At 38.1% G+C, this 134,986-nt stretch overlaps 5 protein-coding genes and 1 pseudogene across 5 annotated transcripts; 3 read left to right on the forward strand and 3 right to left on the reverse strand.

Annotated features, from left to right (window-relative positions):
- Window positions 1-6,667: 6,667 nt before the first annotated feature.
- Window positions 6,668-52,340, reverse strand: LOC114473669 (histone-lysine N-methyltransferase EHMT1-like; annotated as a pseudogene).
- Window positions 52,341-55,964: 3,624 nt separating this feature from the next.
- ssna1 (Sjogren syndrome nuclear autoantigen 1) lies at window positions 55,965-82,509 on the forward strand. The gene is made up of 4 exons (XM_028462768.1): window positions 55,965-56,213; window positions 58,081-58,280; window positions 60,455-60,569; window positions 82,490-82,509. Exons 1-3 carry the CDS (start codon window positions 56,162-56,164, stop codon window positions 60,545-60,547), a joined length of 345 nt encoding a protein of 114 aa, XP_028318569.1. The 5' UTR covers window positions 55,965-56,161; the 3' UTR covers window positions 60,548-60,569; window positions 82,490-82,509.
- On the reverse strand, window positions 66,415-105,033 carry tprn (taperin). Its single transcript, XM_028462767.1, has 4 exons — window positions 102,980-105,033; window positions 71,768-71,966; window positions 70,375-70,505; window positions 66,415-68,637 (listed from the first exon to the last, which is right to left on the reverse strand). Exons 1-4 carry the CDS (start codon window positions 104,852-104,854, stop codon window positions 68,575-68,577), a joined length of 2,268 nt encoding a protein of 755 aa, XP_028318568.1. The 5' UTR covers window positions 104,855-105,033; the 3' UTR covers window positions 66,415-68,574.
- A 4,722-nt stretch (window positions 105,034-109,755) lies between these two features.
- Window positions 109,756-114,883, reverse strand: tmem203 (transmembrane protein 203). The gene is made up of 2 exons (XM_028463091.1): window positions 114,624-114,883; window positions 109,756-110,549 (listed from the first exon to the last, which is right to left on the reverse strand). The coding sequence occupies exon 2, from the start codon at window positions 110,471-110,473 to the stop codon at window positions 110,057-110,059; it is 417 nt and encodes a 138-aa protein (XP_028318892.1). The 5' UTR covers window positions 110,474-110,549; window positions 114,624-114,883; the 3' UTR covers window positions 109,756-110,056.
- On the forward strand, window positions 114,788-118,295 carry LOC114473670 (TRMT1-like protein). The gene is made up of 3 exons (XM_028463433.1): window positions 114,788-114,881; window positions 117,774-117,951; window positions 118,063-118,295. The coding sequence occupies exons 1-3, from the start codon at window positions 114,861-114,863 to the stop codon at window positions 118,293-118,295; spliced, it is 432 nt and encodes a 143-aa protein (XP_028319234.1). The 5' UTR covers window positions 114,788-114,860.
- A 2,593-nt stretch (window positions 118,296-120,888) lies between these two features.
- On the forward strand, window positions 120,889-133,797 carry alad (aminolevulinate dehydratase). Its single transcript, XM_028462714.1, has 12 exons — window positions 120,889-120,985; window positions 123,573-123,712; window positions 126,418-126,468; window positions 128,507-128,603; window positions 129,638-129,773; window positions 129,869-129,952; window positions 130,347-130,435; window positions 130,826-130,881; window positions 130,997-131,084; window positions 131,158-131,244; window positions 133,446-133,575; window positions 133,652-133,797. The coding sequence occupies exons 2-12, from the start codon at window positions 123,594-123,596 to the stop codon at window positions 133,708-133,710; spliced, it is 996 nt and encodes a 331-aa protein (XP_028318515.1). The 5' UTR covers window positions 120,889-120,985; window positions 123,573-123,593; the 3' UTR covers window positions 133,711-133,797.
- The last annotated feature ends 1,189 nt before the right edge of the window (window positions 133,798-134,986 follow it).

Below are 134,986 nucleotides of genomic sequence, written 5' to 3' on the forward strand. Positions count from 1 at the left end.
AGAAAATCAAACCTTCTGCGTGAGGCAGCAGTGCCATACGGAGAACCGGCAACTCGCATTGTTTGATCCAGCTTCACATAAATGAGATAATTCTGCCCTTTTTATAGTTATTGAAATAAACAATAATAAATAAATAAAGACTAAATATTGAATATTTCTTGTCTGACGTCACTGTGTGTGACTTCAGTCCAACGGTTATGACATCATCACGAGTCAAAAACACAATCCACAGATTATGACGGCGATATTTTACTTTCATTTCCTACATTTATATTTAACAATATTTAGAATAAAAACAAACGTTTAATTCTCCTCAAATTAAAAAAAATTTAAAAAACTCATTTTTTCAGCCCCCGAAGGGCTCGTTATGACCTCTGCAACAATTAATCATCTGATTGTGATTCTGAGGGTTATACTGACTCCGAGGAGTTACTGTATACTGACTCTGAGGGGTAATAATGAAGATTATACTGACTCTGAGGGGTAATACTGATATTTTAATTGACAATTAGGATTACAATTATTATGTCTCTTGAAAACCCCTAAGAGTCAGTATAACTCTCCGTTAAAAACCCCTCAGAGTCAGTATAACTCTCCGTTAAAAACCCCTCAGAGTCAGTATAACTCTCCGTTAAAAACCCCTCAGAGTCAGTATAACTCTCTGTAAAAACCCTCAGAGTCAGTATAACTCTCTGTAAAAACCCTCAGAGTCAGTATAACTCTCTGTAAAAACCCTCAGAGTCAGTATAACTCTCAGTAAAACCCCTCAGAGTCAGTATAACTCAATAAAAACCCCTCAGAGTCAGTATAACTCTCAGTAAAACCCCTCAGAGTCAGTATAACTCAATAAAAACCCCTCAGAGTCAGTATAACTCTCTGTAAAAACCCTCAGAGTCAGTATAACTCTCTGTAAAAACCGTCAGAGTCAGTATAACTCTCAGTAAAACCCCTCAGAGTCAGTATAACTCAATAAAAACCCCTCAGAGTCAGTATAACTCTCAGTAAAACCCCTCAGAGTCAGTATAACTCAGTAAAACCCCTCAGAGTCAGTATAACTCTCAGTAAAACCCCTCAGAGTCAGTATAACTCAATAAAAACCCCTCAGAGTCAGTATAACTCTCAGTAAAACCCCTCAGAGTCAGTATAACTCAATAAAAACCCCTCAGAGTCAGTATAACTCTCAGTAAAACCCCTCAGAGTCAGTATAACTCAGTAAAAACCCCTCAGAGTCAGTATAATGCTCAGAATTGAGTGAATATACACGTGTTTTTCTGTATGATAGTGAGCAGTGTTTACCTGTGGGACTGAAGGCTACTGTTCTCTCTGTGGTGTCTCCTCACAGCCTGCAGGACCCCCCCCTCCTCCCCCCACAGACCCCCTCCATGCAGCTCCATCACCGTGTCATACTGATGATCAACATCAGCAGCTCTGTGTGAGGCGTCCTCTGCTCCACAGGGATCAGGCTCCTCCTCCTCCTCCACCCGCTGCTGTCTCCTCAGGGCCGGGGCTCTGCTGGAGGGCGGGGGGGCCCAGGAGTCCTCGTACTCGGCCCCCATGGTGAGCATCCTCCAGGAGCCGAAGGTGGCCGAACGCACCGCTGTAAAGAGACGATGGTTGACACGTGTGATCTAAAGGTTCACACTGTGACACCAGCAGGGGTGCATCCACACAATGTGGGGTCCAACTCTGAGTCAGTCACACCCCAAGGCTCCTTTGTTTTTAAATGTGACATAATGAGAAAAATGTGAATAAAATGGAATCATAATCTTATAGTTTTTATTGTTGGTTATAGAGGCTGAACTCATGACTTCATTGTTTTGGTGTCGTTCTCAAAAAAAACCTCAACTCTCTGTAAAGGACAGAGGTGAAAGTAACAGATTACAAATATCTTACTGTAATTTAGTTGCTTTTATGGGTACTTGTACTTTTGAGTATATTTCTAACTCAGTCATTTTACTTGCACTTAACTACGTTTTTAAAAAAGTAAAGTCATTTATTACATTTCTACACCCAACCGTCACTGAGTAAATTATTATTATTTTTGTTTTAAAATGATCGACGGACATTGTGAAACAGTTAAAGAAAAAAATTAAATGACCAGACAACAATGAAATAATCCATATGTTCTTTGTCGTTCCATTTCTGATCAACGTCCAGCCACTTTCTATGGTTCATGTTGTGGTTTTTACCTATTATGTTGTTACGTTTTAGAGTTTATAAATATAACTATATAGGGCCTGATAATTTGATTGTATATTTTGAAGATATTTTATTTTTTACAGATGCCTTTGTGGAAAATAAATTAAATTCCAATTGTGCAAGATTTGTATATATTGTAAAGGGAACCGTGGCAAGATTTATTACCAAAAATAAACATGCATGGGAGGTGAAAGTAACTTTTACTTTGAGTACTATTTAAATGAGCTACTTTTTTTACTTGTAATTGAGTATTTTATGTATGACTTACTTGTACTTTTACTTGAGTACAATTTCAGTCACGTAACAGTACTTGTACTTAAGTCGGATATATTAGTACTATTTACACCTCTGGTAAAGGAAACATTACATTACTTTATTTGTAAACTGTCGTCAAACATTCAGAAACATTAACTGTTGTAAACAAACAGAAAAAAACAAAGTGACATTTTGTTCATGACGTTTTGATGCTGCAAACAGAACGTTAACATGATGGAAATGACAACATAAAACCAGACCACATGTGTCAACCTGAAAGCCTTTAGAGCAGGAGTTCTCAACCTTGGGTTAGGAGACCCAATTTAAGGTCTGGAGACACTGGGAGGAGTTCGCCAGATGCCTTCAAGAAACGACAAACAATTTGAGCCCATCTTTGCCTATTTTCATCACTTTTTCTGGCCATATTTTTGCTCCCATTTCTGACACTTGTCCATCAAAATTTTATGCTTTTTATGCATTTTTTTTCTCCACTTTCTAGGCATTTTTGACACTTATAAACCTTTTCCACCTAATGTCACATTATGTACGTATGACCCATTATTGTCACTTTTAACCACTTTTCCCCACATTTCATGCTTATTATTTTGCCAATTTAACCACATTCACAATTTGTCACAACCATTGTTTGCCAGTTTCAACTAATTGTTCTTACATTTTACATTTTATTACCTACAGTTTGCAACTTTTAATCAATTTTATTTCATATTAAAACAAGGGATTACATCTTTAATATGACTATATGGCGCGAATAATAATAACGTTCCTGGATAATATTATTCAGATAAATAAATGTAGTTATCACAGATTCATAGAACAATGGACCATCATTGTGTTGACCATATGGATGGACCCCAAAAATCTTTCCCCTTTATCCCCCCTTATAGATGGACCCCTTCAAATACACAAATTCATTGAAACTCCACAATATTTACAGTTCTCACAGTGTTCACATGATGTCAGTCATTTTTAATCGTAAATTAGTGAAATAACTCAATTTTTCCATAATCCTGCAATTTTCCTCTAATTATTCAACACATTTTCCCTAAATTAAATAAAAAATTGGTCACAAAAATCAAGGAATTTTCAAGTGAAGCTGCTGCAGGGAATTAAATATGTAACTTATTGCTTGAATATTGTTGATGCCTCACATACTTTACATAATAACAGCACATTAATGTTGAAATCACTCATTTTCCTGTCTATAATCTGTATTCTACGCCAGATCAAACTCTTGCATTTTTGGTCCCTGAACTAAAATAATCAAAGTATCATTTCTTTTTTTTAATAAACAGGATCAAAAATGATTGTTCTGGACATGTTTTTATCTCCATTTGAACTGAAAATCTTGTTGCTATTTAAATTTCTGTAGAAATATTTAAGGTTAAAAAGCTAAATTAACCAGTACAAGTGTACAAAAATGAAAAAAAGGAAGTTATGACCTGTCAGTGAATCCCACATGGTACAGAGAGTCGTAGAGGCTGTGAGAGACTATGGAGTCACTGCAGAGCAACAATCATTCACTGAGGATCACTACACATGGAAAACACCTGGAACAGGTTAGGAACTGGAAGAGTAGAGGCTGCGTCCTAATAGTCCCTCCTATCTCTTGTCCTATCCACTTTTCCTTAACCCCGTGGATGACGTCACGAGGTTAAGGAAATTAGGAAAAGGTGTTCACGTTTGTTTTGACGATCCTACGGCCACGCCTCCTTTTCCTTTCGCTCTTTTCTCATGGCCACCACTTAAACACTTCCGGGGGTTAAAGAACAGTGGATAGGAAAGGAGATAGGAAAGGACTATTTGGAAGCAGCCTAAGAGTGACACATATAATTTCATGTATATGTAGAAGTGTAAACTAACGCACAATAATGTTGAATATACTCATTTTCCTACATAAAATCTGTGGTTCACTTGAGATCAAACTGCTCCATATTTGGCCCCTGAACTAAAATGAGTTTGACGCCCCTGCATTAGCCTGTTTCATTTGATTATTTATTTATTCGTTAAATAAATTGATTTTTTATTAGATTTTCAAAGAATAATTTTAGTCCTTCATCTGCAAACCAGACCAGAATTAATGAGGAACTGACACCACGACCTCAACATCAAAGGCCTGAAATAAACCAACAGAACACACACCCACAGGCTTTCTGAGACTTTTCCTACAACATGTGTCAAACTCAAGGCCCGGGGGCCAATTCTGGTCCTTTAGAGCATCCAATTTGGCTCGTGAATGTAACAACTGACAGAAAATGAAGAATCAACGCGTAAAATGTAAATAATCAACTCATTTAATTGTGGATGATGCAGTTCCTCAAAATACACAAATTAAATGAAACTTTACAATATTTGCAAAGAGCTCACATATTTATATCACATGATGGCAGTCATTTTTAAAGGCAAATCTCCAATTCTTCCACAAATAAATAAAGATTAATCAGAAAATCAAGTAAACTTCGGTGACATGTAACTTATTGCTTGGATATTGTCGGTGCTTTACATACTTTTCATATAATTTAAATGAAGAAGTGCAAAGTAGAGCAAATTATTGTAGAAATGTCTTGTTTTCCCGCCTATAATCTACAGCCCACTTAAGATCCCTTAGTTACCTGAACTAAACTATGAGTTCGACACCCCTGCCTTAGAATAAGCAACGTGTGAGACCTGCAGGACTGCAGACCTCCAGGACCCGGTCTGTAACGTACCATAAACCACGGTGGATCTCCTCTCGGCCCATCTGGAGCTGTGTGGCATGGACCTCCTCATGGACCTCATGCTGCTGTGCTGCTGACCAACGTTACCATCACCACCAACTACCCTGAGGAAACTTCTCCCTTCTTGGAATGCGGAAAGGAAACTTCCTGCCTGGAGCTTCTTATCACAGCTGCCATCTTTCTTTCTCTGATTCAATGAGCACCTCTGATTTCACCGTCCGGTCCCACAATCAGAGAAATGGCAAACATTGGTCACATGATGCAGTAGATCCATCTCACTGGTGCAGAAATGACTTAAAAACTATTGGTTTTGACTTTTACTTCATTCTTGTAAAAAGAAAGTAACAATGAAAACCTACGTCTACTATAATCACTGCATCATGGAAAAATAAAGATAAGAAATACGCTTTTGAAAAAAATTACAGAAATGCCAGGAAATCAGAGACAAGCAACTGGTGGTTCACGGGCCACATTCAGCCATCGATCGAATTTGGCCAACTTAGCAAATACAGAAAAATAACTCCAAAAAACAAACGGGACAAAAACCCACAAAATGTCAAAAGAAAAAAAAAAAAAAAAAAATGCACAAAATTACTCTAAAAACAAGAGAATCAACACAAATACCCAAAACGACAGAAAATTATCTCAAATCTCACAACACAAAAACACACAAATTTACTTCAAAAACACACAAAACAAAAAAAAAAAAAAATCACAAAACCACACAGAACGACTACAAAAGGACTCCAAAAAATATACAAAAAAAGTCAATCTAAACACACTTAATCTAAACACACAAAATGACAGATAATTACACTAAACGAAAACTAAAAACACACTATAAAAAAAGAACACAAAATGACAAATGCGCAACAACAAAAAAATAGTAAAAAAAATTCACAAAAATATACAGAATGACTAGAAAAAAAATACACAAGGCCCCTCCCCCCTCTCATGTACGGTTTAACCCAAGTTCAAAATAAAATTTGAATAAAAGTTTTGCAACACCAAATAAGTCCAAAATAATGGATGCACACACTCAGGTTATGTACAAGCTCTAAAAGTTTCAGGTTGTTGAGACACTGCGTCAGGGAGAGACGTGTTCCACACACACACACAGACCTTCTTTGATTTATAGATAGAAACACATTCTTAAATAGTTTTTAGGCCTGTTTTAAATATATTGTGAACAGAATCACAACCCACTAACATTAAAATATTGTAAAAAACAAACAAACAAATGTAAAACATGAATTAGTAATAATCATACCGTTTGATTATTCTTTGATGCATAAGGAATAATTCATGTGTAAAAGTGTTTTACGGTTTCACAGTTTGAGAATCACAGCAGCTCTGAGAGGATTTTAAAGCGTGTTTGTGTGGGACGTGTCAGTGACTCTGCAACTGATCTGAGATCCATCTGTAGACGCGTCTCCTTCAAAATAAGAGCAGGAACTCCAGAGACACACACACAGGTGAAGTAGTTGTAATAAATTTATTGAAAAAGATCACATGAATTGTTCACGGGTCGAGAGAATCGTAACAGAAGATGGAAGTGCGATTTTTTTTCATGTTTTTTTTTTTAAATCTTTCAGGTACTTTTGCAACTGTTTCAAGGGCAACAATTATGACAGCGGCGGCGTTTGTCGGCAAAGGAAGGTCTAACTACAGTCACCATGGATACAAAAACCGGAGATAAAATCAAACATAAAAAAACAAAAAAAAACTTAAAAACATTCTCTTATTGTACAAATTATGTTCACATAAAAATGGAAACCAAAGTACAAACCTTTGTCAGCACCGTTGGAGTTTTCAGATTTATTTTATTTATTCCTCATCAGAAGAATGGTTTCACTTCCTGTCAGGAGACGTGACTCCAGGAAACAGTTTTTTTCACGTCTTTTTAGTGAGTTTATGATTGGATGTAATGGCTACAAAATATGAAGTGTGTGTGCGTGTGTGTGTGTGTGTGTGTGTGTGTGTGTGTGTGTGTGAGAGCCGATCCTGCTGGAATGGTTCCTAGTCTGGACCGCACAGGTCAGAAAACGGCGTGTTTTTAACAACGCAGACTCCAAAAAACAGAGAAAGAAATGGAGATTTGCTTCCAAAGGGGAATTCATAGGTTCTCGTGAAGCTCAGTGGTCCATGGAGTGAGTTCTAGGAGGGACAGGGGGGCCCGTTAGAGGAGCTGGTGTCCGGCGACGTGTTGGCGTGCCGCTGGTCCTCGGGCGTGCTGTCGGCCTGCAGCGACGCCGCGGCAGCAGACGAGAACCTGCACCTGGAAGAGCCGCACTCACAGCTGAACAGCTTACGTTTCACCTCCCAGAAGTGGTCGCCATAGTTGAATCTTAAGGAGGAGGAGGAGGAGGAAGAGGAAGAGGAAGAGGAAGAGGAGAAAGTGTCAGTGACGGTCTCACAGCGTGGCGACTACACCGATTACACTTTTTCAATTATCCATGTTCTCAATTATCCATCTTCAATAACAATTTAACAATTACGGGGGCCACCAATTTTTCCAATTACATTTCAAATTACAATTATTGGTTTTCCCCAGAACATCAATTACAACTTCCTGAAGAAAATGCAAGTGAGGATGCACGGGCTGGCCCGCGTCGCACTGCTTTGGCTTAGCATTAATATTAGCTAGCATTAGCTAGCATTAACGTTAACTTTAGCAATAGCTAGAAATAACATTGGCTAGCCTTAGCTAGCATTAACGTTAGCATTAACTAACATCATTATAAGCATTAATGTTAACATTAGAGTTAGCATTAGCAAGCATTAACTAGCACGATGATTAACTTGCATTAACATTAACAAACACTAGTATAAATTATCAATAGCATTAGCTAGCGTTAACATCATCTAGCATTAGCATCAATATAAATTAGCATTAGCTATCATTAGCATTAACTCGCATTAACTAACTAGCATTACTATAAATTGTCATTAGTTAGCATGAATGTTATTTAGCATTGGCATTAATATAAATTAGCATTAATATTACCTAGTATTAGTATTATCCTAGCATTAACCTAAAATCAGCACTAACCTAGTATTAGCACGACCCTAGTATTAGCATTAACCTAGCGTTAGCATTAGCCTAGCAATAGCATTAACCGAACTAGCAATAAAGTTGAAAAAGGTTGAAATGGGTTAAACATAACAGCTGCACATGTTAAAGGTTGAATGGTTTGTAATTTGCATGCATCCTCACTAATTACGTTGTTAATTACAAAAGTTCAATTACAATTAATCACAATTACTGAGCCTTTAAAAAATAACCCCATAAAACTTAATGTTCCTCTTGTGTTAGCTTTCTGTTAGCATCTCTTATGATAACGGGTCCTAAATCAAAATATTGGTATTATTAATATTTTTGGTGTGTTACTAACAGGTAAAGCTGATATGAAGCATATTTTAATCATTGTTAACTACGTATGTGTCAGACATAGAACTGTAACATGGTTCCACAGGTTTGCGTTTAATTACATTGTAAATGACATTTGATGCCAATTATAATTACAATAACATTTTCTGAACTCAATTGCAATCCAATTACAATTAAAACAGCAACAGATTTTTCCCAATTGCAATTACAAATATTATTACGTCAATTGTAATTAATTATCAATTACGTGAGTGCAATTATAATTGACCAGAACCCTGCTAGACGTTCACTCACCCAAGCTCCGCCCCCGCCTTGATGCTCTCGCTGGCGAAGAAGGCGATGTGGGGGAAACGAAGGTCCTGGTGCGTGGTGAACACGCGGCACGCAAACAGGTTGGGCTCGCACATGTGGTTGAGGAAGCGGCTGACGTTGCCGTAGAAACGGGCGTCAATGCAGTACAGGTCCTGCGGCTGAGGGAGGAAAGACATGAGTGAAAAAAGAAAAGAAAAAAAAAACTACACACGTGTGTGCACGAGCGAGGCCCGTTCTCCGCTTTACCTTGTCATCCAAGCTGAAGAGATACGCGTCGTTCTGTCTCATCTCCGCTTCTGCCTCGGAGATAATCTCACCCACGTACCTGTCAGGAAGCAGAGCAGACGTCAGCGCACAGAGATAATCCAGCCCTGTTGGGATTAGATGGTGATGCTCTGCTGACAAAATCTGTACAATTTCTCCTCGATACCAGGAAGTTCATTCACCACCCTCCTACATCATCATCATCATCATTCTTCATTCTTCATCTCTCTTCTTTGTCTGGGCTTTCAGAAATATTTTCTGATTGGTTCAAATCCTTTGTCCTGTAATTTGCAAACTGTGTGTGCGCGCTGAGCGAACGGCGTGAACTGATACATAGGCTGTGTTGTAAATGTCATACTAACATACTACTAATACTAAGTCTGACCTCAAAATGAGTATGTAGTGCGATCACATTAGATAGTATGAAAAGATTGAGTACGTGAAAAGTACCCAGATGTATACTATATGGGGAAATGTACGTAGTATGCACGGTGGGCACACTAGTCATACTTAATCGCCCCATGATGCATTAAGAGCGCCACGTATAATCATCCTGGGCCCGGTGTCACGTACTGAGTTTACCTCCGTACTGAGATTATAACCCTTACCCCGACACGAACATAATCCAGGAAAGAAATAAAACACGTGTCAGTTATTTTTATTTATATAATTATTCTTTTTTTTTTAGCAAAACTTCAGTGGGAACCCTCATCATCCTAATCCTACTTATAGTATATAGTAGACAGTATATACTCATTGAGTTTGTAATGCATAGTAGTACGTTAGTGTGACATTTCCAACACCGTCACACATCCTGAAATGGTTCAATTGCGTCTCCTTGTCTTTCTTCTCCATCTTACTCACCAGGTAAAGGATGAACTTTAAACAAATACTAATGAGGCGATCATGATCGTCCTCCATCATTGGAAATGTAGACTTCACTTCTGATTCCAGGACCTCATGTGTCTCACTTGAACTAACCAGAGAAACCGTTTGTTTGCTCCTCTGGCAGTAAAAGAAGGTCCCTGCCCATGTTTAAATATGACAGAGTCAGCACCTCTGGCCGCGCTGCTGCATGTATTCAGGGAATGCAGGAAACGAATCCAACGTACGGTGCTCACACTGTAATGCTGTCATTCTTAATGTTGTGGGACACAAGCACAGAGCAGCGTCGCTGTGCACGTAGAGTAGTGTGTGCTTGACTTTTGACAGAAATGTGACGCCATATTTAAAGAGTAACTAACGTGCGTCAAGGCTGGAAATTCAAAAAAAGCCTTGATTATGGGTGTGGCTCTAGAAAACAATCCATGCCACTAATTCACTACTTAATACCAGTGGGCGTGCACTCAACGTTCTTGAAGCTAAAATACGGCGCTTAGGGACGCTTCCATCTTGCAAATTTTACGTCATTTGGAACCAGAGTCTATGCAGTAGGGTCTGGCGGGAGGAGCCCTGGTAACACGCCCCGCCCATTTTGCGTACTGCCCTGATCACTTACGCAGCCCAGCTACACCAGAACATAAGTGTCTTTCCCGCTGAAAATTCTACCAAAGGCTTAGAACAGTTTACTGCAAAAAACTCATTTTGACAGCTCAAAAAAGACAAAGAAGTTAAATAGCGTCTCGACTTTTCTTCACAACTTAACTGCTATTCACAAAGAGAACTACGCAAGACCCGCGGCTGTCAACATGACGTCAAATCCCGCTTTTCAACCTCAACTTATTTAAAGGGGACATATCATGGTTTTAGGGTTAGGGTTAGGGTTAGACCCTAGAGAAATAGGTTTTAACCCTAACCCTAAGCCTCGACCAACATTGTCATTGGTCGACCAGCAAAGATATCAGTTTCAAAACTGCAAAAAAATGTAAAAAAAATGCAATGCACTTATATAGGAGATAAGGATTATCAATATAATTTATTTAATGCCTAAACATAATTCTATGTCCAGCAACAGCGTGAGTGCGTGCTGCTAAAAAAAAGTGTTGCGCTTCAGCTGTCAGGGCAGTGCGCTGTCCTCAGATCAGATCAGATCAGATCCGAGGGAACAAATTAAGATTGTTAAGACCATTAATGAATCAATGCATTTTCTGCACAAGACCATGAATTATCCTTATATATATATATACGTGGATTATGTAAATAGATCAACTGCTGTCTCTGGTGCGGCGATGCACACTGCGCACCTGTGTTTGACGTGCGTTTCTTTCTCCGTGCTCTGATTTGATGTCGACATCAACAGTTGTTTATAAATAAAAGCAGGCTTACCACTAAAACAAACGTAAATATGTAATTTATATGACGAAGAAATAGGTTTTAATTGTCGGTTTCAGGTTGGGCTCTGTTATAAATACCTAATGTCTGTTTGACCTGTAGGTTTCACTTTTGCTTTTTCGGGTTCTGGTCAAAGCTTGAATAAGGTTCAGATCATAAATGGTCTGTGTTTAAAAGCAAATCTGCACCACAAAATGCCAAAACTAAATATTTGTCTCTCTTTTTCTTTGTCCTTGTCCTCCTCTACACCTGCTCATTCATTCTCTGTTTTTTTTTCAAGTTTTTTTTGGTCGACTAATCGCTACGTGTGCCATAGTCTTGGTCGACCAACTATTTCCTTTAGGGATGTAACGATTAATCGTAAGGCAGTTAAAAATCGATTCATAGGTATCACGGTTCACATCGGTATTGTGAAAATTGAATCGCAGTACTTTTTGTAAACAGCAGAGGGCGCTATATATTAATCCTTCTCTTTTCCAGAAGTGTTGTCGGCGGGCAGAATCTGCTAACACTTTCTTTCAGGCCGCCTTCTACTCTTAAACATGTTCATAAATGATTCCTTACCCCTTTAGCACTGAAAGAATATCTGTAATATTACGTGAATATCTGTAAAAGTCACGTTTTTCTATTAGCTCTGTCTGCTAGCATAGCATCTCTTCTTCACTGCTAAAATAGCTGCATGCCACTGGGCTACCAGCGCCCTCTGCTGGTCCAAACAAATATCTGACGTAAATACAGTGAAATAACTGTTTTTTTTTTAAAGTCCAATTGTTAAGGCACAAAATACATTTTCAGTTGCACTTTTAAAAAGAAAAAGAGCTATTATGCAGTTTTGCATTGTTTACTATAGAACCAGAATTTAAATTAATAGGCTTCTTCTTCATTTGTATTATTCCTTTATTTATTTCATTCAAGATTTATTTTTAGTTAAATTGCATTGTTTTGAATAGTTTATCAAGGGATTCTTTTGACAATGAAAAATAAAAATAAAATAATACAGTATTTTCTTTTTTTCCCCCAGAAAAATAAAGGAATATTTTTCAGTCATCATTTGTCTACAGTCCCATTTTGTAAAATAAATCGTGAGAGAATCGTTTTGTGAATCGAATGGTATCGGAAGTTGAGTGAATCGTTACATCTCTAATTTCCTTGGTTGACTACAGCCCTAAAATTTTAATACTTGACTAAAATGTCAAAAGTTGGACTAGAATCAATCCACAATACGACTTCATATCAAATACATTTGTTTTCAGCAGAAGAAAAAGTGATGTTTGAGTTTAGTTACTGTTTATCTACAGGTTATCTTGTGACTGCTCGAAACAAGCACTGCTGATTATAATGAGTAACAAATGCACAGCTGTGAGCTGATGTGTGTTCAGATAAATGTGAACATTAGTGACAGCATTAATACTTCCATCACCAGTTGATCCGATACACCAGGAGGTGAACGACTCTTTCCCTCTCCAGCTAATCTTCCTGCCCAGTGTTCCCAGCGTGTTATTACCCATCACAGTGTGTTGCTGCACTTACTCGCACACAAAGGTTCCCTGTGGAATATCCTGCAGCGTCCTCACACCCCAGCCCTTCTTAGCGGTCCTGAACAGCTGGAGTCTGGTCCTGGAGGATGAACCAGATGTTTTTATCTCACATCCACAGAGCAGAAGCAGTAGATTTTAAAGAGCAGGTCGTTGGTCACGTTTCACTAACCTCAGTCCGTTCTGCACCACGCGGTTCTTGCAGGTTCTCCAGCAGGAGCAGGCGTGGTTACACTCAAAGATGAGCGGAGGCGGTTCTCTGCAGAACTCAGGCAGGAGGCAGCCGCTCTGCACACACACGCACACAAATTTAAATTATGCATTAATTACGGTGAATTAGAAATAGACAAAATTGTTGTAACAAAAAAAGTCACAATTTCCTAAAAAATTACTTTTTTTTTTAACTGTTTTTATGAACATTTTGCAGTAAGACCTTTAAACAGTCCATGTAAATAAGGTATAGAGGTTTAGCACTGACTATGATCATGATCTATAAATGAAGCCATATTTAACAGGGTTTATACTTTTAAGTTATACTAGATCCACCTCCGAATGCCTAATTGACCAATTCAAGCAACATATAGTAGACTTTAATCACTGTGAATACTGTTTGAAGTACTCCTGCTAATGTTAGCACACTGTACACTCAAAGCTCTCAATTCTCACACATTTCAACCTGTTCACACCATGTACACCATCTCACGCAGAGAAATGACCAGGATAAAGGTGCGTTCACACCGAACGTGACTGAAGTGACTGGATTACATTCAAAATCAATGTAAATGACGCGACTTAAAGCGACCTCCCTTCAAGCGGTCCTACTTGCGTGATTCCTGCGCAACCAAGTCGCTCAAAGTTTCAAAATTTTAACTTCTCAAGCAACAACTCCCCCATCCTTCACTGTTTGTACAGCTGAGGCAGGAGCCCCTCCCTCCCACTACAGTGAGATGGCTGCAAATGGAGGGCTGTACTACACTTCCTCAATTTAGCGGGGCAAAATGAAAGTGATTAACTTCTTGAGTGAACTCATCCTTTAGTAACTCTGCAAGTTGATCACTTAAACTGTAAATGCGCTTCTGTCTATGATAAGTGTTGTAAACGTACGGCCAGAGAAGAGGTGATCAGCCCCCTCTTTTCCCCTGTCACCGGCTCCACACACACATACACAAGATAAGCACCCCTGCACTATGAAATGTTAAATGCCAAATAAATAGATGTATTTGTACAAATTTAGGTCTTATCAGATTTTAACCAAACTACCGCTGCAGCAAAAGTCTCACTCTGAACGGAGTTCAAAACTTTGCGTTTGACAGCTGCAATCCATTGTTAGCGTCGCTTTCTGTCAGCTGGGAAATGATAAAAGGACAAGCCGGGGACTTTCCCTTGCCTGTTTGTACATCTCGCAGCACAGCAGTGAAACACCATGGTATTCATTTGACACTCTTTGATCCTACAGAGCATCCTGCTTTAACACAGTTGGACCACAGAGATGTTTGCAGTGAAACAGAACCATTGGCTTCCTACATATTACACAGTTTTAAACTTATATTGTTCACAGCCGTATGGAGCTGATGTAAGCGAGTCAGAACTGAAGCCGAGCGTCATTTCTAAATATGTGTGGGAACTGTTTCTGGTATCCATCCAGATTAATTTCACCAAGCTCACCATATGACAGCTTGTTTCAACTGATATTTCCTCTTATGATGGATTAAACTGTGGCTTTATGTTGGAAATAGTATTAAAATAGTTGGACATCAGTTTGAGGTCTGTACGTTTCATTTAACAAGCTGTAGCCGACGCGCCTCCGCAAGGCTGAACCCACCGCCCTTCCAGAAAAAGAAGTGGACGACACAGATGAAATATATTATACATTACATACATACAGTTAGTTCCAACCAAGTAATTTGATTGGACAATAAACATTTCAAGAATGCTGATATAGAGCAACAACAGCACTGGGACCTCTTACGGATCATATCACTCCACTGTACAGCTGATCTAAATACCGTTAAATCTTGGGCTAACTACACTGCAGTACACTGTGTGCGCTCCACTTGTGGAACTATTTTTGTAGGCGGAGCCAAATGATTAAAATAAACAAGCAAATCATCATCTCTCGTCACTTAATACTGTTAACTAATAAAATGCGCTTGTAGAACTGTTGTATAAAAGCAATATCACACTGGAGGTTGTGCTGTTATATCAGCACAGGTGTGATTATCTACGACTGAATCACACCAGTGCTGATATTTCAGCACAACAGCACGACCTTGAGTGTGATACTGCTTAAATAGAATGTAACACATTTTGTCCCGTCTAGAACTGGTAAGTTTGTAAATGGTGAACATATTAGAAATGCCGATGGTCAATTCTTTGATTGATGCAGCTGGGTTGCTATGGGAACATTCAGATGTCGCTCTCCTCTTCTCTGTGACGTGCTCACCTTGTCGTACCAGCAGCGCAGACTGAGCTGTCCACACATGCAGATGCTGGCGGAGCAGTCGTCCTTACAAACACAGTACTGTTGGACCAAAGACACAGAGAGGAAGACACGCTGCATCACTTCCAACACTAGAGCAGAACAAACCCCTCCCCCTCCCGTCAGAGCTCCTCACCTGCAGGTGTGTGATGTTCCTGTCGATGTTCATTGGGGACGTGATGCAGTTCTCAGAGATGTATTTGTAGTTGTCGGGATACGGCTCGCTGTCCACAGAGTTCACGCAGGGAATGGGAACTTGCTCCTCCCCCAGAGCGATGTCGCTGCACACAGGACAATAAAAAAAAAGTGGGATTTTAAAAAGCACAGAAATTGGTTAAAAGTGGCAAATTACAGAGGCCAAAAACAGACAGAAAAAGTGGTAAAAAGGGTTCAAAGTGTCAGTGTTGGCTTAAAGAGTGACAGTGGTAGTGTAATTTAAAAAGTCAGAACAATTACCGGTAGTTTAAACTGAAAAATAATGGGCATGACAATCCTGAATGGTGTTAAATTGGCAAAAATAAGCATGAAACATGGTGAAAAAGAGGGTAAAAGTGACAATAATGGGTCAACATATGCAAGATTAGGTGGGAAAAGGGTTTAAAAGAGCAGAAAGTAGAAGTGTGTATTTTTGATGCCCTTTTGTGTGTTTTTAAAAATGTGTGTATTCCTGTTGTAATCTCGTTTTTTGAAATCAGTTTTGTGTATATTTGTTGTAATTTGTATTTGTTCTCTCATCTTATGTGTATTTTTTGTTGTTATTTTGTGTGTTTTTGGTCACAAACTGGCAAATAATGTGCATGACAAATGTTGAATGTGGTTAAAAGGGCTTTTAAGTGTCTTCAAAGTGGAAAAAAGTGCAGAAAAGGTATTGAAATTTGATGGAGAAGTGGCAGAAATGGAAGTAATTTGGCAAAAATACATTGAAAGGAGCAAAAAATGTGGCAAGAAAAAGTGATGAAAATAGGTTAAAATATGGCAAGATTGGTGCAGTTGCAGATAGAGGGTGAAAATTAAAGTGTCTCGCGACCCAACATTATTTATTATTATTATTTATCATCCCATTTTGACTGACATGTCTCTCTCTGAACCAACCTGCGCAGGACTTTCTCCTCGCTGCGTGTCGACTTGCTGCTGCTCCTGGAGTCCCTCTCTCTCTCCCTCTTGTTGGCCTGCAGGGCGGCCCAGGCTTTAGAGTTGTGGCTGCAGCAGTCTGGAGGTGTTTCTCCTTCTCTGTTCTTCAGGAACACGTCAGCTCCGTGTGAGAGGAACAGCCTGTAGAAGCAGACGCTCTGTTTGACATACAGCGAAAAAATCTAGAGCAGAGGTCTAATTTTACACAGCTTCACCCAAAACAGATGCACAAAATGATGACTAAAATACACACACGCTCAAAAAAACCCAAAAAACAACAGCACACAAAATGCAAATGAAAATAATAAGAAAAACATTAAAAAAAAAAGGTCAAAAACTAATGACAAACTAAAAATGATGTATACACAAAATTACAACAAAACCAAAAACACAATAAATACACAAAAGACACCAAACACAAAATTCCTGACAAATACACAAAATTAAATGAAATACACAACATGACGGAAAAACAAACAAAAACTAAAAAACAAACAAAATTGTACACAGAAAGGGACAAAAAAAAACATATACACAAAATAATTACAAAAACAAAAAACAAGAAAATAAAAGAAAAGTCAACAAAAGAAATACACATCATAGCAAAACACACACAAAAAAACTAACAAGAAATATACACAAAATCACAACAAAAAGAGAAACAAAAACACAAAAAACACAAAATAACAAAAACACAAAATAACAAAAACACAAAAAAATGCCAAACTTAACACACCTAAAACGAAAATAGAAAAAAACACAAAAACAAACAAATTAACATTCAAAATCAAACAAAACAAAAAGGCTCCACAAACATGCACTATAAGAGAAAATACTGACTGACTGATTCCTTTGTTGTCTCCTGTGTTAATGCTCACATTGGTCATTAACTCACTCACTGCCATTGATGTAAAAACATGACAATTGTCTTTTTCGACAGGGGTTGCTAGGAGACAGTGTGACGGAGTTCTCTCATAAATATCAGGCTTGTACTATAATGTAGTGACCAACTGGTGCCAAAGGAGGACTTATATTTGTTTAAAATAATGCTGATGGCTAGCAAGAAAGCTATAACAAGAACCTGGTTAAAAAGTGACCCTCCGACACTGAATCAATGGAGAGACATTGTGGAGGAAATTTATGTGATGGAAAAAAATGACCTTTCATCTGAGATTGAAAGTTAGTAAATTTAAAAATGTTGGCTCAAGTGGACTCATTATAAAGCTAATTTCAAGTTGTAGTTTTATTTTGTAGTACCCCACAGACTGTATTTATTTATTTACTTTTTTTTTTTTTTTTGTCTTTGTTTTGATCTATGTTGAACTTTGAAAAATCATAAAATAAAAAGTAAAAAAATAAAATAAAAAAAATCAGTCAAAATGCTTTAAAATGGCTGGCATTGAGGGGGGTAGCTGTTCTGAAAATGGCTGGCACTGAATGAGTTAATATAAGTTATTATGCTGCCATTAATGTTGTCAATGTTGTTTTTGTGGCCTCCCTGCAATGAAAGTTCCACATCTCTGATCTGGAGTAAATATTAGTGAGTTTTGGTTGTGAACACAGACTCACGTCACACACTCCAGGCGGTTTTCCCGGGCAGCGATGTGCAGTGGTGAGTCTCCGTGGATGTTGACGGCGTGAAGGTTACAGCGAGCCTTCAGGAGCAGCTCAGAGATCTCTAAACTACCAGAGAACGCCGCCCAGTGGAGGCAGATGTTTTCCTCCTGCGACCGTGAACAATCACACAGTTACACAACGTCCTAATGCTCAGACGCACACAGAGGAAGGAACTGTGAAAACAACCTTGTCCCTGATACTGATGTCGGCTCCTTTGGAGAGAAGCAGCTTCACCTGGTCCACGTGTTTGTATTCTGTGGCCCAGATCATCGCCGTCCAGCCACCGTCATCCTGAGAGGAAAACGTTACATGGAATCAAAGAAAAAAACGGACGAAAGAGACGTTGCAACCACAAGCAGAAGCATAGAAATAAAGTCAGTCAAACTGCATTCATTCATTTGTAATTCATCCATTCCCACAATGAAGCAAACACAGCTCTGAGCTGGGCAATATATTATATCCAGTACTATTTTATAGCAGTGGTTCTCAACCTTTTTAGCCCACAACCCCCAAAATAAAGATTCCAAATACGGATCAGTTTGATCTCAAGTGGGCCACAGATTATAGGTAGGGGGGTAAAAATAACATCATTGTGCCCTAGTTTTCAATATCAGTTTAATTCACTTGAAAAGTTATTGATTTTTTTTAACAATTGTTGTGTAATTTAGAGGAATTTTGCGTGTGAAATTGCAAGATTCGTGGAAATATTGAGTTATTTCCACAGTTTTATTAAATTAGTGAATTTGGATATCTACAACTGGATTATTTGTTGATTTACACAATAATTCAGGATGCTCTTTGGCCCCCGGGCCTCAAGTTTGACACGTGTTCTAGAACAGGCATGTGGAGACAGGGCCATCTATAGGGGGGAAGAAGGGGAAAGCTATTTGGGGCCCATCCATGAAGTCAGCAAAATGATGGTCAAAACATGAAATATGGTGAAAAGAGGTTAAAAGTGACAATAATGAGTCAACATATGTGACATTAGGTGGGAGAAGTGGTGGAAAGGGTTTATAAAAGTGGAAAAAATGTGCAGATAAGGTATTGAAATTTGATGAAGAAGTGGCAGAAATAGGAGTAATGTAGCAAAAATGGATTAAAAGGAGCAAAAAAATTGGCATGTTTGATGTAGTTGCAGAAAAAGGGCAAAAATGAGCTGAAATTGTTCAAAAAATATTCTTAGATTCTTGTAGGCACCTGGCGACACCCTCCCAGTGTCTCGTGACCCCAAGGTTGAGAACCCCTGCACTATAGCACAGCTTCAAGCAGAAAGTGTCTGTGTTTTGATAATCATAGGAAAGCTGACCTGGCAGTTTATGTTGATGAATCCAGTGGACAGCAGGTGTTCCACGATCCTGTAATGACCAGACTTTGCCGCTAGATGGAGACACGTGAACCCTTCCACATCCTGGAAACAGCAGAGGGTCAAATTATGGGGTGAAACATCCCACTTCCTGTTCATCAATGTAGGCGTGGTTCATTGGTTTACCTTGAGCGTGACGGTGGATCCGGCCCTCAGCAGGTACAGAACCACCTCCATGTGGTTGTTCTCACATGCCTCCATCAGAGGAGTCCGCTGGTCGTCATCATACATGTCCAGGTTGGCTCCAGCCTGCAGCGTCACACAGTGACAATATGTTAAGGTTTCATTCATTCTGACAACTTTTTTCAGGAAATTTACTTTGAAACATTCCTATTAGGGATGCACGATACGCAAAGATTCCCATCAATAATTCCAGCAAATTCATTTTGTCTTTTTGAATAATTAAAGGCAAAGCTTTTCTTTTATTCAGTCAATTTTTTTGAAATGTACTTTGATTTCCTGACATATTTCGACTGTCAGTCTTCCTCAGAGGCGTCTGGTGATCGCTTTCATGTGTCCTTTTGAGTTCTTTCCGGGCATGGCCAACTTGAAAGTTCTGTCAGATGCCTCTGAGGAAGACTGACAGTTGGCAGTCGAAACAGTTGTGGAGATCAAAGTAAATTTCAAAGTAAATTTCTGAAATAAGTTGGTCTGAATAAATGAAACCAGGTGGTTTCCAGTCAATTTTTTTGTAGAAATACTTTTCGATCATGTTTTTTATTATTATTATTATTAACATTATGATTAATAACTAGATTTATATTTGACAAACTAAAAGTCTGGAAAACAGTGTTTTTTTTGTTTGAAAAATAATAACAATTGAAAAAACTTTAAAAATGTTTACTAAACATTTCAGGTGACCACATTTAAACTCCAGGTGACACCACATGGGCTCCCGACCCCAAGGTTGGAAAAACACTGCCATAACATAACAGACAAAATGAACAACAAAACAAACTTTGATTTTATGCATTTTAATTCATACGTTTAAAGTAAAACAATCAAACTCTGCAGAATTCACTTCAGATTATAAATGTAATTAAACCTATGCACAGCTCCTATTACAGTGTAACCAACACAACTTAAAGCATGCTAATAAACAAAAATAAAAGGGGAATGAACATTTGGCAGCAGCAAAATTAATTTAACAATTGGGAAAAATTGTAATTAAACCTTTTTAACAGATTCAACTTGATTTAAAACATTTATATGTATTTTTTTAACAATGTATTCAAGTTAATTGATAATGTGTGTCATTTAACTCCAGTTTATTTCCCTTCTCTCTCCATCAACAGCTCGGTCTCACCTGTACGAGCATGTGACACACATCCACGTATCCCGCCTCAGCTGAAGCGTGCAGCGGCGTGCGTTTGTTCTGAGATTCCATCTTAAAGTTTGGGTCGATGCCGTCCACTGTGAGGACACGTTAAAGTTAACATTTGATAAAAACCACAGGTGAACATATGAATAATTAATGAAAAGGTCCTACATACCCAGCATGAGCACCACCTTCTTCAGCTCCCCCTGCTTGGCCGACAGGTACAGCTGTTTGGGGTGAAACCGCAGCTTTTTGGGCCTGAGCGGGGAAAAAAAAAAAAAAAAAAACAGTGAGGGAATCATTTTAACACACACAAGCTCACAATGTGTGTGCATTTTCGGAAGGTTGGCTTTTTACAAACAACTCTGGGCTTGGCTTGTTGAGAGTTGTAGGTTGTACGTACAGTACACTATATCGGTCCGATTTTGTGCAGCCCCCCAAAGTAAATGCACAAATTGATGTCGAAATTACACAAAACAAAAACTAAAATACACAGAGCCTGTGCTACAAAGCTGGATAAGCATATGTGGGATATCTCTCCTTTAGCTTCACCAAACACTCTGTCACAGAGCAGCTGTACTACAAAGCAGGACATAAACACGTCCACTTAACCCTGGTGTTTTCAGCCTGGCTACGTGCGCGCTGCAGTGAAAGATTGCAATCATGGAGAAACCGTGCAGACCTGTGTCACAATTAAGGAATAATTATATAAAAATAGGAAGAATTACAATCAACAATTCAAACCAAAAACATCACTGTTGTTGCAGTAACAGCAGGAAGGAAGGAATGCAGGAAGTGATGAGTGTTAATGCTTAAATTATTGAGATTATACAATATTAATTAAATGGAGAAAACTGATCACTTTCACTTTATTAAGCCACAGACCTCGTCTGTTGCTGCGTTCATATAGCTCTGCCTACATCATAAGGTGCATAATATTTGTACTTTATACAGCCTGGATTATTTTAGAGGACTGAGGCTCCCTGCGTCGCCACAGAATACGTGGATGAATACATTTATTGATCCGAAAGCGCCTGACACACCCAAGCTTCATCAGTCGACTAATGTAGGTCAGTCCATCAGATATAAATCTATACGTTTCCTATAGGATGTCATGAATAAATGAAAGAATTGCATCGATATCTTCTCTGTCAGCGTCACATCACACAGAGACGTGTTCACTAAGGGTGTGAAAAAAAGAACGATTTCATGATATATATCGCAATTTTTTGGGTGCCAATTTTAAATTAAATTTTTATTTAAAAAAATATTTTTTTTTTATATTTAATCAATATTTTTGCATATTTGTGCAATATTTCAGTGATTACAATGCTTTCAATGTGTTGCAATGGTTATTTGATGCACTTGATTTTATGATGGCACTGTGTAATGCCTGCAGTATTTATGTATGCACAGACATTTTATTTTCATATAATCAGTTCAGATCAGTGCTTAAACTGATCCAAATTTCATGCTTTTATACCAAAGTGAATTTTTTGTTTTACTAATCTGCTGCACTATATAGGTGTTCAGTCTAAGTTACCATGGTGATTGTACAGCACACACCAAATAAATCCCAGAAGTTAGCGCGAGAAGAGGAAATCCAGCTTCGTAGTACAGGCCCAAAATGACTCAAAAAAACATACAAAAAAAAGAACAAAATTACTCACGATGACTCCAAAATTACACAAAAGCATACAAAAATATACAAAACAAAAACACACAACAACAACAAAAACATACAATACAAAAACAGAGAACACAAAATATAAAGTCACAAAACAAAAATGCACAGAAATGTCCCAGTGTGACCATAACGTGTGTGTCTAACTTACTTCTCCGTGTCCAGAGCCACCAGGATGCTCTCTAATGTTTCCCTCGTGGCTCCTGCAGGAAGTTGCTGTTGCTGTGCAGCTGCTGTTCCGTCTCCAGCCTGAGGGGCGGCAGACCTGGACGACCCAGGAACAGAGGAGGCGTCCGGCCCTGGAGAGGGACGGACACCCAGCGAACTGTCGGCCCTGACGCCGACCTCGGCTGCTGGAGCCGGACAGGACGAGCTGGAAGGGAGAACATCACTGTTTTGAAAATGTGTGCAAATAAAACCCTTTCAAAATAAAAGACAAGGTTTCTTTCTTTTATTTTTTCCCAAGGCTTATGATTACAACTAGAGATGCACAATCTTTATTGGCGTGATAACATCAGCCAATAATTAATATATTTTTTTACTGTCAATCCAATAAAACAACTTGAACAAAATTTAGCTCCGCCCCTTTTACCCTGCTACGTGCTAAGCAACTTGTGTCAAACTCAAGTCCCGGAGTATCAGATTCGGCCCAGAGGAGGAAATGAAAATGACAGAGAAAACATGAATCACTGTGTAAATATTACCAAATATTTCAGTTGTAAATTGCTGTTGAAAGAACTATATTTTTTCCAAAATCCTGCAATTTTTCTCAAATTATTCCAAAAAACTCTTCTAATTAAAATTTTTTTAATTATCTGTCACTTTTTGCTTAGATATAGTTGATGGCTGCCATACTTGGGCACATTAGTCGTTCACGTCGTCAAGCTTTTATTTTGGTAATTCCGGTGAACTTGCATATTAGCTAAATAATTAGTTTCATTGTTTTTCATCATTTAGATTTAACATTTAAGATTTCCAACTAACATTTAGATTTAACATTTACATTTAAAATTTAGATTTAGATTTAACATTTAAGATTTCCAACTAACATTGAGATTTAACATTTACATTTAAAATTTAGATTTAGATTTAACATTTACATTCAACATTTAGATTGAACATTTAAATTTAACATTTAGGTTTAACATTTAGGATTTATTATTAAAATTTATGTTTAGATTTAACATTGGCATATTTTTATGAGTAAAACAATATCACAAATTTCATAAATGTTGCTGTAAATTTGGTACCACATAATTCACATTTTTTTATAACGTGGTTAGTTGCTAAATGTTGCAAAAAGTTGCTGTTTAATTTAGCATTCGGAGGCCCCATAGAAGTTTCCCGCCTAAAACCTGGGCCTACTTTGTGATCGAACTGGTCCGTATTTGGCCCTTGAACTAAATGAGTTTGACACACAGTGCTAAGCTAACCATAAGTAAAGTCAAGTCATACACATACAGTTTCATATGATTTAATGCAGAAGGTGGTCCACCTCCCAGTGGTGGTGTCTGGCTCGGCCCTCTAGGGAGCCCAGGAGTGGCAGGGCCATGTGCGAGGGCCGGTGGGGACGGTGGAGGTTAGAGGTGGGTGTCGGCATTAGCGATGGTCACCTCCTTGGCTTTGCCCACTTCCTCTCCGCAGTGCGGACAGAAGCTCTGACCTTGAGCACCGAGGCAACAGGCTCGATGGAAGCGGGTGAGAGATGCTCACGTCAGGCTGACACTCCAGGAACGTTCCCCTGGGAGAAAGAGTGAAATTACACAGAGAAACAGCAACGCTACACTCCCTACATGCAGAACACGCACTGTGCGTAGGGCATCATCTACCACGGGGGTCCAGGGGCACATTTTGCACGATGGGGACTCATTTGCGCAAATGTGCAATAGACGAGCTGCACAATTATGCGCTCCAAGAGGCACGGAATGAGATAAAAAAAAAAAGGGCTGTAATATGACTGTGCATTCATCACTGCAATGGCCAATCAGAGGAGAGCATGTAGAGCTGTTGTCAAAAGATAAGTGAGTGATATTAGATGATGTCTCCTTAATATCAAAGATGTCAAAAACACACGAGTTCATTAGACACGTTAACTAGTCAATAGGGATTGATGTAACGATTCACTTCAACTCCCGATACAATTCGCTTCACGATACTGGGTTCACGATACGTTTCTCTCACGATTATTTTACAAAATGGGACTGTAGACAAATGATGATGAAAAATATTCCTCAATTTTTTTGGGGGAAAAAAAAGAAAATAGAGAAAATACTGTACTATTTTCCTTTTATATTTCATTGTCAAAAGAATCCCTGATAAACTATTCAAAACAATGCAATTTAACTAAAAATAAATCTTGAATGAAATAAATAAAGGAATAATACAAATGAAGATTCTGGTTCTATAGTAAACAATGCAAAACTGCATAATAGTTCTATTACAGATATTCTTTCGGTGCTAAAGGGTAAGAAATCATTTATGAACAAGTTTAGGAGTAGAAGGCGGCCAGAAAGAAAGTAGGAGCAGATTCCGCCCACTGCCTCAGCATTTGGACAAGAGAAGGATAAATATATAGCGCCCTCTGCTGTTTAAAAAAAGTACTGTGATTCAATTTTCAGAAAATCGATTTCAACTGTGATACCTATGAATCCATTTTTAACTGCCTTACTATTAATCGTTACATCCCTACTAGACAATCATTGATTAAAGAGGAACTAAACCCCAAACCTTTTTTTTCTCTGCTAATACATACTGTATGTATTTGGGTATTAAGTAGTGCTGTTGATTGATCCTATAGTTCAACTTTTAACATTTTAGTAAAAGTATTTACATTTTGCGTATTTAGTTGTAAAATGTGAGTTACTGGCCTCTAAGGGTTGAATGTCGGCTTATACAATTTCATTTTGCTATTGGCTGAGACAGATTTTCGTAACCATCGAGCATCACCAACTTTCACTTTTGACCCCGCCCCTCCAATAAAAGCTGAGAGGAGGGCGGAAGGTTTCCTCCAATCACAGCCCTCAGTGAGCATTGATTGACAGTTGTGATGTGGAAATCTAATGCTCTGTGCAAAGCAGATGCGCCTCGCTGTGGTGATGTTTTTGAATCAGAGGGTTCATCAAACTATGTGTGTATTTACAGACACATCATGTGTGTATTCCCGTCTGTCTCTACGTGTGCGCAGACGTGCGTGTACTTCTCATTGCTGTGTGTGTCTTCCTGCCTGAGTGGGTGTGTCTAACTGCTATAAAAGTAATGCCCATAATCAAGGCATTTTTTTAAACCTCCCCCTAGTGGCAGGTCAGCAGAAAGCAGGGGTTTAGTTACTCTTTAAGTAGGGCCCCTATAAAATCCATTTTTTTTTCCCCCAAATTCCCTTTTACTTTTTTCAAAATTCTGTGTTTTCAACACATATTTATAAAAGGCTTTTGAGAGAGAAAATATTAGTTTTTAACTCCTGTGAGGGAAACAAATAAATATTAATAAATAAAGAAAACCATAAATAAACAAAAATGTATGTCAAAAATAAAATGTAATGTAAAACCACGTGCCAGCTAATTAAATTCAAACTTTTGTAATTGTAATGACTGTAATTGTAATTGGAGAAAATACCGGTCACCGTGATCATTTTGTAATTGGATAATTGAAAATGTAATTGACCCTAACCCTGATACTTACGACTGTACATTATTGAATACTAATAAGGGTTGTCAAGTTAATAAATGTTTTTATAGGATCATTTTTTGTACTGATAATAGATTACAGATGGGGTGAGTTGGTCACTGGTGACACAGGGACTTCAAATATGATTGTTATCTTGAATAAGTGTAAAGATAATTTCTTCTCCTCAGGGATAAAGAAATATGACGTCTATGATTCAACACTCACGGCTCTGCAGAAGTAACCACAGCCGGGGCAGCACTGGTGCTTCACCATGCCGTTACGATGGTCCTCGCACAGAACCAGCAGCTGGACGGAGTTGGACGGTCGCATCATCTCGTGTTTGAGCACGGCGCTCTGGCAGCGGGTCAGCTGACCGTCCACGCTCTCCATGGCCATGCACTTCCTGTCTGCCAGGATCAGGATCTCACGACTCTTGGGCGTCTCCATGCGGCAGCTGCACAGCGGGAGCTCCTGGGCTTCTTCAACCGTCGACCCTTCAGCGTAAAAGAAGGAGAAAAAAAAAAAAAAACTGTTTTTCAACCTTGGGGTCAATTATAAATGTAATCGCATAATTAATAATTAATTGCAATTATTGCATAATTGTACATTTAAAAATCTGTTTCTGTTGTAATCTTCATTAAATGTAAATTGAGTTCAGAATGAAAATTCTATAAAATTTTCGATTATAATTTAACGCCAAAACTGGAAAACCACGTTTACAGTTCTATTTACGGTTCTACACATATGTAGTTAATAACTATTAAAATGTGTATACTGAAATGGGTATACTGACACAAAAATGGCTCCGACGCAGTTGCAGTTGTTTTAATGATTAGGAAACCTAACAAGAAAACCAATAAATAGGAAATAAATTAGATTAAATATATTTGTTGGAGTGTATTTTACAGCTGATTTAGGAGCCGCTATCATAATAGATGCTAACAGAAAGCTTTAGGCTGAGTAATTGTGATTAATTGTAATTGAACTGTATTTATTCAGAGTGTGTACCTATAATTGACTTCGGAGATAAAAAATTATGTAATTTAAACGTAATTGTAACTGAAAAATGTAATTGGCCCCAACCCTGGTTGTGTGGGGTTGTCCAGAATTCAAATGGGGTTGCATGAAATGTCTAGTAATTAATCAAAATGATGAAAATGAGTGTGTGTGTGTGTGTATATATATATATATATATTATTATTCTTTTTCAAATTAAAACCACATTATCAAACCACTGTATTCTATACTTTCACTGACTCAAATATAAATTTTGTCCAAATTAAATATTTGAGCTGGTGCATCTTGGCTACTCGGAACAAAAAATTATTGTAGAAAAAAAAAATGTCTCTGGAGTCGCCTTCAATTTGTGATATGAATATGGGGTCATGACCCAAAAAGGTCGGGAACCCACTGATTTAGACTCTTTGGATCGCTGCTGGCTACTGATTGGCTGAACCCGTGACATTGTGACAGCTACGAACCGTAGAAATCCAAAATCAATTCAACTACAAACTAAATAACACACAATGCTACAAACTGAAATCCTGGACAAGCCCCCACTTAGTGATAAGCCCATTTTTGCTTATTTTTAATCTTTTTCTGCAACTACACCAAACTTGCCATATTTTAACCTATTTTTCAGTGGTTTTTCTCACCATATTTTACTACTTTTAATGCATTTTTTACACCATTACTCCCATTTCTACCACTTCCGCCTTTTTTGCAAATTTTTTCGGCATTTATAAACCCTCTCCACCACTTTTTCTCACCTGTGATTGTCACTTTTAACCTCTTTTCACCATATTTCATGCTATTTTTGTCAATTTAACCACATTCATGATTTGTCATGCCCCATTATTTGCCAGTTTAAAATGATTGTTCCTACTTTTTAAATTACATTACCCCAACCCCCCCCCTACCCATTTCTCTACTCTAATTCGCAACTTCTAACCAATTTCTGTGGTTTTTTAAAATCCCATTTTACCACCTTTTCCACCATTTCTGGTCACCATATTTTTAACCTTATTTCATCACTTTTTTTGCCATATTTTTGCTCCTTTTAATGCATTTTTTGCTACATTACTACTATTTCTACCACTTTTCTATCACATTTTTAAATGCATTTTCTGCCACATTTTTTCCACTTTTAAGACAATTTGACACTTATAAACCCTTTTTACGCCACTTTTCCACCTAATGACACATATGTTGACCCATTATTGTCACTTTTATCCTCTTTTTCACCAATATTTCATGCTTATTTTTTGCCAATTTAACCACATTCACCCATTTGTCATGTCCATATTTGCCAGTTGAAACTAATTGGTCCTAATTTTTCATGACACTATAAAGCCAATATTGACACTTTGAATCTTTTTTTTTTTTTACCCCTTTTTTCTGTCTGTTTTTGGCACTCTAATTTGCAACTTTTAATCAATTTCTGTGGTTTTTAAAATCCAATTTTCACCACCATTTCCACCATTTCCGGTCACTTTTAACACATTTTATTTATAATTAAAACAAGGATTTACGTCTTTAAGATGACTATATTACTATGGCCCAAATAATAATAAATTTCCTGGATAACAGTGATTATTATTCAGATAAATAAATAAATGTGTTTATCACAGATTCATAGAACAATAAACCATCATTTTACTGACTTTATGGATGGACCACAAAAATCTCTCCCCTTTATTCCTCCTATAGATGGTCCTGTCTACACATGACTGTTCTTCAATGTTCCTGTCTGTGTTCAACCACCTTCAGCTACAGTGGGGGTCCCTGTCTCTGGAACCTTTATGTTGGGGTCGCTGGCTGAAAAGGTTGAGAACCACTGCTCAATGTAACAGTTTTCCAACCTCCCACACCAACCCTTCCTCCTCCTTCTTTCATTACTGACCTCATTACTGACAGCACAGCTCACATCTTATGTTTCTACATGTACTTTCTCTCACCTTTACTGTGTGAGGGCTTTATCGGGCTGACAGACTCGGCTGAGGCCACGCGCGTTGTACTTGTCGTCGTGCTGTGGCTGAGCAGCTCCATCAGGGGGAACGCTCTCAGGGTCCTAAACAGAGCAGAAGAACACGTTCATCCATCACCAGCAGACAGCAGGACTACTATAACTTCAGCCCTTTTTAGAACAAATGCTTTGAGCTGGTCAGGACACTTTACACAGATAAGAAACCATATCTCAGACCAATGCAAATGTATGTACTTGAAGAACAAGGATTTTTAAATCAAAAAAAGCACATAATTTGAAAATCTTAGATAGAGAATAACCTGTAGATGTGTTTTCTCGTCTGTAAAATAATAATGTTTCTTCACTGCCTTACTATGTGCAGTATTACCCATTAATCATTGTAAAACCCTACTTACCGCTTATTCATCTTGACCAATATCTTTAATTTATATTAATTTTAATTTTTTTACTTTAATTTTGCTTTTTGCTTTTCTGTATTTAGTTTTATTGTCTCTTTGGCAGCTGTAAAATGTTAATTTCCCCCACTGTGGGCTAAAAAAAAAAGTGTAATCTAATCTAAAGAAGTATGCATTTTGTTTAATTTGTTTTTTTGGCTCATTTTACTTCACAACGTTGAAACTAAATGTTATCTCCGTAGCTTCTTTTAAATTTCTACTCTGTTTCATTGGCTTTCCCTAATTTGACGGTTACATTAATGGTGTACTAAACATACAGGAAAAGCACAGGAAACACTTTTCTAAACTCAAATCACGTGTGAAACCAGGCAAAACCTCCTCTAAACTCAAGCAGACCGGCTTTGTGGGATTATGGGTGGGACCTTTCTTCCTTCAGTTCTATGAGAAAAATAGGACCAAAACAGTGAGGGGGGGGGGAGACAAGTCCCAAAATTGAAAATGGAAGTGCAGGAGACACAAGTTACCTTTAGCCTTCATCCTCCGTTTGCGTTTCCTGGAGGGCCGGAGCCACGCGTTGTCTCCCTTGGTTTTCTTCTTCAGCTTCTTCTTGAGACCGGACCCTGTGCTCTGAATGAAGCAGAGGACGGTCAGTCACAGCTATCCACTGCTGTGGGTGGATAACACTGATGTAGATACGTAGGTTATTATGTATAACAATGATGTAGATACGTAGGTTATCATGGATAACACTGATGTAGATACGTAGGTTATCATGGATAACACTGATGTAGATACGTAGGTTATCATGGATAACACTGATGTAGATACGTAGGTTATTATGGATAACACTGATGTAGATACGTAGGTTATTATGGATAACACTGATGTAGATACGTAGGTTATATGGATAACACTGATGTAGATACGTAGGTTATTATGGATAACACTGATGTAGATACGTAGGTTATTATGGATAACACTGATGTAGATACGTAGGTTATTATGGATAACAATGATGTAGATACGTAGGTTATTATGGATAACAATGATGTAGATACGTAGGTTATTATGGATAACAATGATGTAGATACGTAGGTTATTATGGATAACAATGATTGTAGATCCGTAGGTTATATGGATAACACTGATGTAGATACGTAGGTTATTATGGATAACACTGATGTAGATACGTAGGTTATTATGGATAACAATGATGTAGATATGTCAGGGTCTCACCAGGTCAGACTCGGTGCCCTCCTCCTCTACTTCATCCTCCACAGACTCCTCAGACTCCTGCTCCTGTTTGGCCTTCAATAAAAATGAGAAGAGCGCTCAGCACCATGGGACACAGGAGGTAGTGGACACAGAAAGTAGTGGACACAGGAAGTAGTGGAGATGGTCACTAATGACTCTTCTGATCATCAACTTATCAGGTGACAGCACATCATAGACACTGGTGTAATATTTAAAGCTCATCAAAAAATCAGCAATAAAATAAAGCGTGAGAAAATGAAAATAATTAATAAATAAGTAAATGTGGCAAGATGTCGAGTTCATGACACAATATAATATAGTTCAGATGGGACCAGATTTTTAGTGTGTTTAATTGTCATTGTGTGTAATTGTAATTTTATTATTTTTGGTTGTTATTTGGGTTTTTTTGTTGATCTGAGCTTTTTTTCTTTTTTCAGTTTGTGTATTTTTTAATAATTTAGTATTTTTGTTGTCATTTGAGAATTTTTGTTGTAATTTCAAGTTTTTCTGTTTCAACTGAGTATTTTTGAGGTTTTTTTAACTTTTAAGCATTTTTGTTGTAATTTTGAGTAATTTTGTTGTAATTTTGAGTAATTTTGTTGTAATTTTGAGTAATTTTGTTGTAATTTTAAGTTTTTCTGTTGTAATTTTGAATATTTTGTTCTAATTTTGAATATTTCTGTTGTAATTTTGGGGGGATTTCTTTGTAGGGTCGCACAAAATTAACTGAGCATCGTATGTGGCCTGCGGACCACCACACTGAAGCTAATGTGAGTGAAGTTCTGGATCTTTTTGCAATCATCGTCACTCATTTACAGGAGACGTAATCAAATGCAAACGCTTTTTCGCTTATCCTTCATGTAAAAAGTCTCATCATCACCTGGTCTGGGGGCTTTGCCGTTTCCTGGACGTCAGTGGCGGCGGCTTCGGCTGAACGCCGCCGCTGCTCTTCCTCTTCAGACTCCATATCCTCAGACTCTTCCTCCTCGGATGCATTTGCCACCTTTTCCCCATTTATGCATTCTGCTTTATTAATCTGTGGGAAGGAGAAGGAATTAGGAGAAGTATGAGGATGGGATGCCTCAGATTTGGCTTCTTCAACATTTCTAGGGCTGGCGATTGTATGAGTGGTAGTGATGTGATGGATCTAATCAACTGGGGGATCATTGTATTTCCATGTGGCTGTTCACCTCTGGGCTCTTTGCAGAATCGTGCAGCTTCTTGAACATCTCTAGTACAGTCCTCTGCTTTAGCACTTTGGTTTTCTTCTTGGGAACCAGGCTGTACGTTCCCATCCTCCTCTTCTTCTTCCGTGACGACAGCCCCACTGTGTGAGAGCCTGCACTCACACAGGACACACACACACGACACACACACGACACACACTCAAAGTTAAAGGGCTACAGACTTTACTGATTTCGTTAAACACCTTGGAAGCTAAAGAGCTGCTCTGAGCAGCCCCAAACACAAACAGCCATGAATAATAGCCACTTCATTGGTGTTTTAGCAGAATGAGAAAATTTAAAAACTCGTCATATCTCCATGTCCAGTTTATTCTACAGCTGTGGAGCTTTAAAGATCGCACTATGTCCCAGTTTTACGCTTATCCTCAATAAATTGATTCTTCTTTGTCCAAATGAGGGTGTGAGGGGAAGGAAATTAGATTTAGTGAAAATGCAAAAGTTTTGTTGCATTTTTTGTCAGTCCGTTTACACGGCAACAGCATTTTGGGGCTTGAATACGGACCTTTTTAAAAACAGCCTCCGGAGTGGAAGTTTTTCAAAACGTGGTCCCTCTCCATTTCCCGTAAACAGAGTGTCACGGGCATGCGCAGTGCTGCTGCAGTTCGTGTGCATCACTCTTTGGAATTTAACTGAACTGCTCCAACAAAGTGTTGATTGACTTCACCTTCACTTGGATCAGTGGAGACGTTTTTCATGCCTGGACCAGATTCTGACGACCAATCACAGCATTGCACTCCTACTTAGAGCTTGCTGCGCTGTAAATGAGGTGGTCAGGTGATTGTGTTTGGATTAACGCGAGGAGGATATAAAATGTTTGCTAAGCAGGTGGATGGATGATTGTCCTCCGGTACATGAATAAATGATGTTAAAAATGCATCAAGAACTTGTTCTTGAGCTGTGTGTGTTACATACAGTCATGGACTTGTTGTGGAATTTTTTTCAGAAAATACACCATTTCTCCCAGAAAATAGTTGCAATTACAAATGTTTTTGGTATACACGTGTATATAATTCATTTATATGCATTGAAAAATGCCAAAATTTACATAATTTTTACACAAATTTAAAAATGGGCCAGACCAAATTGTTTGACACCATTTTAAAACTGTGAATAAATAATTTTTTTCCCAGGGGTGCCTAAACTTTCATCCATGACTGGTGGTTTGGATGCAGAACAAGTGGACTAGTAAATAAAGCGGAGTCATTAGAAAAACTTGCCTCGGATCATTCTGCATGTGTGCGCACGGCTGTGAATAGTGTCGTTGAAACGGGATCAGGATTAAAGAGAAATCAGCTTTAAACGGGTTCAGGTCACGTTCTGTCGGGCTCGGGTCTAACTTCTTTTGGTCCGAATTTTTATTTAACTTGTGTTCGTAATAAGTGTCTCTGAACATGCGCCTATTTCGTTCATTGCAAAATCACACCGCCATCTTTTGGCCTGGCATGTATACTACATCGTGTGATGTAAACAGAGATTACTTTGAAAATGTTGCCATGTAAATGTGAAAACTTTTTTGAAACACAAAAAGAAAAAGAAGCAATACGGTGTCGTGTAAACGGGACCCTAAAAAATAAAAATAAAAATCTGTTGATCTTCAACAATACACATTATGTCTAATCCAAGATATTGGAGCTCTGTGAAACAGGCTAACCTAGCAGTGGCTTGGTTGCGGGCGGTGCAGGTGAAGCTGCAGGTGCAGCTTTTTGTTCGGGGGTTGCAGGCGGAGGAGATGCTGGCGAAGCCGAAGCGGCGGGTTGTGCTGAAGTTGGCGTCTGAGGTAGATGGTTCTGGTCGGGGTGAGTTCTGCACGTCTGTGTCCATTTTTCTGCAGTTTGGCGTTCTTTGCATCTCTCAGCTCTTTGTGAGAAGCTGAAGGACAGAAGAAGAAGAAGAAGGTGGAACATCTGGATGGATTGTCTGTGAGGAGCGGAGAGCAAATCATTCACCGTGGGAGCCAAAAGCATTAGTCTAACAACAGGCAGTTTTTTTATTCTGAATGTTCTTTAATAAATAATTGCACATTGTTCTGTTTTGTTTTTTTAAATATGATTTTTAACCTGGGGCTGCGTCCGAATAGTCCCTCCCATCTCCTTTCCTATCCACTTTTCCATAACCCCGTGGATAACGTCACGGGTTTAAGAAAAGGTGTTAGGAAAGGAGTAAGGAAAAGGTGATCACGTTTGTTTTGACAATCAGACACACTTCTGCTAGGTGACGTAATAATCTGGCAGCCGCGAAGGGTTATTGACGTCTGTCAAGGTGAAAAAATACACATTTCTGAAAATGGACACTTTCTGTCGATATCTCAAAAATCTCAAGGTTTGAATGTAAATCAAAGGAAAAGAGGCTGGGTTGCTCACGCTCACCTTCCAGAGTGTCTTTTTTATGTCAGTTATAATCTGATAAGTCGGTCATCGTGAGTTTTCCGTGAGCGCTCGGGTGTATGTTTCCCTTTAAGCGAGGTCACCGCAAGGAATTGTGGGTCAGCATTATCTCATCTCCTTTGGTAAAGGATGTATCAGTGTTTCCTTGGCTAAAGGAGGTTATAAAGGAAACATTGAGCCTCCTTTCCTGAGCTTAAAGAGAACTCGGACATTCTTCATCACGGCTGCCATTTAAACACTTCGGGTGGTGAAGGAACAGTGGATAGGAAAGGAGATAGGAAAGGAGATAGGAGGAACTATTCGGACGCAGCCTGAAAGTTCACACATTTTTTCAATTCAGCCTACTTGGAAAATGAATAAAGCAAGTTTGACAGCCCTGAAATTAAATATTCAGGAAAAAAAACTACCTGCAGATCTGAAACCTACAGAAGTGGATTATGATCCATTTTAATGGAGAATGTTATTTGGGAAAATCAAGAATAAAGTCGAAATTTTGAGAAAAAAGTTGAAATACAATACTGTGATAAAAGTGGAAGGTTTGCTAATAAAGTCAAATCTATGGAAGCTGACGAGGGCCAATTTACCATATGACAACAAAATGCTGTGTATCGATGAATGCCTTAAACTATAGTTCAAAGTTGGGTTTAATAAAGAGTTTTTTACTTTTAGCTCCAAAACAGTGTTGTAATTACTTTAACAACTTTGAAGACATACTGGCAAAAACATAATCTGTTCAGAAGGAAAAACAGTGAAGTCTGGAAAAGGTGGAATATTCAGTCCATCTGTGGCTATTGAGCAGCTACGGAAACAGATTCGGGCCAGTTTGGATGGAGACTCTGTCGTATATAATGAATTGGCCCTTTTCAGCTTCTGTAGATTTGATTTTATTAGCAAATCTTCAACTTGAATCACAACATTGCTTTGAGAGTTCATTTTCGAAATTTCGACTTTCATTTGCCCTTGACTGGCCCAAAATTAGCGCAATAAACAAAGGTAATGGAAACACTGGAACTTCAAAAAACAGTCAAAAATTGCTAAAAAGTTGTTACGCTTTCATGAGGAGGTTTTTAGGACGTTTCGATATTGAAATGTATCGCAAAAGCGCAATAGAAACACTTTTTTCCGCAATGAAACATGACGTGGCGTACAATGGTCACATGACCACTATTAAAACATGGCGCAGTATGTGCGGACAGGAGACCTAGATATTTCTTAGCAAAACACTTAAAGAAAATTCTGCCACATTAGACAGCAAACAAAGGAATGCCCAAAACAACCTTTAATGGAAACACGTTCAAAACGCAATTATACTTTATCAAACTTTAGAAGTACAGCCTTCTTTGTGACAAAATGGAAACACAGCTACTAATGCTAAGAAATGTCTAAACTCAGGTGTTTCCATTGCCAGTGTTTATTAGAACGGAAACCCAGCGAGTGACAACAGAAAAGAGTTTAAAGCTGATGGAGGAAAACTCGCTGTAACAGATTCTCTTTCTTAACTTTTCTTTTTCTTTCCTGAGCCCTCCTTTGTCTTTGTCTTTGCTTTGTTTGTTTTCAACCACTTAATTGTGTGTAAATGGTTAATCCTTTGTTGTCCCCGGGGTGTGATACATGATCAGCTTGGGGTGCATCGGGACAACTGGCGACTAATACACCTGGTGAAGCCTTTGAGTCTGGTTTTCACTTGCCTTTCACACATGGTTTGAAGACGTTTTACCTTCTGTGCCGGGCTGACGGCGGGTCTGGACATGGTCTCTTGCGTGCTCTGTGTACGGGTAACGGGTCCGGGGGTAGAAGCGGGGGAGGAAACGGAGCCGTTTTAGTGTCTGGTGCTCCCTGCCCCGCCTGCCCCGCTGTCGACCCCGAGTCGGGGACAGTTCGTAGCGACGTGGGGGCAGGGACGGGCTTGGCGGTCTGTCCTCCAGTCTGTGAGTTTAAAGGTAACCAGTTAGTCCTGTGGGGGAGTTACCCCACACCAGCGCTCGCCGCTCCACCTTCCTGCTGCTTATCTAGTTTGAGTCCATTGCTCCCAGTAAGAGACCCGTGCGGCGGCTCCGGGTCCGAGGTGCCGTTTTCCTTCAGGAGCTGCGACACGTCGTTAACGCCCGACGTCACGTTCTTGTGCTTCATGTCGTCACATTCGGTGCCGTTCACCATAACGTCAGTGGGTGGAGACGACGACAGACGGGCTGCAGCATCCTGGTCTCCGTCTGTGGAGCAAAACCACACAAGCATCTAATCACGTTTTACAGATAAAAAGAAGAGGGTCATTCCATGTCATTTCAACAAATGACCCATGCACTTCAGTCTCAAAAATTCAGAATTTTTTTTACCAAATGTTCAGTGATTCTTCAATAGGTACACTGTACGTTTTTAATTAAATCGGATTAATATTAGTGTATGTGTTGATTTTCGCACGTCCTTATTTTCCTTTCACTTTCAGCGTCCAAAATCTCAGGAACTACATCAAATAAGACAGTGTTTTTCAAATGGGGGTACGTGTACCCCTAGCAGTACACAATGGCAATACAGGGGGTACTTGAGGAGACAGAGAGAGAGAGAGAGGAGAGAGAGGAACAGAGAGAGAGAGGGGGAGGAAATTAACAAATAAAAATTGTCTTGGTCCCACCCCAGGCGTGAAATGATGCAATAATGAAAACATTAGAAATAAATCCATTCAGGAGCCACTAAATCAGTGTTTTTCAACCTTGGGGTTGGGATCCCATGTGGGGTCGCCTGAAATTTCTGAAAAATTAAAACAGAGTTCTGAAATTATCCAATTAATATTCTTTATTTTTAAATGAAAACAACACACAAACAACTGTATTTCTATACTTTCACTTTGTGAAATATAAATCTAGTTCAACTAATTTTTTTTTTAAACCTGAGCTCAAACATGATCAAGAACTATTCTAGTTCGGGGTCACCAGAAAATTCTTGATATCAAAATGAGGTCACCCAGCCCAAAAAAGTTGGGAACGTCCGCACTAAATACTGTTTATTTAAGCTTATTTACAAAATGAGATTCTTTAAAATGTGTGTTATCACTCATTTATTTCATCATTACTCTCTATAGTTGTTTTTAAATCATTTTCTAAGTAAAATGTTGTAGTCAGACAAAGGGGGTACTTGAGCCAAAAAAAAAAATATTGAGAACGACTGACACAGGGAACTGAAATTTGGTATAGTAATATAGCTCCACCTCCTCTCTCAGAATATACAAAAACATCTGATATACAGTACAGATGTACCGATACAACTTTTTCACTTCCGATATGATACCGATATTGCAGCCTGGGCTATCTGCCGATACTGATATTGATCCGATATGACATCAGCACGAATCATACATGCTTTTATGACTCATTTTGTAGTGTGAATGTTAGAATGTTACTCAAACAGAAAACAATAGTCAGCAACATTAGGTTACTTTTGTTGGAGTGTGAACCACATTCACCTATGGATAGACGTGCTGGAGCGGAACATTTTATCAGAGAGTTTATATCGGTGATTTTAGATGTAGTCCGATAAAATCCGATATTCGTTTTCTGGCTGATATCGGACCAATATCAGATATCAATATCGGATCGGGACACCCCTAATATACAGTATATCCTATGTGGTGGTCATGTCAGCCTCAAAGGAAAAAAGTCTGTCACGAGAGCTGTACCTCGAAAAGTATGAATTTGAAAAAAACACCCCCCCGAAAAAAAGACAATGTTTTTTATATTTTTTATGTCACTAGTGAAAAACTAATAAACAGAAAATGATTATAAGACATGGGGGCAAGCTACAATGGCCACATGTAAAGGATTTTCAGCATCAATGACCAAAGTTGGGGTCCCAAAAAAAAAAATGAAGAAGCCACAAAGAAAATTGTTTATATCCAAGAATGAATAACCTTTATACTATAAATTCAAACAGAGATTGAATTTTTTTCTTACACTTCCACATGCAGTTATAGGCCAATGAAAATAGTTTAAAAAAAAAAAAAAAAAAAAAAGTATTTTTTCAGGTTTCAAGAGACTGTCACTCAAGAACCAATGCATATGTGTGACTAATCATTAGTGATGTGAAACAGTCTATGTACATAGCTCAAAGCTGATTAAATTACAGGGAGATGAATCATATGTAAAGTTTTTTACTAAAGGCCCCAAACATGTTCACCACTTTTTTCAAAATTTCAGAGAGAGTAGGTGTGAAACTGTATTACTATACCAAATTTCAGTTCCTATGTGATGTAGTTCCTGAGATATTGGAAGCTGAAAATGAAGGAAAATTAAGACGCACAAAAATCGACACACATACCCCTCACTAAATTGGCCATATCTCAAAAAGTATTCATCCTACAAATTTCCAGTGTGTCTATTGAATCATTCTGAGATTTAGGTGTGTGGGATGTCCTGAATTTGGTTGAAATGACATGGAATGACCCAGCTGCAACCAAACCACAGAAAAAGCACAAATCTTCAAAAGCTGTTACCTTACAAACTTTACAGTACAGGATCTTATAATAGGACACATTATAATGAGTTTTAATGCAAGGATTATACATTTTAGGAACAGATCCCACTGATGAGTTACAGAAAGAGAGTCGTGTTTACAGTTTAAAAACACATACCTTTTTTTTCTTCACTATTTTCTGTGTCCACACCATCTTTCTTTATAGAAGCAGCCTCTAGGCCGCTCTTTGGGACAGCAGCAGGCTGTTAGGGAACACACAAACAAGAGAGCCTTAAAAATAAACCACAACAGCTTTAAGTTTATCAGCAGTGCTTTCTAGATCTGAGATTCATCACCAGTTTGGCTCCATCAGCCCAGTTCATGAACTAGGGGTGTCCCGACCCATTATCGATATCGGTCCGATATCAGCCTGAAAACGAATATCGGATGCAAATTTTCGATTTTTTTAATTATATTTATTCAATTGTGGAATACTGTAGATATTATGTTGGAGGTTAAAATTTGTGTAACTAATTGGTTAATAATAAATGAGTCAGTTTTTCTCATACCTACCGTTGCTGACTATTGTTCTCTGAGTGACATCACTTGATCAAGCCTTTTCTAACATTCCACACTACAAAATAAGATATCATTTTTTTTATTAAATTTAAAAAAAAGTATGTATGATTCATGCTGATACTGTATCGGATTAATATCGGTACGCCGGGCTGCAATATCGGTATCATATCGGAAATGAAAAAGTTGTATTGGGACATCCCTTCCATGAACCACATTAAACAAAATGAAGGAACAATATTTATCTTTCTTGTTGTCAACACACACACACACATATATATATATCTATACACACACATATTGTATGTTACTTTACCAAAAATACATCTTAATTTTAGAAATGAGCAATGAACAGCTTTTTTTTTGTTTTTTCATTTTTGTATCCGCACACACATGCAAATGTATATAGTATTTCAATCCATGACGACGTAGTGTGTTACTAATAGTAACCTTTGTTACTGTGGTCCCAGCTCTGTTCCCCCGTGTAGTTCTCACTAAAGCTGTCACTGCATATTTCTTTTTAAATCAGTCCAAGTGTCAGTGATTTTTGAACATAGTTCAAAACGCTCCTTAATCACTATAATACGACGTAAATAACATGATTTTATTTCTACATGTAGAAGAGATCCAACATACTGTACCTCAGTGCTTTTATTCACTGAATCAATCCACAAAGAAATCAACAATTCTCCTCAGAAGTCCCTCACCGACATACCCATCATTCCTGTCATCAGTTGCATTTCTTCTCTGTACAAACATCAACGTGGAAAATGCTTTATTATCACTTTTTGAATTTCCATTTCAATGAAACTTGATTGATAACCCACAGTTACAGAGATTGATTGAAAGCAAACACTTTGCACTTGACTATCATCCAACCAACAAATCAGATGAAATCAAACCCGATAACTAGTTTAGCATGATTACAGAGGTAGCACCAGGAAAAGGACCATGAGTCTCTTCCTCGCCGACCCACAGGAGACCCTCCAGAAACAGCCTGAAGGGAACAAAAGCCCTGCAGAGGAGGGGGGGATGGGGACGGGGACGTCGGGAATCCAGATCTTTGCTCTCTATAATAAGGGCCTCTCAAAGCAGCTTCCTTCTGTTGCACATTCGTCCATCTTGGTCTGTCTCACTGAGCTCAAGCATTCTGACCGAGGTCGGCTCGACCTTAAACAAAGACTGAACAGTGACTGAAAGGGGAAAGGAAAAGTCAGCATTTGCTGGTTGGTGTCAGAAACATCTCCTCTTTATCTGAGCTCATCTAAAAGCCTCACCAGGGACAGAGACCAATGAGAGCTTCGTCGTCACAGAAACACACACAGTCGCTGAGATTGAGCCTCCACAAGTCTTTCTGTCAGCTTTCCTGGTGAGCCTGAATCCTGATCTGCCTGCAAACCAACGCCTCTGTTACAAAAACCACCCGTTCTCACACACTGTGGGCAAGGCCTCTGGATTCTCTGCTCAGAAACAACAAGGTGAGATCTAAATGTGGTCGAGTCATTAGAGAAATCAATCGTTTGCCAAAGAACATCTAGTGAGGGACACGATACCAGTTCCAAGGAGGACAACATCAGTGAGTGGACACAAGTCGTTTGTTCCATTGATTTATTGCTTCCTTTACTAAGACTACTTGTACACACCAGCCTCAGTCCTCCCCCTAGTGGTGAGCAGTGGAACAGACACTGGAGAGCAGAAAGGAGAATGGGGGGAAGGGAGGGACACACAGAAGGCTGTCAGCAGATCTCCGCCATTTCGCAACCGGCTGAAAGAACGCAGCCATTCCACTAGATGGGGACTCAAAGGGATCTGGAAGATCAAGGATGGAGGCATGGAGGCTGGAGAGAGAGGCTTTAAATGTGTTACAGAGGCTGGGAGAACTGATCTAAAGCTTGGAAACATGTTGGAGCAAACCACAAGGTGCCATTGGTGCAAGACTGACAGCCAACAGAGATCAAAAAACAGTTCTGCTGCTGTAAATAAATTCAATAGCTCAATCTTTCATTATCCCTGCAAGGCCGTGTGAAACTGCTACGTCACTGTGGCCATTCATAATAATGTGACCTATCTTTAGATCTGGTCCAAGGGGACAGAAAACAAAGTCAGACCAAAACATAAAAAACTAGGGACGCAGTCAGCAACTACAATAGCAACACCTCAGACATGTTACATTATCCGAATACTCAAGAAATCACTAACAATGTTCTATAATAGCAGAAGTTATCAGTGATCATTTCCTCAGCTAAAGCATTGTTTTTCACCTGACTAAAACTACACGTAGACTAAATGTGAATGAATGAATGAATTAAACTGACAAAAACATTATGGTACAAAAACACAGAAAATGCCATTCAAAACAAAAATGAACCAATAGGAAGAAATTTCATCCAATCCGTGGCTAATTTCGATGTAGACGCAAATGTGAAAGAAGCATGTTGTCAGAGTTAGACGAGCCAATCAGAAGTCATCTCTGCGGAAATTTAGCCAAAACAATGCTAGGTAATTATGACAAGTAAAGGGCCTCCAACTTTCCATGATCGTGGAAAACTGACGGAAATTACAAAATTCACTTCCTGAAACAGTAACTGCAATAGTTTTTTTTTTGTTTAGATTTTTTTCAACAAAATCAAACCGAAATTGCAATGACAGAATACATGTCCAAAGGTTTTTACTATGGGTGTAAGAAAAAAAACCATTAGGCAATATATCGCCATCTTTCACAACGCGATTAAAGAATTATTAAAAAAAATGTCCAAAACTTTTTTTTTTTTAAATCATGGTTTTTAACAAAAAATATTTAATTGCGCTAACATATGCATAGCACGTAAACGCCAGGTCACGATGTGTCAGTGAACCACATCAGACTTTTCCTTGGATCTTCTGTAACACAGATGAGATGTTGTTTAAACGCTCTGAGCAGGTGAAGCTGATCATGTTTTCACGGAGTGATGTAGCGCTACACGAGAAACGAACAGAGTTTTACAGGCACCGCAAAGTTAAACGGGCACTGGTGGCAATGTATTTAGGAGTTTTTTGGCAGTTTAGACGGCGTTTGTGGTGGTTTAGGTGGAAATTACTGCAGCCAGGACAAAAGGGGGGAGGGCGGTGCACCTAATGAGCGCTCCCCGAAACATTTCCCCATAAAAAAAAAAACGTTCCTTGCCTCACTGAGACAGCGTTTCATGCCGATTCTGTCCATTTCCGCGTTTAACCGTTTTCATTGGTTATTTCCGTGATTCCGCCCACAATTCCGTTAACGTAGATTTTATTGGGCAATACACTTTATTTACATAAAACATACTGGGCACTTTTATAGATGGATGTGGTTACTTATTTTTAAGAATTTTGAAAAATGTAATTTGACAGTATGATAAAACTAAAATAAATAAAACAGATGAAAAAATAAATAGATGAAACATGCTTTTTATATTACTAGTTCATGAATTACAGTTGGTTGCCATTTACTTGTTCTCGCAAGTTAAAAAAAATAATAAACTGAATTTCATACCATTTTGTAGTGGGAAAGATTAAATGAGTAATTATTGATATTGCGATATATCACGCTGTATATCGTATTTTTTAGTATCGGGATATATCATAACGTGACATGCAAATCGTATCTTCAAGTTAATGGCAATGCACACCCGTGGTTTTTACCCATTCACAAGTGGATAAAGACAGAAATAGGAAATATGAATCTCGCGCTCAAACTCGCAATATGACGGACTTTTCTGAAATGAGATCAGACTGGTAACTAGGAATCCAATGTCATGTTTCAACTGGTCACCGACTTCCACCAGTGGTACGGTGACTCCTCACGTTGTACTACTCACACATACTAACAATTAAAACTGCATAAGTGAAAGCAAGTAGGCATCGGAAGTCGGTCACCAGTTAACGTGGTTGCCACTTAAATCATAAATCTGGTTGTTTAATAGTTGAATTACTGAAGACATCCCACACAAATTAAAACAAACATCACAATTGTCTACTCAGCAGGAAAAACAGAATGATTTAAATATAGGGGGCATGATATCGTGGATTTACACCTATAGCGCCACCCACTGGAAGGTATTCCCTTGAACTGGGAATTATTGCAAATAAAATCAAAATCTAAGTCGAAAAAGTAAAGCTTAAATCAAAATGAAGTCTCCGAAAATGAGCTTTTAATTTGAAAGTAAGAGTTTAAATATTGTTACTTCCACCAAAACAGAATAAATGCAAGGATCTCAAGCCACACCAAGCCAAGCATAGTGATAAAACTAAACTTTACTGCAGTTTAAAGTTCAAAAACACAAAGCTAAAAGTGTTTTATTGAAGTCTTCATTATCCGAGCAAAGCTTATAGCAATGGAAAAATACAAAAACAAAGTAGTGGCAAGAATGCAAACTCAATAGGAAATGATCTGCAAAGGACTCATATTTGCATTTTTGGTTGAAACTATTTTTTTTACTCTTCATTCAACAAAGAAACCAAAGTGTAGTCGTGAACCAGGAATGTTAAATACATTATATCTAAATCCTCCAGTTTTACAAATGTGGCCTTAAACCTTTGAAATGTACTTATTAGAAGATATATGCTTAACAAAACAAATTATTTTGCATCATATTCATTTTGTTAACTTTTAAAAAATAGGACTGTGTTCCATCATCTTGAAATCACGTGATTGATGATGTCATACACCCCCACTCGCCTGGAAACATTAGCGATGCACCAAAATTCCGGCCACCAAAAAATTTTTGGCCGAAAATGGCCCAAAAGGCATGGGGTGTGTTGAAGACACAACCATGAGGATAGAAGTCCTTTTGGGTAGAAGTCTTTAAACAGTCCTTGATTTACTCGCTAACTTCAGCCACCAGAGTATCAGCTGCGCACTGTTTAAGGGAGAGTAAAGGCCCCTTAGAAGAGCGCTTCTTCTCTGCTTTATTGTCTACTACCAAACTGCAGAGATGGAACAGTTGTTTTTTATCCTCTTTTGGTAAACAAAAAGAAGTTTATATCGGTATCTTTAACATTTAGTGATTATTTAGAGAAGGGGTGCACACACATTTTCAGCTCGCAAGCTACTTTTTACCACTGACCACTCTTCACGATCTACTGTGTTGGAGGGGGTTATAATTGTAAATATATAGATTGTAATATTTACACTACTGCAATTATTAGTATCATATTATTATTCCTATTATAATTATTAAAGTATTATTCAATATTTGTATAATATTAGGCAGGCAATGCAAATGTGTTTGTATAGCACATTTCATACACAAGGCAATTGAATTAATTGTGCTTTACGTGATTAAACAGTGCATCGGAAAACATTCAGATTTAAAATCAATAAGAACATTAAATCAGCAGTAAAAACATTTAAACTCAGCAGTAAAAACATGACAAATCTCCCTCTCAGTCATACGCACTAGAGAAAAAGAAACGCCTTTAACTTGGATATAAAAATGTTTACATTGGATGCTGACTTCAGCTCTGCTGAAGTTTGTTCCACTTCTTTGTATCTAAATGCTAAAATAATATTGAAACAGTGACACTTAAAAACAAGGTTTGATTCAAATACAACTGAAAAAAATTATATTTTGAAAATGCAAAGCCCCAAACACAGCTGCTCACTTCATCAAAGACCCACAATAAAAAGCACATTTAGTGGTGCCAGTCTGTAGCACACAGAGACTCAGTATTTGTAGCTCACTTTGTTCATTAGAAGAACTGCCATTGCTTCCACATACGTAGGTTTTTCTGAAGATACTGATAAATGTACCTGGTCAGGTGACAGGTCGGTGTGAGTGTCTCTGGGCTGAAGGAGGGTGGCCTTCTACTCATTATTATGCTGTGTTCACGCCGAATGCGTCTTCTGCGGCACCGGACGCCTCTGCTGCACGAAACGTACCGCAGGGTCCGCAGGATCAAAAGTCCCCATTCGCTTCATACGCACGTCTGAAGCGAAGCCCCGCCCACCAGCGACACATCCAACTCAGTGAGTTTCATTGCCTGCTGACGCGAGGAGCTGCGCTCCTTTTTCTCCTCTCACAAACATAAACCACCAGTGAAAAAAGCTGGTGTGATTAGCGGCTAATGCTATCCTAGCTCAGTGCCGACTTTCAAAGATGAAAACTACAGAGAGAACTTTTACCTGCTACTACCACCTCCTTGCCGATTCTCCTCCACGCCAAATCCTTCCTAGTCCGGTCCCAGTTATAAAGGCCGTGTCATACAGCTCCAGGTGGTCACACACAGCTTCTACTCCATGGCTGAATGGGTGAACAGACCGGTGTCCGTGTTGATGGCCTGACATCATCATCAACAAAGACTCTGATTGGCTTTAGTCATGAGAAACAGTCGCAGGAGTTCAATATTTTCAACTCTTGCGAAACAGTGGCAGGAGTTCAATATTTTCAACTCTTGCGAATGTGCGGATATGCGTAAAATCGGGAGCGCGCTCGCACGACCAACGCGCTAGCACGGCCAACGCACTTAACGTGCAGATCGGACCGCATCACCGCACAGGAAGGATTTCGCATCTGGGACGCATTTATCCATTGACTTTGTATGCAATCTGGACATACAGACATTTCTTGATGCATCCGGTGTGAACGCAGCATTAGAGGTTGTAAATTAACAGTTTTGTGCACGCCCCCTCAAACTGAGGTCAAAAGCTGAGTTGTTAGGCTTCATTTCTGGTAAATGTGACTGTGCCGTTCTCATTCATTTAGGAGGTCTTGCGGCCCACATGCACAATCGACACAAAATGCCTCTGCGAATGACCGGTAAATCGCGATTGACGTATTGTGCATCCCTGATTTAGAGCAAACAAAAGGAGCACAAATTGGCATTTTGACCAAAAAAGCTGCTAAATGTTTCACTCCAATAGAAAAAAAAGGGATGTTCACAGGTAGTGGGGCTGTGTGACATCATCAATCACGTGATTTCAAGATGGCGGAATACAGGCTGTAAAGTAAACTGTAAAGTAGTCCCATTATTTTAAAGTTAATAAAATAAATATGGTGCAAAACAATGTGTTTAGTTAGGCATAGATCTTCTAATAAGTGTATTTCAAAGGTTTTAGGCCACATTTGTAAAAACAATGGAGGATCCCATTAAGACTAATAAATAAATAATTAAGGTAAATAAATGATGATCATGTCACACTTGCTAAGAATTACCAGCTTCTAGGGCCACATGTTGCCATCACATACATCAGCTGTTATTGACCTTATCATTGGGATCGAAGAGAAAAGCATAAACAGAGCTTTAGATTTACATTACTGTTGACAGTTTTAATAAAGTCATCATTTACCAGAAGCCAATAAGATCTAAAACATCCTCCTTACAGCACTTCAGTTGATAAAGACCAGACTCATTAGTGGAAGAGTCTTTCGATCTTCTAGATTCCAGAGCAGTTACCGTTAGTTCCTGATACGAACCAGACAACAGCGTCAAGGAGAAGATGCAACAAGACCTCAATGAACCCAACAGCCAGTAAAATGCAACAAAAGCCAAAGAGCGCTGAGCTAACGTGTGTCATTGTGTCCTTCAAGGAGTCATCGTCCATGCTTTCTTCACATGGCCTCCTCAGAGGAGGAAAGCCTTCAGAGAGGGAGGGTGGGAGAGAGAGAGTGTGTGTGTTGAACACACTGTTCCCCCCCTTTTCTTTCGCTCTCCACATGCTCATTCACCGCGCTGGTCACGTGACCTGTTTGCCCCATCTGTCGGCACCCCTACCTAATTAGAACACAACTTGTGTTTCAACGTATAATCAACAAATGAACACTACTCATCATCATATTTAGCTATTCTTAGGAAATAATGGTGATTACTGAACAAGTGGACAGAACGATGAACCATCAGATGAAGGGAAAACATTGTTTTCAAGAGTTTATCGCAGAATTCATGAACGTTAGTTGACAACATGAGTTTAATCTCATCTGGATTCCTTCACCAATAGCAGAGCACAATGCAGAAGCTACGGAACCAACCAATCATCAATCACCTTACAGTACATGTAAACTATGAGATCATTTCCCTCATCATTTTAGAAGCCCGTCTCAAACTATACCCTATGCATCAAAAGGTTAAAAAAAATGCTTAACGTCCCAAAAACAACACAAATACGTGGCTCAGATTTCTAGTAGCTACTGTTGCTATGGACACAAGGGAGAGTTCAGAAGAGCCTTTCTGACACACACACAACCGACTAATAACACAGACACACATACAGGGAACATCTGATACCAAGAGAGGGTGGAGGTCGACTTGACAATGAAGCTAAAAAGGTAGACGTGATCTGTAAAGTTAAAAATGTGCATAAAGCAGATGGACTGGAGATCAGTCCAGGGTGTTTACATCTTTACACACAACAATAAACACACCTTAGTCTAATTCGACGAGCTGCAACTTCTGCTTTGATAGCTACGGTTGCCAAACATATGTTTCCTATTAAAGCTAAAACAAAAATAGTTATTCTACGACATCGATACCCTCACCTCCATGTTTGTGGAGATAAGAATCATCAGGTATTTTTACCATATTTTGCCACTTTTGAATCGGTAGTATTAATTACAACATTACACAGTGGAGGAAGCAACCAGTTCATTGTTTACAGTTATATTTTGCCATTTTTTATGATTTACACATGTTTACTGTTTGAGATTTAAGCAACTTTATTTTTGAATATTTTTTTTATGACCATACATTGTTGTCTGGAAATACAGTTTGAAGAAGTTTTCCTTTTCTTATTTCTAAGTGGCTTTACAGTCCTTATGTTGACAGTGTTATTAATGAAAGTTTCTTATTTTGATTTAGTCGCATTTTGTTTCATCCCATATCTGTCGGGCTCTCAAACAAACAGACTTCTCATATGTAGCGCAAAATATCACGCAAAGAAATCCTGTGAGACTGGTTGGTCCCGTTCGATCTCGCGGGATTTGAGGAATTAATCTCTATTGACCATATTTGGCTTGATTTTGGGACGTTCAGTATGTCAGTAAGTAGGGATGGGTACCAAAATCTGTAATTTTTCGGGTACCGACTGAATTCCTTCGGCACTACCTGGTACTAATTCACGTCAAATCAAACGGTACCATGTTTTGCACCTAAACTGCTGTGAGGGAGTGGTAGAGTGGGTAATTTTCCACGCAATACCTGAACACAACATTGCACGCACAAGAGCGCAACGCGGGTTCAGTATTGGCTGAAAAACGTACGACTGATGGATAAATTTGTGAAACAAATGTTGCTACAATACAAACAGTTTGATATTGGCTTGATATTTTATACATTTGTTAAAGTTCATTTATTTTTATGAGAAATAAACACGGTAAATTGAAAATTTTTGAGATTCTATTATTTATCATTTATTACCACACAAACACATACAAAAGTACAAAAAATTGGTACCGCTGTGTACCCATACCAATTTCCAGGAACTGAGTATCGTTCAAATGTGAAAAGTACCCATCCCCATCAGTAAGTATGTCAAATAAGGGAAAGCTGTTAAAATTGAAATAATATAGGGATGGGTACAAGCAGAAATAACATTTGGAAAAACTTGAAATGGTGATTGGAAGCCCCAGTCCCGACAATCGCAACTTCCCCTTTAATGGAAAAAACTGCAGTGCGCAAGTCGAAAAACAGAAATATTTTATTCAGAAATCTGGTCATTTATCTTTCTGGATGTAAAGCAGAGCAGTTATTTCAACAATATTATATTATTAACCAATGAATGCACAGATACAAACCCACGTGTTAGTGCTCCAAGAGTCCAGAATAGAAGATTTTTCAGAGAACCATAAAAAAAAAAAATCAAAGGAAAGATTCACCGATGCACGAAGAACCACCTGTGCGTCAAGTCTTTGAACTTATTCTTCCTCATATAGATGAAAGTATTTGCCTATACGTTACCTAGATCAGGTTTCCAGTTTGACCAGCTTCAGAGGGTAGAGCAAAGAGGAATCCTGAAAAACTACAACATACAACACGCCTTCTCGAGGGCTCACACCCAACAGCATAGCTTGTTGTAAAAAAATAATCAACAGACAATGTCAGCCAAGGGAACTAATGATCACGTACTAATCCAGGCCTCTAGTTCAGTGTTTCAAGTTTACAGGCTCGGAATTTCCATTTTAAAATTTCCCAAATTCCTTTTTTGAAGTATACAGATTTCCACGTCAGTAAGTTTATCAATTTCCATTTCATCAGATTTCCCTAATCTGATGTCAACACTAGCTATTAAACCTCCTGAAATCATGCCAACCATGGTTAATACGAGTAAGTCAGTAACAATTGGTATTAATAAGGGATGTCCCGATACAACTTTTCACTTACGATGCGGTACCGATATTGCAGCCTTGAATATTGGCTGGTATCGATATCGATTCGATACAATATCAGCATGAATCATACATACTTTTAGTACTTTTTTTGTAGTGAGGAATGTTAGAAAAGGTTTGATCAAGTGATATTACTCAAACAGAAAACAATAGTCAACAATTCAAGTTCACTTCAGTTATTTTTTACTGTCAGTACATGGTGGGAACAACTGAGGGCAAAACAACAAAAACTTATCGGAAGGCTTATATCAGAGATTTTAGATGCAGTCCGATAAAATACGATACTCGTTTTCTGGCTGATATCGGACCGATATCAATATCAGGACAAGCTTAGTATTAATGAATATTTCTCTGCTGAAGAACTGATGAAGATTCGATGTTTGCTAATTTTGCTACGCTAGACATTAGATGAGCTGTTTTATGGTGAAAAAATGGTGAAAATATCAGTGAGGTTATATTTCAGAAGGTGAAGTCCATCATATAGTGAGATTTCATCACAAGGTTTTGTGCAAGATTTAACCGTCTGAGTTTTTTTTTTAAAAAAGTGCAATTATTATTAGATTTGATATTTCTGTCTATTTGCACACCTGTTAACTAAAAAAAAATTGCATTTATATGTGTTAGCTTTGTCACAATGAATTGTATTTATTTTTATTCATGAGGATTATTAGTGTCTTAATATTTCTTAATGTTTATTTTTACATCGGCTACATAATTAATTGTATTTGTAATTTGACATTATAGTTGATGTGATTGTCTGTTCTGTTTCCGTATTTTATTGTTGTCTCTGTGGACCCAATATTGGATAGTGGATATCGATATTGGTCCGATATAAGCCTGAAAACAAATATTGGATTCAAATTTCTGATTTTTTTTCTTCCCCGAATTCATTTTTTATTTCTTTTATTCAATTGTAGAATACTGTAGATATTATGTTGAAGGTTAAAATTTATGTAACCAATTGGTTAATAATAGATGGGTCAGTTTTTCTCATACCTACTGTTGCTGACTATTGTTCTGTTTGAATAACATCACTTGATAAAGACTTTTCTAACATTCCACACTACAAAATAAATTATAATTTTTTTTGTTTAAATAAAAGAAAAGAAAAAAAAGTTATAAATGGTTGTATGATTCACGTTGATATCACATCGGATCAATATTGGTATCGGGCGATACGCAAGGCTGCAATATCGGTACCATATCGGAAATGAAAAAGTTGTATCGGGACATCCCTACATGTTTCGTATTGATATTGCATCGAATCGATATCAGTATCGGCCAATTCTCAAGGCAGCAATATCGGTAAGTAGAAAAGTTGTACCGGGACACCGCTAATAAATTCCATCAGTGACAACAAACCTTATTTTAACGATGACAACTCAAGAAACTAGGACACAAACTATTCAATCAAGATATGCCAGATTTGCCCATCTTCCTGAACTAAAACTATGATGACATCCTTAGTTTACATTTTATAAATGTATTACATCGTATTCTAATGTAAAATAAAGTGCAACTCAAACACATGAGAGCAGATCAGCACTGGCGCCATATGTGTGTGTACTGTAAAGGAAGGAGTTCAGAGGCAGGTAGCACCACTACACTACTCCACTTCTCCCAGTAGCATCTCCAACAGCTTCCATAGCCATAACGTTATTAATGATCAATATCAGTACAGTCTGTAAATAACCACCACAGCACCCAATCACTCGGTCCATGGATCAAACAGCGTACCCTGCCCGTTAACTAGCATCACAGCTAACATGCTAAACAACAGCGGCTAACAGCTAGCCGTGCTGATAACCGGCACGGCTAACACAAAGCTGCCGAAAAACTGCGAAAAATCGTCAATTTTATGGTTTGCAAATTATCGTTACCCGCTAAAACTGCACAGACAGGACATAAGACACCAGCCAGGACAATGTATGGCTAAATTATGCTGCTTTGGATCTTATGGTTTCCAGGAAACCCGGTGAGCGACTTCCGTCCGTGTCAATAGCGGGCGTTTGATAAATAAAGATTAAATTACTCACACTATTTTAAATCTCATACAAACCGGAGTGTCTTAATGATGAAAACAATGATGAATCTACGGCCTGGAATTGCCTCACCCGCTTTATTCAACTCGAAAACACGATTAGAGACACAATGTGAGACACCAAGTAACACGGAAACCAGCAGATCCGCTACGCCGGCGCAGCACGAACGCCTGTGCCCACACTGACCATTCAGATTCCGGGGCGCAGCATCTTCCTGCACATTCGCCTGCCCTCCGGTCCAGCACAAAAGCAAAAGATTCCCGAGCTGCCAGCGATGAATCTCACGGCAAACGGACACCTTTGAGCCGGCGGCTTGAATACAATCCTAGAGAGGCGGTGTGGAAGCGGAGACTCGAACCATTCACACAGCGGGGAAAGCAGCAGGGGAAGCCGAAGAAGCTGAGTGTAGATGAAGCTCACTCACCTCCGTCCCCACCGAAGCCATAGTGCCTACAGAAGCTCCGCCCACCGCCACTGACGTCATTTTAGTTATCTGTGCGAGCTCTGTCAACGTCACACCTTTATTATCATTATTCATATTATACAGGTGAAAAAGTTGATTTATTTCAGTAATTCCATTCAAAAACGTGAAACTTGTATATTATATTCATTCATTACACACAGACTGACATATTTCAAAAGTTTATTTGTTTTAATTTTGATGATTATGACTGACAACTATTGAAAATCCCAAATTCAGAATCTCAGAAAATTAGAACATTACTTCAGACCGATACAAAAAAAAAAAGATTTCAAGAAATGTTGGCCAACTGAAAAGTATGAACATGTACAGCACTCAATACTTAGTTGAGGCTCCTTTTGCCTGAATTACTGCAACAACGTGGCGTGGCATGGAGTGGAACAGTCTGTGGTACTGCTCAGGTGTTATGAGAGCCCAGGTTGATCTGATCTGGTGTTTCACATCTTCCTCTTCACTGTACCCCATAGATTTATTTTATGGGGTAAAGGTTAGGCCAGTTTGCTGGCCAATCAAGAACAGGGATACCATGGTCCTTAAACCAGGTAATGGTAGCTTTGGCACTGTGTGCATGTGCCAAGTCCTGTTGGAAAATGAAATCTGCATCTCCATAAAGTTGGTCAGCAGCAGGAAGCAGGAAGGAAACTTCCTGGTAGACAGCTGCGTTGACCTTGGAACTAAGGAAACACAGTGGACCAGCACATGACATGGCACCTCAAACCATCACTGACTGTGGAAACTTTACAGTCGACCTCAAGCAACATGGATTCTGTGCCTCTCCTCTCTTCCTCCAGACTCTGGGACCTTGATTTCTAAAGGACATGTAAAATGTACTTTGCTCAGAGAACTTAACTTTGGACCGCTCACCAGCAGTCCAGTCCTTTTTGTCTTTAGCCCAGGCGAGACGCTTCTGACGCTGTCTCTTGCACAAGGAATGTGACAGCTGAAACCCATGTCTTACATACGTCTGGTGGTTCTTGAAGCACTGACTCCAGCTACAGTCCACTCTTTGTGAATCTCCTCCACATTTTTGAATGGGTTTTGTTTCACATTCCTCTCCAGGGCGTGGCTATCACTATTGCTTGTACACTTTTATCTACCACATCTTTTCCTTCCCTCCACCTCTCTATTCATGTGTTTGGACACAGAGCACTGTGAACATCCTGCCTCTTGAGCCATGACCTTTTGTGTCTTTCCCTCCTTGTGCAAGATGTCAATGGTCGTCTTTTGGAAAACTGTCAGGTCAGCAGTCTTCTCCATGATTGTGTAGCCTACAGAACTAGACTGGAGAACATTTAAAGGCCTTTGCAGGTGCACCAGGTGTCTTCAATATTGAACCTCTCCACAATATTCTAATTTTCTGAGATACTCAATTTGGGGTTTTCATTAGTTGTCAGTTATAATCATCAACATTAAAAGAAGTAAACACTTGAAATATGTCAGTCTGCATGAAATTAATGTATACATTATACAAGTTTCACTTTTTCAATGGAATTACTGAAATAAATCAACTTTTTAATGATATTCTAATTATATGACCAGCATCCGTACTAGTGCAGTGCCCGTAGGAAGTATGTCTTGCTATAGAAAAGTGGGAGGTTCAGTAGCTTTTTCATGGCTGGTTTACATGGGAGTTTTAATTCCTCTTAAATTCAGAATAAAAGTGAAATCCTCTTTAAACTGACCGTGTAAACACTTACGTAATTCCTAATGCAAATTTTATTCTGAATCACATACACACATACACATGGCACCCCAGCCCCGGGCCACCACAGCGCCTCCTCCCGGTAATCATTGCAAGTCCAAACAAATCCGACGTTGCATGCACACCTTTGAACCAAGCTGTAGCCATGTTGAAAGTCTCAGGACAATCTGAGCCTGATTCGCAGAGATATATGAGCTACACACACACAGACAGAGATTCCTTGCTTTATAGATAGATAGAATATTTAGTATAATTCATTATTTTTTTTAAAAAAACAATGAGTATCGGATTATATCGGCCTGCACACGTCAAACTCGAGGCCCAGGGGCCAAATCCGGCCCTTTAGACCAGATGGCACTACAGGGGGTACTAGAGAGGGGGAAATGATAAATGAAAGCATGACAAATATGGGGTTTTATAATGTTTATTTTTACTTAAAAATTATAATGATACTAATAATTACCCAACACAAAAAAACGACAGCAAAGACACTGAATGAGAGAAAAACACACAAGATCACTACAAAATACACAAAAGAACAGAGAAACCACCAAACGACACTCAAAACACACACATTGAGAGAGAATAGTTTGAACACCAACAACACACGAAAACAACAACAAAACTCACAAAGTGACACCAGCAACACACAAAAACACGTAAAATGATGCTAGAAATGATCTTCGTTAGAACATGAACTGAAAATACAAGAGTCAGCCTTGGTGCCATCAGGAGCGAGATGACCATAAATGATAAAAAAAAAACTATAGTTATCAGTCATTCATTTATCATTATGAACAATAGTCGTCGTTTCATAATATTCCAAGCAAAATGTTGTAGTCAGACAACATTTTGCTATTTTTTCTAATAATTATTTTCTATTTCTGTTATTATTTTATTTGAGGTAAATTTTCAGTCTTCTAATTGTTTTCAATCTATTTTATGAAATTGTACAATATTGTAATATTTATGGTTAAAATTAAACGAAGGGAACCAATTGGTTAATTATAAATTGGTCAGTTTTTCCACATACCTACTGAGTATTGTTCTCTGATTAATATGACTTGATCCAGCCTTTTCTAACATTCCACTCCACACAAAAAGTAATAAAATAATGTAGGATTTGTGCTGATATCGTATGATAGACATCAGAATTAGACAATACTCAGGGCTCCAATGTCGGGATAATATGATTCGGAAGAAAAAAAACGAGTATCGGCACATCTCTAATAATAATAGTAACAACAACTATTCGAAAAAATATATATATATATCATAAAATCAAAATGTATTTATATAGTGCTTTCATACATAGTATAATTTTAATACTCTAATGATCAATATTAAAGATACCAAAACTACTCAGTTGTGTTTACCGCTAGCTCCACAATGCAGTGTAAAATAATATCTACCCAAGTAATGATTAATTTTTGATTTGAGTAAATGTTATTTTTCTGATATTCATTGTAAGACAAGATTTGATTTCTAGCCAGAATTCTAGTTGTTTTTTTTTTTTGTCAAACTCAAATTTATTTTAAGCTAAATTTTCATTCATAAATGTAGACATTTCTTTTAAAAATAGAGCCATGTTTTCCACATTTTTTGAACGAGTTAAAAATGCTTAAAATTATTGTTAAGTTCGTCCAGTGTTGCCTGCTGTTATAATTTCCCAAATCATATTAAATCTGTTTTTTTTTTTTTTGAGTGACCTCTGATTTATTATGGTTTTAGTTTTTTATTTTCTGTTCAGTTTCTGTTATTTGGCAACAATAGAAAACAAATCTACCGCTAGATGGCAGTATATAGCCACTCATTGTATACAGCACTCATTTAATAAGCGAAGAAGTGAAAAGGGCTTGTGATTGGTTGGTCGGAGTTCCGGGTTTGACTTCGGTTGCCTGGGAAACGTGACGTAATCCAGCACGACGTAGGCATGCTCCACCCAGGCTGACATTAAACAGCTTTTCCTCCGGATTCAAAAGCCCAATCTGCCGGGAGACGAGCGGAGCTTCGGCCGTAAAACACCTTTGAATGGCCGGATAGCAACAGTGTGACCTCTGTTAAGCTGAATTCACCGAGGAGAAGAAGAAGAAGAAGAAGAAAATGACCCAACAAGCTGCGGCTCTGCAGACCTACAACAACGAGCTCGTCAAATGTGAGCTTCAATGTTTCTCTCCCAAGTTTATTTTTGACGTTTTATTTCCACCATAACTTCCCTCACACACGTTGTCTTTTGTTCCTGATTTACTTCACCTTTTTTTTTTAAAGCTACTTGCTAAGTGTTGTCTTTGGTTAATAATACCTGTACTTTTAACACAAATGTCCACTTAAATATAATCTAAGAAATGGCGGAAAACATAAATGCGAAAATGAATCTATTTTGGTCCACAAATTATTAATATTTTTTCTATTTATTTACAGTTTTTGTGTGGTTATTTTTCCAATATTTTTGTACACACATTAAATAAAATAAAATGACTATCCAATAAATTCATTAAAGCACACTTGACATGCGGCTGTTTGACTGTAAAGAAGTATATCGATATCTGTCATATGTATTGTTTTTTTTTAATTGCGCGAAATACATTTAAAAAAATAATTTTTTTTTTAAATATGATTTGAGTCAGTTATTGTTTTAATTTTTATTAGGCCGTGGCTATTCATACGGAACGCCCCTCATTGGCCAGTTTAGGTGACGTGATAGGTGCACCACGTGACTTAAAGTTCCGTCAGTTTTACTTTAGCTCATATTTATTTTTAGTTACTTCGCTAACCCTTTTATTTTAGCCCTAACCCAGGAAATACCCTAAAATGTTTATTTATTTTTTTGTATGTGTTTTTAAAAGTTGATTTTGCCGTGTTAAATATGTTAAAATGAATATATATATGAGGTCATGACCCCAAGGTTAAAAATCCCTGTATTAGTGTCTTATTTATGGGGGATTAACTCTGCCATAAATAAAAAAATAAATGAATACAATTAAAAGATACTTACAGATATATACTATTAATAAATAAATACTTTTTATTTATTTAGAATTATGGCAGTGTTGATCTTCCATATTTCTTGGACCTCCTATTGGAAAATATAAAGAATTTTGCGGTTCTGTTGTATCCATATGTTTCAGTTAGCTTGTCAAAATTAAATTATATTTGTATTTCACACATGAAGAATATGGCATTCATAGGCAAGGCAAGGCAAGGCAAATTTATTTATATAGCGCATTTCATACTCAAGGCAACTCAATGTGCTTTACATGATAAAACATTCAATTGTTTAAAATCAATAAGAACATTTAAATCAATAAGAACATTTAAAATCATCAGTAAAATCAATTAAAATCATCAGTAAAATCATCATGACATCAACAACATGACAAAAAATCTCTCTCTCAATCATATGCAGTAGAGAAAAAAAGTGCCTTTAACTTTGATTTAAAAATGTTCACATTAGATGCTGACTTCAGCTCCGCTGGCAGTTTGTTCCACTTCTTTGCAGCATAACAACTAAAAGCAGCATCACCATGTTTACTGTGAACTCTGGGCTCCACTATCTGATCTGTGTCCATAGATCTGAGAGACCTGCTGGGTTCATACCTGACTAACATGTCACTGATGTATTCTGGACCAAACCCATTCACAGATTTATACACCAGCAGCAGAACTTTAAAGTCTATTCTGAGGCTGACTGGGAGCCAGTGTAAAGACTTTAAAACTGGAGTAATGTGCTCTGACCTCTTTGTTCTGGTTAAGACCCGAGCTGCAGCGTTCTGAACCAGCTGTAGCTGTTTGATGCTACATTGTACATAGATAGTACAATGTTTGTTTTGATTCTTTCCAAACATCAGAAAAACAGATTTAAAAGTGCACACAAAACTATTCTTGTTTAAAGCTAAAATCAATGATTGAAGCTTCTTCACTGTAAGTATATCAAAACATTCCCTCTCATTTACTTTGATTCTTCTTTAAACTTGTGTTTATTTTTTAACCACAGTTGTTCCCTAATGTTCCTCCTCTCTCAGGTATCGAGGACCTGCACTCTAAGCGTGATGAGCTGAACCGACAGATCACTCAGGAGGAAGAGGAGAAGGAACGTCTGCAGCACGACATTCATGTTCTCACAGAGAAGCTGAGCCGCGTCAACGAGAGCCTTGCTCAAAGGCTCGCTGCCCGGGCCACGTTCGACCGCACCATCGCAGAGACGGAGGCAGCCTACACCAAGGTGTGTGTGTGTGTGTGTGAGATAAAGCTTCACACGGGTCCCCACGGTCATGAAATTCCTGGAAAAGTCTTTCCAGTCTTTCCGATTTTCCAGTCTTGAAGTCATGGAATAATTTAACTGTTTTGGAAATATAGTTTATTTTATTTTATTGTTGCGGGTCAGAAATCGTAGCCGCGTTATTCCATCATTAGCATTAACCTGACCCTGCTGCTGAAGCACACTAAACTTCCGTGGCCTCCAGCGGGCGCAATTCGGCCCCGAGCTGAAAACAAACCACATATTTGGACTCAGGGGAACAAAATGTGTCCGCTGGTGCCACATTTTCCATGAAATTATAACTTTTGTACAACGCAATTTAGTTTTTGGCCTCTGGCGCGCACAGTTTTGACTCTACCCAGGAGGGATGCACATATTCGGACTTTCCGCTGATATCTCGATCCAAGCACTTTTGGAGGCACTATCGACGCTGGAGCTGCTTTCACACTGCTCTCTCCCATAGACACAGTAAGGAGGCGGTGTCCTTCCTGCGCATGGGCGTGGTTCCAGCACCTCTAACTGACACGCCCCTATCATCTCAGAGCAGAGAGAAGTGCTTGTTTTTCCATGGTTTTGAGACCTAATTTGATCTATTTCGCGATTTTATTTTTTCATCTTTCAAATGTGGCTCAGTGGTCACATGTTTCTGTGGTGTGACAAACTCGTAACAGACGGATTCAGATCTTTTTGTGTAAATCCCCAAAATAAAAATAGTTTTTGACACAACTTTCAATGAAAACACCAGAAATGTTTTGGGGAAATGAAGAATGAAGGAAAAACAATTCTATGCATCCAACTACAGGACTCCACATCCCACAATGCAATGCACAAAACTTTTCAAACAATGTCAATAAGAGTGTTTACAGTAGAGATACAGTAAGTGACAATTTCAACTTTTTACATGTTTTTGTTTGTTGTTCAGTAAATGTTCTTGTATTTATTAATCTATGAGGCTTACACTATGTCACACTAACGTACTATACACTACAAACTCATTGAGTATATACTGTCTATACTATTAGTGTGATTAGAGATTCTCTTACAATCTCAGTACGTGACAGAGATAAATAAATGATTCATTTTCATATTCACTTATTTTAATCCTGTTTTGTTGGAGAATAAACTATTCCTATTCGTATTTTCATTGCTGCATGAGACACTGTTACTTAATCAAGTTGTTAACGGAGATTGTCGCTCAGATTGTCATACTGAGCTTGTCATGGGAAAATAGTGCAAGGAAGAATACATTCTTAAAAAGTATATTCCATTTTTTATACAAACACATCTACACACACATTTCAATCTCAGCACGGTGGAAGTAGCAAAAAAATCAATGTTCCGGTAGTGGGCATGCTCATAATGGATCTCAGTACGAGATAAACTCAGACCGTGACACCGGTCCCAGGAACATTTTACATTTCGCTCGCAATGCATCATGGGACGGTTGAGTATGAGTATCCCCATATAGTATACAGCTGGGTGTTTCTCACATACTCAGTCCTTCCATATCTAATGTGAATGCACTACATACTCATTTTGACGTCAGACTTAGCATTAGTAGTACATTAGTATGCTATTTACAACACAGCCTATGTCCTTATTTGATTTATTTTTATATATTCTCCCCAGTAGCTTTAATATTAGCTACTTTTACAAAAAAAATTATATAAATATATATATATATATATTTAGTATTTTCCTGTAATGCCAACAGACAGGCTTTTTATTATTTTTAGGGCGGGGTCGTACAGAGATAAATGTGATTGGCATTAATCCCAAAGAAAAATTGTGGGAAAATAAATAAATCTTAGAAAGCTAAACATCTGAGCTGCTGAGTCATTATAATATTTCCTATTAGTTTCAAATATAAACGTTCTATTAATAATAAAAGTAGTGTTGCACATTTGCTGTTTTCTCTTCTTTTGTTTCACATTATTTACAAACTAAACTAGTGATGTAGTATTTTTCTAATGATTCCTTTTTCACTATTTGTAGAAGTGAGTGTTGATACCAGAGACGCTGACTCGCTGATGCTGAGTCATCAGAGCAAACAAAGCCTCCTGAGCAGCTGTGATTAAAGAACAACAAAGTGCTTCTCCCGTCACCAAAGTGTTTTTTTCTTTCTTTCTGTCCTGCAGATCTTGGAGAGCTCGCAATCTCTGCTCAGCGTTCTGAAGCAAGAAGCAGGAAACCTCAGTAAAGCCACGGAGCCTCGCAGGAAGGAGCACTGACCCAGTGACCCCCCCCCCCCCAGTGGTCACAAACGGCTGCTAACGTTCTTTCTGGACTCTTTAAATGTTCTTGTTATCGCTTTAATCTAATTTCTAATAAAGTCATTCCTCCTCATGGAATTCAAATGCTCAGATAAATGTGCTCATTCTCAGAAAATGGTTTAAATCAGAAGTAGGCAACTGGTGGCTCGGGGGCCGTTTGCGACCCTCACTCAATTTTGTGCGGCCCCTGCAGTAAATGTACAAAATAAGTTAAAAATGCATACGAAATTTGACATATATATATATTTATATATAATATACAAACATGGGCCTGTACAGAGAGAAGAAAGGAAATTGCCCAATAAAAAACAGAATATATAAACAACACCAAATTAATGCCATCAAATGTGCACACACACAGAAAAATACTTACCATTAACCAGCAACACACAAAACGACAATAAAGATGCACTAAAGGAGAGGAAAATAGATAAGATCACTACAAAATACACAAATATAACAGAAACATACAAAACGACACAAGAAACACCAAAAACACACACAGATAGAATAAATTAAATACCAACAACGCACAAAAACGACAGAAAAATAAAAACAAAATGATGAAAACCATAGAAAAAATGTTCAGAAGGCACTAAATACTGTTTTTTTTTTTTCCCACTTATTGACAAAATGAGATTCTTTAAAATGTGTGTTATCACTCATTTGTTCCATCGTTGTGATCTATAGTTGTACACAAAATGGCAAAAAAAAAACACCAAATGAAAGAAAAATTATAGAATGACAACAAAAACAGAAAAAGAATACATAAAAATGTCAATGAAATGACAAAAAATGACTCACAACACAAAAACAAACAAAATGAGAGGAAAATAGGCTAAATGACATCAAACAGTAAACACAGTAAAAAAAAACACAAAACGACCACAAAAAAAACAAATTACAACACAAACACACAAAACAACATACACCAAAAACACATGAAATGACATCACAAACGTATTATTCTTCCCTGTATTAAAGCTCAGATTGGCCATTATTCTAAACGCGGACATGAATGTTGATAATGTGGCCCTCAGATCACAAAAAAATCACTTTTTGTGGCCCCCCACTCTGATAAAAGTTGGCCCACCCTGTGGTTTAAATAATGACGCTTGTTATGAAAACACAGGTTTGTTCAAGTCTTTTCTTTTATTGAGCTTTTCTTTTATACAAGTATGACATCAGTATTCGCTTTACCTCTCGCTCCAATCATCGATACAAATTTACATGAAGCACATATTTTGGTCCGCTTTAACAAACGAGTAGAAAACGAACGTGTCGGAGTGTTCACCACAGTTGACCAATGGAAAAAAAAAAAATCAAATAAAAACACTGCTGAGACATCATCATCAACTACTACTACCACCACCACTCTGAAGATACAAAGACGGACGCAGCTGATCAATGTTGGTGACAATAATCCTCCTAAAAACATGTTATGGAGCATCTAAACACTTCAGCCTGTTCTGTTTATAATCAAAGCCAGATTTGTTATGTTTTCAGATGAGTCAGCCTGAGTTACTCCATAGTGAGATATGGATAGTACTGGTACTACAAAACTGGATAAGTACATATGCAGGATTTATCTCCGTTAGCTTCACCTAACCAGACATTCTGTGTCAGAGAGCGGCTGTACTACGAAGCTGATATAAACACGTTCACTTAAACGAGTTGACTTTAGTGCGCGCTCCTGTGTAGAGCAATTTTCAATATTGATCCATGGGATGATAAACGACAGCGCTCTGATCAGTTTCACTGTATTACATCACAGACGTGTTTCTGTTCAGGTAGACCTCCTCAGTTTATCACACACACACACACTGGGATGAGAGCACATGTAGGGGCGGGGGCCATATGGACCAAATTTCATATCTTAATATTTTTTCGCAAAAAAATAGAGGTATACGATTTAAATCACATTATTTTTTAAATGATTGATTTATGCAGTTGAATAACATTAATCCTGTTTTTCTATTACTTACCAGATTATAAATCGCACCAGTGTATTGGTCCCTTTCCACAAAACGTATGATTTTCATAAATAAATAATTTAGAAATTTTTGATTAGAGTACAAGAATCTTTATTTTTCTGTCTAGGGCTGGGCGATAAGACCAAAATTGATATCTCATTTTTTTTTTTTTTCGCAAAATGGCGATATACAATATAAATCTCGAAATTTTTTAACTCAAAGTCTTGCCAGAAAGAAAATTTTAGGTTAAATTTGTTGACGTAAAAAGCCATACAGGCACATTTATTAATGTGAGCCACTTATTGTATGTCTTTTTCTTGTTGAAGGGACAGCATGTGTGAGTGAGTTCTGTGGTGTGGGGTCTAGGTTAGGACGCACTCAGAAATCCATCAAACTGTACTTTTCATGCTGAGAAGTAGCAAAAGCTAAAAGAGTATTTTAATACAAAATAAACTATGAAATAAACGTACATCGCTATAGTTCTTGCTCAGCCTCAGTAACCATGGTGATTTAGCCGCGTAAGAAGTTAGCCAGCGTCGTAGTACAGCACACATACACCGAATAAAGGAAATCCAGCTTTGTAGTACAGGCTCCTAGTGATGGCGATAACGGCCATTATTTAAAACTGATCCCACAGTTTCTAAATCTGATTTATACGCGACTGAAGCGCGACCACGAGTCATCATCGCAAAGTTAGAGCATCTCTATTTCCAGGTTCTCGCTGCCTGCTCCATCAGAAGGTAAACATTAAAACAGAGCGTCGTACAAACATCAACGAAAGATTAACCATTCAAAAACGTCTAGTTGAAGTAATAGTTGCAGTGGTGTAAACGTTACATTCTTAATGAACAAAAAGCATCGTTTGCAGAGAACTGGGTCAAGAAAAACAGCAACAAACTGTAGCAGAAAAGTTGGTCCTACACATCCTGATTGGTCCGTTTCAGACTTTACGATGAGAAGCTTAATTTGAACTATGAGTAATATGTCCAGGTTTCATTTATTCAGACAATTTTTTTTCAGGAAATTTACTTTGATCTCCTGACATGTTTCGACTGTCAGCTGCCAGTCTTCTTCAGAGGTGTCTGCTGATCGCTTACTTGGAAGGGGATCAAAGTAAATTTCATGAAGAACAGTTAGAATATTATCAAAAAATACAAAACAGCTTGCTGGATTTGAATCATGAATAATATGATAAGGTTGCCAGGGAAACATCAAAGGAAACATGTCAATAGATCAAAGTAAATTTCATAAATAAAAAAAAAAAAGTCTGAATAAATAAGACCTTAACATATTATTCAAAAAGAAGACAAAAGAACTTCATGGATATGAACCATGAATAATATGTTGTGGCTTAATTTATTCAGATTTTTTTTTTTTAGGAAATATACTTTAATTTGACTGTCAATGGCCAGTCTTCTTCTGAGGCGTCTGTTGTTCACTTTGTTGTGTCCTTGACTTATGTGTAGTAATTCCATCATTCCTCATCTGAATAAATTAAACCTTAACATATTATTCAAAAAGAATATTCTGGAATGACTACGCAGAAATCAAGGACACTTGACACATTTTGCCAAGGACAAAGCAAACTTTTTTCAGGAAATTTACTTTGATTTGACTGTCAACTGCCAGTCTTCTTCAGAGGTACCTGCTTATCGCGTTGATGTTTCCTTGACTAATCATTCCAGCAAGGCTCGGACAACTATTATTCAAAAAGAAGACAAAAAGAACTTACTGGAATTACGCGGAAATCAAGGAAACATCAAAGGAAACACGTCAGGAGATCAAAGTAAATTTCCTGAAATTAAATTTTCTGAATAAATGAAACCTGAACATATTCAAAAAGAAGATAAATGAGCTTGCTCATCAATCTGCTAGTGGTTTGGTCCAACCTGTACGTTAGGCCTCCCTTGTCGTGGGTTCACGTGAAGAAGCACCAAACCGTTGTGTGAGAACTGTTCCACAGGCACCCGTTTGTTTGTTTCCATCCTCAAAGACGAGGCTGTAAAGCCGACTTTTGATTCATTAAATTAAAAATTAAAACAACAAAAAAAGCAAAGTTGGTTATGGTAATCCTCGGCAGTGCATTCATCCCATAGATACACAGAGTTTGGTTTTAAAATGTACCGCTTACTTATACAGTTTATGAGCTGTTATTTTGAAACCCGCCTCTTTTCTCTCTTAATCCTGTGTTGCCGTTTCCAACGAGGTGCAAAATAAAAGCTCAAAGCATGACAGTGCAAAAGACAACCCGACATCAAGACTCATACAAATAATTCCTAACGTACGCCTTCATTTTCTAAACAACAAAAATCCCAACAAATTCCACCTGATTGGACGAATAACGGGAGCAAGACGGATGTAAAAAACACAAAAATAAGGGAATAACTGTACAGGAATACTGGCGAGAGGGGTCGATCCGAGCGAGAGGCCGTCACACAAACACTTGAAGGAGTTGGCATTGTGACTGTTTGTTTTTTAAAAACAAAAAAACCAAAAGATAGAAAAACAATTCATTAAAAAAAATTACAATCAAACACTCGTGAACAGACACGAACCACAGAGACGTTGAGAAACGCACAAACCACACACGCTGTTTGTTCTGCACACGTGAAGAAATCAACCATGAGATGTTAACGCTGTCCAAATACACTGGGTTGGTTCAGGAATGCTAATTAGATGCTAACTTTATCGGACTGTAAATAAAGTATCGCAAACACAGAAACACATTCACAATATGAATGGAATCCAGGCCTCGTACTCACACTGTGAAGCTAACGTGTTTTTTTTTTTTTTAAACTGTGCCGATCACGTCAAACTCAAGGCCCGAGGACCAAATCCGGCCCTTTGGAGAATCCAATTAGGCCCTTTGGAGAAAGTTTAAATCACAGCGAAAACAGGAATTATTGTGTAAATGAAAGTCAACAATAATTGCAAAGGCTTCTCACAGTTTATATATCACATGATTGCAGTCGATTTTAATGTTAAACTGTTGAAAAAACTCAAAATCCTTCAATTTTCCATTTAATTAAATAGAAATTGGTCAAAAAAAAAAAAAAAATCTAGGAAATTTAAAGTGAAGATCCTGTTGGGATTGATATTTGTCATTTATTGCTTTGATATTGTCGGTTTCTTAAATGTTTTGTATTTTATGTACAGTATACATAGAAGTGCAAACTATGGTACAATAATGTTAAAATTACTTGTTTTCCTGTATAAAATCTGTGGCCCTCTTGAGATTAAACTGCTCTGTGTTTGTTTGGCCCCTGAACTAAAACGAGTTTGACACCCCTGATTTAAATGAACATAAAAAATGTGTCAAACTCAAGGCCCGGGGGCCAAATACGGCCCTTTAGAGCACATTACATACAAAAATTCTATGAAATTCCACAATATTTGCAGAGCTCAGTTTTCCAGTTCTTTTTTTTTTATCTTTAATTGTTGGAACAACTCATTTGTTTTTCAAAATCTGGCAAAATTTCCCCAAATTTAAGTGAAGTTCCTGCAGGGACTGATATACTCACATACTTTAGCATTTATACGTGGAAGAGCAAACCAGGGCACATTAATGTTGAATTTCCTCTTTTTTCCACCTAAAATCTGCAGCAGGGTTAAGACCAAACTTTTACGTGTTTGGCCCCTGAACCAAAATGAGATCGACACCCCCCGACATACAGTATACGTGGTATGAACATCAGTAATCAATACGTAACTTACTTTTCTGTTTTATCTTTCTGATTGTGACGTTTCTGCTCTTGAAAGGTGCTACTGTATATAAATAACTTTTACTTATATACTGAAATTCAGAATTTTGCTTCAAAACTACAAATTTCATTCAAGTTCATTCACAGTAGTTCTTTGTTTAAAGTCAAGTTTTTTTTTTGTGTTGTTTATTTATGGCGTTAAATGCTGAACATATTGAACATATTTGTGGTGTTTGATTTCAATGTAAAGCTCATAAAAGGAGATTTACCGTCAGGTTTTTCCTTCAGCTCTGATTGATGCTGCCATCATTGGAGACAGTGTGTGGAAGCAGGGCATCATGGGAAACATGCGGGGCCTCGACAGCCCTGGACGACTGCAGAGGTTTTATGATTAGATAATAAGGTCCAGAAAGTGGATCATTTAAATGAAGATCACTGAAATGCTTGGAATTTGACCCCTGAACTGTAAATGAGACAAACCAAAGACCCCTCGGTGTGTGACTCACACGTGTGCAGAACAAAGTGGGTTTAAAGTGATGGAGAACGCCGTTAAATCTCAATATCTCACACTGGATTCATCATGGTGGACAGGCCTAGTCATGGTTTATTAGGGCTGCACTAATCCAGGTTTTATATTGATTCATCAGATAAAACAATTAAAAATCATGTTGAAAACAACAGAAATTTGTCTCCTTTTTAAGAAAAAGTGACTTATTTATTGCATACGTTTTAAGCAAAGTAGAAAAAGAAAATAAATTAATGTTTTATTCATTCAACTTTTTTTTTTTAAAACTTACTTAAATCTTCTGACATGTTTCAACTGCCCACTGTCAGTCTTCCTCAGAGGCATCTGATCTCTTCGCCAGAGAGACCATCGAGTGACAGGGGGCGTCACCCGATGGTTTCTTGGCCACGCCCAGAAATAACTCACAAGGATACATAAAAACGATCAGTAGATGATTTCCTAATGAAAGAACTGTTAGGGATGCCTCTGAGGAAGACTGACAGTCAAAATATGACAGGAGATCAAAGGAAATTTTCTAAAGTCATAGTCTAGTCACTTAATAGAAAATAAAAAATTATGAATTCAATTGTAAAACAAAAAAAGTTAAAGTAGTTTTTTTTTTTGTTTAATTAACAAAGCTTTGAGGCCAAGAAAAATTAACCTATAATTTTTTGTAATTGACATATTCTTGGAAGAATCTCACTGCAAGTTTCTAACTTTAATGTGACTAATAAAGTATTTATTAATATTAGTTTAAACTCTAATTAACGTGCACTCTTTAGATGTTTGTGTGGCAACGTTGATTGATTTAAAACCTGGATAGCTCCTGTCCTGCATGTTTTTTTTCATCTCTTACCGCTCCAACACACCTGAATGTAACGATGGTGTCATCATGCAGCTCTGCAGAAAGTTTCATGAAAAACATGCAGAACACAGGCCCTCCAGGACCAGACGATTGGCCGCACCGTGTGCAAAGCGTGCGATATTGAGCTTTCTTAGAGTCGATGGAATGTTGAAGTTAATGAGGTTTGACACGGGCACTCGTGGCCCTCCTAAAAATCATCTTTTTAAAAAAAAAAAACACATTTCTGTACACCAACGATTTCCAGACATGCAGACGTGGAATAAATAGACGACGAAGAAGAAGATTTACAGGAACATTCCACAGTTTTGTCACCAGCAGTACGGACATTACAGACGTTATTGGCCAAGGTCACTTCTTTCAAGCTTTGTTCAAACAGGAGTTTTTGCTACTGATGGACAGAAGAAAAAAAAAAAAAACCCTCCTGGGCGGTGGGTGCATATGTGACTCCGCCCCCTTTCCTCACAACGGAGGGTGGGAGTTTTCTCCTGGTGGCTACACACGGTACCGTTCAGCAGCTGGGATCATACGGCATAGTAGAAAAAGGCATACAGAAGCTTTACAGTAGAAGAAGAGGCTGAAATCACCACATGCAGTAAAAAATAAACAACAACAAAAACAAAAACAATGAGAGAAAACTACAAATGTGGCACCTTTGACTGTTTGTCATTCGTTGATCGACCGTCTGCGTTTGTTTGTTTTCTGGCTCTGAACACTGAACAAACTCCATCGCTGGCAGATTCTCATTCCTTCCCTTTTCTTCATTTTCCCGCCGTGACAAACGCACAGAACGAGGAAAACAACGGGGGACAGATCAACTGTCCTTAAGGGGGGGCTGGGGGGGGGGGGGGGGGGGAGTCACAGTCCAGCTGCTTCAGAAAAGACCAAAGCTCCTCGTGGCAGAAACCCACTCCAAATATCAAACCATCGTCATGGAGACGCCATCAGAAGTAGAGAGCAGGCTCACTGCTGTAGTCAGAGTGGGAGGAGCTATCAGCTGGAGTCAGCTGAGGAGGAAACGTCACTTAATGATCAATAACACAGACAATCAATGTTATCAGATAAAAACACATACAGTAGTAGGTCCACTGTAAACACTACGTTTATTGACATTAACGGAAAAGTTTCCTGCATTGCATTGTGGGATGCAGAGTCCTGTAGACCAGGGGTTCTCAACCTTGTGGTCGCCAGATGCTTTTAAGAAACTAAGAATATTTTTTAAGCAATTTGAGCCCATTTATGCTTATTTTTTACCTATTTTTCATCACTTTTTCTTGCCATATTTTTGCTTCTTTTAATGCATATTTGCTACATTACTCCCATTTCGACCACTTCTCCATCACATTTCAATGCCTTTTTGACACTTTTTTCCCACTTTCAAGACATTTCCAGCACTTTTAAACCCTTTCCACTACTTTTCCATCTAATGTCACATATGTTGACCCATTATTGTCACTTTTAGCCTCTTTTCACCATATTTCATGCTTATTTTTTTGCTAATTTAACTACATTCACCATTTGTCATGCCCATTATTTTCCAATTTAAACTATTTGTTCTAATATTGACACTTTAAACCCTTTTTACCACTTTTTCTGTCCATTTTTGGCCACTAATTTGCAATTTTTAATAAAATTCTGTGGTTTTTAAAATCCCATTTCAGCTTTCCCCCCGCCATTTTTTGGTAACTTTTTAAGCATTTTATTTCTGATTAAAACAAGGATTTACATCTTTAATATGACTATATACTACGGCTGCACGATTATTTTGATCTATATTGTAATTGTGATTATAATCACAATTATGCATCATATTTGGTTAAAAACTGTTTTTATGACACTACTTTTAAACAATACAGTGGAAAATGAAGCTTTAAATAAGAATTGTGATGAAAAAAAAATTACCTCAGCATTTAAAATGTCCCAAAGGGTGGCTAAATGAATACACTATTACAGAGTACATATTATAAATGTAAATATTGCAGATGATCAGGTTTATTTAATCACGGCAACCATAATCATTATAATAATAAAATGTGATTAATTGTGCAGCATTACTATATACTGTGGTGCAAATAATAAAACAAAATCTTAAAAAAAAAGGGTTTAAAGTGTCAATATTGGAACAAATAGTTTAAATTGGAAAATAATGGGCATGACAAATCATGAATGTGGTTAAATTGGCAAAAAATAAGTATGAAATACGGTGAAAAGAGGTTAAAAGTGACAATAATGGGTCAACATATGTGACATTAGATGGAAAAGTGATGGAAAGGGTTTATAGGTGCTGGAAATGTCTTGAAAGTGGGAAAAAAGTGCAAAAAAGGCATTGAAATGTGATGGAGAAGTGGTCTAAATAGGAGTAATGTAGCAAAAATGCATTAAAAGAAGCAAAAATATGGCAAGAAAAAGTGATGAAAAATAGGTGAAAATATGGTAAGTTTGATGTTGTTGTAGAAAAAAGGCAAAAATAAGCAAAAATGGGCTCAAATTGTTCAACAAATATTCTTAGTTTCTAAAAGTCATCAGGCGACCCCCTCCCAGTGTCTCGCAATGCCAAGGTTGAGAACCCCTGGTCTACAGGACTCCACATCCCATAATGCAATGCAGGAAACTTTTCCAACAATGTCAATGAGAGAGTGGAGATAAAAACAAACCAATTCCAACCTTTTACGTGTATTTATCAGTAAATCATGTGTGATTTATTAACGTGTGTGTGTGTGTGTGTGTGCGTGTGTTGTTCTCACCATCACTTCCTCCGTCATCGTAGGCCTTTGTTCTTCTTCTTCTTCTTCTTTTTTGTAAACGTTCTCGTCACGTTTCAGCTCCTGCCACGTGTTGAAATCCACCGTGTGTTTGGGGACGTAGTTTGAAAGATCTGCAGGCGAGAGACAAAACGCACGTCAAGCATTTCTCAACCCGTCCCAATCCATGGTGTCAAACCTACGGCCCGTGGCCTAAACTGGTCCCAACAGCAGATGGCGGCAGAGCGCCATAAATGGACTTCACCCACCCAACCCTAATAAGTGTTGTTCATTGTTTATTTCATACATTTAACCAGCCGTGTTCCTCCATAGCTCCCACTTCAGTCTGTGTGAGTTTTAAACCTTAGTTTTAATCCCAGTCAGTAAAAATGACATTGTTCAGTGATTTAATGAAGCATATCTGTGCATTTACAAAGCAACTAAAAGTCATCTGTGAACCATTTTAGAGTAAATATCAATTATTTGCATTAAAATAAAATAGCTGACATCATATTATATCTGGTAGTATGTTGTGTCACATGTTAAAAAGTAGATTTATTCATATTTATGTGTTATAATGAAGATATTGGTTGAACGAGCATGTTGCTTTAAAAAAAAAAAACAAAAAACACATGAAGTAAAGGATTCTGGGTTATCTATTTAGAATAATATATTGAATTTAAAAGCACACTTTACAGAGTTCAGTATAAAGTGAATTTTAATCCAAGTAGGATGACATTTTAACGCGATAAAATGTTACTAATTATACTAGAATTATCTGAAATATTTAAATATTCTGTGAGGAAATTACTTCATTTAATAACAAGATAACATTTTACTGGTCACATGACGATATTTACAGACCTTAATGCGCCAGGCTTAAATAACAAATGCTTGGAAAAGGTTTCTTAGCTACAAGCTGCATCATTTTTGTTAGAAATCTGGATTCAAATAAAATAATGGAAAAAAAAAAAAATCCACCTTGCATGATGTATTTTGTCCTTTTCTCAGGGATCAATACAACCTGTCCTCTACACTCAGATGCAGTAACCAGTCTGTCCACCAGGGGGCTCAAAGACCTCACACACAGTCTTGGTTTTACAGAGTCTCCATAATAATGAGGCGAAGCTGCTCTGTGTACAACTAAAGATTTGATCATTTGGATTCAAATGTTTTACCTTGAAGTAAAATTCCACCTTTTTCTTCTTTTTTAAACAAATATTTTGTTAGATTATATTACCACTTTTGGTCGATAAGCAAGACATTTTTACCTTTACTCTCACACCCACTAATCACTTCAAACCTCTCACTTTTTTTGGCCTTTTTTAAATGTTTGTCATATGAAAATTTTACAAACATAACTCACAGAAACTGGGAGTGTGACAAACAAACAAACCAGTGCCGTTGCTGCTGTGGTTGTTGGACGATGTGCTCAGTGAAGGCCGTGGGATGTGAATCCTTCCCACAATGCTCGGCTGTTGGTCGTCCAGCTTCCTGACCTTGTCCTCCTCCTCGTCCTCGCTGTCCCACACGCTGCTCTCACACGGATACTCGTACGTGCTGTGGAGACTCGACTCGTTGAAGGAGATGTTCAGCTACAAGGAAAACAAAACAAAACACTGCTTGGTTACGTTTTGCCAGAAGAAAACAGTATTAAAAAATACAATAAAATCACAGTTAAGTACGGCGACGTATTAGGGCCACATTCAAATCAGGCAGTGGCAATCCGTACGGCAGACGTATCAATATACCGACATTCTATCCATACGCAGCGGCCCTCATTGGCCAGTTTAGGTTATGTGATAGGTGCACGTCAACCATCACGTGACCTAAACTAGCCAATGAGACGCGACATACTTGTACCCCAACCCTACACTATGTTACGGACTAACTAACCCTAACCCTATACTACGTTACAGACTAACTAACCCTAACCCTAGACTACGTTACGGATTAATTAACCCTAACCCTATACTACGTTACAGACTAACTAACCCTAACCCTAGACTACGTTATGGACTAACTAACCCTAACCTATGTTACGGACTAATTAACCCTAGACTACGCTACGGACTAACTAACCCTAACCCTAGACTACGTTACGGACTAACTAACCCTAACCCTATACTACGTTACAGACGAACTAACCGCAACCCTAACCCTAACCTATGTTACGGACTAACTAACCCTAACCCTATACTACGTTACAGACTAACTAACCCTAACCCTAGACTACGTTACGGATTAATTAACCCTAACCCTATACTACGTTACAGACTAACTAACCCTAACCCTAGACTACGTTATGGACTAACTAACCCTAACCCTAACCTATGTTACGGACTAATTAACCCTAGACTACGCTACGGACTAACTAACCCTAACCCTAGACTACGTTACGGACTAACTAACCCTAACCCTATACTACGTTACAGACTAACTAACCGCAACCCTAACCCTAACCTATGTTACGGACTAACTAACCCTAGACTACGTTACGGACTAACTAACCCTAACCCTATACTACGTTACGGATTAATTAACCCAAACCCTATACTACGTTGCGGACTAATTAACCCTAACCCTGTACTACGTTACAGACTAACTAACCGTAACCCTAACCCTAACCTATGTTACGGACTAACTAACCCTAGACTACGCTACGGACTAATTAACCCTAAACCTAGACTACGTTACGGACTAATTAACCCTAAACCTAGACTACGTTACGGACTAACTAACCCTAACTGTAAACTACGTTACGGACTAACTAACCCTAACTGTAAACTACGTTACGGACTAACTAACCCTAACTGTAAACTACGTTATGGACTAACTAACCCTAACTGTAAACTACGTTACGGACTAACTAACCCTAACTGTAAACTACGTTATGGACTAACTAACCCTAACTGTAAACTACGTTACGGACTAACTAACCCTAACTGTAAACTACGTTATGGACTAACTAACCCTAACTGTAAACTACGTTACGGACTAACTAACCCTAACTGTAAACTACGTTATGGACTAACTAACCCTAACTGTAAACTACGTTACGGACTAACTAACCCTAACTGTAAACTACGTTATGGACTAACTAACCCTAACTGTAAACTACGTTACGGACTAACTAACCCTAACTGTAAACTACGTTATGGACTAACTAACCCTAACTGTAAACTACGTTATGGACTAACTAACCCTAACTGTAAACTACGTTACGGACTAACTAACCCTAACTGTAAACTATGTTATGGACTAACTAACCCTAACCGGGTTGTTGTCCGTACGTCTGCCGTACGAATAGACACTTTGTTAAAATAAAAAGAAATCTGAGCACTACAAGATTAAAGTTGTAATATTTTGAGAATAATTCATAAATTGGAACTTGAGGGCAGTTTTGGCTAAATTGAGGGACAAATGGCCCGTGGCCCTCGCTAATTTCTGACATTTATCGTTTATATCGTGGGATGACAAATTCTTACCGGTGAGAATGTTTTTGACGATTTATCGTGAACGACGATATATCGCACATTCTTGATTGCTGCAAAAGTGAATTTCCCTTCTGGGAATCAATAAAGACATTCTATTATATTCTAAACTCATATATTTGCTAAAATAAGTTATGATGAATGATGACTGCAGCACACACAAGATCCTGTTTGTATTTAAAAAAATGTTCTCATAAAATTCATATTATGACTTTAATCTCATAAAATTATGATGTTATTAAGACACGATTTTATGATCATAAAATTGAAACTTTATTCTCGAGATGATACGACTTTAATCTTGTAGTACTCATTTTTATTTTATTTTAATGTGGCCCTAATACGCCGTCGTAGTAAACAGAACAATTAAATAAAAAAAAAATGTGTGAATAAATATGGAACATCTAAAAAAAATATAAATAAAACAGATACAAGAAAAATTAAAAAGTCAACAAATACAATATCAGAATGAATATTAAAATACAGATCTGATTCAACTGGTTTGCTTCCAGTAAACAGGCTTTTATCAGGTGCCAGGATGATAATCAACACTACGTTTCCCTTCAGTGCTTTCATTGTTGTTTCCGCTGCTGTTTAAAGGCTGAGATTACACACCTCTAGTCATGTGAGAGCGCAGGAAATCCCAAGCGCACGTTTCCCAAATCACATTTTTTTTTTTTGACACATTCCAAAACCTTTGAAATGTCGTTATTAGAAGATCTATGCCTAACAAAACCCATTATTCTGCAGCATAGTATTTTATGAACTTTTAGAAATGGTACTACTTTACCCTGTGCGCCGCCATGTTGAAATTACATCATTGGTGACGTGATTAGCCCCTTCTAGTCTATTGATTTCTATGGGAGGTGCAGCATTTAGGATCATTTAGCAGTTTTTTCAGTCAAAATGACAACTTGTGCATGTAAATAATCCTGTTGAGCAGGCAGTTGATTCACAGTGAATTCTGGTTGCCTTTAATTTAATTTAATGCTCTTCTTCTTTTCTTAATGGCGTCTATGAAACAACAGAGTGGGAACTGTCGCCGCCTGTGGCCACAGGGTTTTTAAGTTTGACTGATTTTTAGAGCAACCCAAAGCAGCACAAGTCGTCATGGTCAAATGAGTTTGAAGGTTTGATGTGCAAAGAGGTGTAGATACTCTGTAGTGTTATAAAGGGCTATATTTGCGGGTGCAAAGTAAAATGGCGTGTGCAATTTCCCTGGTGTAATTCTATGGGACTCATTTTTATATTTTTGTCGTTTGGTGTATTTTTCTGCAATGTATGTTTTTTGGAGTCATTTTGTGTATTTTTGCATCTTTTTTAGTGTAGTTTTGTGCATTTTTGTTGTCGTTTAGTGTATTTTTCAGTTTGTGTACTTTTTGTATAAATATTATTGTTTCGTTTTTTGTTTTATTTTACTCATTTGGGCGACCGTGGCTCAGGTGGTAGTGGGTCGTCTTCTGATCGAGAGGTTGGGGGTTCGATCCCAGTACCTGACTATGTGTCAAAGTGTCCTTGGGCAAGACACTGAACCCTAAGTTGCTCCCAGTGGTCGACTAGCGCCTTGCATGGCAGTCCTGTCCCACTGGTGTGTGAATGTGAGAGTGATTGGGTGAATGAGCTGATATGTAAAGCGCTTTGAGACTGCTTCAGTGTGGTGATAAAGCACTATATAAATCAAGTCCATTTACCATTTAGTGTATTTTTATTATAAATACCTCATGTGTGGTGAGGGCGTGTGTGTGCGCGCCGCGGCCATTGCCCGCCAATAACTTCCGGGTCCCATCTGTTCAGTCTAAACAAACGTTTTTAAATCACCTAATAAGTCCAAAATGACGTATGCACACACTCGGGCAATGTGCAAGCCGTTCAGGTCGAACAAAAATCGTTTGTGCCGCTCACTCGGGTCAAATAGTTTTGTGAACGTGAACAACACAAGCCACACACACACTGAACTTTTGACCAAACACACGACAGTTCTCACAGGCCCATGTGACCCCGTCATTAAACACCTTCAGAGGTCCTCACAGCCACATCCAACAGACAATCATCATGTGTCCCAGTCATTCGCTGACGCAGCAAATCATTCATGAGCGCCTCATGGCTTATTCAGCACAGGATTTAATTGGTGACTCAGCATGTTTGGTCTCCATCAGTGCTTCTGTGCTTTTTTTTTTTTTTTCAAGGGACGTGTGACAAACTGGGGATTGATTGATTGATTCCAGGCGTGTTCGATCTTTAGAAAAACGTGAGGGAAAGCAGTTGGAGCCAGATGTTCTCAAACACATGACACCTGTTCTTGTAGATAAAAAATATATCTTGTGCTTTTATTTTAAAAATGATTGATATATACAGTTGTATGACAATCCCATTATTCTATCAGTAGGTGGTGATCACTTAATAGAATACAAGAATTCTGATTAATAGACTTTATTTACCAGATTATAACTGGTGTATTGGTGCCTTTTACATGGAATATGTGGATTTTTGTGGAAAAATCATTTATTTATTAGGAAATGCCTCTTGATTGAAGTACATAAATGCACCAGATTTAGCACTTAAGCTAATTTTGAGGTTTTGTACGTCATTTTCTGCATTTCTGGTAGGGCTGGACGATATGGACCAAAATTAATATCTCGATATTTTTACTCAAAATGGTGATATACAATATAAATCTCGATATTTTTAACTTGATAAAGTCTAACCAGAAAGACAATTCTAAACTAAATTTGGGACAGCATGTGTGAGTGAGTCCTGTAGTGTGGCTTGTTTAGGGCAGTAATTCTCAACCTTTTCAGCCCACGACCCCCAAAATAAAGGTTCTAGAGGGCGGGGACCCCCACTGTAACTGAAGGTGGTTGAACACAGACATGAACATTTAAGAACAGTCATGTGTAGACACGGTCATCTATAAGGGGGAATAAAGGGGAGAGATTTTTGGGGTCCATCCATAAAGTCAGCAAAATGATGGTCTATTGTTCTATGAATCTGTGATAACCACATTTATTTATTCATCTGAATAATATCCACTGTTATCCAGGAATGTTTAGTATTACTTGGGCCATAGTATATAGTCATCTTAAAGATGTAAATCACTGTTTTAATTGTAAATAAAATGGGTTAAAAGTGAGCAAAAATGTTGGAAAAGGTGATGAAATGGACAGAAAAAGTTGTAAAAAAAAAAAAGGTTTAAAATGTCAATATTGGCTTAAAAGTGGCAGAAATGGGGGGAAAGGGGGTTGGGGTAATGTAATTTAAAAAGTAGGAGCAATTAGTTTAAACTGGCAAAAAATGGGCAGGACAAATAGTGAATGTGGTTAAATTGGCAAAAGTAAGCATGAAATATGGTGGAATAAAAGGTTAAAAGTGACAATAATGGGTGAACTTCTGCAACATTAGGTGGGAAAAGTGATGGAAAGTGTTTAAAAGTGCTGAAAATGTCTTGAAAGTGGAATAAATGTGCAGAAAAGGCATTGAGATTTGATGGAGAAGTGGCAGAAATGGGAGTAATGTAGCAAAAATGCATCAAAAGGTGCAAAAAAGGCAAGAAAAAGTGACAAAAATAGGTTAAAATGTGTTAAGTTTGGTGTAGAAAAAGGGTAAAAATAGCAAAAAATGGTCTAAAATTGTTAGGGAAATTCTCTCAGTTTCTTGAAGGCATCTGGCAACCCACTCCCAGTCTCTCGCGACCCCAAATGACCCCAACTCCAAGGTTGAGAACCCCTGTTTTAGGGGAAGGTCTTGGTTACGACAGACTCGGTAATCCATCTCACTGATTTTCATTCTGTTCTGAGAAGTAGCAAAAGCAGCGACTCCTAAAACGAGCATTTTAATACAAAATAAAACACAAACATATCGATATAGTCGATGTTATATTTTTCTCTATCGCCAAAATAGAAAACTCGATATATCTTGAATCTTGATATATTGCCCAGGCCAAGCTTCTGGATTCCTTTTGTACATTTTTCTGTCATTCTGTGTGTCATTTAGTGTATTTTAGTTAAGGGAGCCTCACAAAGTCAAACCACAGGCCACCGTAGAGCGTCTGTTTCAGTGTTTGAACCACATGTAGGCTGAGAAAACTCGAGTTTCCACATAAAAGCAAAGGTTTTGTTCTGAATCAACCGACTGCTCTTAACTAGTGTAACTGGCTTCATCCGATCGGCCAAATATGATCTAAATCTGCTCTAATCTTCATCACATGACCACGGAGTAAGACCAGCTTTCACTCTTAACCTTTGGAACAGTATGTGAGCCTAAGTTCAGAACACACAGGAGAAAGGAAAGTGAATGTAATGCATCACTTAAAGTGTTCCACCCTACTTTAGGCACCAAACCTGCTTTTTTAGTTCTAAAGTCATGGTGCAACAGGAGCAAAGTGTATCACTGCAAACTCACAGCAGGCTTCCTGTCAGAGAGGAAGTCTGCGGCCACTAAAAGTGAGTCACATCAATAAGTGAAGCTCATTGGCTTCCTCTTTCACTGTCTGTCAAACCAAACGACAGACATCACTCTCTGTTCCAGCTGTTGAGTTGAAGAATCGACAGAGGAAACGCTATAGGGTCAATAAACTGTCGGGGGGGAGTTGAAGTTTCCCCCTAGACTAGGGTTTTTAGGACCCTGAAGGAAAACGGCGTCCCTGATATAAAGCCTGCGTCATGGAAGCAGAAGTGATTTGTCTTGTGTCCTCAGGCAGTGGGGCGACCCAACAGGCCTGCTGGTCCTTTCTCTCACCAAACAGCTACACACACACACACACACACACACACACACACACACACACACACACACACACACACACACACACACACACACACACACACACACACACACACACACACACACACACACACACACACACACACACACACACAGTTTTAAACAGAAAATATCATTATTTAACAAGGTTCTCATCAGGAGTGTTTAAACAACCCATGCTCTTTTGTGTCCAAGCATACAACAATTATTACAACGGTACCGATTAAAAATGTAAAAAAATACAGAAAATCCCCCTACGCTGCTGAAAACACACTGTAGGGGATCAAAATTAAAATGTTGGGGTCCCCTGCACTCAACGGTGCTGGCGAGAACCCTGCCTAACATACTAAATCCATACCATACAACTATTCTTACCTATAGAATGAAACGGCACTTACAGTACTTCCAAAATGAAGTCTATACGCTCACTGTTGTTACTTTTTTTTTTTTACTTTTCAGGGACAGGAAACTCTGGAAGGCCCCTCGGTTTTATTCGTATAATCAGTATCGAAAGGATCAATGAAAGACTAAAACGTTACAAAAAACAACTAGCGAAAAAAGTATTTGACTGTTGGGTGACTTTTGTGATGAATTCACTTCCTCAAGCAGAAATTACAATACGACATGGCATAATACCCTCACATGCTCGTGAGCATTAACCCTAACCGTTGCCGGTTTTCACAGTAAACAATTCTTGAGCAAAATCTGACGCAATATGATGGCACTCACCTCCTTTAACGGAAATAGCTATCTGACATGGACTAAACCGTCACTTACAGTTTTTGGAAAAATATCGGACATTTTTTTCCAATATTTTTCGCTGTAAAACAGATGGCTGAATGTCTAGCAAGTTTAGCAAACAGACAAATGTCAAATCTTGTACAACATATTGCGTGATTTCAGCGTACGAATCTGAGATTAATGATAAGCATGTTTGGCTAAAAATGATCTTATTAGGGAAAAGAGAAAACAAAATTGAAATGTGCAAAACTATCGCGGTAATGACGTAGGGCTCTATTCTCCCATCTGGACTTTTTTGCGCACCTGCAGTTACGCGCTTTTCTCCTATTCGTATTCTCCGGTCCAGGCTGCTGATACGCCCACCGCGCGTAAGGTAGACCAAAAGCGCATATAATAATAATAATAATAATAATAACGGCTTGGATTTATATAGCGCTTTTCTTCGAGGAGACTCAAAGCGCGTTACAAAAACCATTATTCATTCACACCAGTCACTCACACAGTCATACCGGTGGTGGTAAGCTACAATGTAGCCACAGCTGACCTGGGGCAGACTGACAGTATGTGTGAATGGAGGCGGTCTGGAGGAAAGGAGGCGGTGATGTCATTTTTTTTGAGAAATCACGGAACATGGAGTTTTCCCAACGTTTGTAAATGTCATTGAAATCCGTGAAAATGTTAAGTTCACTTTTAATTTGAAAGGCTTTCATTGGTAAACAATGTAACAGGTTGATTTGATCATCTGTAAAGCGTGACCAAGTTAGATGCGCTGGAGACATGAGGAGATTGCACCCTGCTTTAATAGAGGGATGTTTGCAGTGAAACAGAACTATTGGCTTATATAATACACAGTTTTAAATATAAATAGTTTAAAGTGAGCTGAGCCTCATTAAAATATGTGTGGGAACAGTTTCTGGTCCATCCTCATCTGCATATGACAGCTTTTTTTCACTCTGTAGTGGATCAAACTGACTTTACGTTGGACATAGTATGAAAATAGTAGCTGAGTGATCACAGCTGCTGCTGTGTGACGCACGAGTCTGTGTGGCTTCAAATGTAACTAAGTCCATATATCTCGTGCAATATAATGTTTCACCTTATGGAGGCGCTGCACTTATTCCAGGGTTAGAAGAACGTCAGAGGAAAAGGACTTACGCACACCGGAGAATGCGTGTAAAGCCAGATTTGAATGGGAACGGCCACATTTCAGGGCTGCTCCACCCACAGTGCGTAACTGGTATGAAGGCGCGCAGAGACTGACTTACGCACATGGGAGAATAGAGCCCATAGAAATTTGTAAAGCGATGCAGAAATAGGTAAACTCTAAAACGGACCTGGGGAAATTTCAAAATGGAAAATCTTGAGCCTCGTTTTAACTGTCGTCTTTCATATTTCGGTAATCGAAAGACAATGTACAGCAAAATAAATCACAAAATTCCTACAATACGATGCAGATATTGCTGCCTTGAGTATAGGCCTACTGTATAATGATAGCAAACAATAAGTTTGTATTGTCATTTCATGTGCTTTTGGTGTAATTTATTATTTAGTTTCATTTTGTGTGGTCCTTTTGTGTAATTTCTTTCTCATTTTGCACTTTCTGTTGTTGTTTTGTGTGTTTTTAAAGTCATTTAGCTCATTTTCCTCTCATTTTCTTTGTTTTTAGTTGTTTTGTGTGTTGTGAGTCAATTTGTGTATTTTTGCTGTCATTTTGTAATTTTTCTCTCATTTGGTGTTTTTTTTTTTGCCATTGTGTGTTTTTGGAGTCATTCTGTGTATTTATCTTGTCTAGTGTATATTTTGTATGTGTTTTACTTCAGAGGCCGCTAAAAATCAGAGCGAGGACCACAAGTTGCCCCTGGGCCGCCAGTTGCACATGTCTGGTCTAGAAAGTGGACCAGTGGAACTAATAAATTACTACTGCTATATAATACTATAATTTATTATCACAATTTAAAAATGGCTTTATTATTTTTTTCAGTTGTGGTACTTTTTTTGGTTTAGCAGATACAAATGTTGGTTTGATGAGGCTGTAATAAAGAATATAAAGTATGTGAATATGTTGATTGATAAGAAGTTTGTACGTTTCTTTATTTACCAATTACGTTTTAAACTTAATTTGTTTATAGTAGTATTTAAGGCATTTTTGTTGTTTTATTGAGGTTGTTGTTTTTCTACTTACTAAATATCTAGATAACTTTTACTTCAGAATGATACTGTTACTGCCTTGAGTATTGGCCTATAACAGTGATTCTCAACTGGTGGGTCGCGGACCAGTACTGGGTGGGACGCGGACAGCTGGTCAAAAATAAATAAACACTTAATGTCTCTCATGATGGACTTGTCTTTTATTTTGAAAGAAACTTTTTTTTGTGAAATGCATGTTGCACACGAAAATATATAGATTTATGCTTTAAAAAAAAGATTATGTGTGTTTTCAACAGCTACTTTTGAAAAACTAAACTTGGTCTGAAGAATTCTAAAAAATAAATTAATTAATTAAAAAAAATAAATTAAAAAAAGAGTGGGTCGCGAATCATTTTATGACTTATTTTATAGTGTGGAATGTTACTCACACAGAGAACAATAGTCAGTCACTGCAGAGATGAGAAGATCCTAAACCCCAATAACCTCAATAAAAACCAATGATGGATTTTAGATGCAGGCCAGAATAATACCACCCTTTTTTTGTTGATAAACCGATATCTGATACCTATACTAAAAATAGCCGACTATGGAGCTCTCAGAGTGGATGCTGAAGCAAGGACGGGGATTTAAAAGAGGCATTGTGATTCATATGACAGAGGTTGAGCACTGCCTGTTTGTCAATAAGTCTTTAAAAACCTTCGGGACAGCCGTTGTTAGACATTTCTTTAAAGAAATCACAGGAAAAAAAAAAAGAAAATACACAGTCAACTTTGTTAATCCTAGAAGTCCATTCATTTTAAATTCAAAAGGCTTTATAACACATAAAAACACTGAACATCACTGTGTAGACCTATGGAGAACCAGTTATTGTACTCTATATTCAGTATGTTTACACTTTATTTTGCTGGAATAGAAAGATTTTAGATTTCTCACTACATACCAAACAGAATGGCTCCTTAGGCTGTCAGGCTTGTTAGCACACACACACACACACACACATACACACACACCCCATCTCACACCACAGTAACAGACCATTAACTCCTGAATGCAAAACCCAACTGTTTAATGGACACTTTAAAGGCTTAACGCATCACAATAATTCAGTGCTTTGGTTTTGGAGTAAATGGGAGAGTGTATATATCTACTGTGTGTGTGTGTGAGTGTGTGTGAATGAATCAGTGTTTCGGGGTGTGTTAGAGAAAAAAAAAGGAGACAGAGAGATAGCACTCAGTGTACATAGTTATTAATCATTACTTAATCACATTTATCTTTCATTTTCCATCTTTCCTTTGATTTAAACTTGGGAGATGTGTCGTGAATAAGGAACTCATTTTGTTTCTTCTTTGTAAAAACTGAAAAACCCTGAAATCTGTCGCGATCGTACAATTTTTAGATTCAACCTTTACTTTTTTGTGTAACAGAAAGAGGAAGCAGGAGATCATGAGAGAGAGAGAGAGAGAGGAAAAAGGAAAGCCTGCAGACAAGGTAATGTTATTATGAATGCGTTGCGGCCAAAGGGCAAGAAGGGCGCGGTGCCAGGGATTGTTTTCCAGGCCACGGCGGCTTGGCTTGGCGTGTCCTCGTTTGGTGAACGGCGGATCCCGCAGAAGTCCAGCTCAGTTGAAAGCAGCCTGTTGTCTGCCTGTGTTTGCCTGTTGTGTTTCTAAAAAAGGGTGTGTGTTTACAGCGTTTGTCATGCAGCGCAGGGCGCGGTGAGTTTCTGCCGGTATTGACCGTACATGGCACCTTCAAGCCCACTTAAAGGAAGCCGAGCGACCAGGTGTGTGATTAGAGCTAATCTGCAGCCAGGGGGATAATATTAGACCTGCACCACGACAAACCGACTCAGTTTACTTAGATTAAGGAGGATGGAGAGGGCGTTCAGTGCAGACACACCTTTTAATCTCAGATTATTATTATTTACACCATAGAATATAGTCATCTTAAAGATTTAAATCCTTGTTTTAAACAGAAATAAAATGTGTCACCAAAATTGTAAAAAAAAAAAAAAAAAAGATGGTGAAATGGGACCACAATAATTGGTTAAAAGTTGCAAATTAGAGTGACCGAAAAAAAAAAAAAGTAATAAAAAGGTGTCAATATTGGAACAGTTAGTTTAAACTGGCAAATAATGGGCACGAAAAATCGTGAATGTGGTTAAATTGGGAAAAAAAAAAGTAGCATAAATTATGGTGAAAAGAGATTAAAAGTGACAAGAATGGGTCAACATATGTGACATTAGGGGGGAAAAGTGGTGGAAAGGGTTTAAAAGTTCCGGAAATGTCTCAAAAGTGGACGAAATGTGCAGAAAAGTCATTGAAATTTGATGGAGAAGTGGCAGAAATGGGAGTAATGTAGCAAAAATGGATTAAAAGGAGAAAAAATAATGTAAAAATTCATGCCAAACTTTGTTTCCCAAATGTAGCCGCTAAGGTCAAGACGATTATTCTTTCATTTCACTAGCTCCATCAAGAGAAGACTTGATGACATAAGAGGAAGACATAAAATGAAAAGTATTATATATCATAATAATAAACATCTATCTATAAAGCAAGGAATCTGTGTGTGTGTGTGTGTGTGTGTGTGTGTGTGTGTGTGTGTGTGTGTGTGTGTGTGTGTGTGTGTCATCTGTGGCTCAAATATCTCAGCACATCAGGATCAGACTGACCTGAGAGTTTCAACATGGCTGCTGCTTGGTTCGAGGGTGTGCAACGTCAGAATTTTATGAAATTTTTTAACACCTTTGGAGCTATGTTGGCATTTTCTGGGTTGGGTGGAGGGATCTCGTGGGGTTAAGGGTTAGGGTAGTGAACGACACTTAACGACAGCCTTCATGACTCCTAATTCATTATGCTAATGACAGGTGTCATGTCATAATGATGTTGGCCTTTTGTAAAAAAAAAACTTCAAGTAAAGTAATATTAGGTGAGATAAAAACATTATAGTGGTGTGTTAAATATAATGATTAAACCAATGGTTAACGTTGAGTTTAATTTGATGAGAATAAACTTCTGCTGCAATAAAACAATCATTAAATAGGAACATTTTCAACCCAATTACCTCCAGTCACCTTTGTCGTTAAATGATGTGTTCATCACATGTAGGAATGAAAGAGTTTCATTTTTTAATCCCACATGTCGACTCATTCCTGTGTTTAATGGAGACTCTTCCATCTCCACGCATGTAAAGAACACTCTTACAGTAGCTCAAGCTGGTTAAGTGTTCAGAAAGCTGTGCCAAATGTTCAAATGTGTTACATTGTGAGTCACTGTAGTAACAGAACGCCAAGTGTGTGAGCGTGAATGTGCTGATAAACACCGGCCGGCTGCTACCAACCATCCTAAGGGAACAATTACACATAATCACAGTGATCATGTTTTTTTAAATACTCTAATGAAATAATAACGTAAAATAAACACATAGCGACACACCTGTTCAGATGCCCATTATCCATCACGCTGTGGTTTCCTGAGTCACTTTCATGTAACTTGTGTTCAGGTAAGAAGATCAATGACTTTAGATGTAGTAAAGGCTTTTATTTTGAGTATTTTTCAATCTCTCGGGTTTACAGAAGATGGTTTAGAACAGAGGTGGGCGACCTTTATCACAGCGGGGCCACAAAAAAGTGATTTTCTGATCCGAGGGCCACAATGTTCACATTCATGTCAGCATTTAGAATAATGAGCAATCTGAGCATTAATACAGGGAAGAACAATACGTTTGTGTTGTCATTTCGTGTATTTTTAGTGCAGTTTGTTGTTGTTTTTTTTTTTTAAAGATTTTTTGGTCGTTTTGTGTAATTTATTTCTCATTTTGCGCTTTTTGTTGTTGTCTTGTGTGTTTTTACTGTCGTTTTAAGTGGTTTTTGAAGTCCTTCAGCGTATTTTCCTCTCATTTTGTTTGTTTTTTGTCGTTTTGTAATTTAAAAAATTTTCTCTCATTTGGTTGTGGTTTTTATTTTTTTTATTTTGTTGTTGTTGCCGTTGTGTGTTTTTGGAGACATTTTGTGTATTTATGTTGTCTAGTGTATGTTAATGTAATTTTGCAACTCATTTTCTGCATTTACTCCAGGGGCCACTCAAAATCAGAGCGAGGGCCGCAAATGGCCCCCGGGCCTGCAGTTGCCCATGTCTGGTCTAGACAGTGGACCAGTGGGACTAATAAATGACTCATTATTATTTTCATCATTTGAAAATATGTGCTTTATTACTTTTTCCAGGTGTAGTCTTTGTTTATCAGCTGCTATTGACGGTTTAATGAGGCTGTAATAAAGAATATAAAGAATGTGAATATGTTGATAAGAAGTTTGTAAATGTATTTATTTAACGATTGCGTTTTTTCCTTCAGTTTTATACGACTTATCTGGCTTAAAACAGTTACACAGCAGTGACACAAAGAAGTCATTGTTGGTACGATTGATTGAAAAAAAGTAACCAATATTTTTTGCTCAAGTCACACTATTTATTTAATTAGTATTTATGGTGTTTCTTTTTCATGTTTTATTGAAATTGTTGTATCAAAAATACCAAATTCTACCTAGATGCTGTATCTATGTAACTTTTACTCTAAGTCATTCTTCAGTCAGATATGGTTATTTTTAATTCACCGTGGCTTTTCAGTAAGAACGTCTGCTACCACCTTTTCCAGAAGCGAGTACGAGTATTCACATTTGTGTACTCACGGATACAGAGTACTTACACAAATACATTTTGATTCAAATACAGATGCTAGGATGAAATTGATAAAACACAATTTTGCTCAAATTGTTCTTCAATTTCAAATAAACATCTTGGCATTTGAACTTTTCATAATAAGCCTTTTTTCCAAACTTGCACTTAAATAAACAGGTAACCATTAGTGAAACAAACAATGAACAAAGCTCTTTTTTTTTTGCTTACGGAACATAAACGTGGATTTATGAAAGATCAAAGCCAACTGGTCAAGGCGACAATTACTGGAACAACCAGAGCATTTTATTCACAAAGTTATTGTGAAAGGGAATCTGGCCTCATACAACCAAAGTGTACCCAATAACAATAATTATAATCATATTACTGTATGTATAAGTAAGGGTTTACCTTCAGGGCAGGGCGACATACTCACACGTGTAAAATGCTTTTGTGGAGGGTGTTGCTGGTAATTTCTAGGTTTTGGTTTTTTTGAGTGAAGGTGTGCATAGTTGGGTGTGTTAAAAAAATATAATCATAACAAAAGCCAAGACACTTGTTCTTTAGGAACAGACATTAAAACACTACTCATAGTTATTCATATATCCACGCAGATACGCCGCACTTCATTTCTCCTGCATTTGTTATTTGCAAACGCAGTAAAAAAAATTTTTTTTTAAAAGGTAAAATTAAAGGTCTAAATAAGAGCAGAAAGGTCACTGGGTGTGTGTTTGTTTTGTTAAGCTGATACTGGGCAGTAATAGGCCCCCTCGGCCCATATAGATATTTTTCATTAGAGGAGAAACACAGTGGTAGTTACTTTACGCGGGGGTGTCAAACTCATTTTAATTCAACAAAGCAGTTTAATCTCATATGGGTTGCAGATTTTAGGCAGGAAAAAGGGAAATTTCAACATTATTGTGCCCTGGTTTAGACTTGTATATAAATATAAATGATGCACAAAGTATGTGAGGCACCGACAATGTCTAAGCAATGAGTGACAGACGTCAGTCAGGATCTTTACTTTAAATTCACATGATTTTGCAACCAAATTCATTTAATTGGATTTAATTTTTTGCAATAATTTGATGAAAATTGCAGGATTTTGGATTAATTGATAGTTCTTTTAACAATTTAAGATGAAAAAAAATCTATGCCATCATGTGATATAATCAAGAGCCCTGCAAATATTGTTTACTTGAATTGAAATGTATTTAAAGGGACTGAGACATCTAAACTGAATTAGTTGGTAATTTACACACAGATTCATGTCATTTTTACTGGAAATGGAGGCTATAAAGGGTTGGATTTGGCCCCAGGGTCTTGGGTTTGGCACGTTCTTTACAAGATGAACAGGCATCTATTTAATGGCATATACTTCAATAACTTTATAAAACACTAATTAAAGCACATATGGGCCCTTTTTGAAGTAATGTCTTCATCTATTTTCAGCAATAGTTTTGTTAAAATGACAAGAAATACCCACAATTATTGCTCATATGGAATTCATCATCCCCAATATACAGACTAAATTGGGCTAAAAAGCATTTACGCTTGCGGTTCCTTATTATTGAAATATAACACAATGTAGACTTCAAATTTAAACCCTTGTTACATTGAAAGGGTTTCAACTTTGGTGAAATTGTATCTCTTGTTAGTTATTTTATGATTACTGTAAAGCGTCCCTTTGTATAATAGAGCCTTTGATCTCAAGGTGACTAATCTGGTTGGATGAATAGATCCTCTGTTCTCACAGGCAGGTAGAGCAGATGCATGCAGAATGTACCATTGTGTGGCATCAAGCATGGGCTAAATAAAAGTGGGCCTAACACAGAGCTGTGGGGGACTCCACACGTAAAGAGGTTAAAGTGGGGCGCACATACACAAGGATTTTCTAAATCTATAGATATGTTTTATTTGTTACAGACTCCACACATGAAAATAAAAATTAAAAAAATGAAAAATCGGGCATAGAACAGATCGTACGGTGTGTGTGAGCTCCGATAATTTCAACACACACACACACAGAACCGTTCTTTCCCACCAAGACAGAAATCTCATGTGATCAAACGAGCAACTCGGAATTTTCCCGCCTCCTAAATAAAAAAAAAGTGACTTGGAATGGCACCTGAAGTTGGAACTCCTACTCTGTAAAGTCAGGAAAAAAGATCTAATATTTTAATGGTACGATATTTTAACTCTGAAATCATAAATCAAGTTTATTATTTACCAATGTCGGGTTTCAGAGCAGATTTTTCGGACAAATTCACTCTGAACAAAACTCAGAGGATAATCTTATAAAACATAAAATAATGTGGTGTTTGTGTTGTGAACAAAATGTTTACGACAACTAACATCAGTGAACTCTGTTTTCATGTTTAAATTTTAGTTTTACAAACATTATGCCATCCTTTAAAAGTGGCTAAAATATGGTGTGTGTTTGCTTTTGTGTTTTTTTGGTTAGTTTTTGTTTGAATACTTGTTGTCTGGCCTGACTGACGTTGTTTGCCAGAGTATTTGTGTTGTATGTACCTGTATCTATATGTACACTGAGAATTCCTGGTGCCACAGTGGGGTGGCAGTCACCCCAGTGGTATCTGTCATTGTGTCCTTGGGCAAGGCACTGCACTCACATTGCATAGTATGAATGTAGTGTGTGAGTGAGTGTTGGTGGTGGTGGTGCCCCAGGGCAGCTGTGGCTACAACAGTAGCTTACCATCACTGAGTGTGGAGTGAAAGAATAATCCCTTAATTCTGTAAAGCGACTTTGAGTGTCCAAAAAAGCACTACATAAAATTGATGCATTATTATTATATTTATGTATGTGTGTTTATATGTATATAGATACAAAAACAAAAAAAACAAGTTGTAAAGGATGTTGCATAAACAGTCTGTACATATATACATTTTATTATGTCAGCAGGTGTATATTGTAGATAATTACCAAAACATAATAATGATTTTTAAAAAGTGGTTAAAAATCTCTTTTTTCACATCTTAAAAGGTTACTTCCAACTAAATTCTAAACAAAAATGACTCTGGATCCCGATTATTTTGAAATGGATTCAGTTAGTTAATAAAAAATAAAATTAAAGGTTGTAAAAGAAACTAGACCTCCGTGTAAGTCCAGGACACATGCATAGACGCTGATGTTGATCTTTAGAAGGCTGTGTTGCTGTTTGCGTGGTGTTCACTGTTCACCCACTAAATCACAGCTTTGGCTTTACTGATTACAGAACGAGAACATCTCCACATCTTCCACCTGTAGCACACTAAAAAGCAGCGTGTGTGTGTGTGTGTGCGTGAGAGAGCGTGTGTGTCTTCATCCTGAAATCCTAATGACTGGATAGAATGGCCGAGGCTCGTGTTGCCGTAGCGACAGCCGCCATGGATATGTGACGAGGGGGGAAACGGGAGAGCGAAGAATGAGGCAGCGGGAGTGTTGCTGTACGGACAGAGAGAAGTGGTGACTCACACTGAGACACACACACACACAACCTACACAGAGGTGGAACGTGTTTGAATAAAATTTACATCCACCCTGCTTTGCATTCGTCCTCGAGGAGTCACATGCTCGGCCTACACGACCAAAGACCTCACCTTCCTGTTATCAGACGAGTATCTGAGGGCAGGACGCAGCAGAAACACAGCGGCGGGTAATAAAACGCCGCTGGACTTCGCTCACTTACTTCCACACACACACTCGCCCACTCGTTGCTTTTTATAAACTTCCACAAAGCCTCTCCTCTCTAACCTCTTCAGCTGCTCACTTATGTGCTCTCAGGACTTAATGTAAACACACACACACACACACACGCGCTGAATTAAACATGACCATGATAGCAGGGCTGAATTCTAATCACTAGCTGAATTTGTTGGAGCAGAGGTGGGAAATAAAAGACACGCTTCCATTACCAATAACGTTAAAAACACTTGTGTGTGAAATAAAGTGTCGCTTGGATTGTTTTAAAGATCACAGACAGAACTGACTCACATCTACAGTAAGTCAATGATTCCCAACTGGTTTGGCTTTTGGACCCAATAACAGTCCTCAGCTCCTTAGCATTTAGCTGCTAAATAGACACGGGAAAATATTTATAATGAAACAATAGAAACATTGGACCCAGAAATGAAGCGAAACTTAATGTCTGTAGGCTGAGATTTTCTGCTTCAAAATTTCCACAATTATTATTACGCAAAGGAAACATCAAAGCCTCTGACAAAGAGTGGCAGTTGTCAGTCAAAACACGTCAGGAGATCAAAGTAAATTTACTGAGGAGGAACAGTTGTCGGAATAAATGAAACCTTGACATTTTATTCAAAAAGACAAAATAATTTTGTTGTAATTATTACGCGGAAGTCAAGGGAACATCAAAGCAATCAGCAGACGCCTTTGACAAAGACTGGCAGTTGTCAACAAAACTCCAAATTCATCTAGAACTGTACAAAATAAGTCTGTGTAAATTCAATGATGGCTTGTTCAAAGCGAGGCAGCAATACTTCACTGAAATTATTGCTAAAAATGTCAACAACTCTCGCACATTTTTTTCTAGCCCCTGAATTACTGTCAACTGGAAAATGCAATGAATTTGTTATATATTTTAATGAAAAAATACAATCAATAAGGCCAGACATCAGAACAAACCAGCAAAATCACAAAAAGCTTGAACAGCTTCAACCACTGAGGGATGAGTCAACTACAATGTGAGAGTTTATTACAGTGAACCCAAAAACAATAGAGGAGACTGTTCAGCAGCTGAATCCATCAACATGTTGCCTTGATACAATACCCTCAAACTTCTTTAAAACTGTTGTAAAGTCAATTGTCACTGATTTGTGTCAGATAACTAACTGCTCATTCCAGTCAGGCACCGTACCAAAATCCCTGAAAGTAGCTGCTGTGAAACCGCTGTTAAAAAAGAGAACACTGGATGCCTCTATACTGGCTAACTATAGACCAATCAGAACCTTCCATTCATGGCCAAGATCATTGAGAAGCTGGTCTTCAACCAACTGAGTCAATTCTTAACATTCAACAAAATATTTGATAAATTTCAGTCAGGTTTTCGTTCTCATCACAGCACTGAAACTGCTCTTATCAAAGTGATCAATGACATAAGGTTGAACACTGATTCAGGAAAAGTATCTGTTCTCATTCTATTGGATCTAAGTGCTGCATTTGACACTGTAGATCATACAATTTTGTTGCACAGATTGCAAACATGGGTTGGACTAAATGGAAAAGTAATGCAATAGTTTAAGTCATACTTGGAGGAGCAAAGTTATTTTGTAAGCATTGGAAACTTTGAATCTGACAGATTACCAATGTCCTGTGGGGTTCCTCAGGGATCTGTTCTTGGACCTCTTCTGTTTAACCTTTACATGCTTCCTTTAGGACAAATTTTACAGAACTGTAAGGTTGATTATCAGAGCTACGCAGATGACACACAACTATATCTATCACTGAACCCAGATGACTATGGTCCCATTGAGGTGTTGTGTGACTGCTTAGAAAAAGTAAACTGCTGGATGAGTGAAAACGTCCTTCAACTAAACCATGACTAGATGGAGGTGATTGTCTTTGGTAACAAGGAAAAGAGGACTGCTGTCAGCAATTATCTTGAGTCTCGATCTTTAAAAGCTAAAGACCAAGTCAAAAACCTTGGTGTTCTGATTGACTCAGATCTTACATTCAGCATCAGATCAAATCTATCACAAAAACATCTTCTACCACCTAAAGAACATCTCCAGAGTGAAAGATTTAATGACTCAGAAAGATCAGGAGAAACTGGTCCATTCTTTTATCTCCAGCAGACTGGACTATTGTAATGGTCTTCTGACAGGAATCCCCCAAAAGAGCATCAAACATCTACAGCTGGTTCAGAACGCTGCAGCTCGGGTCTTAACCAGAACAAAGAGGTCAGAGCACATTACTCCAGTTTTAAAGTCTTTACACTGGCTCCCAGTCAGCCTCAGAATAGACTTTAAAGTTCTGCTGCTGGTGTATAAATCTGTGAATGGGTTTGGTCCAGAATACATCAGTGACATGTTGGTCAGGTATGAACCCAGCAGGTCTCTCAGATCTATGGACACAAGTCGTTTTTTTTCTACGAAGCCACTAAACGGAGTTTTTACATTAAATTCAACTTGAGGTGCTCGCATTAACCTGTTATTTTTCTCACGTCATGGTTCAATCAGTAACTCAACTCAGCGTTTTAACTAAACAGCAATAAATGTCTGGCTTTTTTATTAATTTATTGATCAGCAGTTATCATTATTACACTGTTCTGATGTTATTTATTGACTCTTCTGCATCCAAAAGGGCAAAGTGTTATGAGAAGCTGATTGCTTCAAGGAAAAGGACAAACTATCACAATTTCATGATGTCGAGATCAAAAAACAAACCAATTAATGAAAATGTAACCGTTTCAACAAGCCACCGTCCTTCAAATCATCACCAAATATGAAAAACAGCCAAAAAGACAGTGGTCTTATTGTGAAAGGAAAACATTTTAAAGCTTTGGAGTTAGTGTGGTCCACAGGAAGCAGGAAGTGTAAGAGGTGGGGAATGCCAGCGAGGCTGTGAATAATTAAAAACAATGAGAGGAAAAAAAGAGAAAGAATGTCTGAGTGTTTCTGAGCTTTTTTTAACCAAAGGTGTGTCTGACATTGACCTGGGAAAGTGGGAAAGGCCTGGGTTCACCAGTTAAACCAGGACAAAAGGTTCTGGGATCTCAAACTGGAACTGAAAACAGGTGTTGACGGTTTAGGATCATTTCACTTTATCTTTGTATATCTTCACCTGATAATCACGATTACTAATAAAGATCGTCACCAACATCATTTCCAGACAAGCCTAGTAAAACCATTAGTACCATCCATGGTTAACGCTGCACTTTTTATCATTTCAAAATGACAAATAGTGGTAATAATTATTGCTTCTCGACACAATAATAAAACCCAACACATGACCTCACAGGTCAGGTCAGGCTTCTATGTGCTTAGTAATTAAAATCATTGATTGTTTTGTTGTGGCTGCACCACATTCAAAAGAATCACCTACATGGGGGCTCAGATTTTTGATGAGTACAATGAAAAGATTTATAAATAAAGTTGAATTGAAACACAGACGTAATACATTGAAGAACAGTCATGTGGAGACAGGACCATCTATAAGGGGGAATAAAGGGGAGAGATTTTTGGGGTCCATCCATAAAATCAACAAATGATGGTTCATTATTCTATGAATCTGTGATAACCACATTTATTTATTTATCTGAATAATATCCACTGTTATCCAGGATGGTTATTATTATTTGGGCCATAATATATAGTCATCTTAAAGATGTAAATCCCCGTTTTAATAAAATGGGTTTAAAGTGACAATAAGGGTGGAAAAGGTGGTGAAATGGGATTTTAAAAACCAGAGAATTTGGTTAAAAGGTGCAAAGTAGAGTGGCCAAAAACAGACAGAAAAAGTGGTAAAAAGGGTTCAAAGTGTCAATATTGGTTTAACACTACTTCATCAACACTATTTGAGACAATATGACACATTTTCATGACATCCCTTTGTGTGTTGGAAGCATACAAATACAAAATAATAGTATAATAGTTAATTAAATGAACCCTATTAACAAAGAGTGTAAGAAAAAAACTGATTTCTGAGTTCTTGATCAAAAGGAACTTTTTATCCAGAGCAATGATCAGAGTTTCTGTTTTGCCAGAATTTATCTGCAGATAATTCGATGTCAACCAGTTTTTGATAGCAGATACACATTCCAGGAATTCAGATCAGAATACAGCTGAATATCATCTGCATAGAAATTACACATTTTTAAAAGCACGGATCAACCGACCAAGAGGTAACAAGTACAATAAAAAACAAAACAGGCCCCAGAACAGAGCCCTGGGCTACTCCACATGACAGGTCAGACACATTAGACATTACATCGTTAAAAGCAACATTAAAAGTTCTTCCATTTATATAGGAAGTAAACCACTGGTGAACAGCCCCAGAGAATCCCATCTATGATTGAAGTCTATCAAACTTATAAAACCAGAACTGAGTCGCGACCAGAGTCAGCGGCCATCATCACGTCACTGGAAACTTTCAGAAGAGCAGTGGATTGACCTAAAGACAGATTGATATTTATCATAAGAATCATGCTGTTCCACGTATGAGTTTAACTGCTTAGCTATTCACGCTCATCATCATCATCATCACACGTGTGCATGCTGGGAAAGCTCCATTCTCTCTCTCTCTCTCTGTTCATAACACGCTGACAAACTGTTGGATCTGTCCTCCTTTTCCCATAATTAACCACTCTGCTTTTAAAAGAACTTTCCCACCAGCAGTCCGTTACAATCCCAGCATTAAAAGTGAGTCAGTCCTGGCTGTGCACGTCAGACAAAAAAAAAAAAAGTAGTTTATGTAAATGTGGAACAAGAAGCTGCTCCTGACCTACATACAGCACATTTCCAACCATTGCTTCCCCAATCGAGAGGATATCACAGGAAGCTGGAAGCAATGGGACAGGCTTTATCACCCAGCACTGCTCGGGAATAGAGCGATGCATTGTGGGTAGAGGGGATTGTCGGCACTGGCTGTGGTTCAATAACAGCCAATGACTCTTAAAGGGTTTACATTAATCACAACAGGCAGAAGAAGAGAAAGTTCAGGATGGAAAATGTTGGAGGCTTTTTTCCTTTTCTACAGCAACGCTGATTTTAAAGGAACTTAATGAAAGCTCACTTTTAGACCAGAAACATTCTCGCACCCAGCAACAGAATTCCACACAAATTACAGAGTTCAGGAGCCGCTTTGGTGACTTTGTTATTGCCTGCTCAGCAGAAAAGCAAAGAAAGAAGCATCATCGCAACCTCGATGGAGGGCAAAAGAGAAACAAAACTAAACATTTGGTGAAAAGAGGGCAGGAGGGCAACACAATTTATTATTATTATTCATCAATATAGCGCTTTTCTGGGTACTCAAAGTCACTTTACAATGAAGGGAGCAGTGTTGGGGTCGGTGCCTTGCTCAAGGGTACCTTGGCAGTGCTTGAGAAGTGCCCTGGCACCTCTCCAGCTACCAGAACAACTTCTGTTCTTTTAGTCCGTACTGGGACTTGAACCGGCGACCCTCCGGTTCCAAACCCATGTCCCTACAGACTTTAATGACAATTAAAGCGTTCTATTCTATAATGTTATTCGGGTCAATGATGTTTCACCGCATTGTTCCTAAAATGGGCTTCATTGGGCAAGGTTTGCATAAATGTGATAAAAATTTAAATTAAAATACTTTGAAATCTTACACAGGACAAAATTAAAAAGAAAACAGACCAGAGAATAAATTTGAATAGATTTAGAGTAATTTTAAATATTTCTTTAAAAAACAGCCGTCAAAGCCAAACAGTTGCACCACATGATATTTTCACAATTAACATTTTTTTTTTTTTTTTTAAATCAAAGTAAGCACATTTATATACTGTATTAAAATAAGTTACTAAATATACAGTTTCTTTTTATGCATTTAAACTTTTTTCAAAGTCAAAGTGGTTGCTCTCGTACTGACTTTAAAAAATAATAATAATAATAATTCAGTCCCTACAAACCAACCAATTTTTCACATTTGGGTATTTGTTTTTGACATCAAGAAGAGATGAAACCTCACAAATATGAAAGTTGCTAAACAGAGAATAGGAAGTAACAGGACACGGATACTCAGGTGTATTCTGTACTTTACTTTAGTATTCAATATTTGCTAAACCTTTTACCTTTACCGTACTACCAACAATCTCATAACCTCTGAAATTCTGTTACAGATTATACCCATTCCCCTTTCGTTTCATCAGCTTTCTACAAAACAAATGTCATTATTGGTTATCAAACTTCCCAAAATTGTGCTAAACATGCTTAATACAGATATTTAAGTTCACTAATTATAACATTTTTATATTTCTGTGCCGCATAAGTCAGTCAAAAATTAAATCATGCGATATTACATTAGAAATTTGACATGCACACAGAAATACATAAGTCAGTACTTCAGTCTCTTTGATCACCAGTTTTTGGGGGAAATTGTGTCTAAATCTGTGATACTACCACAAAACATTTCAGTTAAAAGTGAGCAAAAATGGTGAAAACGGTGGTGGAATGGGATTTTAAAGTGCAAATTAGAGTGGCCAAAAACGGACAGAAAAAGTGGTAAAAAAGGGTTCAAAGTGTCAATATTGAAACAATGAGGTTAAACTGGCAAATAATGGGTGTGACAATTTGTGAATGTGGCAAAAATAAGCATAAAATATGGTGAAAAAGAGGTTTAAAGTGACAACAATGGGTAACATATGTGACATTAGGTGGAAAAGATGTGGAAAGGGTTTAAAAGTGCTGAAAAAGTCTTGAAAGTGGAAAAAAGTGCAGAAAAGACATTGAAATTTGATAGAGAAGTGGCAGAAATGGGAGTAATGTAGCAAAAATGCATTAAAAAGAGCAAAAAATAAAGGGTGGAAAAATAGGTTAAAATATGGCAAGTTTAGTGTACAGTAGCTGCAGAAATAAAATATTAAAAATAGGCAAAAATGGGCTTTAATTGTTAAAATAATATTCTTTTGGCGAACCCCACCCAGTGTCTCGCAACCCAAGGTTGAGAACCACTGCTTTAGAGGTTCTAATTTGGCCCGCAGGAGTAACTAATAATGACAGAGAAACATGAATCATTGTGTAAATTATCAACCAATTCACTTGTAGATATTTTAGGGTTTACAGTTTCCCAATGCACATTTATAATCTCAAATTATTGAAAGAACTTGCAATTTTTCCCAAATCCTGCCAATTTTCCTCAAATTTTACATTATTTTTCCCAAATTAACTCATACAATGAAGGAAATTAAAGTGAAGCTCCTGCAGAGACTGATATCTGTCTTTTATTGTTTGGATATTGTTGGTTTCTTACATACTTTATATATAATAATGACAAACTGGTCGTTATTTAGCCTCTGAACTAAAACGAGTCTCATATAAGTGACAGCACGTGTGAGTGAGTTCTGTAGCATGGCTTGTTACTTTGTATTTCGGAAAACTTGTGTTCAACTCAAGGCCCGGGAGCCAATTCCAGCCCTTTAGAGCATCCGATTTGGCCCGCAGCAGAAAGTTAAAAACTGGGTGAATTATGAACGTAACTGATCGTCACAATATCATCCATTGTATGAACACCACTGGCAACAGAGAAGCCCCTCCCCTAAATGCACTCTCTTCCCAGCATGTTTGCACGCACGTCCAGAGCGTCTTCAAGTGCCTGATTCAATGAGCACAAGCGTCCAACTAGGGGCGTAAGGCACGATTTTGACGCCCGAAACGCGTTTGGTGTGAACGCAGCATAAGGGACAGCACATGTGAGTGAGTTCTGTAGTGTGGCTTGTTTAAAGGACGATCTGGATTAGGACGCACTCAGAAATCTGTTTAACTGTGCTTTTTTTATGCTGTATAAAGAAGTAGCGGAAGCAGCGACTCCTAAAACAAGTCTTTATACAACATACGCTATGAAACACGTTAATGGTGATATTGTCATTTTCTATATCACCAAAATAAAACTAAAATGAGTTTGACGGCCCTGATTTAGGAGGGTGTTTCAACAGAAGTGTCTGTACGTCATGTACTGCGGTAAACGACATGTATCGTGTGCTTGAACCAGAATTGGGAATTTCCAAACAGCAGCTCTAGCATAAAAAAGCAGCAGAAATGAAGTCAACAAACACGCAGGTGGGTGACATTCCTCCCCCGTTCCCTTGTTGGAGGATTGCCAGCTCTAAAGATGACTGTAAAAACTAAGCATGTGATAAGAGTGTGAGGCGCTGTGCTCCTGTTTGTACGGAGGAGGATTACAGCAGCAGGTCACAGCTCTGAGGGTCTGTACGGCAGCAACGGGCTGAAAATAATCTGAATTATAGGCTGTGCACGACCAAAATATGTAGCGGTGACGTCACTGAGGGCGAGTTCCCACGCATTCTTAGTGTGCGCTGCAATAAGTAGTTAGAAACCAAGCAGACACAGTTAGAGAATCTGAAACAAACAATTTACAGACAGTAATAATACAAATATTTCTTAAATACGGCAAGTTAATTTAGTCTTTTTTTAATAATATGATATTATAATTATTATTATTATGTTAAAGCAGTGTTTCCCAACCTTTTTTGGATCTTGACCCCATTTTGATTTCACACATTTCTGAAGACATTTTTTCTTCTTCTTTTGATATTAATTAATAATATATTATCATATTTTACATGCATATTTGATAAAGTGAAAATATAGAATACAGTTGTTTCAGATTTCGTGTCATTTTCATTTTGAAAAGAATAATTAACCAAACATAATTAATCAATAACTTTTTTTTTTTTTTTTTTTTTAATCAATTACTAGACATTTCAGGTGACCCCACATGGGGTCACGACCCCAAGGTTGAAAAACCCTGTGATAAGGTTTCATTTATTGAGGCCAATTTATTTTGAACTAAAATTGGGTCGCCTGGAATTTCTAGAAATTGACAGAAAATTGATGGATTAAAATTATAATTAGTATTATTTAATTTGGATTCTTAACTACACACAATATCAAACAGAGGTATTACATACTTTCACTTTCTCAAATATATCTAATCATGTGCACTAATCCTGGTTACTCTGGATTTGGAACACCTCTGAGGAAGACTGACAGTTAACAGTTGAAACATGTCAGGAGATTAAAGTAAATTTCCCGAAAAAAGTTTGTCTGAATAAATGAAACCTTAACATACTAATAATAATAATTCTTACTCCAGTTCTGAAGCCTAAATGCAAAGAACTGTAAAATCCCAACAGGACTATTTGTCCACTCTTTGGTATTTAAGTTGAGTTTCCATTTACAACTAAAATCTTTAGTGAGTTTTTAAATCAGAACACATTTCAGTTATATACAGCAGGGGTCTTCAACGTTTTCCAGGCCAAGGACCCCCAAACTGATGGAGAGATGGAGCGGGGACCCCCTACTTATATATATTGTATAAAATTGTGTTTTATATTAAACTGGTCCTATAGTGCCATGTATAAATGTACTATTGTGCATTCAATACTAAGATATTCAAATAACACACAGGTTTATATATTCTTGTTTTTAGTTTAAACATGTGCAAGGTACAGTGAGTAGGGTGGCCATGCCAATGCCATTCATAAACATAACATAACATAATAAACTGATACCTGCCAAGATCAACAATGTCTGTCAAATTGCATGTAACAACATTTTGCATAAAAGCTGTTCAAATGGACATTTTTGTTCAACATAAATGTGGAAACGAAAATTATTGATGCTTGTTAGTGCCACTGGCATGCATAAACATACCTGTTATCTTGCATACAATACTGAACTATTAACATAATTGACAGATTCATGTTTTAATTTTAAACATACATGTAGTATTGGCAGTGAATCCTCAAACTAGCTATGGATGGCATACATTAGTCACTAATGTATGATGGGACAGGTGAATGGGACAGGTGAATGAACCAGTGCCCAGCTTGAAAGAGCTCCTGTGTGTCGCTGAACGTGTGCATTGCTGACTGAAAGACATCTTCTGCCTCCATTTATCTGTTCATTACAGTGTGTTGGATTCATGTTAATGTGTATTTAAAGACATTTCAATTTATTGAAAAAATTGTGGGGGGGAATATAAAAAAAATGTCTAATCAACCAAAACTTTCGCGACCCCCCTGGAGTACCTCCGTGGACCCCCTAGGGGTCGCGGACCCCCTGTTGAAGACCTCTGATATACAGTATAAACTGTAACAGTGATCCTATCGCAGCCACAGGCAAAGTAATTTACTCTGAACTCACTTCAAAAGCTGAGGCTGAAAATGGAGAACTAATTAAAAACCTTCTGATAATTAATCACATTACACACGTAGCGCCGCACAATTCCCACGATCGCAGAAAACGAAACAAAAAAAAAATCAATCCGACCCGTTTCTTTTTCCTCTCTTTTTATTTGAAATTAGGCCCCGCCCCCAACATGAACCAGGACCAATATGGACCAAAATTCATATCAATATTTTTTTGCAAAATGACGATATTTTTAACTCAAAGTCTTACCAGGAAGATAACTATAGGTTAAATTCAAAATGCCACACAGGCACATTTATTAACAAACAGCTGCGTGATATGTTTCACTTTTGGCTTTGTCACCTCTAAGGGACAGCACATGTGAGTGAGTTCTGTAGTGTGGCTTGTTTAAGGGAAGGTCTGGGTTAGGATTCACTCAGTAAACCATTAGGCTTTACACTGATCTGATCGGCCGACATCTTGCATTTTATGCAGTTAATGTGATCAGCTGTAGTGTCTTAATTTGCCGATCCGATCAATGACATCATATATATATATATATATATATATATATATATATATATATATACATATATATATATACAGGCTTGTGGCATAGGACATTAAAGAGGGCAAAAACCTCAGCACTCCACCCATTAAGAAACTGAAAAATGAATCCACCACACTGGACAATTTACCTCAATTTCTCCTATGTGCAATAGGTACATTCAAGTCAGGGTGTATATATATATATATATATATATTTTTTTTTTTTATTTATTAATACTGTCTTGGTTGATTTGTCGTTTGTAATTTTTTCAATCTGACTCGGAGACATGCACAGAAATTCCATTGTACCTGTTCTTTTTACTTGTACATTATGGCAATAAACTATTTTATTCTATATATATATATATATATATATATATATATATATATATATATATATATATATATATCGATATCGCCAAAATAGAAAACCCTAGCTCTAAACATGACAGTTAGCATTTCTATGAGTGCTGTAATTATTCTTCCCATCAGAGTGGGAACACGTCAGAATTATCCTGAATCTTTGAGCCAAGTCCTCAAGCAGCAGACGAGAGTCATGATGGGATATTTACAATGAAAGCCTGCAGGGCCGACTGGGACACAAGAATACGCTCTGTGAGAAATAAATAACGTGCTTTTGTGGGACAGCGTGTAGCTCCAAGTGGGTGTGTAAACACGGCTTTAATCCACTTAGATAGCAGGTCAGGAGAAGGAGAAGGAACGTGGGGATTTAGAGCCACACACACACACACACACACACACAATGGGTTTGGCTGCACAGGTGAACAGGATGGGTTAGAAAACACACACACACACACAGGGTAAATTTAGACTCAGATCATCCTTCAGGGAATGTTTGGCAAAGAATATTACAACATGATTCTGGGAAGAGGTTCCATTTTTACAGTTTCTGGTTCAATACGTGACGTAAATACAGACGACTTCTGTTTGAGGTTGACTTTGTCAAAGTGAGTAACTTGTTCTTGAAAAACATTTTTGCTATTTAACAGTAATTACATTTAGTTTTTGGTCTGACGAATGGAGCAGGTTTCTAATCAAAGGAGAGTCTAAACTGGGTCAGACCAGAAAAATACAGCAATTCAGGTTTTCCGTGTGTTTCCATACGGAAGAGGATTAGGGGCCAATTTTGATGGAAAAAAAATATTTTGGGCAAATCAAGGTTAAAGTTTGAATTTTGAAATTAAAGTTGAAAAGATGAGACTAAAGTGGAAATGTTGAGAATAAAGTTGAAATGTTGAGAAGTCGAAAAGACAAGATTAAAGCCGAAATGTCGAGATTAAAGTTTAAATTTAATTTCGTCCTTAAAGTGGAAAAGACAAGAATATGGTTGAAATTAAAGTTGAAATGCAATGTTGAAAATAAAGTCAAAAAGACAAAATTAAAGTGAAAATGTCGAGAATAAAGTAAAAATGTTGAGAAGTCGAAAATTCAAGATTAAAGCCGAAATGTAATGTCTCCTTAAAGTGAAAAGACAAGAATAAAGTCAAAATGTCAAGTTTAATGTTGAATCGTTGAGAATAAAGTTGAAATGTCGAGAATTAAGTCTAAATATAATGTTGAAGTCGAAAAAATGAGATTAAAGTCCAAATGTAAAAAATAAACTCAAAATGCAATATACCGTGATAAAAGTCAAACCTTTGCAAATAAAGTCAAATCTACGGAAGCTGACGAGGGCCAATTCACCATATTTGACAACAGTCTCCATCCAAACTGGCATTTTGTAGAAGGCCACGATTTGCTGTTTGTTGTTGAATTGATCCTCGTCTGTAGATTTGACCCTATTAGCAAACCCTCAATTTAATCACAATATTGTATTGACTTTATTTTCAAAATTTCAACTTTCATCTCGTCTTTTCGACTGTAATCTTGACATTTTAACATTTTGACATTTTTGATTTGCCCAAAATAATTTAAAAAAAAAAAAAAATGGCCATAATTCACTTTCGTATTTATGTTTGGGTTGCAAAAGGGCGGGAAATTTCTCTGGAATATTAAAAAATGTAAACTTTTTATCTGAATTAACCAGAAATTAGGATAAACCTTTAAATAACTGATGCTGATTTTTTTTTAATTTTTTTAAGATGAGGCTAAAATAAAATTTACCAACTATATTTAACAAACCTGTTCAGGGCAAACCTTCAATTTAAAAAAAATCCTGTTAATTCCTATAATAAAATTAAAAAAAAAAAAGGTTATAAATAACACGTTTATTTAGAAAATTCCAGTCTTGGTTCCATCTCTGATGTTTTGTTCTATTGTTGATATTTTTCTAGTTTTGTTTCCCGTCTGATTCAGTTTGTTTTAGTTAAACTTTAGGAAATTCTCTCTTTTCGGCCTTGGTTCGTTACTTCCTTCATATTAAATCGTGTTTCTCACCTTCTTTCCACCGGACCCTGTCTTGGCAAGGCAGGACTTGTCCAGGGACAGGTACCCACCGACGACCTGGATGTCTTCTGCTGCAGGGTAGCGCTTCTTCAGCAGGGTGCCCAGCTGAGAATAGGGGGCCTGGGGGGGCGTGGACCCAGGTGGGGCCTCACTCAGGGCATCCTGTGGGGGCTCCGGGGAGCCTTCCGGGTCCACCCTCCGTTTGGGGACCACTGTAAAGGTGTTCCCCTTTCTCCTGTGCACCACGGGGCTCGGGACAGGGACTCTCTGTGGGGGCTCCACCTCCACCTCGTCAATGTTTGTCACCGGCAGCTGGTCGGCAGGGGGGGGCGAAGAGGAGGGAGGTGGGTCAGGAGAGGTGGGGGGGACAGCAGGGGTTGAAGGAGGAGTGGATACAGTTGGAGGTTCTTCTGGTTTCACCGACTTCTCTACCTGAGCCTCCTGATCTTTACTTATTGGGGGTGTGGTAGGGGTACTGGGGATTGGGGGGGTTGGGAGGGTTTGTGGGATTGGCACTCCTGGTGTGGGCACCTCAGCCCCCCTGTGAGCTGAGGAGGACTTTATGGGACCAGGTGGGAGCGGGCTACTCGGCGATGCAGCAAGGCGTCGCTTGGGGATCACAATGAAAGAGTTCTTGGACTGCAGTCGTAAGTTTGCCAGAGCCAGAGCCTGGGTGTCCCCATCAGGGATCAGGGTCAGGTCTGGCTTTGAGGAGGGACGGATCTCAAAATCAGGGGAGGATCGCACCATCTTGGAGGTGATTGGGCTGGTGGGGGTCTCTGGAGAACATGGCACCTTTGGTTTGGGTGGCACCTCAGCACTGACCCGGTCTGGCTCGTCTCTGGGAGTCTCAAACCTCTGGCGGAAGGAGGACACAAACTGGGGACTTCCCAGCTCTGATTCGGCCGGCTGTGGTTTTGGTTTGGAAGACCAGGGACTGTGGAAGACTGGAGATGTTGGCTGCCAGCTGCCCGGGCTCCCCAGGGAGGAACCCGGCCTGGCCTTTGGCACCAGATCTGCTTGTGGCTTGGACCAGAGTCGAGGCCTGCTGCTGGTACTGTCCAGGTCCAGCAGGTTCTCCGTGCTGTGAGACTTCTTCTGCAGCTTCCCATATTTGCTGTCAAACTTCTGCAGGATCCTGCTGACCCTGCCTTGACCCTCAAGTGCGTCCCGCGGGTCTTCAGGACCAGGACGGCCCAGGGTGCTCAGGTTCTCCTCGCTTTTGCTTAACGTGGTATCGTAGATGACCACCTCCTTGGCTCTGATCTCAGTGACAGCACTGCCTCTCCGGTCCAGGAGGTCGTTCAGGGAGCTGTACCCACTCACCCCGTTCAGCTGGGGGCTTTTAACCCTCCCGCCCTCCTGTAAGTAATCCGGATCGGACTCGATGATGATGATGTTATCGGCTCTGATGGTCCGGATGCCGGGGACGCTGCCGTACAGCTCTAGGATGTGCTGCCCGGGCCGGGAGCCGTTCTCTCGGTCCTGCCGCCTCCGCCGCTCCTTCTCCAGCTTAATGAACGGGTTCTCCTCCAGCGGCCCGAGGCTCTCCTGGAGAACAAGGCTTTCCTGGAGCGCCAGGCTCTCCCCGGGTGTCGTCCTCTCGGCCACCGCCGGTCGCTGCTCTTTGTTGCCGTACTGTTGTCCGGCGGGGCTGATGCTGTAGTTCCGCCCGGACAGACCGCTCGCCCCGCCGCCGCTGCCGTTCACGGCCCCCGCCCCCGTCCCCGTCCCCTCACCGTTCAGCCGCTCCGGAGCACCAGACCCTCCGCCCTTCGCCTTCCTCCTCTCCAGAATCTCTCGCTTCCAGGCCGGCATCCGTGGGCTCTCCTGCCCGAGGACGCGCACCTCTCCTCCGGCAGACATCGTGGAGGTGCTGCGGGGGACGGACTGGGCGGCAGAGAAGAGAGGACGGCTCCGGCTCTGAAGCGGGACTCAGCCGCGGTCCAGAGGGCTTGTATCCGGCTCTGTATGCGTGCTTCTCCCGCACGGTTCACCGCTCACTCACACGCATCCTTCCGTCTGCCTTCACACCGTCTGGATGCTTTTCTCCCCACAGCCGTGAACGCAGCTCCGCCCTCCGCAGAGCCACGAGCCGCTTAGTCCCACAACCTCACCGGTGATTGGTCGTTGACATAAACAGATACACCCACTTTATTTGTTCTTAGCGCCGCACACAGACGTCAATCAAGCCTGATACGTTCAAGTGTCTCTGTACTTTTTATCATCAATCCAGCCTTCATCAAAACCGTAAAAAAGAAATACATTATTATTTATTTTTTCCCCCCTAAAATAGGGATTTAAATTTATTTTAATATTTAATAATTATAAATTCAATGTGATTTTTTTTTTCCAAAAACGTCAGTCAAGTCTGACGCATTAAAGCGCCTCTGTACTTTTTTGCATCAATACGTAAATCGTAAAATAAAATATGATTACATTTATGATTATTTTCTCTTAAAGTATGGATTTAAAAAGATTAGTTATTATTATAATTTCAATGTGATTTTCTTTTTCCCATAAACATCAATCAAGCATGATGCATTCAAGTGCCTCTGTGCTTTTTTTTTTTTTGCAATCTTCATCAAAATCGTAAAAAAATAAATTATTAATATATTATCTTAATTTTTTTTTTATCATTGTCATCAATGTAATAATCTGCATCCACATGGAAGTGATACATGATGTGAATTATTTTCCCTTAAACTAAGGATTTAGAATAATTCATATTCTAATTTTAAAGATGATTTTTTTTTTTTTTTCCATAAACGTGAGTTGTTTTTTTTTAAGGGGACAATATTGGCAAAAACACAAAATAAAAAATTAAAAAAAACTTTAGATTCAATATGGCTCCTTCATTTTGGAAAATTGTATGTGTTGGTGTCACTTCTGCATGCTTTGTGATGTGTTGTTTTTTTTTTTGGTGTGTTTTTTCTTCATTCCAATGCAACACATGTTCATTGTGCACAATTTTGTATATAACTTGCATGTATGTTTGTATGACTTAGCCCTAATTTATGTAAAGTCCATTTTTTAAACATTCCTGTCATTGAGACTTCATTGTAAAATAGAAATGGTTTGTTTTGAGTTCCACTGTGTGCAGGTTACACCCTGCTTAGGTCACCAATGTGTCATCATCATAAATTTTGACTGGCCTTTATATAAAGTACTATTTCCTGTATTTGTGCATTATTACTGCTTGTGTCCAGGCTGTTGATGGTGATGTCACCTGTTAATAATCCAAGCACACGTCCTCCTATAGTGCACATGAATCAGCACTTAGAGAGCTATTCTTGGGTACTACATGAGATTACTGCACCTCATGAAATATTAACCGCAGACTCATCATTACAAGCACATCTGAAGAGCGGAGAGGAGGAGGAGGAGGGAGAAAATATGACTATTTAATCTCACAGCAACCCTTAAATTACACCTAATATTGTACACTTAGTGTGTAGTGTGTTACATATAGATTTAAACATATAGATTTACATTATGTAAAACACTATTTGTTTACATTCATATCTAAGTATTTATTGATGAGTATCATGTGACAGCTTGAGGTCAGGGTCGTCGAGCCTTCGTCAGTGGCTTGTCCACATTTGAATGAACACAAACAAGGTAAAGTGCTTTTATTTTGAAGGGGATTTGTTATTTTGTTTCTTAACAGTCACACTTCTAAGAGGGAGTAGTTTCATCTCCTCAAAGAGAAGAGTTTACACTTTTACACACAGGTGAAAATATATTTTGGATCATTATATTGTATGAACAATATAATTATACTGTTTGTACAATATAATATCATGTTTGTACAATATAATTATATTGTTCATATAATATAGTGATCCAAAATATAATTTCCCTTGTGGCAGCTCTACGCTTCTGTAAAAGCACAATTTTCAGTATCTAGTGAAAAGTTATTAAGTAGAGTGAAATTCCGATACATTTTGCATCATTTTGACTCTTAAAATGTCTTCTATTACATTACATTGTTTTCTAGATTTTAATTAAAAGTGTGAAACCATTATTTGAAGTGTTAAAATGTTTTTTTTTTTTTTTTTTCTCGCTTTATCACCTGTTAGACAATAAAGAAAACTGTAATCTAAATGCGGCAATTATTTTGTAGGGGCCTGAGGGTAAATGAACAAAATTATTTTTTTAAGAAGTAAAAAAAAAAAACATTTAAAAGTGAAGGAATGAAGGACAACAAAAACATACAATAAACAACAAGAAATACACAAAATTAACCAAAAAACAGATGACTAAAAATACAAAAACTGAAATTTACAAAAATATACAAAACAACAGATCAACACTCAAAATTAACCAAAAAAAGAAATAAAATACACGAAAATAAGTGAAATTTAAAAAATGACAACAAAAATACACAAAATGACTCAAAAAAAGCATACAAAAATATAGAACAATACACAAAAGGACAACAAAAAGAACATAAATTTGCAATTTGACTAAAGCAGTGATTCTCAACTGGTGGGTCGGGACCCAAAAGTGGGTCGTGGATCTGTACTGGGTGGGTCGCAAAAAGGTGGCCAAAAAAACTTAATGTCTGTCATGTGAGACTTGTCATTTATTTTGAAAGAAACTTTTCTTTTGACAGGCATGCTGTGAAAAGCATGTTGCACAGCAAAATATATAGATTTATGTTTTAAAACTGTTTATATATGCGTGTTTTCAACAGCTAGCTTTGAATAAAACTAAATCTGGTTGGTTGGATCAAAAAAAAAAAAAAATAGTGGGTCGCGACTTGATGACCGAGGCAAAAAGTGGGTCCCAGGGTGGGACAAGTTGAGAACCCCTGAACTAAAGTATCCAAATCATAATAAAAAATAAAAGCACAAGAGATTGCTCCAAAAATAACAGAAAAGTAAATAAAACCACAACAGAAATACACAAAACTGACTCCAGTGATGATCGGATCACACAATCACATTTTGTGATTAAAGTTGCATCTATTGCATTGAGTGAGCCAGTAGGGGGCAGTAGTCAGCTGCGTATCAATACACTGTATAAGGCCTTCTCAACACAAAGATCAAAAGTGTTTACTTCAGCAAAAATTTGGCTTTGAAATAAAAAATTGATACAACCTGAAAATGTATTTTATTATTAAATGTTTTGCACTGATTTGTGACCTCTGTTTATTTTCTATTGTCCTCCATCTACCATCACTGTTGAAATTTTCCACTAAAGACAGAAGTAGATCATAAGCACAGTGGCTAGATGTTAGACTTTTTATTATTTACAAGATGTATGTACATCATCCCACATCAAAGTTCCCATCATAAAAACATTATAGGATAAATTAAATTCAATAGATTCACTCCCACATGAATATAAAACAAAGAACTGCTCCTCAGGAAGAAACTGAAGACTCATAGCCATAAAATTATGACCACTAGGTAGGAGATAGAAGGAAAAAAGATAGAATAAATGGGGTAAAAGCAGGGGAAAAAATGGTGAGTGGTAGAAAATAAATAATTTTATAAAAAGGTTGGTCCAAACGGTGCAGCAAACGGACATGATGTAAAGCAGGTGGTCATAATTTTATGGGTGACGAGTCTTAATCACAGTGAGGACAACAAACAAACAGTCAAACGTCATCTGAACGATGAATCATCAGAAGAAATCATTTTAAAGGGATCCTCCACTGTTTTTTACAAAAGTGGCCTTAAAATCTTTCAAATGTACTTATTAGTCGGTCTACGCCTAACAAAACACATTATTTTGCACCGTATTCGTTTTATTAACGCTTTAAAAAATGGGACTACTTTACCGTTCTAAAACCTGTGTTCCGCCATCTTGAAATCACGTGATTGATGATGTCACTCGGCCGCCCTGCCTGTAAACATCCAATCGTTTAGCAGCTTTTTCAAGAAAATGTAAAGATGTCAACGTTTTGCTTACCGAAAGAATAAAAAAATATTTATGACCGCAGGGGGCGACAGTTCCAACTTTGCGGTTTGGTAGTAAGACAATGAAGCAGAGAAGAAGAGCTCAGTGCGCTGACATGCTCTGGTGGCTAAAGTTAGCAAGTAAATCACAGACTGTTGAAGGACTCCCACTCAAAAGGACTTCTATCCTCAGGGTTTGTGTGTCTTCAACAGTCCGTGATTTACTCGTCAACTTCAGCCACCAGAGCATGTCAGCGCACTGTTTAAGGGGAGTAAAGGTCTCTTAGCAGAGCTCTTCTTCTCTGCTTCATTGTCTATTACCAAACCGCAGAGTTGGAACTGTTGCCCCCTGCGGCCACAGATTCTTTTTCAGGTCACAACTGCTTTTATATTCTTTTGTTAAACTAAAGACATCGACATCTTAAACTTTTCCTTATTATTTAGAGCAACCAAAAGCAGCACAAATTGTCATTTTGACAGAAAAAGCTGCTAAATTATCGCCTACTTTACTGTGTTTGTGTGTACTTTATGATTCATATCTGCTGTATGTTTATATTGCACTATAATTCGATTAACATTTCTTTTCTTGTATGCTGCTGGTCCTGAGACACAAATTTAGTTTTTTATGGTAATACGGTGACAATGAAAAAACAATGAGAACCTTGAGATTTAAAAAAAAAAAAAAAAAATCAGGCTGATTGTTTCACTCCTATAAATAACAATGGGATGTTTACGGCATTCAAGATGGCGGAACACTGGCTCTTAAACTGTAAAGCAGGCCCATTTTTAAAAGTTAATTAAACGAATATGGTGCAAAATAATGCGTTTAGATCTTTTAATAAATAAGGAAATTTCAAAGACTTTAAACCACATTTTTATTACAGTGGAGGGTCCCTTTAAGGAGCTCTTACTCCTCAGTGCTTCGAGCTTTCACTTTCAATCATGCGACAAAATCTTACGAGTTGTCTTGTCTTTAGCTCCGCCCCCCCATGCGAACTCCTCCGTGTCGAGGCACTACTTCATTTTGTTCCAAACACATTTGTGTTGCATGTGAAAGATTTCAACTTTAATGTGAGGATAAATGGACAGAACACACTTTGTTTGGTTTGTGTCTTTCCTTTCAATCTCTGACGGCAGATGACGTGGGCTCTCTGCACCCTCAGTTGACCCTACAGGCTCGTATCATGAGCAGCTGCAGGAGGATGAATAGCGGCGAGAGGATGAGTCCGTACCACAGGTCCCGGGCCTGCTCCTGCTCGGCCAGCTTCTGGCAGAGCAGCACCTCACACACCAGCTTCAGGCTGAGCACGGTCAGCACCCACAGCAGCCGCAGCACCGCCAGACGCTTCTCGTTCTCCTGGTACAGGCGGATGGACACGATGGCCGTGAAGTAGGTGCTGAGGCCGTCGGCGGCGAACAGCGGCACGAACACCAGCCACCAGCTGAGCGCCGGCGTCAACATGTCGGCGCGTAGGGCCACCAGCATGGTGAACACCAGCAGGGCCAAAAGGTGCAGGAAGAGCTCAAAGGTGGCAAAGCCCAGCCATTGGACGAGCTCTCTGAGGGAGAACAGCATGACGATCCTTCAGGCTCAAAGGTCAACGCACCCGGTGATAAACAGTTACAGCAGAGGCTACATCTTCACATTCAACCTGTGGAGGAACAAGAGAACACTTTAGAGAGCAGGGGTTCTCAACCTTGGTGTCACAAGACACTGGGAGGGGGTCGCCAGATGCCTTCAAGAAACTAAGAATAGTTTTCAACCCATTTTTGCTTATTTTCACCCTTTTTCTGCAACTTCTCCATCAAATGTCTGTGCTTTTTCTGCACATTTTTCCCACTTTTAAGACATTTTCAGAATCAGAATCAGAATCAGAATCATCTTTATTCGCCAAGTGTATGTTGTACACATGAGGAATTTGACTCGGTCAACTGTGCTCTCTCCAATAGTGAAAACAAAAATTTTTCAACAATAAACAATCAGCTAGAAAAGATGATAATAAGTATAAACATAAGTATAAATATAAACAGTAGTTAGACTAGAATGTGCAAATAACAAGATGATAATAATAATAATAATAATAATAATAATAGTATAAAAAATAATTAAATAGATACAAAATAAAAATTAAAAAATAAGATAAAAGAAGGAAAATAATAGAAAAGAAAGATAATAATAAAATATAATAATAATAAAAGGAAAATAGTGCAGTAGAGCATTGATAAGTAGTGCAGTAGAACATTTAAATTAAAGGTATGTACATGAACATTCTCAGTGTCAGATTGATCCAAGGTTGTTATGTTTGGTTCCAGGGTTTTTTCACAGAAACAGGACTGACACTCTTTGACTGTTTAGTGTTGATCAGAGTGACAGCCTGGGGGAAGAAACTGTTTTTATGGCGGGTTGTTTTGGCGTACAGTGATCTGTAGCGTCTGCCAGAGGGGAGGAGTTTAAACAGATTGTGTGCAGGGTGTGAGGGGTCTGCAGTGATGCTACCTGCCCGTTTCCTGACCCTGGACAGGTATAAGTCTTGGATGGAGGGCAGATCAACACCAATGATCTTTTCTGCAGTCCTGACTATCCTTTGTAGTCTGTGTCTGTCTAGTTTGGTTGAAGATCCAAACCAGACAGTGATGGAGGTGCATAGAACAGACTGAATGATGGAGGTGTAGAACATGATCAGCAGCTCCTGGGGCAGGTTGAACTTCCTCAGCTGACGCAGGAAGTACATCCTCTGCTGTGCCTTTTTCCTGGTTGAGTCTATGTGGGAGGTCCACTTCAGGTCCTGTGAGATTGTGGATCCCAAGAACCTGAAGGAGTCCACGGTAGCCAATTCCCTATTTAAAATGGTAAGGGGGGGGAGTGGGGGGGGATTTCTTCTGAAGTCCACTGTCATCTCCACGGTCTTGAACGGGTTCAGTTCCAGGTGGTTCTGACTGCACCAAAGAGCCAGCTGTTCCACCTCCCGTCTGAAGGCAGACTCGTCCCCGTCCCGGATGAGACCGATGACGGTGGTGTCATCTGCAAACTTCAGGAGTTTCACAGAGGGGTCCCCTGAGGTGCAGTCATTGGTGTAGAGGGAGAATAGCAGTGGGGAGAGAACACACCCCTGGGGGGCGCCAGTGCTGAGTGACCGGGTGCCAGATGTGATGCTTCCCAGCCTTACTTGCTGCTTCCTGTCAGTCAGGAAGTTGGTGATCCACTGACAGGTGGAGGCCGGCACTGTGAGCTGGGTGAGTTTCTGGTGAAGGATGTCCGGGATGATGGTGTTGAATGCAGAGCTGAAATCCACAAACAGGATCCTAGCGTAGGTCCCTGGGGAGTCGAGGTGGTGCAGGATGTAGTTCAGTCCAATGTTGACTGCATCCTCGACAGACCTGTTTGCCCGATAGGCAAACTGCAGGGGGTCCAGCAGGGGTCCTGTGATCTTTTTCAGGTGGCTCAGAACCAGCCTCTCAAAGGACTTCATGACTACAGACGTCAGAGCAACGGGTCGATAGTCATTAAGTCCTGTGATGGCAGGTTTCTTGGGGACTGGGATGATGCTGGAACTTTTGAAGCAGGAAGGTACTTCACACAGCTCCAGTGATGTGTTGAAGATCCGTGTGATAACTAGGGCTGTCACTTTAACGTGTTTACTGCGTTTAATTAATTACAGGAAAAATTAACTGCATTAATTGCTTGTTATGTATGGATCCCAAACAGCATGGAACCTCTCCATTGCACACGTTTCCAGTACTGTATACTAGGGATGTAATGATTAATCGTAAGGCAGTTAAAAATCGATTCATAGGTATCAAGGTTCACGTCGATGCTGTGAAAATTGAATCGCAGTACTTTTTTTAAACAGCAGAGGGCGCTATCTAGAAGTGTTGGCGGCGGGCAAAATCTGCTAATACTTTCTTTCTGGCCGCCATCTACTCTTAAACATGTTCATAAATGATTCCTTACCCCTTTAGCACTGAAAGAATATCTGTAATATTACGTGAATATCTGTAAAAGTCACGTTTTTCTATTAGCTCTGTCTGCTAACATAGCATCTCTTCTTCACTGCAAGATATCTGCATGCCAACCGACCACTGGGTTACCAGCGCCCTCTGCTGGTCCAAACAAATATCTGACGCAAATACAGTGCAGACTGTTTTTTTTTTGTGTGTTTAAAGTCTAATTGTTAAGGCACAAAATACATTTTCAGTTGCACTTTTAAAAAGAAAAAGAACTATTATGCAGTTTTGTATTGTTTACAATAGAACCAGAATTTAAATGAATAGGCTTCTTCTTCATTTGTATTATTCCTTTATTTATTTCATTCAATATTTATTTTTAGTTAAATTGCATTGTTTTGAATAGTTTAAGGGATTCTTTTGACAATGAAAAATAAAAGGAAAATAGTACAGTATTTTCCCAAAAAAAGTAAAGGAATATTTTTCAGTCATTTATGTACAGTCCCATTTTGTAAAATAAAGCGTGAGAGAATCGTATCGTGAACCCAGTATTGTGAATCGAATCGTATCGGAAGTTGAGTGAATCGTTACATCCCTAATTAAGAGCAAACAGAAGTACAAGTATGTAGCTTCTTAATCACGTGACCAAAACTGGCCAATGAGGGGCGCAATGTATGGATAGAATGTCCGTATATTAATACGAGCTTACATGCGGATAGCCACTGGCTAGATTAAAGGAAGTGTCTATTGATACAGAAATGTATCAATAGCTCCCCAGACTATGGGTACGTACCTTTTCTACATAAGCGTAATGTGCCTGTGTTTTCACTGTCAGGATGACCGATTGGTCTAAGGCGCCTGACTCAAGGATTCTTCCTTTCCGCTGCCGTGGGTTCAAATCCCGCTTTTGTTATATATATTTTTTCATTTTAACATAATTAACACGGCAAAATCTACCTTTAAAATTACATATACAAAAATAAATAAATAAACATTTTAGGGTATTTCCTGGGTTAGGGCTAAAATAAAAGGGTTAGTGGGGTAGCTAAAAATAAATAAGAGCTAAAATAAAACTGACGGAACTTTAAGTCACGTGGTGCACTTATCATGTGACCGAAACTGGCCAATGAGGGCCGTATGCATTGACTGGCAGTGGCTATTGATACGGAACACTGCCTAGATTAAAACACCTTCACTTTCTCATTCATTACGTGAAAAATCTTCGAAACAATTATTCAACTGTAAGCAGTGGCACTCCAACTAACAGTTACCATTATTAGTTATATAACAATTAATATTGATGTTAATTATAAAGATTTATTTATCTACTCTAAAACTGATGGTTTATTGTGTCTGTGAACTGGTGCCCTTTTGTGTTTTTATTACGTTCAAAAACAACACATATAAACTACACACTGCTAAATATGATTCAGCTATTTTGTATCTTAAAACATGTTCGTGTGTTAGCATGCTGTTGCTTTAAATAAATTAAATAAAGTCCAGTGTGTGAGAGAAAAACAACATTTTGTGAGGATGCTCAGGGCCAACATGGAGGAGATTAATGACAGTATTTACAGCCTTAAAAACCACAGGCAGGTGCGATATCAGTTCTAATTTGTGTGAGTGATGTGACAGAAGAATCACATTCATCACATTTACAAACCATCACAGGAACAGAAGCTGTGTTAACATCACCGCAGTACAACAAGGCCCACATTCATTCTCACAGCTCAAAATACGCACATTAAACACACATTCAACAGTAAAAATGGCTCATTTACCCTGAAAACGAGTCAAGCGTCTTCGTCATTGAGCATTACAGTGCTGAAATATAAGCCTGATGATGCTAAAAGGTGTTAGCGTAGGAGCTCCTGCTGCATCTAGTCTCTCTACATAGCGTCCCTCTGGCTTGAAGGAAGTGCCCCCTGGCATGACGGAAGTGACGTAAATACCAGAAATTACTTCTTTTTTTTGAGAACACGTGGGAATTTGAGGATACTCGCTCATCGCGCCAAATAATGGCGACACTTAATAACAAGGTAAGATTTGCTACGTCGATAATCCAATAATATCCAGCTGCAGCCTCGGAGTGGAAGCCCCTGACGGGACACAAGCCTCTGGCTGGATTAGGCCGCGCCCGAATAGTCCCTCCTATCTCCTTTTCCATAACCCCGTGGATGACGTCAAGGGGTTAAGGAAAGGTGTTAGGAGAGGAGTTAGGAAAAGGCCATCACGTTTGTTTTGACAATCAGACGCACTTCCACTAGGTGACGTAATAATTTTTTTTTTTTTTTTTTTTTTTTTTTTTTTACGTAATAATCTGACAGCTGCGAAGGTTAGTGACGTCTGCCGTGGTGAAAAAACTACATATTTCCGAAAATGGACTACAAAAAAAAAAAAAAAGAACGTCACATTGAGAATGGTTGCTCCCACTCACCTTCCACTCAAAAATATGAATTATTATGAATAAAATATAATGTGGCGAAACTGATCCCTTTTTCCTGAGCGACAGAGTGCTCTGTTATATGTCAGTTATAATCTGATAATATGGTTTATTTATAATAATATATGGGTTTTAGATTATTGTGCGTGTCCCGTTCAATGTTGTCGCCACATGGAATTGTGGGTCAGCATTATCTCATCTCCTTTGGTAAAGGATGCGTCAGTGTTGGGTTTTTTTTCCTGACCTTAAAGAGAACTTGGACTTTCTTTGTCATGGCCACCACTTAAAGGGGACACATTATGAAAAATCCACTTTTGCAGTCTTTTTGAACACATACTGTTTGAGGTAACGTGAGTGTCCACACGGCACACAAAATATGAAATAAATCCATCCAGTCGTTTGTTTGTGGTAATTTGTAAGTCTTGCAACACAGAGAAAATTGCTCCGTTTCAAATTTTACACATTTGTGACATCACAATTGAAATCAAGAAAAAAATGCCCTCCCCTCTGCTGGTAACTCCACCCATAGACTCCACCCCCAACCTGATGAAAACTTTTGCGAAAGTGATGGCTACCGGTAAAACTAAATACAGAACTCACCTGCTGCCGGTGCCGTGCCTCCACGGTGAACATACTGTTGTGTAAGCACTATTTGTTCATGCGGAGGTGTACTCCGCTCTTGTGGTTCAGTGCATTAGCGAACCTGTTCTTTCGCCTCGTATCGCTGATTTGACGCGTTTGTGACACAATGCGACGCAGTAGTTGGAGAAAACAAATGATTATCACATTAAATGCACTATTCCTGTCGTTAGAAGAGCAATGGAGGAGGAGAAAGTGACTCAACAGTTTAACACTCTGGTGAGAGTTTAAATGACTGCTGCTCAGCGCTGAGACAAACTCACTTACAGTGTTTTACTGTATTGTGCAGTTTTTTGGCTGAAAACAATAACAACAGTGTGTGGATAGCACAAATAAAATCGCTTTGGTGATCACTGATCACCCTGTAAAAGAGCGAAACATGAAGTGAGTGAGCGTCTATAGACACGCCCACTCGTGAATATGCATAAGTAGGCCCCAAAACAGCCCGATTTCAGAACTGCTTAGAAAGTGACTTTTCAGAGGCTAAAACTCTGGAAAACAGGTGAGTTTGGGAAAATAAACCTCAAATACTATGTTTTTGGGGTTCCTAGAACAAATGGAGATGGGTGAAAATTGCGTACGTCCCGTTTAAACACTTCCAGGGTGACGCAGCTATTTTTCAATACGCTGTAGCCACCATTAAAAAATGCCCACATGTGCGACAAACCTCAAATTTACACTGCATTCGATTGCACTCTGAACCCAGGAAGATCCAGGTCGTCAATTTCGACCTTCGAGGTAAATGTTATTCAGTAAGATCAGAAAACATGACTGACCACAGCAAGCTGATGTTTGTTTTCATATTTTTTGAGCAGCAAAAAGGCCTGCTGGGGAAATATATTAGCTCCTTGAGGGTAAGAGAGAGAGAGAAATGTCATACACTGTACAGAGTGCACTGAATTATACGGTATCATTAATTACGCAGAGTGGCGTACAAATGAACAGAGTAGCGATGGAAATATTCTGCACTTTTAGTAACACACATGCCAAATTAGACAGCACGTAAAAGTAAAAGTTGAGGAGAAGATTACTGTTTACGTCTAATTGTGGGTACCGCCTAAAACGTCATTTCGACCAACTCGGGGTGCTTGGATCCTGCCCGAGTTTCCGAGTGGGAGTTTCGAGTTCAAGGGCCATTTTATTGCACTTTTCCGATTCGTTCTGTTGGATTTATCCGAGTTCCGAGTGTAATCGAATGCAGCATTAGCCAGGAAGTGGAGGCAGTTGTGGTTCGGGTTAATAAAAAAGAAAGGTAAGTATTTCAAAGTTCCAAATTTGCCAGAACAGTGGATAGGGTTACTGGTATTCTACGTCACTTCCGTCATACCAGGGGCTTGTGTCACGTCAGGGGCTTCCGCTGGATGCTACTCCGATAATGTGGCCTTGCTAACTACGAGCTAACTAGCATTCTGCTAGTTTGATAACATTTGACAAAGTTTTTTTTTGCAATCTGTGAGATGTGTGTGGATTTTCCTGCATTCAGATTTTTTGGTTCGGTCGCTAAAGGCTTATTGTAAATACCAGCGCTAATGAAAACCCAGAGCACCACAATGATGAAAAGATAAACCAGCCTCAGTGGATTTCACTTTAATACTATCTAATAAAAAACGCTTTGTTGAAGTTCTTGGAACGCAAAGTAATAGACTAAGACTGCCATAGAAATAGTATCTGTTAATGTTTTTTTGATGTATTTTTTAATGGATACTATTATTAACGTCAGTCCTCACCATACATAGCAAATATTAATTCAGTTTTTTACACAATTCTCAATGAACAACGTTCTACCTCTCTTCCCTTCCCCTCCAATACTCCCAACTTTACTATTTACTTTACATGTACTCTACTACAGTCTGTCCCACACGTCACCATACAGCCTAGGGGTGTCACACCAACACCAGAGAGATGCACCAGTTGCTGCAGTTCTGTCCACTGCCCGTTGTGCAGGCCTCACATCTTCAAACCAACAGTTTGGAGTAAGGTCCACAAACATCTCCAAGGCCATGCAAAGCGTGCAGTGCAACACAAAGGTAAGGCTGTATTTTTTACACTTGTCCCAATCTCGTCATGGAGGACGAGTTAAAGCTTAGAATTTAGACAGATTGTTGCAGTTTGACATTTGAAATGCATTTCTTTTTCAGGCTACACAATTTATAAATGTAATTTGGAGTGCAAGCCGACTGCACACTTCCACTGTCCCACCTGCAAACAGTTGTTTGAAAGAAGACACAGGTTTGTAGACCATTTGGGACGGTGTGTCCAACAAGCTGTTGAAGAGAAGCAGGAGGCCATGGAGGATGAAGAGCAGGAGCAGCAGGAGGCCAAGGAGGAGCAGCCATGCACAATCAACATGGCTGAGTTGGTTAGTGTGTGATTTAGTTATTACTATTGAGCATGCTATCTAGTCTCAGCGTAACCACCAAAAGGCTTCAGGACTTGGAACTGAAAATGAGAAAAGCCCTCCAATCAGAAATATTTCTGAAGCAATTGTAACTGGTTGCTTCTGCTTCTGCTGCTAAATGCAAGTTGTTACTGTAGGTGGATCAGGGCCGGCCCTAGCCTTTTTGGTGCCCTAGGCCAGGGGTTCTCAACTAGTCTCACCCTGGGACCCACATTTTTACTACGGTCATTAAATTGTGACCCAGGTTTTTTTGGAATTCAACCAACCAAATTAATTTTTTCTGAAATAGCTGTTGAAAACACCTATATAATATTTTTTAGAACATAAATCTATATATTTTCCTGTGTAACATGCATTTCACAGCATGACTGTCAAAAAAAAAAGTTTCTTTCAAAATAAAAGACAAGTCCAACATGAGAGATATTAGGTATTAATTTATTTTTGACCAGCTGTCCACGACCCACCCAGTACAGGTCTGTGACCCACTTTTGGGTCCCGACCCACCAGTTGAGAAGCACTGCCAACCCCCACCCCCCGAAACGGGAAATACTTGAGGGACAACGGCTGTGTAAAACACCACAACAGTTTAATACGTACGAAAATAAACATTCACGTAAAAACAGATGAAATGGAATAAATCTGGAACGTCAATGCTGTGTAATAACAATAATATTCAAATGAAAAAATAAACGTTTTCAAGTAATAAATACTTATCTGGAACATAAAAACTGTGTAGTAAGAAGAATATTTAAAGTAAAAAAAGGTTTTCAAGTAATAAAAACTTACCGGAACATCACAGGAGTATAATATGTAAAAAAAAAAAAAAAAAAAAAACTTTCAAGAAAAAAGGTTTTGAAGTAATAAATGCTTAATTGGAACAACAACAACAACAACAACAACAACAACAACAACAACAGTGCAATAACAACAAGAATCTTTCAGCGCTTTAGAAATTTTTTCTAGTAATCAATATTTATCTGGAACGTCACAGAAGTGTAACAAGAATAATCTTTGAAATAAAAAAGTTTTCACAAAATCCTTTCTGGAAAAGATGTTTTTGACAACCGTTAACAAACGATTATTAGTTCACTTACTTAGTCTCCGTATCTGAGCTAAAACATGTATTTTTTTAGTGCATCTGGAAAGATCTTTAGTAGATTTACTTATTTCTGCACAAACAAAAGAAGCAGGACAAACATCCGCTACAGGCACCACATCAGTGTGTTCTTCTTCTAAATATAATTATTATTGTATAGTTGTGAAGGGGGGGAGACACATTTTTAGGTCTCAAAAACATTACGTTACCCATATATTTGGACTTGTTTTCCTCCTTTTTTCTGAAACTGTGCGTCTGAGGGCTGCACGTGCATGCCCACGTCATGTGACGTGACAAACATAGTTACTTTATTTTCCAATTTGATTTGTTATTTTCAAGACAATAAAGTAAAGGGTGGTTGTCAAATTATTTTATGATTTTATTTAAATATCCATCTATCTCAAAACAAATGTCTGAATAATTTTAAAGGGATAAAAATGTATTACAATTAATTTTATATTTTACAGCTTAACAATGTCGACACGTTTTATCTGTTTGTCGCTATTCATCAGCCGCGTGACAAATAAATGACGTCACTCGTGTGGACAAGTAATTTCGTGTCAACGTAAAAACATTATATTTAATTTAATTCAGGACAAAATAAGATATCTTGGATTATTTTTGAATTTTAAAAAAAAGTACCGGTACTTTGAAATGTTTTATTTTTTAATTCTGCAGCAGGATAAAAATGATTTAGCCTTACAAACTCAAAAAGAAATAAGTGTGAAGCAATGACATGGAGTTGAAAATATTATTTTTTTTTTCGCTTTTAACATTGTTGCTGAATGAGGATCACAAATGTTTATATCAACAGGGGATACATTATAATAGTAGTACATTAAAAACAGCAAATGTTTAGTTTTGAGTAGCCAATATAAATAATAAGAGTTGGAGGATTATTAACAAAAATATATGTAATGTGGGATTGTTTAGTTTACTTTTATATTATTTTATTATATGTATATATTTTTTATATTTTTAATTTTACATTTAAAAAATATTTTATTTTTATTTGAATAAATGTGGCGAGTATACACCAAACAACGCTCCACAAATGGCTTGATACAAAAAATAAATGAATGTTAAGTTAAAATATCAACTCACAAAAAAAACTTTACAAACCCAAGCTGTCTTAAATATATAGAGTTTTTTTTTGTGAGTTGATCTTTGAACTTAACATTTATTTATTAACTTATTTATTTATTTATTTATTGTATCAAGCCATTTGTGGAGAGTTGTTTGGTGTATTCTCGCCACATTTATTCAAATAAAAATAAAATATTTTTGAAACATAAAATTAAAAATATATACATATAATAAAATAATACAAACGTAAACTAAACAAGCCATTTGATAAAGTAAAAATAATAGATATAAAATAATAATAATAATAATAATAATAATAATAATATATACCCAGCCGCTAGATGGTGGTAGAGAGTTATGATCTGACAGAACAGAATCAGTAGAAGAAATCGGATTTGACAGACTGCGCATGCGTTAAGGAGCTTCTCGACTGACCAGTGTCAGTGGTGTGTGTCGGTGTGTGCTAGTGTCTGTGTGTCAGGTCAGTACACTGTTTAATTATTTAACTAAAACGTCCTATTTTAAAGCTGCTCTTTAACTAAAACTTTACACTATGACTTGTTTTTGTCTGTTTTCGTTTTAAATGAACGTCAGCAGCGACACGTTGTGTTTTTGACTTTTCTAACAAATCCATTGATTATGTTAAACCGCTTTTTTAAAGACGGAAACCATTTGAAATATCACTAAAATGCTGTTTTTTCCTGTTTAGTAGGCAAAGGTGGAATAATGTAGTGTATTAAATGTGTCTTAATATAGCCCAGAATACGGAAAAGTGTTTGTAACACCACAGTCTATAGTAATTATTACATTATTATTGTTATTCATATTTTTATGTATTTTTTTAACCTGAAAATGTTCAACATGAAGTTCACTTTGATTGATTAAAGTGAATGTAGGAAAATTAGGGAAAGTATTGAATACAACTAAAGTGGATGTTGGACATATTTTTCATTAATTTGTCTTTTTAATATAAAAAACTTATTAAAAGAGAATTAAAAAAAAACAATATTCAGTAGATACACCAGTAATAAAGCCGTTATAAAGACAAAAGGGGCTGTTATTAACTAATATATTGGTCAATGAATGTACATTTTGGAATCATAGTTTATTAAATGGATTATTTTAGCAGTTAAACTGTGGATTTTATGAATACGATAAATAAGTAAAGGGGATTTTGTGCAAGAGTTGACATTTTTAATCACTTTGCTACGCATTCAACCACCTTTTTTCAGTGGGAAATAACGTTTAAATGCATGAAATTCTCCCAGAACATGCATGTGAGAGTGTATTCTGTGTCATTTTGCCATTTTTGTTTTTAGGAAATGAATTCTGTGTATTTCACTCCATAAAGTCGTGTATTTTTCCTTCCATAGCGTTAAAGTATTTCACAATTGTTCAAATAAGTGCAGATATTTTTCAATGTGGAAGAAGTAGAAGGTAAATTGTCCGTAACAAAGTATGTTTATATACAAGTAAAAAGTAGCTCTATTAAATAGTACTCAAAGTAAAAGTTACTAGTTATTTTCACACCCCACGTTTATTTTTGGTAATAAATCTAGCCACAGTTCCTTTGCATACAGTAAACATCTCATCTATAAAGTTGAAAAAGAAGAAACCAAATCTTGCAGAATTTGAACTTAATTTTATTTTCCTCAAAATAAAATAAAAGGTTTGTCAAAATGTACATTTAATTCTAAAACAAAACACCAATAAATTAAATTAAAAATACTCTAAGTATAGCTATGTACTCTAAAACAGTGTCATACCAAATGTTCCATGGACAGAATATCATGGAAAAGTTGTTTAATTTCCATAATTCCATTCAAAAAGTTGAACTTTCATGGATTATAGATTCAGGGCCCACAATTTAAACAATTTCAGGTATTTATTTTTTTAATTTTACATAATTTGGGCTTCCAGCTCATAAAACCTCACGAAAACAGGAATTAAAAAATTAGAATACTGTGAAAAAAAAAAAAATATATATACACAGTATATATTGATATATGAAATATTACAGTTTTCTATATCGCCAAAAAAGAAAACTTGATACATCTTGAGTCTCGATATATCGCCCAGCCCATATTCCTAAATTATAAAACAACCTTAATAAAAATATAAATGTGTATATGAAGCACATGTGTTTATTTAATATACTTACAGTTTATATACAAGTCAACACATTGAATATTTACTGTTAATTTCACGTTGCTTGTCTTTAAGTTAGACATTATTTCATTTTATTTTCATTATATATTTTCTTATAATTTCTCATGCTCACTCATGTGGTTCTCTGGTATTCACTAATGACTTATTAAACACATTTATTACAGACTTTACATTCTTTAACACTTTTTTAAAGCAGTGTATATTTGTGGAGCTTGTGATTGGATGATTTTTCATGGTGACTTACGTTGTTTCTTCCCCGTGGTAAACGATAAAATCTCAGTTATTAATCTAACACAACGTGTAACTGTGTCACATCCTGCTGGTCTTTAGGAAGATAAACGCTGTCACATTTTACAACGTATTTACATCATTTCTTTGTTTTTTTCACCAGAACGTCTTCATTCATCATCTCTGTTCTGAGTTGTTTCCGGGTTTGTTGTCGGCACTAATCTCGTGAGAACTGCCACTCAGGCCATTTCAGGTGGAAGTTCTCATGAGGCTAGTGACGGAGTTCAGTTTATTGAGGCCTCTTTTAATTATTATTACATTAAAATACGGGATATTTACAATAAAATAATAATACGGGAAGATGGTAGGAATGAGGGGTAAAGTACGGGAGTTTCCCAGCTAAAACGGGATACTTGACAGGTGTGTCTGTGAGTACTTTCACCTCTGTCTGGGGGAAAGTGTGTTTTGACAGAAGGAAACACATATTTTGAGTGAGTGGATTCACTAAACCAACTCCTGCTGCAGAATAATGAGTTCCTGTTCACAGTAAAGACCTGTTGTGTTTGGAGAAGCCGTGTCATGCATGCTTGGTCATTTTACTCAAAGCGTGAACAGCTTTTTTTTTATACAGACTCTGCCTTTGTCTCTTTCTCTCTGTTTTTCTCCTGCAGCTTTCCTCACCCAGCGCCACAATGCAGACGCCGCCTGAGTCTGTGATCCACAGCGGTTACTTCCACCCAACGCTGAGATACTGGCAGAGCTGCTCCGCCGACCTGAGACCAGACAACCTCATCTACCCCATCTTCATCACGTGAGTGAGGACTCAGAAGCTGTGTTTCCATTACAGATTTTTGCAAAATAAAAGCGATAATTCAGTGCATAATTGCACTTTGAACGTGTTTCCATTGAAGGTTGTTTTGGAGTCTCGTAACTCATAAAATCTCATCCCATGAGACTTTGCTGCAGAAATAACAGACGCTCCAAACCTCCTTATATCACTCTGTATTCCTTTGTTGTTTCACGTCTAATGTGGAAGTAATAAGTTAAGTATAAAGCTAAGAAATGTATGGGTCTCCTCTTCGGTTTACACGTACCGCACCATGTTTTCTCAGAGAGAAGTGGTCATGTGACCATGTACGTCACGTTCTGTGTATTTGTGGAAAAAGTGTTTTCATTTCGTTTGTTCCACATCTTTGCAGCATAACAACTAAAAGCAGCATCACCATGTTTACTGTGAGCTCCACTATCTGACCTGTGTCCATAGATCTGAGAGACCTGCTGGGTTCATACCTGACTAACATGTCACTGATGTATTCTGGACCAAACCCATTCACAGATTTATACACCAGCAGCAGAACTTTAAAGTCTATTCTGAGGCTGACTGGGAGCCAGTGTAAAGACTTTAAAACTGGACTAATGTGTTCTGACCTCTTTGTTCTGGTTAAGACCCGAGCTGCAGCGTTCTGAACCAGCTGTAGATGTTTGATGCTCTTTTGGGGGATTCCTGTTAGAAGACCATTACAATAGTCCAGTCTGCTGGAGATAAAAGCATGGACCAGTTTCTCCTGATCTTTTTGAGTCATTAAACATTTCACTCTGGAGATGTTCTTTAGGTGGTAGAAGATGTTTTTGTGATTGACTCAGATCTGACATTCAGCAGTCAGATTAAATCTATCAGAACACCAAGGTTTTTGACTTGGTCTTTAGCTTTTAAAGATCCAGACACAGATAATTGCTGACAGCAGTCCTCTTTTCCTTGTTACCAAAGACAATCACCTCCATCTAGTCATGGTTTAGTTGAAGGACGTTTTCACTCATCCAGCAGTTTATTTTTTCTAAGCAGTCACACAACACCTCAATGTGACCATAGTCATCTGGGTTCAGTGATAGATATAGTTGTGCGTAGCTCTGATAATCAACCTTACAGTTCTGTAACATTTGTCCCAATTTTTATTGCGCTATTTACATTTTGCACATTTCCAAGGCTAATGGAAACACAGCTAGAGACGCTTCTTTCTAATGCTGATGGATTTAAAAAGTGAATTAAGGCAGTTTTTAACAATTTAATCACATGTATTTTGAGTTCACCAAAAAGTCATTTGCACAATAATCCAGTACTGTAAAATGTGTAGATATCCAATATTTAAAAACACTTGTTTTGAGTAAATATAACGTTCAAAGCAACCACACGAGCAAAAAAAAAAAAAAAACAACTACAAAAAGCAATTTGTACAATGACTGGTATGCAGACATGGAGCAGTGAGGAGGAGCACGTGTGTTCACCCGGTTTTTAGCGCCAACAGATGGCGATGGCGAAAAAAATGGTCAAAGCTTCATATTTACATGTTTACTGTTTTTGAAGGTTTTGTGTTTATGAAAACAATAAAGTAAGAAAAAACAATTAACACTGACATTTTTACTGTTTGGGGGAAAAGTAATAAGAATATTCATTTTTTGTGATATCAAGAACCAGCATTCAACTGAAATAAATCATTCATTCATTCAATAAGAATATGATGTACAGTAACAAACACAAATAATTAAGAGTTACACAAAGTGTATCACTAATGTTTAACAGCAGCAGTACGATCCCAGTTACTCAGTTATTTAAATCATTGCCTTAAACCAGTGGTTCTCAACCTTTTCAGCCAGCGACCCCCAAAATAAAGGTCTCAGAGAGCGGGGACCCCCACTGTATCTGAAGGGGAGAGATTTTTGGGGTCCATTCATAAAGTCAGTAAAATGATGGTCCATTTATTTATTCATCTGAATAATATCCACTGTTATCCAGGAAGTTAATTATTATTGGTGCAATAGTATATGGTCATCTTAAATATATAAATCATTGTTTTAATCAGGATTTTAAAAACCACAGAAATTGTTTAAAAGTTGGACAAAAACGGACAGAAAATTTTGTAAAAAGGGTTTAAAGTGTTAATTTTAAAAGTACGAACAATGACTTTAAACTGGCAAATAATGGGCATGACAAATCATGGTTAAATTTGCAAAAATAAGCATGAAATATGGTGAAAAGAGGTTAAAAGGCAATAATGGATCAAAATATGCAACATTAGGTGTGAAAAGTGGTGGAAGGGTTTTATAAATGCCGAAAATGTCTTGAAAGTGGAATAAATGTGCATAAAAGGTAGGCAATTAGATGGAGAAGTGGCAAGAAAATGTGATAAAAATAGGTTAAAATGTGGAAAGTTTGGTGGAGTTGCAGAAAAAGAGGAATAAAATAAGCAAAAATGGGCTCAAATTGTAAAAAAATATTTTTTTTTAATTCTTAGTTTCTTAAAGGCATGTGGCGACCCTCTCCCATTGTCTCGTGACCCAAAATGGGGTCCTGACCCCAAGGTTGAGAATGCCTGGTTTAACAAAGTTTCAATAAGTGATTCTTCCTTTAAAAAATAAGCAAATTAAAGAAGGATTCAGCTGGCAGAATCATGTGAATCGGCTGTTTGTACGGTAGTTTAGTTTTTAAAATCATTAATGAGTGGGTTCTGTGTGTCACAGAGATAATGCAGATGGAGTGGAGACCATCGCCAGCCTTCCTGGACTAGCAAGGTGAGACCATCCCAGGTTTGAATCCCCTCGAGGTGAATGAAAAATGAGACGCTGAGCCGTGAGTGTGCAGAAGGTGTAACAATGAGATAATGGAGTGAGTGGGGCTGGACCACAGCTGGACTGAGATAAGACGAGCAGCCGTTAGAGGAGGAGTCACAATCCCAACTGAGCAGATTGAAAAGGAAATATTCACATTTTAGTGTTTTTAGACTCGTAAAGAACAAAAAACAGGAGAAATCAGACGTCGACAACTGGCGGCTCTCGGTCTAATTTTGTGTGGCCCTCGAGGTAAACGTACAAAATTACCAACAAAAAAAACACAAAACAAAAACAATAATTCACTAAAATATATCAAAAATTACATTACAGAAAAATAGAGTAAAAGCCAAGAGAAAAACACAGAAAATACTCCAGAAATGAACAAAAATACACTAAAAAATGACAACAAAAATACACCAAATGACTCAAAAAACATAAAACAATACAGAAAACTACAACAAATAGAAGCCTGCAAACTCACTACGTGCGCGTGCACATGAAAGGGGCGGAGATTGCAGTGTCTGACCAATCAATGGAGAGAACTGTCAGACTGAGTGTCTTTATAATGAATGGAGGAACAGATTATGATCTTAAACAAATATAATGACTATTAATCCATGATGACAGTGAAGAGCCACACTGTTAGTGCAGCGCACAGCAGGAGGCGGAGCTTTCACACGCGCTCAGATCCGACCCACTTCATAACTTGGTACTGACCAGGTTGCTGAAGTTTAAAATGATGAATAATAATTCAAAGACAACCCTTTTGTTACAGAAAAGGTAGGAAGTTGCTGACACTGTTAATGCATAAAAGCGTGAGATTATTTATGATATTAATCCATTGGATGATAAACAGACAGCGCTCTGCAGTTAAACTTTATTACAGCACACACATGTTTCTATTCAAGTAGACCTCTATCACACACACTGGGATGAGAACACATTGTGCATGTTCCTGTTGATAACGTCAGCACCACCGTATGAATTAATGACTTCACCCGTCCACGCACACAAATCGACACTCAGGCTTCATCAGCTGACTGTAGATCAGTCCATCAGATCTAAATCTATATCTTTCCTAAAGGACATCAACGGGAAAGGAAAAAATTACATTTATAATTAATAATCTTCTTTCCTAAACTCAGCTGTCAGATCTGCACAAACCAGGATCATCTAACAATAGGCAGGTCGTTTTCTAAGAGATCTGATTGGTCAGGAGGCGGGGCTTTAGGACTCGCTAACATCTAAGCCTTAACAAAACCTAGTACGCGACCAGGTTAGCCGTTCAGCATTAATCGCCATAGTGATTGAGCTCCAGCGAGCTTTGTAGTCCAGCACACACTGATTAAATCCCGGAAGTTAGCGCGATAAGAGGTCATCTAGATTCGTAGCTTACCCCCTAAAAAACATCATAGATGACTCATGAGATTAGACGTAATGCACCGCGCCAAAACAGCATTGAATGATGGTTATTTTCTAAGTTTGAGTTTATTAATGTAGCTATACTTAGTCTGAGAATTTTTTATTTTGAATTTAATTCCTTGGTGTTATTTTATCTAAAATTAATTGTATATTTTGACAAACCTTTTATTTTATACAAATGCCTTTGTATAAAATTAAGTTTATACATGTTTACTGTATGAAAGGGAACCGTGGCAAGATTTATGATCAAAAATATACATGGTGGATGAAAGTAACTAGTAACTATTACGTTGAGTACTATTTAATTGAGCTACTTTTTCCGTGTACTTGAGTACAATTTCAATCAAGCACTATCTACTTGAGTAGAATATATCAGTACTCTTTACACCTCTGGCATTTAGTTTGTTTCTGTTTTATGATACATTTGTAATAAAACAGATTTTTAAAGACAGAATTGAATGCGTGTAAATGTGAAGCAGGCCTGGAATGATCTCACTTCCTGCTGTAAACGTCACGCCTACCTTTTAGAAGTGTGTGCAGTCACGTTGAAGTGGAGGTTGCGTGTTCTCCTCCACAGATACGGCGTGAACAAACTGGAGGAAATGCTGCGACCGCTGGTGGAAAACGGGCTGAAGTGCGTGCTGGTGTTCGGCGTTCCCACCAAAGTAGAAAAGGTTTGTCGAGCCAATAATTGACATTTCCATCTCTCGGACCAACCGTTTGCGTAGACCAGGGGTTCTCAACCTTGGGGTCAGGACCCCATTAGGGGTCGCGACACACTGGGAGCAGGTCACCCAGATGCCTTCAAGAAACTAAGATAATATTTTTTGAACAATTTGAACCCATTTTTGCTTATTTTCAGCCTGTTTCTGTAACTACACCAAACTTGCCATATTTTAACCTATTTTCATCACTTTTTCCTTGCAATATTTTTGCTCTTTTTAATGTATTTTTGCTGCAGAAAAATAGTAAAAAGGGTTGAAATTGTCAAGAAGGAACAATTAGTCAATCCTTTTTCTGCACAAGAACATGGATTATCCTTATGTTTGATATGTGGATTATGTAAATAGAGCCACTGTTTCTGGCGTGCAATGCGTCATTTATATGAGGAAAAATTAAGTTTTAACTGTCGGTTTCAGGTCAGGCTCTGATATAAATACCTAATGTCTGTCGAATGCTTTGTCGGGTTCTGGTCAAAGCTTGAATAAGGTTCATATCATAAATGATGTGTGTTTAAAAGCACCACAAAAAGCCAAAACTAAATATTTGTCTCTCTTTTTCATTTTCCTCTCCACCTGCTCATTCGTTCTCTGGCTCCACTGTCCAAAAACCTTCAGACAAATGCGACAACACACATGTGGGTCAGTTTGGAGGCTCAAACCATTTACAGTAGAATCTGTTACAGGTCATATTTTAAATGGTAATGTGAACAGACAAACAAAAACATTGTAATTGAGCATTAAGGCTTGCAGTGTGAACGTAGCCTTAGCGTCTTGAAGGCATCTGGCGACCCCCTCCCAGTGTCTCCTGACCCCAAATGGGGTCCTGATCCCAAGTTTGAGAACCTCTGGTCTAGACGAGTTCAATGAGAAATGCCGAGGAATTAAAAAACCTTGTTATATTTAATCATGTGACCTGTGATCATGTGACTGACCATGGCTTCAGTCTTGTTTGGTTGAGGTGAAACTATCTCTCTCCTCCTCCTCAGGACGATCGAGGCTCGGGTGCCGACGCTGACAGCACTCCGGCGGTTCTGGCCGTGAAGAAGATCCGCTCTCTGTTCCCAGAGCTGCTGGTGTCGTGTGACGTCTGCCTGTGTCCCTACACGTCACACGGACACTGCGGTCAGGAGGCTCCGCCCACAGCAGCAGCACATGGTCAACCTGGTGCTGCCGGGTCGCCTCTCACACCTCTTCTTCTTCTTCTCTGGTGTCTGCAGGAATTCTGAACGATGACGGGACGCTGGACAACGACGCCAGCTGTTTACGACTCGCTGAGGTGGCGTTGGCCTACGCCCGGGCGGGTACAACAGTTTTATTAACAATTAATGACCATTACTTTTAAAAATCTGGTAATTTACTATATTTAATATGTTCATGCTTTTATTTTGTAGGTATTTGTTATACATGCTCTTACTTTGAAACCTGTTGGGGTTGATGTTTCAAGGTTATTTCAAGGACAATCTTGAGTTGGCATTTTCAGAATAAAAGGTTAAAATAATAAAATGTATTTATAATGTATTAAAGTTAACTATTATATATACCAATACGTTAAATTCATATTATCTTATTTACTATTCATTATAATGATAAACTAAATCTGTTCATCTTGATTTTCGTTTATTAACTTAAAAGAAACAAAGGCTTTGATCACAAAAGAAAAACATCTGGATCCTTAGTTGTTGTTTTGTTTTTCAGGCTGTCACATCATCGCTCCCTCAGACATGATGGACGGACGAGTGCGAGCCATAAAACAAGCGCTGCTGTCCAACGGGATGGGAAACAAGGTGTGTGTGTGTGTACGTGTGTGTATGTGTATGTGTGTACGTGGATGTAACCTCCAGCAGCAGCTGAAACCCACAATAGAACCAATTTAACCTAAAATAGAACCAAACTCCAAAGAGTTTTTTTTACAATTTAGTTGTGCTTGAGTTGTTGTTTAGTTCCTCTCATCTCTGTCCTCAAAGTAAAATATTTTTAATCTGTTCAGCACTTTCAGTTCCTTCATTCAGCACCAGGAGGGGGCGCTATAACGCCTAAAGCCAGGATGGCTGTAGGGAAACACAGGCTGAAAGTCTGAAGTGTATTTACTTTCAGTCTGGAGCTTTTGGACTCATATTTAAAAATGTATGAATGGTTATTGATTTATTTTTTCATTTCTATTCTTCTTCCTTCAGGTTTCCGTGCTAAGCTACAGCGCCAAGTTCGCCTCCGTTTATTACGGCCCCTTCAGGTGTCTGTGATCACCATAAGTCTAGTTATTTGTGAATGAAATGGAACCAAATTCAAATAGTGAAGCGTGTGTGTGTGTGTGTGTGTGTGTGTGTGCGTGTGCGTGCGTGTGTCAGAGATGCTGCTCAGTCTAAGCCTGCGTTCGGGGACCGGCGCTGCTATCAGCTTCCTCCTGGAGCCAGAGGCCTGGCCCTGCGCGCTGTGGTGAGTTGGTGTGGGACTCACAGACATATGTGCAGATGTTGAAGTGTTGCTGATGCAGATGTTTGCTCTGCAGGAGAGAGACGTGAGGGAAGGAGCCGACATGTTGATGGTGAAACCAGGCCTACCGTACCTGGACATGGTGAGAGACGTCAAAGACAAGGTGAGGACAACTCATAGTTAGTTAGTTACTACTACAGCTACTTAGTTACTGACTACATTTGTTACATAGTTACTTTTTTGTTACTTAAATTTGTACACACTTGATAACTGAGTTACTACAACAGTTACTATGTTGGTTCCTTATTTAGTTTGTTACTGGAATAGCTACTGACTAAGTCATTTAGTTTTGTTACTTTCCTACTTAGTTACTGAGTTATTGTATTAGTTACTAATAGTTGGTTACTAATTTACATATTCAGTTACTGGCTTAGTTACTTATTTACTCAAGTACTTAGTTACTTATTGCATTAGCTACTTATATATTTAATTACTTGCTTCATTAGTTACATATTTAGTTACTCAGTTAATTGGCAACTTACTGCATTGGTTACCTACATATTTAGTTACTTAATTAGTTACTCACAGTAACTAAGGACTACATACAGTATGTTACTTACCTATTTAATTACTGTTATTTAACTACTTTCTAGGTTAATTACTTCCATATGTAGGTAGTTACTCAGTTACTTATAGCTACTTACTGCATTAGTTACTCTTTAGTTTATTTAGTTACTCACATAAACTTAGTTACTTTAAGCATTAGTTACTTAAATATTTAGTTACTCAGTACTTAGTTCCTAAGCTATTTACTAGATTAGTTACTGACCAGTGACGTGCCGTGACCACTAGGGTTGGGTAGGCACGTTGCAAATCGAGACCACCATTGACAATTTCATATGTTTCTGCTGTCAAGTGTTAATTTAATTAAAATCTACTTTATTTGCATAAAGCAATTTCCAACAAAGTCATCTCAATGTGCTTATCAAAATAAAAAATTCATAATAAGAAAAAAAACCCAACAAGATCCACATGAACAAGTATTTAGTCATCTAACAAAATCAACATCATAAACACCATTAAAGAAACATAAACAATTATTTAATATAGCCTCCATATTTTCCCAACAAGATATATCTCATGACACGGCAGCACATCTGTTGTTTGTGTTGGAAACATAGAAACATGGAGAAAATGACAACAACAACAACTCAGAACAGCCTCAGTGAGGAGCATCCACAAAGTCAATCCTTCCTTTTGTTCCATTCACTGTAGAAAGTATGAAACATTTTCTGACCTTACCTTTGCTGAAGGTCTGGTAACTCAGCTGTTGGTCTCCATCTTTTAAAAGCTGTAATTTTTCCTCAAAAAAAAGTTTCTCTATCATCTGTAGCACTGTCATCCTGACTGTAGTGTTATCCCGCCCACTCGCTAGAGAACGTAGCAGCAGCGGTCACATGGCATCAATTCACTAATGTACTGTGAACTTACGTATAGCATTTAGCATAGCGTCGAGAGCTGCCTTTGGACGTAAATGGTTGTCATCTTGGGGAACTGACTGCGCATGCGCAAACACGTAAAAACACGCTATGGGAACAGAGGCAGAGGAGCAACGTACCTTTGGGAGGGGGCGTGGCCTCCCTCTGCCTTACAGCGGAGTTAGACTGTGCGGCTGTTCCAGGAAATAGCGCTGTTTAGTAATTTGGGCTACGAAACAGACAAAATGCTGACACTTTCAAACTTATAGGTACTGTAGGCTATTGGAAATGTAAAAATAAATATATTATAATTATATTATAATTAAAACCAATAATCAAAATATCAATTCACCCTTGGGTAGGCACTGCCTACCTTGCCTACCCTGATAGGCACGTCACTGCTACTGACATATTTAGTTACTCACAGTAACTTAGTTACTTATATATTTGTTACTTAGCTACTTACTGCATTAGTTACTCAGTTACGAAGCTACTTACAAGATTAGTTCCTTATGTGTGTAGTTACTCAGAGTTACTTACTGCATTAATCACTTACATATCTAGTTACTTACTGCATGAGTTATTACATATTTGGTTAGTTACTGTATTCATTATGTATTTAGTTACTTTCTTAGTTATTGCATTATTTACTTTCTAAGTTACTACATTAGTTACTTATTTAATTACTTTTAGTAACTGCATTAGTTACTTATTTAATTACTTTTAGTAACTGCATTAGTTACTTATTGAGTTACTTTCTTAGTTATTGCATTATTTACTTTCTTAGTAACATGCACAGGTGAATTGTGAACGTGTTGCAGTGAATGTTACATTGGTTAACGTGTGCATGTATTAAAGGTAATTATCTCTTGTTTCCTCCCACTAGTTTCCCACTCACCCACTGGCTGTGTACAACGTGTCAGGTGAGTTCTCTATGCTGTGGCATGGAGCTCAGGCTGGAGCGTTTGACCTCAGAGCTGCTGTGATGGAGGCTATGACGGGCTTCAGGAGAGCAGGTGAGGGTTAGAGTTCTCATCACTAACTAAACAGAGACTTTAGATACTTTATATTACCCACAATGCTCTGCTGCAGGCGCTGACATCATCATCACCTACTTCACACCACAGCTGCTGAGCTGGATGAAGGAGTGAGAGGAGGGAGGGAGTGATGGACGCGCTCTTCATCACCTTCATCTTCCTCATTGAAATGAAACTAAATAAAAAAACATGTCCTGTCTAGTCTCTACACTACTTTTAATGCACAATTTCAGACCTTTTTCAACTTTTTTTTAATTCATTTTCAACTTTTCAACCTGTGATCCCCCCAAAAAAGGGTCCAGAGAATATATATATATATATATATATATTTTTTTTTTTTTTTTAAATTAAACTAAAAAATAAACGAGTTTAATATCGGAGTCACAGTTCCCTGTATGACCAGCAGGGGGAGACTCCTCCTGTGTTTGTGCATGTTTTCTCTCCAAATGCTGCAAAGGGTTTAAATTATCTAAATGTCTCAGGATCTTAAGTTTAAAAATCCTGGAATTTGACATTTATTTTCTTAAAAAACACAGTCACTTGTATGAATTTTATGCAATTAGAGTGCAGAGGTTTCAAAATATATAAGTGCTATATTATGCACATTATGCAGTAATTTGAGATGTAAAAAAGGGACTCTATGATTTACAAACTGATGTATGCTGTATATCAGTCATTTTCTTTTTGAGAGAAGTCCTTTCACGGACCAAATTTGATGCTTTTTAGGGCCAGATTTGGCCGCAGACCTCAAGTTTGCTTTAATAAAGTATGAAAATAAATACTGAACACTTACAACTTTGATATTATTAGTTGATAATTCAGAAAAAAATAACCACAGAGAAGTTTGATCATAAGAGGGTCACTGATTTTTTGCGTGAAAACAAGTCATTTCAACATTATTGTGCCCGACTTTGCACTTGTACGTATACATAAAATACTAAATATGTAAGAAACTAACAATATTCAAACAATAAGTGTTAGATATCAGTCCCAACAGGGTAAATTTCCTCGATTTTGTGACCAATTTCTGTTTAAATAAGGGACATTTTATGTAACAATTTGTGGAAAATTTAAGGATGTTATCAGAATCTTTAGGTTTCTCAAAAGTTTCACTTTAAAATAACTGCAATCGAGCAATATAAGCACCAGGAAAACTGTGAGCACCTGCAAATATTGAGTTTCATATTTTATCTGTCATTGTTACTTTCTCCTGTGGCCCGAATCGGAAGCTCCAAAGGGCCATATGTGGCCCACGGACTTTGAGTTTGAGACAAATGTATATTTTAATCTGTTTCTGCTCATTCACTTCTTCCATGCACCAATATGTGGGTGTTAATAAAGCAACACACACACACACACACACACAGCGTTGCCAGATACCGCTGATGAT

The sequence above is a fragment of the Gouania willdenowi genome, chromosome 12, assembly GCF_900634775.1.
Source record: "Gouania willdenowi chromosome 12, fGouWil2.1, whole genome shotgun sequence".
Taxonomy (NCBI): Eukaryota; Metazoa; Chordata; class Actinopteri; order Blenniiformes; family Gobiesocidae; genus Gouania; species Gouania willdenowi.

Bases quoted from the DNA above. Each gene is read 5' to 3' on its own strand.
- ssna1 (XM_028462768.1), top strand. From the start codon at position 56,162: ATGACCCAACAAGCTGCGGCTCTGCAGACCTACAACAACGAGCTCGTC. The intron at 56,214-58,080 runs GTGAGCTTCAAT...CTCCTCTCTCAG, and splicing joins CAACAACGAGCTCGTCAAAT to GTATCGAGGACCTGCACTCT. The intron at 58,281-60,454 runs GTGTGTGTGTGT...TCTGTCCTGCAG, and splicing joins CGGAGGCAGCCTACACCAAG to ATCTTGGAGAGCTCGCAATC.
- tprn (XM_028462767.1), bottom strand. From the start codon at position 104,854: ATGTCTGCCGGAGGAGAGGTGCGCGTCCTCGGGCAGGAGAGCCCACGG. The intron at 71,967-102,979 runs GTGAGAAACACG...TTTTCCTTGTAG, and splicing joins CAGGGTCCGGTGGAAAGAAG to CTGAACATCTCCTTCAACGA. The intron at 68,638-70,374 runs GTGAGAACAACA...TTTCCTCCTCAG, and splicing joins CGATGACGGAGGAAGTGATG to CTGACTCCAGCTGATAGCTC.
- tmem203 (XM_028463091.1), bottom strand. From the start codon at position 110,473: ATGCTGTTCTCCCTCAGAGAGCTCGTCCAATGGCTGGGCTTTGCCACC.
- LOC114473670 (XM_028463433.1), top strand. From the start codon at position 114,861: ATGGCGACACTTAATAACAAG. The intron at 114,882-117,773 runs GTAAGATTTGCT...ACTCTACTACAG, and splicing joins TGGCGACACTTAATAACAAG to TCTGTCCCACACGTCACCAT. The intron at 117,952-118,062 runs GTAAGGCTGTAT...TTTCTTTTTCAG, and splicing joins GCGTGCAGTGCAACACAAAG to GCTACACAATTTATAAATGT.
- alad (XM_028462714.1), top strand. From the start codon at position 123,594: ATGCAGACGCCGCCTGAGTCTGTGATCCACAGCGGTTACTTCCACCCA. The intron at 123,713-126,417 runs GTGAGTGAGGAC...TGTGTGTCACAG, and splicing joins ATCTACCCCATCTTCATCAC to AGATAATGCAGATGGAGTGG. The intron at 129,774-129,868 runs GTCAGGAGGCTC...TGGTGTCTGCAG, and splicing joins CACGTCACACGGACACTGCG to GAATTCTGAACGATGACGGG.